Genomic DNA, 117,321 nt, shown 5'->3' with positions numbered 1-117,321 from the left:
GCTCTTTCTGTGTAACTTGCACTCACATTTCAAATCTTCTTCCTCAGCATCTTCAACATCTAGACCAACTTCCCACAAAATGTTATAGTCTCATATAGCCACATTAGTTTAGGTGTAAAATAACTGCTTCAAAAAGCCCCTGAATTTCATCAGTTTGGAAAAAGGCATGGATTGCAATCAAGAAATCATCTGGCTAGATTTGCAGTCTAGCAGAATTTTATCATTCAGGGAGTCACGCTATCTGTGTAAGGGTTTAGAGCTTTGGACCCACAGGCTGGAGTATTTAGGAAGATTAGTATAGTTCTGTGGTATACACTTGCCTTTTCTCATTTACTTGCTTTGGTTTATTTTGTTTTTATAGTTTTGTACTTTGTGACTCTAAAGTCTAAATTTTATAGAACCATGGAACCTTACAAAATACATGAGCAGAATACAGTTTTCAATAACAGATTGACAAAAACCTTTGCTCTCTTCTCTAGAAATGCTTAATTTCTGGAACAAGGTCAGAAAAGCAAATTTCACAACAGAATCCCTCAGATGTTGTAACTGTGCTTTTTATCTGAAATTGCAAAAGTGATTTAGGGTTGGAAATTGATTTCCCTCAGAGACACGGTTCTTAGCATTCTGCCCTATTTATATCCTTTAACTGTCTTTTATTTATTATCCTTTTCTGAGTTCACATCCTACTGCTTTAAAATGTTTTCCATGGTATGATCTGAGGAGCACTAGAGGGAATTTCCTTCCTCAAAAATTCCTTCTTCAGCAATCTGAGGTGCGTAAAGCCCCACGATGAGTTATTCCTATTTTGGAGTTGGGGCTTTTAGGATAAGCAGAGTAGGTCAGACTTCCATGTTAGGTTAGGTCATTATCAAAAACACCTGCGCTCTACAGCCCGCGAGCCACAACTACTGAAGCCCGTGCGCCTAGAGCCCGTGCTCCGCAACAAGAGACGCCACCGCAATGAGAAGCCCACGCACCACAACGAAGAGTAGCCCCGCTCACGGCAGCTAGAGAAAGCCCGCGTGCAGCAACGAAGACCCAACGCAGCGAAAAATAAATAAATACATTTATATTAAAAAAAAATAACACCACCTTAGGAGTGATGCTTTTATCAGAATGTCTTTCCTCTGAGACACCTGAGAGAGAATGGCTCCAAATAAATAGCCATGCAAGGAACTTGCGAGAAAGAGGGCTGAAGCTGCGCTCCCAACATGGTCGAGCACAGGAATCACCTGGAGATTCTGTGATAATTCAGGTTCTGAGTTAGCGGATCTGGAGAGAGAGCGGAGGGAAGCGTTTTCATTCCTAACAAGCTCCCAGGTGATGCTGATGCCGCTGGGAAGCGACCACATTTTGACTGATGAGGGACTGAAGCATATTCAGTCTTAGGAGGCTTGGGTGGAGGTACAGCTCTGAGCAGGCCCCAGGCGGAAGGGGGATGGGGCAGAACGAGGAGACACAGGGCTGAGGACAATTAAAGGATAAGAAAGACCAGGCTGGCTCACTTAATTTTGGTTCAACCTGTCCTTTCCAGGGCAAAGAAGGGATATATAGATAGATATTAAATTTTCTGTCTTATTTTTATACATACATATATATATATATATATATATATATATATATATATATATAGGAATTGAGATCTACTTGTTGGTCCTCAGTGAGGGTGTTTGTTGTTCATAGTTGATGAGTCTTTTCTAACATTCTGCTGTGCTTCCCAGACTGGGATACCTTTAGCTCCCTGACAATATGCTTGGAACAACATCCCTTTGAAGATCTGGGAAGGAAAAAATGACTTTTCTATTAAATAAACTCATGTGTCATGGAGAAGAAGGTAGCATGTGGATAAACTTTAATGAGTAGCATGTGAGGGGTGGTGGCAGTGACTTCACGCTGGGCTCTCACATCCTGTCCAAAGTTGTTCTTTCTTCTGCAGAGAGGAGGGCTGTTGAGGCAGACAGGGTGAAGAGCCTGTGACGGAGGTAATGCCCGCGAAGCACAGAAGCAAGAGCTCTTTTCTTTCTAGTGTTGATCTTCTCATTGCCGTTTCCTTTCTTTAGTTCCTTGTCTGGTGAGGTTGTTTCTGGCTTCATTTCTGTCTCGCTGCTCTTGACTGCCCTTCCCTCTGTACAAATAATAATGTGTTGGTCTGTCCTCCTTTCCTCCCTCCTACTTGATGTTGACCTTGGTCTTAGCCTTCACTGAGCCCTTTCTTGCCACGCCCTCCCTCTCTGTCCATCACTGTTGCTTAACTTCTTCAGGGAGTGGAGTTACTAAAGGCAGACTTTGGGTCAAAGTCCATGCTGGGCACTATGAAGACCCCACAGTCATGGAAAGACCCAGGAAACAATTTGTCTCACCGATGAACTCCCGCTTCTACTGCTAGATAATGTTTCTTGAGCCTTAGCTAGGAGCTATGAAGAAGCACATAAAAATAACCCCACATATAGAGGCTCTGTCCCTTCTTGGCAACCTCCACTATTACCCTACCTGCCTCTAGCTCAGTGGTACTGCCCAGGGCAGGAATGAGAACTGAGTTTACAGTGAGCCCCCTTGGACACTCAGGAATGAGGCTGGGGTGACCAGTCCAATGGCACTTTATCCCATAGCTTGCAGGGGATACATCATTTGGCTCTCTAGTGCTTGGAATCTTCCAAATGACCACATGACTTCAAATCAGCTTTGGTTTATTTTGAAACGTGGCTCCCTTCCAATTATTCCTCATTCCAATTGCTCAAGACGGATGCATTACAAAGTCTGAATAGTGGCTCCTTTCTTTGCCAGTGTTGCTGGTAACGCCTAGTTATTTTTTCTTTCTTTCTTCTTTTTTTTAATTAACTTAAAAAAATTTTAAGCCAATGTTTTACTTTTTTTTTTTTTTTTTTTTTTTTTTTTTTTGCGGTACGCGGGCCCCTCCCGTTGCGGAGCACAGGCTCCGGACGCGCAGGCTCAGCGGCCATGGCTCACGGGCCCAGCCTCTCCGTGGCATGTGGGATCTTCCCGGACCAGAGCACGAACCCGCGTCCCCTGCATCGGCAGGCGGACTCTCAACCACTGCACAACCAGGGAAGCCCAAGCCAATGTTTTTAAATTAGTGTATAATATCTTTAATGTATTTTCTTGGTCTCCAAGACTAGGATGAAGGTGAGAGGAGAAGGCTGGAAGGATGAAATCCCTTGCCTGTGGATAGCTGTGTAAGTGCTTATCTATGAAAAAGAGAGACATTCTCTCTAAAGCTATCCCTTGGGAGAAGAAGAAGTTATGGTCAATTATGCACTTGAGTGCAAGGTTTTCGCCTTTAAAGATGTGAGTCTGCCAGTACCCCCAAGCCACACTCCGAGTGACCCCCACTGGGAGTGTTTAACTGCCCTGTCACCTCCCTGGTGTTTTGTCCCTAGTAATCAACTCCAGATAGAAGAAAAATATTTATCTAGGCCAGAGGCTACTCCAGCCAGTGCATCTGGGGACAGAGAGAGATCATCAGGTGAGTTTAAGAGGGTGATGACAGCCCTTAGAATCAGGAGAATTGGTCATTCCATTAGTGTGTTTGTTTCTCTCGTCCATTCTATCAAAATTTAATTACAAAGGATTACATAAATACCTACACGTAGCAATCAGCTAAATCTTTGGTACAAGGATGGTAATTAATGACCCAGCTAAAATAAGCAAATAAAGATAGAGTTCAATTTAGAATCAAGTAATATTACAGGGAGAGTTGGTGAGGAGACTGTCTGGTTGTCTTATTCCTTATGCTACTCCTACTCCTAGGAAAAGAAGGCCAAATTTGCATTTCTAGAATTCCATTCAAAGGAACTGAAATGAGGAAGGAGATGGAGGGTTAGGCCCGGAGTCAGGGGAGAAGTGGTGATAGTGGAGAGGTGAGAGAGATCTTGGTAAAGGGGAGTGAGGAGGGGACCAGGAAAGGGAACAGAGGTAGTTGGGGGCTGGCTGACCCCCTCATTTTTATAGCTCACGTACATAAATGTTTACAAGTTATAAATCAAGCTAACCAATGGTTCATAAAATAGTTGTATCCTCCAGTTTTTTGGGGGGATACCCTCATAATGACCTGGAAGGCTAGATTTGAATGTAGAATTATCAAAGTCTTCAGAGATACTTGCCAAGATATTGTGGCCCACCGAGGCTCAGGTCTCCCTGTGCTTTCCGCCCTGCTCCCTCCTGCACCATGAGGGGTGGCAGGTGCACACAGGCAGATGCCCTGCCTCATGCACAAGCTCAGTCACATCCTCCACACCCCAACTCCCTGACAAACAGGTGCCTCTAGGCCACCCATTGGGCCTCGGGGTATATATTCTGGCCACTTGGTTCTTCCTTGGGTGTTTGAACTCCAGGAAAAGGCCCACAAAGTCTTTAAAAGTGGACTTGGGTGCAGTATGCAAGAAGGGGGGGCGGTTCATAAGAGTTCTAAGTATGCACGTCCCCTTGGTTCCATGGCCTCCCTACTTTGTGGAGGGAGATATGGCTAGAGGAGGGCCAGAGTGAGGCTCTTGAAAATATAGAGGTCCCTCTTGCCCAGGTCCAAGGCTAATACTAAGTGGTAGAACTGTCCAGTCTCCCCACAAAGAACATGTTTAAATGTAGCCGATAAAGGGAATTCTCTGGTGGTCCAGTGGTTAGGACTTGGCGCTTTCACTCCATGGGGCCCGGGTTCTATCCCTGGTTGGGGAACTGAGGTCCCACAAGCTGTGTGGCATGACCAAAAAAAAGGTAGTAGGTAAATAGCCAAGCTGTGGCCTTGGAGGTTGAAAGAGCGCAGGTCCACACTTGTCAAGGAAGTTTCAGAGTCACTTGTTGGGTTGGACCATAGGCATTGACTGGGTTGGACCCAGTCTACTGGGTTGGACCATAGGTATCCTGCAGTCACCAGTATAGCCTGAAGACCAGAGGCCTTTCCTTCTCTCCATTTTCTAGGCACCAAGAAAGATTCCAGTTGACCCAGGGCCTGAGATGGGACCCAGAAGGAGGGCAGAGAGAATTTCTCAATCTCTCTGGCTAGTGGGGAGCTCAGAGTCATAGTTAATTTGATTTAGAAAAATAAAATCATGTGGCATGTCCTGTACTCCAGCCTAGTGTGATACATGCATTGATAATAACAAATACATAAACCACATTAGCCGATTTCTGAATCCTTACGGTGTTCTCTTACGCCTGCAGCCTGCTCTGTGTATGTGCTTCCCTGTGGGGAGTAGTGTGGTATATTATCAATTTCTTGAAGGCAGGAAGTGGCTTATTTCTCACTGAGTTCCTAGCTGAATCCATCACAGTGCCATGCACATGTCAGACATTCACGAACTCATTTGTTGAGATGAATAGAATGTTTCAGAGATCAAGTTAAAAATGAGTGGTTAAGCAGTATGGTATTGGCACAAAAACGGAAACATAGATCAATGGAACAGCATAGAAAGCCCAGAAATAAACCCATGCACCTATGGTCAACTAATCTATGACAAAGGAGGCAAGAAAATACAATGGAGAAAAGACAGCCTCTTCAATAAGTGGTGCTGGGAAAACCGGACAGCTTCATGTACAAGAATGGAATTAGAACATTCTCTAACACCATACACAAAAATAAAACTCAAAATGGATCAAAGACCTAAATGTAAGGGCAGACACCATAAAATTCTTAGAGGAAAACATAGGCAGAACACTCTTTGACATACATGGCACTAATATCATCTTTGACCCCCCTCCTGGAGTAATAAAATTAAAAACAAAAATAAACAAATGGGACCTAATTAAACTTAAAAGCTTCTGCACAGTAAAGGAAACCATAAACAAAATGAAAGACAACGTACAGAACGGGAGAAAATATTTGCAAATGAAGTGACAAACAAGGGATTAATCTCCAAAATATACAAACAGCTTATGCATCTCAATATCAACAAACAAACAACCCAATAAAAAAATGGGCAGAAGATCTAAATAGACATTTCTCCAAAGAAGACAGATGTCCAAAAAGCACATGAAACGATGCTCAACATCGCTAATTATCAGAGAAATGCAAATCCAAACTACAAGGAGGTATCACCAGATACCTGAATGGCCATCATCAAAAAGTCTATAAACAACAAATGCCGGAGAAGGTGTGGAGAAAAGGGAACCCTGGGAACCCTCCTACACTGTTGGTAGGAATGTAAATTGGTCCAACCACTATGGAGAACAGTATGGAGGTTCCTTTAAAAACTAAAAATAGAACTACCGTATGATCCAGCAATCCCACTCCTGAGCGCATATCTGGAGAAAACCGTGGTTTGAAAGGATACGTGCACCCCAATGTTCATTGCAGCACTATCTGCCATAGCCAAGACATGGAAGCAACCTAAATGTCCATTGACAAGTGAATGGATACAGAAGATGTGGTACACATATACAATGGAATATTACTCAGCCATAAAAAAGAATGAAATAATGCCATTTGCAGCAACACGGATGGACCTAGAGATGATCATACTAAGTGAAGTAAGTCAGACAGAGAAAGACAAGTAACATATGGTATCACTCACATGTGGAATCTAATTTTTAAAAAGTGATACAAATGAACTTATTTACAAAACAGAAACAGACTTAACAGATATCAAAACCAAACCTATGGTTACCAAAGGGGAAACATCAGGAGATCAGGATTAACATACACACGCTACTATATATAAGATAGATAACCAGCAAGGACCTACTGTATAGCACAGGGAATTCTACTCAATATTCTGTGATAACCTATATGAGAAAAGAATCTGAAAAAGAATGAATATATGTATATGTATAACTGAATCACTTTGCTGTACACCTGAAACTAACACAACATTGTAAATCAACTATACTCCAATAAAATTTTTAAAAAATAAAAATAAAAGTGAGTGGGTTAAGGATGTATTGCCTTATTCCAATGTTTCTTGGAACTAGTAGGGTTTTTTCCTATTTCTATATTAATCTAGATGAAAACATTCATTAAGCCTTCTTTTAAAGTGAGTAAATAGTGTAATGCTTAAAAAATTTTTAATGTTGTATGTTTAGTTCCCCAAAAGAATTTTTGGTAAATCCTGTGATATAATGTTTTTCTTTAATAGAATGAAATTTAAACAAAATTAGAACAAAATTATAGGAAAGCTAATAGCAATGACAGCTTCTGATATTTTTTGTTCTTTGCAGTTTCAAAATAGACTTTTTCTTCTTCATGGGAACTTTACAGTAAGTACCCTTAATATGAGGAGACATCATATGTAGAAAAATAACATTACCTAGCATACAATACAGTTAGAGAGGATAACTCATGACTGGGGAAACAATATTTTGTAAAAATGCTCTATAGTTGCATTTACGCAATGTTTATAAAAAGCATAACAAATTGCCCATGACTTGGCAAAACTGGTCAATGAGTATTTGAGTTAAGCAACCAGCCCACAGCTGCAATGAGGCCCTGACCCAGCAGCGAGCTGCAGGGACCACGCCGACAAGTTTGGCCACACTCTTGTTTGTTTGGTTTGCACATGGACATACGGTCTTCACGTCTTTATAGATTAGCCAGATTTCTCTTATGTAAAATATCTCAGCCAGTAATGTGTAAACAGGTTTCCTGATTAACATGGGTATTACATAGGAATGGCACACATTATTATTTTGAAGGTAACTGAGAACATGGGGTGATAGCCAATATTCTTAACAGCCATAAGGCAAGATCACCAACCAAACAAAACAGAAAAAGAGGCAGCCACCAGAGTTTGGACGAGAACTCAAGTTTTCCCTTGGTTTTCCCCAAAGTACTGTAACTACTAGAGTTTGGACAAGAACTCAAGTTTTCCCTTGCTTTTCTCCAAAGTACTGCAACTACCTGGATCATTCACTCCTTCCCTTTATGAGCCCCACAACTACTACCCAGGTTCCTGGCTATCATCACATCTTCCCAGCTCTGATCTGGAAAGGAAGCAGAGCAGAAACTTTAAGATGCTGTCCCAGGACGCTGTGGGTCTCCCTGTAGGTCAGGATGTATTTAGCTCCTAGAACAAAAGGCCAAAAGAACAAAAGGGAGGGAGGCGAGGGAGAAAACAATAATGGTACGGTACTTGACTCCCCCTTCTACTCCACTTCCCTAACGGAGACTTTCTCTGTAACATCAGGAAGAGTGAAGGATGTTGCTAAAAAGATGACAGGCTTGCACGAACGTTTCTCAGTTTCTAGATTTGGGGAAAGGTTTTCATCAGTTTGAATGGAGGCCATCAGCAAACTCTAAATCTGTAACTGCTCTGTAGTCTGCAACAGCTCTCCATCACTGTGACTAGCTGTCTTGGCAGGAACTCTGGTGGATTTGGCCAGGATGCTATGCCAGGGACGTGATTTGGGTCAGGCCTGAGTTTGGTAGCATCTTGGCTCCCAAGATCCTTTCTGGCTGATCATGCAAACCCGAAACACATAAACGAATACTGTGTCATTTCATCATAAACACTTCAGATTTATTGTACCATTGATTGAATACATTTTCCCTTCTGTTGAGAAAACTTGTCTGAAAGACTTTAAAAAGTCTTGTAATGACTTTAAATGGGGAAAAGGGCACAGATCCCCTGGTGTTAAGTAGGGTTGTATGAAATAAACAACTCTTCTTTGCTTAGAAAAATCTCTTAGATCAAAAGAAAGATGTGTTTTTAAGATTCTATTACGGTGTATTGTACCATTTTTTTACTCTAGGGGAAAACAAAGCATTTAGAGCCTACTATTTTAAATTAAAATAAATGCTTTTGCTTATTCTATAGCTTGCTTTTTTTGGAAAGTACAGTGACCAAGCACAGACAACAATGACCAAAATGCTAACTTCAAATGAGATTTTGTTTGCAATTTTTAATTAAGCAATCTGTGCAAACATCTTTTTTTTTTTTTCAACATCAGGAGGAAAGAAAACAACCACACTTGGGAGCCTGGGAGCAAAACAGAAAATGCTTTCTCATTGCAACCCGATTTCAAAGCAGTGGTGAGCAGAGCGGCAGTGCCCAGGCCCTTAGTATTCCTCAGGATTGCTTGAGTGCAATTCTCTCAAGTATGAATCAATTACGCTAGGAGGCACACCTTGCAAGAGGAGCCTGCAGAAGGAAAGACCACCTAGAAAGGACGAGAAGGAAAAGGCAAAGTCAAAACCGTCTACACGTGAAAAATCCCTGAAACAAGACTTCTTGACTAGCTGCCTGGAAACGTGACTAATTATGTTCCAGTTAGTTACAAAGATTCACTCAGTCCCTACTTGGAAAGCTTCTCCTGGGTTTAGCAACTTTAGAATCTAAAACATTTGGCATCTAGAAGGAAAAGCAAGTTCCCTGCAGACCCACAGCAGTTTTTTGTTCCCTACTATTATTCGTTCTCAAATTCCTCACTAGTTGGAGAGTGTTTATTGCTCTTTTCGAGGTTTTGATTGCTCTTTTCGAGGTTCCTCTATAGATGATTTAAGTGTTCTGAATGAATGGCAGAATAAATGCAAATCATGTTACAAATCAGTGGGAAGAACCGTTTCCAGTTTGTTAATGTTTCTTTCAATTAAGCACAAAGAGTTCCCATTCAAGCACATGGGAGAAGAAAAAAGGAACTACTCCTTTAACTTTGGCTATTCATACACTGTCAAAAGTGCAAAAACTGGAAATATTTTGTTAAAAATAGTAAAACCTGTCCAATGCCTTCTGAAGGTAAGAGAAACACCTACTAATATTTCATACTTACCCTCCATGGTTCTGAATTATATTTAAAAAATAAAAGTACCCTTCACGAGAGAACCCACGAAACCATAAAAATGGTCCTTTAGAGAAGTGTTTTACTATTTGCTAATAAATTCACATCCAGACAAAAACAGCATGCCATTTGAACATTCTTAAAACTTCTTTAATGCAATTTGGGAAAGTCATTCTCCTTTTTTTTTTTTAAAAAAGTCACATATTGGTAGAAATGATGCCACTTATGTACATGTCCATTCCTTGATGCAAAGAGCTCAGAATGCTTGGGTATCACTCATTTTCATCTACATTAAATGCTTTAATTCATGCTCTACTGCATTCAACAACTTGCTTCATGTCAACAGAAGATTGTTGTGATGAATAAGTACTAGCTGTTAATGGCAAGATACTGAAATACACATTAAAACTACAATGTTAGGGAGTTTAAATAGTCTATTTTCATTGGGTTGCATAATGAAAATCATGCCATACTCCACAGGCTTGGTATGGCTTATGACAGTCATAAGCTTCATATGCCAAAACCATATGAAAGCTTACCTTAGATGATAATATACATTCAAAAATCCTTACTGTGCTACAACTAAGGAAAAGAGAGAGAGAGAGAGAGAGAGAGAGAGAGAGAGAGAGAGAGAGAGAGAGAGAGAGAGAGAGACATGTTGTAAGCATTAATAAAATGCTAAAACCAAAGTTGAGTACTTGGATGAAATTATGGTCACGATTATGATGAGGTGATTTCATTAATCCTTAGTCAGGTGAAAAGTACAGGAAAATAGAAGCGCACGGAATGAAGGGCTGGGATCCAGTCACTTCAAAAGGATCATTAATAGGTAAAACATTTATTAATATGCACAACCACTTTGCCTGAACAGGTGGCAAAGCCAATTCGACTGTAAAGTGAATAATTATGGTAACAGTTTCCAAACCATTAGCTAAAGAAACCCCCCTACAACATATATATATTGTGTTTTTCAACAACAGAAAAACATGGACAATCAACAAAGCATTAGTATACATATATATATGTTGAAATTCTAAAAGGCAAAATTATCAAGTGGATATAGAAATTAGACTATTCTAGAATATTGTATTCTGAACTGACTATATATGACTGATCTAACTAAATGCAAGGCTTAAAAAAACAGGCTAGAAAGTGACTATACGTGCAATCAACAGAACTTTTAAAGAAAGAGTCCTAATTCTTTCCTCTTTCGAAAGTTGATGTTATCTCTAGAAATTCAGAGAGCAAACATTGTAAACTCAGGCATGGGTCTATGTCATCAGAGTTTACATCAGGTTGTTCACCTAGCCCCAGAGAACCTCTTAATTTGCTCTTCCAAATAGGGGATCAATCATACATATACTGTAGGACTCATTTATCGCTTAATACATTTAGTAATGGAGCCTAGAATATTCTTTCCTTTTAAATTCATGAATATATGAAATAATCTTGGTCCCACGAAATTATCCAAAATGTTCAGTGGATAGATGGGTTACAGACATTCTACTAGAGAATTTTTCATTGGAAAATCTTAAATATGAAAGTTTCCAGATATTGGATTCAACCAGTCCAAATAGTTTTTTATCTGCGTCCTCTCCCCATCAAAAATGCCCAGAACAATTTTTCTACAACTTAGCAATGGAAAAATGTTCAATTTTCTGAACTTCAACGTGAATCTAACGAACCCACACTGGAAGCTATCTTAAAGGAAGAACATCTCTCTCTACACTTGAAAATATTAAAGAAATGCCAAATGATTCCCAAATTTTGGTAACCTTATATCTAAAATGAGGTCATCTTCAAATGTGGCTTTCTGGCTTTATTTATGGGAACCTGTGGTATGGTCCTTAGTTTTCTGACAACACTTATTCCTATATTACCTAATATCCTTGAATAATTTTGCCTTCCTTGTTCATGGCATAAACACTGTATGCCATGAGCTGCTAAGAAATACATTTAAAAGCAAATGAGAAAGACAAGCTTTACATGCAAAGTGCGATTTCATGTAAGAGGAATGGAATGGAAAGAAGAAATATCCAGTGGGATATGAACTTATAAAACCTGTTGCTGCCCCGCCAGGAAGATTGGTTGTCCAGGGGAATTTACTCCTTGATATATCACTGCAGAATTAGAATATTTGCACCAGTATTTATTTATTCTCAGTTGACAGTCTTACTTTTTTTTTTTTCACAGCTTAACTTGATTCAAGTCACCTATTATCAGATAACAATCTGATGATAAATAATGGTGGCTTTACTTTTAGGACCAAAAGCTTTTACTAATATATCACAGTTGATATCTTATTATGAATTTATATACTAGAATACATTATTTATGTTATTAAATTCAATTACTATACAATTACTAGAAAGAATATAGCATTTATATGCATAACATTATTCACTTATGGAGGACCCCAAATTTTGAACCATTTTGAAACCATCATTTTATATCATTAGCAACATTCAGGTATTTTCAAAGCATGCAGAAGTGGTATTGGGTTTTTGATTTTTGCGTTCTTGTTTTTTGGGTGTTGGAACATAAGTACCAACAATACCGTGGAACTAACAAGGAGTTTAGAAACCAGATGTGTTTGCAACTATGACCTTAATCTGCCTTTAAAGCTAATAAATAGGACTTCCCTGGCAGTGCAATGGTTAAGCCTTGATGCTTCCAGTGCAGGGGGCCCGGGTTCGCTCCCTGGTCGGGGAACTAGGACCCCACGTGCCACGTGGCACAGCCGAAAAAAAAAAAAAGCTAATAAATAGCTAAAAGAACAACATTTAAATTTGTATCCACTATCTCAATAGTAAAGTTTGAAATTTTCTAAGAATATTATATGCTTTACATTTAAGAGGGAAAAAACTTAAAAATTTTCTTTCTTTCAATTGTGAATCTACTATCCTGTATTATCTGAGGATGGACAAAAATCATAACAGAGAGAATACAGGTTTTTTAAAGTTACAGAAGGAAAAAATTTTTTCGAGAAGTTTCTCTACTATATTTACACTAGATTTAGGACTAAAAAACTCTTTTGTTGTTGTCGTTATTGTTTACATAAATACCCTAGGCATTTACTACGTTTTTTCTAAAACAGATATTTATAAAGTTATATCTGACTTTTAGATTATAATTTCTTCATTATAGAGAGGTAGGAAAAGTAAAGACTTTGGTTATCACAAAATGGCAAAATAATGCAATAAGAATGAGGGAAAAGACATTAGGATCATGTCACTCCTTATCTCCTAACGGTGACTCTGACAGCTGTAAGAGTTTTCATCGTATCCCAAAAGGTATTGATTGTCAAGAAAAAAACTTCAGGATACAAATTATACTCAATTAATATGAAAATTGATTAAGAGGACAATTACACTGAGACTTTTCTACCACATAAATCTTCATGTGTTTTCTTGGTTTACATTACCTGCAACACTTCTGAAAACTAGTATAAATGAAATGCATACCTACAAATGGAAATTCTCTAGTGAGATTTTTAAAGGAATGGGTTATAATATGTGTATGCTGAATTCTACATGTGTAATATTAAATACTAAATTAGTAAATTTACATATACATAGAAAGTTTCACAAAAATAGTTAAATTCCTCAACTGCAGTTTCATTAGATGCGTTTTTACATGAGGCTTCTATTTATCTAAGATGGACTACATCACCAAAGTAATACCCCTTTGACTTGATTCATTGTTACCATGCTGTGCACATACCACAATTCATTGAAATTAATAGTGCTTTAGTTAACAAGAATTGCAAGAGATGAAAGTAAGTCAACTTACAAAATCAAGTAGCCATCACAAATAAGAGTGAGTTCAGAATGTAAAAATGTCTTCTCTCCCCAAACCTTCTCCCTCCTTCCTCCCCTCCCCCAGAAAATGTTGGCAAGTAATTGGGATTTGGCAGTAAGCACAATAATTAAATGATTTTCTTTCAGTTCAGTCTACACAAGATCTGGGATGTCATACCTTTCACCTCCAGTTTGCATTCGATCTCCATTGCCCCAAGGTCATTGACTGCTTTGCAGCTGTACGTGCCTCCGTCATAGGGGCTGGGCTTTCGAATCTCCAGAGTACAGACCCCCTGGTTGCTGAACATCCTGTATCTTGGGTCATCCACGATAGCAACTTTGTTTTTCAACCAGGTAATTTTGGGCTGAAGATGGAAGCAAATTAGGGCAAAACATATCTGTACTTAGCCTAATGATAGACCATCAAAGCCAGTGACAGAATTTTAAAGCATGGCTTAGAAAGAAACTACTACATCTAAGAAGAATCCACGTCAACTTGAGAACCGTTTCTCTCAGATTAAATTCTACTTAATGCTTGGCAAGAAAGCGAAGGGGCAGTTCTGAAGAAGCCAGCCAGATTTGTTCAGAGGACAGCCCTGGGGCAATCTTCCCCAAGATTCAGTTACATTTAAATTTGATCTACAGGTCCATGAGGTTAACTCATCCGGCAGAGTGTATACTGCTCAGTGTTTTTCAAAGAATCCCTGTAAGGCGTCATCACCAGCCAGTTTTCTCTACTTCCTTTCCCTGATATGCTTTTCTAATTCTTTATGGGCTGCTTATGCCTCCTCACCATTTAACCTCTCTTCTGACATCTGTTTTCATCACCTGGTGGCAATGGATGGATCTATTCCAAACGGATAATCCCAGATCAATCGCCCAGGAAGGCTACTCCATTCTGCTTGACTTCTGAACTACAGTTGATACCACTGACTTGCCATTTCTTTTTCATATTGTCTTCTTCTCCCTTCTGTAAATGCACACCCTCCACACTCTCCCTCTTATGGATTTTGTCTTGCTCAGACCCAGAGACAGCACTTCTCAGTGTCCTTCACACCGTCCTCTTCCTCCTTCCGCCTTTCAAATGGGAGTACTTCCTGAGGCTCACACCTTGCTCCTTGACATTTTGCTTCACTACTCTCTTTCGTTTGATATTCCTTTCTAGAGCCTTGGCTCCAAGGGGTGGGATGCAGCGTCCCCATGCTTGGGTCACCCAAACCAAGAGTCACAGCCCTCGCCTTTCTCCCAAGCTCTGGCGATGCTCTCCTTGCCTCCTGGTCGTTCCCGCTTGAATGTACCAACATCACCTCCAATTAAACATGAATTCAGCATCTTCCTCCCACCCTCAGGCTGTCTTCTCCCTTTGACTTCTCTATTTCTGCTCATGGTATATGCAGGAAAAATATCACTGTTTGCAATTTTTCCAAATTCTAGGGCACTTTCTCTCAGTGCCACCCAGGGATAGATAGCTCTATGGGCAACATTCATTCATTCATTTGCTGTTCTTTTCAAATGCCAGCAACATGAAACCTGAAATCCTTTCTAAATCTCTTCAGTCAGATGCGATCTCTCCCTTCCTGGTACTCTGTACCCTTATCACTGTACATTCGAATTCTGCCTTGCACTATAGTACAATTATTTGCTTTACACTATTACAGGAAGCTTGATAAATCAATATCACCATCTAATTTTTCAGGTGACACAATATTACTTCCATCTCTTTATCTCTCCGTTCTTTTAAAAATAAGTGGTTTGGTTTTTCCTTAGAAAGTATCCCTTAGTTAGTAAAGAAATATAAATATTTTTTCTACATTTAAATAGTGTCCTTTATTACCCACCAATACCACCACCCTGTACCCCCCTCCGTATCCCAGAAAAAGACACAAATAGCAGTTGGAAGCTCAGTTTATATTACTACTTATAATTATGACAGAGTGAATATAAAAGAGGGGGTTTGGGATTAATTTTTAAATTTAATTAATGTGATTAAAAAAACCCAAAAACATGGTACCTTAGGATTTCCTCTCACACTGCAGTTCAGGGTGGCATTGTAACCAGCTATGGCGTAGGTGTTGACCAATGGCTGAGTAAACATGGGTGCCTCTGTGAAATTGAAATCTTCATACACTGGATTTTTGTAGATTTTACCTTAAAAACAAGCATTAGAGATATACAAATTGGCCTGAGAATATATTATTCTTAGCATACTTGACTCACGTTGAAAACTTCCCTGAGCTTAGAAAAACATGTGTGAAGGCCACAGGGCATTCATTCAGAAGGATACCAATGTACAGCCCATCACACACAGGAAAGAAACCCAGAGGGGTCATCTGGAACTGAAATAAGTATTGGGAAGAATTCAGTGTCTGGGTGTTTTGCTCAACAATGTGCTTTAATGTGAAAGTAACGAGGAAGGGCAGGAAGGACACGGTTTATGAGGAAATGAAATGACAGGGGTGGAATCCAACTTCTCCTTTCATTGAAAAGTGGCTCTCATGTGTAGCATCCTTGAAGGTGTCCAAGAATAAAAGTAACCCAAGCTCTAAAAGTAAATGGTGACTTTTTCCTACCCCTGTGATCTTAGCCATTGAGAGACCCACTACCAGGATGTTGCCATGAATGAAAGCTTGTACGTTAAAAAATGCAATCATAATATAATTTTCCTTAAAATATTTTACTTGTAAGATTAACATTTTGGTTGGACGTTCTTACCATAATTTTTTATTTCTTACGACAACAGAAATTTATTCCTTCACAGTTCTTGAGGCCAGAGATACAAAATCAAGGTGTTGGCAGGGCCACGCTGACCCTGGAGATTGGAGCAGGGAATCTGTTCCTTGCCTCTTCCAGCTTCTGGTGGCTGCCAGCATTCCCTGGCCTGTGGCTGCATCTCCTTACCATAATTTTAAATGTGTGTTTATGATATTCTTATCCCCTTTCACCACATCTCTTTTTCTTTCTGTCTTCTCTGTCTCATCACTGAAAATCAAGGTTCCCAGATGTCCAGCCCGCTTCCAACTCACCATCCTTGGCAATCAGGGCACTCTCTTTTGTCATTGTTGCATCCTCACTGAGGCCGCACATGTTTTCAGCAAACACCCGGAAGTAATACTCATTTCCGATAACCAGTTCAGTAATGGTGGCACTGGTTCGGTGATAATGCTCAATGACAGTGAACCACTCCTGAAAACAAAAATAAGAATTTGAGGAAAATCACTTAAAAATACACAGCTATTTCACCTGTTGATTCAAATAAATAACAGGGATGTTGCATTAACTAAGAGGAAAAAAGAGCACTAGTTTTTTATACTGAGGGTAACAGAAATGTATATTTAATTTGTTTAACGCTTTACAATTGATTTACACTTGACTACGTCATTTAATCTTCATTTACACATTAGATTCATTTACCCTAGATGTGGATGGAAGAAATTTTCATATATTGAGGTATGAAGAAGTCATTCTGGCTTATATGTGGTTTAACTTAAACTTTATGCTAACTAGAACAGCCCGTTTTGGGGCCTAATAAACATACATTGTACATCTGCTTTAACCATTTAAAGAAAAGCATGCACTGTCCAGAAGTGAAGAAGGTCTCTTTTGAAGATCCAGATAAACGCCTCCTTTCCTGGGACATCAATGCTTGTATTCCTTCCGTGATAAAGCTCCCTTCCTCGGGCACCAAGGTCATAATGACTTGCTGTGTATGTGCTGAACTGTCTCTTTTGGAAACCTTGAAGGAATGTATCTCTGTCATATCTGAGGTTCTTTGTTCAAACAAGGTTAAAAACTGTGCTGAAAGCTATGCTTCTGTGGAGCAGTTCCTCAGAGCTGTCTGAGAGGCTGTCTGCCGGGCTATAGTCCTCTCCTCTATTTTTTTTTTTTTTTTTTTTTTTTGGGTACGCGGGCCTCTCACTGTTGTGGCCTCTCCCGCTGCGGAGCACAGGCTCCGGACGCGCAGGCTCAGCGGCCACGGCTCACGGGCCCAGCCGCTCCACGGCATGTGGGATCTTCCTGGACCGGGGCACGAACCCGCGTCCCCTGCATCGGCAGGCAGACTCTCAACCACTGCGCCACCCGGGAAGCCCTCCTCTATTCTTATAGTAAATTGGTTATTGGTTATTTCCATGGACAATGTCAACTACTATCTTTATATTTTCTACATTACTGTGCAGTGTCTGTCATCTATCTGTCTACCTACCTACCTGCCTATTTATCTTTTGTATAACAAAGTATAATTATAGAATTTTCATGCCAACTTATCTATTCTGAGGGAGAGATGATGCTAAATCACAAAAATTAATACCACCCAATCAACTTGCCTAACATTATTACCATAGGTTCTTTCAATTCTTTGCTCAGATATTACTTCCTCTACTGTTTACCCTCTCACCACTCTACTTTGGTCATACTTTTTCACCTTAACCTGGCTACGTTTTCTTCACAGTACTTGTTACCTTAAATATATGACATACTTACTATTTTACTTATATGCTACCTCCCCCACTGGAATGGATACACAGTGATGGTAAAAATGGACTTTTCTTCTCACGCCTGTATTTCCAGTGCCTTCTCACAGCACCTGGTATACAGTAGGTAGCATGCACAAAATAAATGTTCATTGAATACAGGAATGAATGGATGAGCTAAAGCTATATTCTTCTTTTTTTTTTTGACTTTTTCCTCACCATGTCAAGAAATATAGTGGTTTCAAAGTTTATCTTGCCACCAGTAGAAAACCACATTGTACTACATATGTTTAGTACCACTAATTGAGAAAATATATTTGCTGACAAAAAATTTCAGAAAGGAAAACGATTTTCCTTGCAACTTTTAGGGGCCATGATCATCTCTATATTTGGGATATTTTAAAGACACCAGACAATTGTAGTTATGCCCTCCTTTATTTCCAAAGCACTTTATGCAAACCTTTATTCCAACATTTATTAAACTGTTTTATCATTTGGCTTTATGTCTTTCTGCTTGCTTAAACTATGAGTGGTCCAAGAGCAGGAGCTGTCTTTTTTTTTTTTTTTTTTTTTTTTTTTTTTTTTTTTTTGCGGTACGCGGGCCTCTCACTGTTGTGGCCTCTCCCGTTGAGGAGCACAGGCTCCGGACGTGCAGGCTCAGCGGCCATGGCTCACGGGCCCAGCCGCTCCACAGCATGTGGGATCTTCCCGGACTGGGGCACGAACCCGTGTCCCCTGCATCGGCAGGCGGACTCTCAACCACTGCGCCACCAGGGAAGCCCGAGGAGCTGTCTTTTTGTTTTTGATCCACCAGCTAGAACACTGCTCAACAAATAGTTAATGAATGAATAAATGAATGTGTTGGCATACATCGTGAGAACAATGTTTATGGAAGGTATAAAGGACTATAGGAATTTAAGTGGAAAACAGCATCTGTAGCCACAGTGAGATAGTGGTGTGGTAACCTCCGGGGAAGTGCACTGGGCAGAGTGAGCATCTTCTGGTCTGTAGGCCTGCCCTTGCTGAAATGCACCAGAAACACAAGGGGATGGGATTGGGGTTCCTCTCCTGTCAGCAGGCAGACCTCAGACACATGAAGCAGCAGGAAAGTCCTGGTTCAGCTGGACTTGACTAGATATCTGAGAAGACAACTGTTGGCAATGTGGTGGGGGTGGAAGAATTGGGGGCACCTGGAGGCAGTGTGGTACCCCGGGATTCACTGCCAGTATCTGGACCAAGGTCCAAAGAAGAGCCCTCATTGCTAAGGAAATCCAAGGTGGTCAATACTTCCCCTGCAAAGTCATCCATTGATCTAGCTCTCAAGCTGTCCAGGTTTGGCTGAAACATGTTTCTGTAAATGCCAAGTCTTATTTTGTCATGTAACACCCACCCAGGGGTGGGGGGAAAGACATGCTAGAAATAGTTTATGGAAAGGCAAGGCTTGAAATCCATTCCAGTTACTTAGACTGCTCTTTCCAACCCTCTCCCCTTCTATTAACCCAATGTAACCTTATACCCTAAGTTCTTACTGACATCTAGCAGTGTAAATGCCTGCAGACTTCCTATCAATATCATTTGGTACGATGTTTTACTCTTCCTATGAGAATGAATAGTGGCTCCAAGCCATCCTGTGTCCAAACATTCATTTATTCATTCATTGACTTACAGGTAGAGCAATGGTAGTTGTAGTGGATGGATTCTGATTCAGAAAGACCTAGACTTTAACATTTAAAATCTGGTGATCTAACATAGGTAATAATAATTCATACTCCAACAGAGTTGCTTCTTGAATACTCTAAATGCTTCTCCTCCTCAGGACCTTTGCATATGCTGTTACCTTAGAATCTTTCTTTTCTAACTGGAATTTTTTTTTTTTTTTAAAGACATCAGTCCATGCTACCACCATTCATTTTACAAGGAGGAAGTAGTTGCATGGGTGCAGATCTGAGTCAGAATCCACAGTGAGTAAATATGTGTTGAACGAATAACTTTACTGAATTCTACTGAGCATTCTGCCAGTTGCTTTATATTGTTTCGGCCTCACTGCGCGACATGCAGGATCTTAGTTCCCTGCCCAGGGATCGAACCCACACCCCCCGCAGTGGAAGCATGGAGTCTTAGCCAGTGGACCTCCAGGGCAGCCCCTGTTTTAGCCTCTTGATAAACAAGCGAGGTAAACATCAGTGTCCTTATTTTACAGATGAGGGAAATGGAGATCAAAGAGGTTAAGTGACCACATGTGTATGTGGTTTTAAGTGGAAATGCAAGTCCAACTCTTCGCGGCTCCCAAGGCTTTACCCTTTCCACTGTGCCACATCACTTCTCCATGTCCCTCATGAGTTCCTCACCAGAGAGGACCTCATGCTTCCCCCTTTACTTCTGATGAAATGTTATTTTGCTGCTGCGGAACCAGAGAAAGCCAGACCTTACCATGCTCTTCTTGTCGGCCTTCTGGATCGTGTACCCTGTAATGGCAGTATTCCCATCATCCTTTGGTGGTGTCCATGATAGAGCAACATTCTCTCCCCAGACATCGTCGATCTTCACAACTTGGGGTGGACCCGGACGGTCTGTAGGATGAATTCATGGCATCACTGTGAGGTCACTTTCCCCCCTACCTAGACCTCGTTACAGGAGGATATTTTAAAATGTCCTTTCCTTCCTGTATTTCTACCCACGTTTCTTTTGCATTCTTCTTCTCCGGAGGAGGAAGTACAACGCACTCCTACTAATCTTATCTGGAAACCCTTGACTTTCATCTTCATGGAAAGAAAAGGATTTTGAAAGGCAAATGTAAATGAAACTTCAAACATCATTAACCATCCCTCCAGGGGCCGACTACTGGCAGTGAGTCACAGGCTACCCTGCCTAATGGGAAAGGTAAGCTGATGCTAGACTTGAAATCATAGAGCCTACCTGGGCTGTGTAGCTCCAGCTTTCGGTGAGAGGCCCGAAGCCCACTGTCTGTGAGAGAGGTCCTCCGCTGCACTCAAAAGGCACCTTTAATAGGAGTGAGGAAAACTTATTTCCTCTGCCATCGCTCCCTCCAAGATTCATTTGTATTTATCAGTGTTTCCATGTTATGGAAGTAGAATGCATTCATGAAGAAATAAAGTCTTTCTTCACTTTATTTTCTGCACTATGAATTTCTGTGACCTCTGACCTTCCAGTAAATTGCAGTAACATTCAGAAAGGCCCAAAGTCAAGTAAACGAAAACTTGGGGGGAGGAATAAATTGGAAGGTTGGGACTGAAATATAACACTAGTATATATAAAATAGATAACTAATAAGAACCTACCGGGTAGCACAGGGAACTCTACCCAATACTCTGTAATGACCTATATGGGAATAGAATCTAAAAAGGAGTGGATATATGTATATGTATTCACTCTGCTATACAGCAGAAATGAACACAACATTGTAAATCAACTATACTTCAAGAAAAATTAATAAAAAAGAAAACTAAATCTTCATTGGGAGGCCCCCTCAAAAAAAAATCACGCATAGAGGTTCAAGGAAGGACAATATTACGTATCTACATAGTACTTGTTAATTTTTTCAGAGAAATTTCACATCTGTCATCCTTTGCAGTGCAAGCAGTACCCTTTCTGTCCTGAAATATTTTTCAGGTATTAAAATGCAACTATAATTATTTCTATTCGAAATGTCAGATTGCAAAGAATAAATACCAGAGTGCTTTCTCATGTTTTTCTCTCTTTTAAGCAACATTTAACATGCAGTCTTCATGGGCTCCGGGGGTGGAAGGAAACCACAGTGATAATCCTCACTTCCTTTCTACAATTACCAACAATGAGTCTCTACAACCACAGTTTTCTATCTCCTGTTTTCACCAACCTGTCCTACAGACAGATGTCTTCCCCCAGTTCAACTTCCCACCTGCACCCCAGGTCTGCTTTGTCTTCAAAGTTCACGTTGGCTTTTCAAACACTTGCTCCCCAACAGTAAATGGCTAGATTTTTACAGTCATGGCAGAAACATGAACTTGGGACTAATAAAATAAGTAGGATACTAATTGTTACTATTTATTGAACACTTTGAGCGTGTGAGTGACGTGCCAGGCGCTCGTAACTACCTGGTAAAGTAACTACATGGCAAAGTAGGAAAAAGAAAAAAGTCCTTTGTCGTGTTTCAGAGGGCAAGGCTCTTCCAGACCCAGCCACAAGGGCTTCCATTAAAATAGAGCCAGCGCATAGCACAGGGTGATCAGCTCTGTGCTTTGTGTCCACCTAGAAGGATGGGATAGGGAGGGTGGGAGGGAGACACAAGAGGGAGGGGCTATGGGGATATATGTATATGTATAGCTGATTCACTTTGTTATATAGCAGAAACTAATAGAGCGTTGTAAAGCAATTATACTCCAATAAAGATGTTTAAAATAAATTAATTAATTAAATAAAATTAAATGGAGCCAGGCCAGACCCAAGGGCACACAGAACATCCTCAACACTCCTTTCAACTTAACAAAAATCAAGACAGTTTAGTCAGCACGAAAAGATTGCTTAGTTTAAAGGACATGAGCTTTCATCTAAGGGAAGGCTTGCCACAGGAAGCTGCTCCTTTGGTTAGGGAGCCTAATTCTAGCACATGTGATAAACTGTAATCATAAAATTGACTGGAGACAAGGCTTCTCCTAACTCTGCTCTTAAATTTACTTCTTGACATTGCAAGCATTATAGAACAGTTCAAGCGAGAAGGGTCTACTGTCAGAGATCCTCCCTTTATTGCCCTAACGGTGCAAACAAGTAAGAACTAACCTTGTTTGGAGAGATAAGTATCTAAGCCCTGCGCGACCAACCACAATTCAGTCTTTAACTGTTTAACTCTGCTTAGGTGTACCTTGCTTACAGTTAATAAAAATTCTTCATTCTCCATTAACGTTACTATTAGCAAATTTTAAATGTAGTAAGAAATGTGTTAAACTATATCTAGAATCTATGATGTTTTCTTAATGCAAGAATTCAACATGGGAAATAGTTTTATCATTGAAGAGTTGAGAAACAGAGTAAGAGAGAACTGGATTGTAAAACAGTACTGATAGTTTTCACTAGAAAGTAATATACATTAATTTTCTTCACTATATATGCCCTAACTCTCCCATGGTTAGTCCTTTCAGTCAGTGAAAAATTATTCTAAAATGCTAACCAATCTTCCTAATTTATCTATTTTTTTAAATTCTAAAAAGAGGAATTTTCTGTAGAGCCAGCCTAACAGAAGAAATTCTGACTCTTGCCTTATTGACAAGGACAATTTGTCTCCATATAGAATGTTCTAGTTCCCTCCTCCAAACCTACCAACAACCTGGATATCAATGGATGCAGTTTCCACGTATTTTTCCACTTTGACCTGCAGATCATATTTCCCAGAATGGCTCCTCTCCGCTTTTCTGATAAATATGATTGTATCAGTCTCAGAGTTGCGAATGTTGATCTGATTCTTATCAATAGGTGCCCCATCTTTCTTCCAAGTTACTTCTGGTCTTGGTTTTCCCTTAAAAGAAAAAAAAAAGACAGAAAAAGTAGAGGCGGGAGGGGATCAGACTGTCTCATTTCTTTTCAGCATTAAATAAATGGGCAGTGGCTTACCCCATCCTAGGCAAGTTTGGAAAATGGCCTGGTGGTGGGCAGTTATAGCAGTAATGTAATATTCACTACTGCCCATTGATTGCATTCTGCATGCAAGGTACTATGTTAGGTACGTGATATTTATAACTTCCCTTACTCTTCACATCAGGATAAGTATCATTATCCTCATTTTTTTTTTTTTTTTTTTTTTTTTTTTTTACTGGTACGTGGGCCTCTCACTGCTGTGGCCTCTCCTGCCGCGGAGCACAGCCTCCGGACGCACAGGCTCAGCAGCCATGGCTCACGGGCCCAGCCGCTCCACGGCATGTGGGATCCTCCCGGACCGGGGCACGAACCCGTGTCCCCTGCATCGGCAGGCGGACTCTCAACCACTGTGCCACCAGGGAAGCCCCCCCCACCTTTTTTTGATAAAGGTATTAAATGACTTGCACAAGGCCTTGCAGCTAAGTGCTGGAAGCTGGTCTTCTAGCCTGGTCTCTTCAGCTCCAAAGCCTGCACATCACAGCCTAATGGTTCAGAACATGGGCCCTGGGACCCTAGAATCTGTATTTGGATCCTGACTCCACTACTTAATAGCTGTGTGACCTTGGGCAAGTTACTTAAACTCTCTGCCTCAGTTTCCCAATCTGTAAAGTGGAATGAGAGTACCTTTCTTCAGGGTGGTTATCACAACTGAAGTTCTTAGAAAGCTTCTGTACACTGCAGAGGTGTTTCATTAATATCATCTACATGCTAATGATTATTATTGTTCCACTGTACTGTGTTGCTCATTTCAGACTTGTCTGTAATTCTCTCTCTGTTCTCTCTAGCAGCTGAAACTATTCTTTAAGAGCAGACTTTGAGTAATTATAATCTCATTCAAGGACATGAGTTGTTTTTTTTTTTTTTTTGGCAGTACGCGGGCCTCTCACTGTTGCGGCCTCTCCCGTTGCGGAGCACAGGTTCCGGACGCGCAGGCTCAGCGGCCATGGCTCACGGGCCCAGCCGCTCCACGGCATGTGGGATCTTCCCGGACCAGGGCACGAACCCGTGTCCTCTGCCTCAGCAGGCGGACTCACAACCACTGCGCCACCAGGGAAGCCCAAGGACATGAGCTTTAGTTTACGTTACAAAGAAACTTCCTAGGATTCCTGAGCACCCAGGCTCACCCCACAGACAGGAACCAAGCATTAATTCCGTTGGGAAACGCACAGCCTTCCCATGGGCTCCTAATGTGACTTGTTGATAGGTTCTGCTAAGGAATGTGAGAGACACACATCAAACCCCTCCCCACAGGGCTTGAAGAATGGTTGCAGGTGCTCAGATGTGCATATGGGAAGTAGAGAACAATACTGTTAAAGATGGGAAAAATAGTTCCAGGTCTCGTTTCCTTAAGTGTACAATTTACTATTAACTACTGGGGGAAAAAATTGAGTTCTCTGATAACGTTTGGAGTGAAAAAAGCACTGGATTCAGTGTCTGGAGATATAGACTCTGTTCACGGCACTACCATTTATTTGCTGTGTGACTTTGGGCAAGTCACTTAGCTTCTCTGAATGTCAGTTTCTTCCCTTCTCAAGGAGGGTAAGGAAATCTGCCATTCCTGCCTCACAAGGTGTATCTGGGGCTCAAATGAGAAAAGGTTCGAGAACTTTAGAGGTTACATAAATATACAAACATGACATACTAGTCTCATCATCCCCTTCCTAGTAGCTGACCAGCCCCTGGGATGCCATACCTATGAGGTCCCTGTTCTCATGCTCTCTCCTCTCCCAGACCCAGGGACAGAGCTGAATACACTCTCCCATTCCCAACAAGATCTGGGAACTGGGATTAGCCCTAGCTGTTGCCATGACGTGGAAACTAGAGGGCTGATTCAGCCCCAATCCAGGGCTGGAGCTGGGTCCTGGGTGCCCGCCTTGTGCCAACTCCTGGTTTTTTTTTTAGGCTGTGGGAGGACAGAAGTGGGAGGAACCTTGCCAAGCCATCGCCTTCCTCCTCTGCTGTGTTCACACTCACGTCCTCCTTGACTTCCGTTCTGATTTCAGGTGCTGTGTATGTAGAAGCTAACTGCCTCTTCTAAGGCTGGGCCCCAGGTGCAATGAGAATGGCCTGAACTGCCTGTCCCTTTAGGTTAGTTTTCATGGGAGCCTGTGTTTGAACCAGCTCTGCATGTGTGTGTGTATCCAAATGTTTTCAGAGACCTAAATTCTAGTTCTAAGGCCATGCTGTCTGACGTAACAGCCGCAAGCTCAATGTGGCCATTTAAACTAAAACTAATTAAAATTAAGGAAAATTAAAAATTCATTTCCCCAGTTGCCCTAGTTCCTAGCTGCACCTTTCAAGTCCTCAATAGACACATTTGGCTGCTGGCTACCATACTGGACATTGCATACACAGAACATTCCTATCATCACAGAAAGTTCTACTGAACAGCACTGTTTAGAGGCATAAAAGGAATCAAATGAGTAAGGAGGGAATGGTGCAGTGGGTGTTGTGTGTGTGTGTGTGTGTGTGTGAGAGTGAGAGAGTGAGTGAGTGAGAGAGAGAGAGAGAAAGAGAGAGAGAGAGAGAGAGAGAGAGACCAAAAGTGATTATCATATGCAAAGCCTGGTTAACCTTATAAACAACAGATACTTTTGAGGGAGCGATGATTTAACAATGCTCATTTATTTCAGTTAGGGGCATCAAAATTTCAAATTTCAGTTATCCCTCATTGGAATTTGGGTGATTTGAGTGTGGTTTGGGGAAATCATGGGAAGTAAGGACATGTTGTTTTCCTGAATGTTACACCAAGAACTTCACTTAAAAGGAAGATCAGTTTTACAGATGGATAGAACCAGAAAGATCTTTAAGCATTTCTTGTTTCGGTGTGTCCTTGGTGTTTCCTCTCTGGCCCCCTATGGTCTCTGAGCCTCAGACAAGACTAGGCCTCATTTATCTCATGCAGAAGGAAAATCCACTTTTATAGATTTCTGTACTTGTAAAGCAGGAGGTTGTTTAATCACTCTCCAAATCTCCTCCATCCTTTCCTGCCTTTCCTCTGAGGTAATTCTGAATCACGAATAACTTAAATGCTGAAGTCCCTCCCTCTACTCCTTCAACACCCCAGCATGGGAAGGAGAAAATGAGCAACCCTGAATTATTACCTGGAAAGGTATAACCAGATTGATGGCTTCTCCAACTCTGCGGATATAGGTTTGCTTTAGGTGCCTTGGGATGCGAATCTTTGGAGCCTCTGAACGAGAGCAGAAGAGCATAATTTTGCAGTCAGTATCACACACTGGAAGCAGCATTACATAAGCATACTTGTCATGATACTCACCAGGACTTCCCTACGCTCATGTCTCTGAAGTGAAATCTTAGTTGGGCTACTAACAGGTTATAGGTGGTAACTTTGGTTCCAAATGTTTCCTTCAGGGAGAGATGTTTTAACAGTTTGACTCAACAAGATTACTCCCTGACCTCCTTAATTTTACTACAACTTCCTATTTTTATTATAAGCCTAAAGCAACTTTATAGAAAAGCACTAAATTTTCTCTTAGGACCTTATGTGTTGTTTTCTTAGTTTTCTAACGGTGAGTATATTCTCCAATGAACATTCCATAAAAGATCTGCAGTCCCCACATTAGCTGGTAGGGCTGTGCCCATCTTTTCTCACCAGAAAATAATAATAAAAAATGCTTTAGCACTTATTATTTATGTAATTATGTTAGAATTTGATGGTAACTTTCTCCCTTTATGACTGAGGTGAAGTATATAATAGGCAGCCCTAGCCCGCCGTATATTAATGTTCATTCACTAAACACCATGAAGATACTAGAACATGTGGTTGTAAACCCATCAGAAGCAGAGAATCAAGGCTCGTGGCTCACAGGGATGAGGTGGGTCCCATCACTTGAGGGCTCTGTATGGAACAGATACTGGGATAAATGCTTTTCACGAAGCGACCAATTTAAACCTCACAGCCACCTTATGACACAGGTACTGTTTTTACTTTATGATAAAGAAGCTAAAGCAACAGGGGTTTAAGTCACTTGCCCCAAGGTGACATAGCCAGGATTAGACCTGGAATCAGCTTCCACTGCCTATGTTCTGCTTAGACACATGGACTGCGGGGTCAAGAGAGATCTGGTAAGCTGTGACAAAGCGAGAGAGTGGCAGGGACATATATACACTACCAAACGTAAAATAGATAGCTAGTGAGAAGCAGCCGCATAGCACAGGGAGATCAGCTCGGTGCTTTGTGACCACCTGGAGGGGTGGGATAGGGAGGGTGGGAGGGAGGGAGATGCAAGAGGGAAGAGACATGGGAACATATGTATATGTATAACTGATTCACTTTGTTATAAAGCAGAAACTGACACACCATTGTAAAGCAATTATACTCCAATAAAGATGTAAAAAAAGAAAAAAAAAAAGAGAGAGATCTGGGTTTGAGTTCCAGATCAGACAGTAGATCTGGTCTCAGCCTATTCTGTAAAACTGGGATGATAACAGCATCTAATTCACAGCATTGTAGTGAGGATTAAATAAGGTCATTCATATAAAGTGTTTAGCATAATGGCTGAGAATAGTAAATGCTCAATAAACTTTAGGGGAAGAAGATGAAGATGATGGTAGTGGTGGTGATTACTGAATGCTGGAGCTGGAAGAGAACTTGAGAGATCCTCTAACTCCCTAACTTTACATAGGAGGAAAAGGAGACTCAGCGAGGTTCTGTAGCACATTACACCATCATCATAATAAAAGCTAACATATACCAAGGGCTTATTATGTGGCCAGCATTCTGTTACGCAAATAACATGGATTAATTTATTCAACTCTCACCACCTCTTGATGTAAGTACTATTATTGTATACGTTTTGCAGATGAAGAAATTAAGGCTCAGGAATATCAAGTCCCTTTCCTGAGACCACATGGCTAATAAATGAAGGAAACAGGACTCAGCTTTCATAGTCTGTCTCTAGAATCTAATAAGAAAATGTGCATGCTTCATACTTTCTACCATCCACCCATCCACCCACCCACCCATCCACCCATCCATCCATCCATCCATCTATCCCCTAACTTACTCCCAAAAGGTTTCAGGCAGTCACACCGTAAGTCTGTGGCTCAGCACGGTCCAGACCCAGATGTTCAGACCCCTTCCCGGTATTCTTTGCCCTGGAGCACCGATTCTCAAATTGTTTGGTCTCAGAATCCCATTACACTCTTAAAAATCATCAAAGGCCCCGCAAAGCTTTTGTTTATGTGGACTGTATCTATCATGTTTACCATATTAGAAATTAAAACCAATAAATTTTGAAATACTTATATATTTATTGCTTGAAAAATAATAACAACATAAATATCATTTAAATGAAAACAACCATATTTACATTAACAAAAATTTGTGATGTGAGTGGCGTTATTTTATACTTTGGCAAATCTCTTTAATGTCTGACTTAAGAGAGGTTAGCTGGACTTTGTTTCTGCCTCTAATCTGTTGCAATACGCTGTTTTGGTTGAAGTACATGAAGAAAATTTGTCTTCACACGGACAGGAAGAATACTTTAATAAACTTTTCAGACAATTGTGGGTATTCCTCTTTGATTCTACGCTAAAACACGAGCTGTAATTTCTTAAGGGTTAGCTGCAGTATGGAATCTGAAAAATTCTATGAACTTTTCATTTCTGTTACATTAAACCCCATTGGTCTGCCTTCCGTTTTGAATGTATCTTAGCCATGCATGATTTTTTTTAACTTGCATCGGTCATTTGGAAAATATTGCTTCGATGAACCATGCAGATTGTTCAAATGTTGAAATACTGCATTATTCAATGTCAAAAAATGACATTTGCTACTATCACCACCTACTTCATCAGAAAAGATTTTAAGTATTGGAGAGCTGCCAAGTCCATGATGGTGGACACCAGTTTTCCATAATTTTAATTTTTGCTTCAAAGATTAAAGTTTTTCATTGACAAGTTGACAATAAATACTATAAGTTGTTTTCCTTCAAGTAACAGGCTCACTCCATCCATTTTCTAGAAAATGTGTGCCAAATACCCAAGTCTGACTAGCCAGAGTTTGTCACTCTGTCATTCTTTCGAGGAAGAATGGAGTTTCATGGAAAAGGTCGCGAGTTTAGGCTCTAATTCAGGTGCACAAATGCTTTACAAATGCTCTTCCTAGAGACAACTATCGTACTACTGTATTTAGCATAAGAGTTTCACATATACTTTGCATTTCATGGTCATACAGAGTATAGAAAAAAGGGGTACTCAAGAACCAAGGTTTAAGAACATTAATGATTCCTGTGTATCATCAAGAACACTCCAAGGCAAAGCTGGCCCTTTAATTTGAACTGCGAGTGCATGGCGGTGAGGAAGAAAAGACCAGCCAGACAATCTGGTGGCGCAGATTGGATCTGTGCTAAGGCACCAGCAGTTTTACACACCATCACTTTTGTACCGTCAGTGCAGAGGCCAAGCATTGAAAAGGGAAAACAATGTGTTCATATTATTATGAAGATGGTTTTGACCTCGCAGACTCCCTTGAGCCATTTTGCTGCTGTATGGTGTGTTTGAAATGCTTCCCCCACCCGCCGCTGACCCCCACCCCTTGTGACTAGGCAGCCCAGCTGCCTATTGGCTCATGGAACCTGGTGTAGTTATCTGGTCCTCACACCAAGTTATAAACCGGGAGCTGACCTCCCACGCTGCCTATAAAGGGCAGTTTTGTTCATTTCTAACTCCCAGGAGATATTAATATCAAAGGAGTGACAACAAAATAGGAGGGTTTGAGAAAGAAAAAGGTTAAAAAAAATGTGAAATGGAGACAAAATTTTGAAAGCCTTGCCACCTACCTACGATTTCTTTCACAAGGATGGGCTGAGAGTAGTACTTGGGCTCGCTAGCACCGGCGGCATTCACGGCTTTCACGCGCACAAAGATCCTTGCATCCGTTGGCAGACCTGTGATGGTGAACTTGGTCTTCTCGATCAGCTCTGTGTTTGCCACTATCCAGTTGTCAGCTAAAATCCATTAACAAAAAAAAAGAAAGAAAGAAAAGACAAGAAGGAAGAATGGTGGTTAGTGAAAGAAATCATCCTGTTAAACAGTCAACTCCAAATCAGTATTTTACTCAAAATTAAATCATTTGGAGAGAATGTGACTTTGGTCTGGACTCAGACTCTATGGCTGGGTATTTTTCATAGTTAAATGAAAAATGGCCTAGAATGGCTAATGGAAATAGCAGAAGAATGATAATCAGATTCTGCCATCTTTGAAAAAGATGCGGGATACTAGGGTACCCTGAACAATGGTAACTGTCCCAGGAATTCTGTAGTAGTTTATCCCAATTTGGTTTTACAAGGTACATGTTTACAATTGATGTAACCATGATGTTTAATCATCTATATATATTAAAGTTCAGAAAAAGGGGAAAATGCTATTCTTATGAATAAGAGACACCAACCTTTACAGTCATATGATCTCTCCATTTTATCCTGGCTGGTTTATTATTATAAGACATTAATATGGGCATGGGGAATCTGATCACGCTCTCAATGATGAAGAAAAGAAGCTTATATCCACGGCAAAAGGAACCACAACTCAGGAGCCAAGACCTCATAAGGAATTGGCACGATCTTTCACCACAATCAAAAGTTCTGATTTTTTAAATGCTTTTGGTGGCTTTGTCTACAACAGCAAGAAAATGTAAACCCAGAATCCAGGTTTTACAAATATTGCAGGTTCTCAAAGTTTGTATGCATTATTATGCCCACGGGGGGATAAAAAGAAGCTTGGATCCCACATTGTAAACTCACTGCCCGCCCTCCCCCCTCCATCTCTAAGGGCTTTTTCGTGTGTGGGTGTACTTCAGGCTGGGGCATGGAACATTCCCAGAAACTTTATCATACAGTAAGAAAGTTTGAGAGCTCTCAGAGAATACTTTACCTGGTAGATCAAATGCAGCCTCCCCATTTTCACCAGACTGTTTTGCTGATGTACCTTTGAGAATCCATCATTAATGTTAATTAAAGACACCCACTTTCACAACAGAAGAATATTATATCAGTAGTCAGCATTCTCTGTTAGTAAAGTGTGAAAAGTATGCAAAGATATTTGTCTTCAGAACAGTGACGGAAGAGACCAAACACATTAGAGGAGGGGGTAATTCCTCAGGAGGGGCACAGCCTGCTCTATTCAGACTGTGGGGGTTTTTTTGTCCTGAGGCACTTGCCACAGAGAAGAGGAGGAGAAAGGAGGCTGGGGCACCTCCAACTGTGGGAGCAAGAGGTAGAGAACAACAAAGCAAGACCCTGGAGACAAAGGCGGAGCAGGTTCTGGACTCTACAGGGGAGCAGTGCACAGTGGAACAGTCTACCCTTGCTCCTGTCCCTGCTACTTCAGCCTGGGAGGGTCCTGTGGGGCCCCAGGGAACGCAGTTCTCCCACTATGGGGCTCACACATCAGAGTCTGGGAGTGAGGGCACTTGAGATACGGCCAGCCCCGTCTTACCAGGAAATGAAAAGGTCCTCCATGGAAGTGGAAACTGCCCCAGCAGCCCAGGAGGCAGCACCTGGTTGCCATGACAACAAGCTCTTCGTCTGGCAAACTGAGCTGTCCTGGTTCCCGCATTCCACACGAGTGGAGGGAATGCTGCTGACACAGAGTGCCTGTAGGTGCACCCCACTAGCTTGGGATGATGACCATCTAGGTTACCAGGAACAGAGCAGGGGGGTGGGGACTAGACTGGCCCCTCTTGGAACCTTCTCCTCTCTCTTATTTCAAGCCTTCTAAGAGCATCAGGGAGAAGGGGCAGCAAGCGAGAAGCATGTGGATGATACAAATTACTTAGGACTTTGAAAAAGAGATACATCTTGAAGCCAATGGTCTGTTTGGGAGCTACTGTGTTGATATTTTCACAATGAAGAGATGATGGATGAGAACGTGAAATAGGAGACTAAGAAAACATGCATGAAAGAGTGAAGAACTAGGGAAGAAGAAAATTTCAAGAGAAAACAGGACGAAACAAGATCAGAGGGATATGGTGTATCACGTTGGTTGATTTGCGTATATTGAAGAATCTTTGCATTCCTGGAATAAACCCCACTTGTTCATGGTGTATGGTCCTTTTAATGTGCTGTTGGGACCTAATGAAACTTAAAACCTTTTGCACAGCAAAGGAAACCATAAACAAGACCAAAAGACAACCCTCAGAATGGGAGAAAATATTTGCAAACGAAGCAACTGACAAAGGATTAATCTCCAAAATTTACAAGCAGCTCCTGCAGCTCAATAACAAAAAAACAAACAACCCAATCCAAAAATGGGCAGAAGACCTAAATAGACATTTCTCCAAAGAAGATATACAGACTGTCAACAAACACATGAAAGAATGCTCAACATCACTAATCATTAGAGAAATGCAAATCAAAACTACAATGAGATATCATCTCACACCAGTCAGAATGGCCATCAACAAAAAATCTAGAAACAATAAATGCTGGAGAGGGTGTGGAGAAAAGGGAACCCTCTTGCACTGTTGGTGGGGATGTAAATTGATACAGCCGCTATGGAGAACAGTATGGAGGTTCCTTAAAAAAGTAAAGATAGAGCTACCATATGACCCAGCAATCCCACTACTGGGCATATACCCTGAGAAAACCATAATTCAAAAAGAGTCATGTACCAAAATGTTCATTGCAGCTCTATTTACAATAGCCAGGAGATGGAAGCAACCTAAGTGTCCATCATCCGATGAATGGATAAAGAAGATGTGGCACATATATACAATGGAATATTACTCAGCCATAAAAAGAAATGAAATTGAGTTATTTGTAGTGAGGTGGATGGACGTAGAGTCTGTCATGCAGGGTGAAGTAAGTCAGAAAGAGAAAAACAAATACCGTATGCTAACACATATATATGGAATCTGAGGGAAAAAAAAAAGGTCATGAAGAACCTAGGGGTAAGATGGGAATAAAGACACAGACCTACTAGAGAATGGACTTGAGGATATGGAGAGGGGGAAGGGTAAGCTGTGACAAAGTGAGAGAGTGGTATGGACATATATACACTACCAAACGTAAAATAGCTAGCTAGTGGGAAGCAGCCGCATAGCACAGGGAGATCAGCTCGGTGCTTTGTGACCACCTAGAGGGGTAGGGTAGGGAGGGTGGGAGGGAGGGAGACACAGAGGGAAGAGATATGGGAACATATGTATAACTGATTCACTTTGTTATAAAGCAGAAACTAACACACCATTGTAAAGCAATTATACTCCAATAAAGGTGTTAAAAAAAAAGATCAGAGGGAAACGAAAACATCTCTTCATATTTGAACTACTTGAGGGAAAGAGAAAGAAAACAGGAAGGGAATGTGAAAGTTATTTAATACATGAGGAGAATTTTTAAGGAAGAAGAGTAAAATGGTGCAGGCATTAAACAATAAAATAAACACCAAGAGAAAGACAGAGTCCAAACCAACACACGATCTTATGAAAGAAAGAATTATCTCACAGAGTAAAACCTGCCATATCTAAAAGCATTAAACACTTCAGAAAATTAGTCTGGAGGACAACAGCCATTAAAAGAGAATGAAGAATAGGGCAGCCACATAAAGGAAGTAAGAAAAGACTGCAAGAAGAAAGATATACACGTTATAAAAAAACTTCCATAGAAAGCTAATTCCAAAACGTTACGTGGCAAAATATATACATAATAATGACTGTGTACATATATATATGTATATGCAAGTATACATATATATCTACACAGACAACACACAGAATTATGTAAAATACACTTCATTGCATTTTATCTAAGGTGGGTAACATCAAAATGACAGCCATCTATCATTTTGCTGTATCTTCTTACTTTTTAAACCTATCAGAAAGAAAAGAGTAAACAATTTGCTCTGTTTCATACATACACAAAAGCTTTGTATTCATCACACAGAAGATTGAAAAGTTCTGTTAGCTGGGCGGTATAAATAACAGAGAGGAGGGCTTGGGAGTTTTTCAAATTGGGGGAGGGGAATGGAATGGGAATAAACCATACTCCAAAGCACTCAAGATTATAATGTCTCCACTGGTTTTGGTTAGTGGCTGTCTAAGCCCTGGAAAAATCAACAATAGCGTTCTGTGAGTGAGTGCATGTGAACGGAACTAAGTGTTACCAAGATGCTTTATTCTCCCTTTCTCTCTCCTCTCCCGACCAACACGCGTTATTTCCACGCGTGCCCCCGTCCAGAAGCCTGGGGCTTCTTCTTCAGCAGTTTTCTCTTCAAAGTTAGAAATTTCTTCTCCATAGAGGTTTTCCTTCTGGGGAAGTGTTCACACTCCTGGTTTCCCAAATGTGCTCTGGAGTCTCTCTTTCCTTCACGTAAGATCCACGTTAAAGTTTGGGGTCCAAAGAGTTTTCTTAGAGTTAGAGACCAAGTCTGGGCCTCTCATTTGTGGAGAAGGAACAAACTTCCCTGGTGGATTGTTTCCCTACCATGACCTAGAATGCAGCCCGAGTCCAGAGCTGGGGCAATTTTATTCACCCATCTCCAAATCGTGACAAGTATGAAATCAAAAACACAAGAAGCTTTTAGTGAATTTCACATCTTTTTTTGGTTTTAGGTACACTCTGGCCTATATTTTCTTGTGTCATTTTCTCTTTTTCTATTATTTCTATCAACAAGGGTTTTTTGCCTATTTCTCTTCCCCTCCTAAATTTAAGCCATTAAATTTTTATGCACCCATATCCTGAGACAAGTTACTGCCACAATGTTGAATCTATTTCTTACACCCTCTGGGATTTAATGCTGATTCTTTTAAACACTGAAAATTGTCCTTAATTATTCTTTTTTTTCCCTTTAAGAAGGCAGAATTGATCACCAGATGGTCTAGTATATAATCTCTCTTTATTACCCAGAATTAGGCAGCTCTGTTGATAGCTGACCTCTGCTCAATATAGAGTTTAGAATTTCCAACTTGCTTTATCCTACCTAGAACTTTATTTTGCTTTGGTACATTTTAATTCCACCAATTCAAGAAGTGGGAATCCCTGACGTTTGATCAGAATCTCTCCTCCTATGTCCTAGATCACTCGTGTTGTCGGATCTGGGAGCCTACCTGGGATATTTTTGAGAGCTCAATTAGTTAGTCAAGTAACAAAGAAGGGCTAAATTCTCATCCTTCATAGAAGGATGACCTTTGGCTTGTTGTCATTTTCAGTAGGAAGGAGATGAGTTCCCAAGAAAGAGCAACAAAGGGGGGGCATATCTCACCTATTGATGACGGTATTCGTTTGAACTACTAGTTGTACTTACTTCCTTCAAAGCAATACTCTAGCACATAGCCATCTAAACCTGCTGCACCAATCTGGTCGGGGGGCCGCCACTTCATTGTGACAGTGGTGTCAGTTACAGAGTCAACAGTCAGAAGAGTAGGTGGGCTGGTTACAGCTTCAGAGATAAAAGAGACAGAAAAAGAAGAAATTATTAAGTACAGAATTATGGCACAGGAACTGTGATAAAATGAACTAGGATACAAATAAAAATATACACAGGGACTTCCCTGGTGGCACAGTGATTAAGAATACGCCTGCCAATGCAGGGGACATGGGTTCAAGCCCTGGTCCGGGAAGATCCCACATGCCGCTGAGCAGCTAAGCCCGTGAGCCACAACTACTGAGCCTGCGCTCTAGAGCCCGCGAGCCACAACTACTGAAGCCCACACGCCTAGAGCCCGTGCTCTGCAACAAGAGAAGCCACCACAATGAGAAGCTCGTGCACTGCAATGAAGAGTAGCCCCTGCTCGCCACAACTAGAGAAAGCCCAGGCGCAGCGACGAAGACCCAACACAGCTAAAAATAAGTAAGTAAATAAATAAATAATAAAAAATATACATAGAAGCCCCCACGTGTTAATAAAATTCAATGAGACTCCTCGAGCATATGCTGTGTTTACGGCAAAGATCTGCCAGATGTGAAAATTTTTTTATCAACGCTGCCACATTTCCCTCCATTTGGGAGGTTGACATGGGAGTCTGGGAGGACCAGGAAGTTGAAAAAGTCAAAATTTGAGATCTAATGATCTAGAGTAAATTTTCCATAACTTTCTAATTTTAAAGTGCAAACTCTTGTACTAAATATTTCTATTGAAAAATCTACTCACTACCAGAAAATAGTGGAGACGTCTTGTCTTCTCTTTCTTTGCCTTTACTGAACTGACATTTTTGGTTCAATAGATAACATTTAAAGTGTGACTATAAAGCAAAGAGACTAGCTTTCAAGTGTGCTTGGTTGAATTGATGTCAATTTGTTTTAGTTATAGTGTTTACACCAGGGTGCTGGGTTATACTTTCAGAAGGACAAATGGGGGTAGTCTTGTGTCAATGGGCCCAGCTACATGTTTCCAGTGGGAAGGGGCAAACAGAGCCACCCACAGCTGTCCTTGGGATTCTGGTAATAAATTCCAGGGCCTACATTATGAAGGCATTCAACTCTATTGTGTTGCTTGTAATTTCTTAGAAAATTGCCCCTAACCACCTCTAGTCTCCTACTCCTGTATCACTCTAAGAAGCTTCCAGGTCTGCTCCAGTTAGAGGTCAGAAGGAAGCAGTCACAATCTGGGGCAACGATTTTCATGACAAAGACACACCTCTCTTGACTCACCCAATGGAACAAAAGGTTTGGAGGGCATACTGGGCTTGGAGAGGCCAACGGCATTGACGGCAAAGATGCGGACCTCGTAGGCCACACCTTCAATCATATTCTTGGGCTCAAAGGTTGTTTCTTTGCAGAGATCAAAATTCAGCCTCATCCACCTGGAGCTTTGCTTCTTTTTCCTCTCAATGAAGTAACCTGAAGGGGACGCAAAATGGAAACTGAAGTTTTTCCTTGGTCTCCAAAATTAAACTTTGTCAGATATTAGAATGTTCAAAAATTTCCCATATTCTCAGCACTCTAAGTGAAATAGTCATATATGTATTTTTAACCCATCTTATTCCATTGGTTTTTTTGAGAGAGATTATAAATAATACAAATATTAACATCATGGGATATAGCTAAAAATAATAAGACTAGAAAAAATTAAAATTGTACTAGGAAGAGAAGAGAAAAAATAAACCACAGATATGTAGGCCATAGAAACTTACATAGTCACTCTATTTGAGCAACAGATGTGGCTTTGAGTCCCAGCAATGTAAGAAGGGGGAAATAACCAGTTTTGTGAGTTTCATTATTAGCAAGTAAAAGAAAGTTCCTGTTCCACAGGGGAAGCAAATTCTTCTAAGTATTTAACTCTAGAAGAAATTGCCTCATAGACATAATTCTATGGATCTAGGCATTTACTGACCAGAATAAAGTTAGACCTATAGTTGTTTCAAAATTATATATTGAACAGAAACGTCAAACAAAAAAAGAGGACAGGCAATCAGATGATATTCATCAGAGCTATTTAAATCTCAAGTACTTATAAAGCATCCCCCAATATATTTCAATGTGAATGGATACTTAAAAGTTTTCTTCTAAATGCAGTATTTTAAAATGTGCTTTGTACTAATGTGCATAAAGAGGACACCAACTCCGCTGGCAGGTCCACAGATGGACCAACACGCAGTTACCTAAGATTGGGGACCCTCCATCATAGAGAGGAGGGTCCCAGTTCATGATGCACCACTCATCTCCCACGTGTGTCACATTCGGCGCCACTGGAGGATCAGGGACATCTGTAGCAAACAAGAAATGGAATAGAATAAAATAAAATAAAATTGAGGGAGTGAGAGCACAAAGAAGAATGTTCATTGGAAAATATGTTTTTGGATGATAATCATAGAAGCAAGGTTATTTCTTATTATTTTTCCATGTTTACTGAAGTGCACTGGGTAACTAATTTGGGTGCAACGTCACGCTCCATATGGAATCAGGGAAGGTGAGCCCGATACAAATAAAATAACGATGTCTCCAAATCCTTTAAACTAGTGTCACATTACAGAACCGTATGAAACCCAAGACTTCTGTTATTTACCTTGAAAATGGCGACTAAGAAATGATTGCCTAAATGTTGGACGTGATTTTGTTTTTTTGTTTTTTAACCACAGAAGTGACCTTGCAGCAGAACTGAATCAAGGACTAATTACTGCACATTTTACATCAGTTGTTGTATAAGATGTTGACTGGTAGAAATCCAAGTCAAAAATGGCAAGTTACCATGTCTTGTAAATAGAGTTCAGTACATAACAAAGTGACCTTAGTTTTGGATCAATTTGAAATATGTTTCTCGGGAATTCCCTGGTGGTCCAGTGGTTAGGACGTTGCACTTCTGCTGCAGGTACGGGTTCGATCTCTGGTAGGGGAACTAAGATTCCGCATGCCCCATGGCATGGCCAAAAAAAAAGAGAGAGAGAAAAGAAAAAAAAGTAATATGTTTCTTAAGGGAAAGCTAAAGTGGGATGAAGAGATCATGAGACCTTGGACCACCAGTAATCTGCCATACTGAGTTCACTTGATTTCAGGATCAGGAAAAATGGACTTAAATGGTCATCTAAGAACCAAGGCAGATCTTACTCCTCTACAGTGAGTTTGATGTTGGAAATTATTTAGCAATTGTGTGTCAGTGACTGTAGAGGGCACTGAAAGGGAGTGTGACTGTGGAGAGCTAATGACAGCAACCCCAAAAGGCTAACCTTAGCTACTCCTCACCGCAACTAGTCCTCTAGGCAAGTAAAGAGACAGGAGAGGAAAGGAAAGGAAAAGGAAGAAAAAGGAAAGAAAAGAGAAAGAAAGACATATAAAGAAGTGGCAAAGATAAAAAAAGAAAGGCAGTGATTTATAAAATACAGCTATACCGTGTGCTTCTTTGTTGGCTACCCAGAAAAGCTGAGAGAACCAAGAACTTGCAAAGTCTACTTTGGATCTAGACGTGTCAGCCTGATTCTAGAAGTCTGCTGACTCAGAGGCCTTACCCACAACTTTAATCGTGATGGCTGCATGGGCTTCCCCAGCTTCATTTTTCAGATTTATGTGGTAAAGACCAGAATCATCTTTTTCTGCTACATCAATAACCAGAGTGGTGCTGTCAGGGTAATTTTCAGTTCTTATTCGGCTACCGCCCTCCATAATAGCCTACAGAGGAAAGAAATACAATGTGGCATGACCTATGCAAACAACAAGGACACCTCCAGAGTGCCTGGGCACTTAAGCTGGACATGGTGCTAATGCCTGAAATATGTGTTCTTAGTTTAATCCTCCACCAGCTCTAAGGACAAAAGTATTGTCATCCCATTTTACACACGGGAAGAACTGTGGCCCGAGGTTACACGGCTAAGAAGTGGTAGAACAGGGATTTGACTCCAGAGTTCACTACCCATTAACTCCTTAAAGAGAAAGTTGGAGGACCCAAAATACAAGCGCAGAAGTGTCATTCTAGGAGAAGAGTTTCTTTGTACATGAAATTAGAAATACTTAAACTCATATCAGAAACTAAATAATGATTTGTTCATTTCTTTAGATGTCTCGGAAATTTAAAAATACTGAAAAGGGTTGAAGAAGGCCACAGTGCCAATTTCCCATACAAGTTGAGTACTGAGTTTTCCCTTCCAGTAGACATGAAAGAATGAACATCTAATTCCCAAAGTAAAGACAGAGTGAGGTTGAGACTTCTATTATATTTTCTTTCTTTTCTCCTTCTTCTCCTTCTCCTTTTCCCCTTCTTATTTTCCTTCATTTCTCGCCTTCCTTCTTCCTTACACCAGAAGTTTAAAGCAGCATTACATTTTTCTGATTCCCAGGCCATATCTTCCATGCAATAATAGACAGCCAATATACAAAGAGGAAAAACAGAGAAAGGTCAAAGCAATTTAGAAAGAGGGTAATTTGCCACTGTTATCAACTCTACTCTTTTGTGTCTGGATTAGGACTTGTAAGTCTTCAATAACATAAGATTGTGGCAATGGTAAGAATACTTGAAATGGCTTTCACAATTCTCATTTTATAATAGAAAAAAATTTCCTCAGTTTAGCCAAATTCTAATCTTAAGATTGTAAAAGATGTTCTGCTTGAAAAGAAAAATACCTTACTTAGGGTGGTGTTATATTATCCTCTTCATATTTCTATGTTTTATTTTGTTTCTTATGCTATAATTTACATCAAGTAAAATTCATAGTTTTAGATATATAATCTATGAATTTTGACAAATTTATGTGAGTGTGTAACCACCCCCATAATCAAGCTACAGACTGTTTCCATCACATCTCACAGTGTCTCCATGCTCCTTGGCATGCAACCCACTAACCCCACGTCCTGGTCCCTGGCACCCACTGGTCTGTTATTTGCCCCTTTGGTTTCCCCTTTTCCAGAATGCCATATAAATGGAATCAAACAGTATGTAGTCTTCCAAGTGCATATTTTTAGACTGATCCATGTTGCTGCTTGTATTGCTAGTACGTTCCTTTTCATTGTTGAGTAGTTTTCCATTGTATATTCCACGTGCAGTTGGAATATGTTTGTACAATTGGACTTTTGAGTCATTTCCAGGTTTTGACAATTATAAATAAGTCTGCCATGAACATTCCTATACGAGTTTTTGTGTGGGCATGTGTTTCATTTCTTTTGGGTAAATACCTAGGAATAGCCTTGGGGAGTTTTATGGTAAGCTCATGCTTAACTTTATAAAAAACTACCAAACTGTTTTCCAAAGTGGATGTACCATTTTGCATTCCCACCAGCAATGTATGAGAGTTTAATTGTTCCATATCCTTGCCAGCATTTGGTACTGTCAGGTTTTTTTTAATGGCTTTTAAAAAATACTCTTTGTTTTTTGTTCCATCTTCTTTCACACAGCATAATTATTTTGAGAGTCATCCAAGTTATTGCAGTACTCCCTTGTATGAATTTCTTACAATTTGTTTATACATTCACCCACTGATGGAATTTGCATTGTTTTCAGCTTTTGAATATTACAAATAAGGCTACTATGACCATTTGTTCTAGTAGATTTTTTTTGCAGATTACATTGGATTTTCTACATCAATGATTATGTCATCTGCAAATAAAGACAGTTCTACTTCTTCCTTTCCAAAATGGATGTCTTTTACTTCTCTTTCTTGCTTGATCGCCCTGGCTAGAACCTCCAGTACAATGTTGAACAGAAGTGGTGAGAGTGAACATCTTTTCTCTCTTCTTTCTGATCTTAAAGGGAAAGAATTCAACCTTTCACTATTAAGTAGGATTATAGTTGTAGCATTTTTATGGATGTCTTTTATTATGCTGAGGAAGTTCCTTTCACTTCCAAGTTTGCTGAGAGATTTTTACTAGGAATGGATGTTGGATTCTGTCAAATGCTTTTCTGTGTCTATCGAGATGACCACATTTTTTCTCTGGTTTGTTAATATGCTGAATTATATTAACTTATTTGAAAATGTTAAACCTACCTTTGCATTCCTGGGATAAGTCCCACCTGGATATAATGTACTGTTCCTTTTATGTATTTTTAGATTTGATTTGCTAAATTCTGTTTAGAATTTTTTCATCTCTGTTCAGGAGTGATATTGATTTGTAGTTTTCTCTTCTTGTAATGTCTTTTTCTGGTTTTGCTATAAGGGTAATACTGGCCTTCAAGAATGTGTTGGGGGGGCTTCCCTAGTGACACAGTGGTTGAGAGTCCGCCTGCCAATGCAGCGGACATGGGTTCGTGCCCCGGTCCAGGAAGATCCCACATGCCGCGGAACAGCTAGGCCCGTGAGCCATGGCCGCTGAGCCTGCGCGTCTGGAGCCTGTACTCCGCAACGGGAGAGGCCACAGCAGTGAGAGGCCCATGTACCGCAAAAAAAAAAAAAAAAAAGAATGTGTTGGGAAGTATTCCTATCTTCTCTTCTTCAATTTTCTGGATGAGTTTGCATTGAATCTGTATTATTTCTTTCTTAAATGTTTGGTGGAACTAACCAATAAAGCCATCTAGATGTGGAATTTGTTTTGTGAAAAGATTTTAAACTACAAATTTCATTTCTTTCATAGATATAGGGCTATTCAGTACTGATTTAGTGCTATTTTGCAAATTCTGATATGTGTTGTGTTCATAAATATTTTCTAATTTCCCTTGTAATTTCTTCTTTGATCCATGAGTTACTTTTTAAAAAAGCTACTTAGTTTCTAAATATTTGGAAATTTTCCAAATCTTTGTTATTGTTTTCTAATTAATTCCACTGTGGTCAGAGAATATATCTTGCATGACCTGAATCCTTTCACATTTACTGAGACTTATTTATGGTCTATTTTGGTAAATCTTCCACGTGCATCTTAAAATAATGCCCAGTCTACTTTGTTCAGTGGAGTGTTCTATAAATGTCAACTACATCAAGATGGTTGATAGTATTTCTCAAAACTTGTACATTTTGTTCTATCAGCTATTGAGAAAAGTAGTAAAATCTCTAACTTACCTATTTTTCTTTGTAATTCTATCATCTTGCTAATTGTTTTCTATTTGTCCCATCTGTCCTTTGTGTCTCTTTTGCTGCTTCCTTTTGGATTCATTAGATATGTTTTTGTGGCTCCATTTTACATCCTGTGTTGGCCTATTAGCTATAACTCTGTTTTATTATTTTAGTGGTTCCTTTAGGGTTTATAGTATAGTCTACCTTCACGTGGTATTATGATACTTTACATTTAGCAAAAGAAACTTACAATAGCATACATCCATTTCACTCCTTTCAATCCTTACTTCCTTTCTCCCCTCTTGGCCTTATGTTTTCATTGTTACAAATTTTACTTACACTTATGTTTGAAGGCCATGGCACATTGTTATTATTTTTGTTTAAAAAACCAAGTATCTTTTTAAGGAGATTTAAATAATAAGAAAAAATATTTTATACATTTATCCATGTAGTTATTATTTCTGACCCACTTATTGATAGCTCCTTTGTGAAAATGTTTTCATCTTAGTATCATTTCCTTTTGACTTTAGGACTTCTTTTAACATTTCTTGTAGTGCAAGTCTGCTGGAGATGACTTCTTTCAGCTTTTGTATATAAATAATTTTATTTTGCCTTCATTTCTGATAATTATTTCTACTGAGTATAGAATTCTAGGTTGACAGTTTTTCCCCCTTTAAACGTTGCTCCACTGTCTTCTCACTTGCTTTGTTTCCAGAGATCAGCTGTCATCTTTGTCTTTGTTCCCACGGGTTTAACGTGACTTTTTCTCTGACTACATTTTTTTTTTTTTTTTTTTGCGGTACACGGGCCTCTCACTGTTGTGGCCTGTCCCGTTGCGGAGCACAGGCTCCGGACGCACAGGCTCAGCAGCCATGGCTCACGGGCCCAGCCACTCCGTGGCATGTGGGATCTTCCTGGACCGGGGCACGAACCGGCGTCCTCTGCATCGGCAGGTGGACTCTCAACCACTGCGCCACCAGGGAAGCCCTCTGACTACTTTTAAGATTTTTTCTTAACCACAGATTTTGAGCAATTTGATTATGATGGGTCTTGGTGTAGATGTCTTAATGTTCCTTGTACTTGGATTTTATTGAGCTTCTTGTATCTGAGATTTTCTAGTTTTTATCAAATTTGGAAAATTTGGGGCCATTTTTTCTCTATATATTTTTATGTCCCCCTCTTTGGGGACTCCAATTACACATAGATTTGACTGCTTGAAGTTGTCCCATAGCTCAATAAAGCTTTTTTTTTCCTCCAGAAAATGGAAAAGGAGGAAACATTCTCCAACATTTAAACAAAAAAAAAACAAATTATTTTTTAGAGCAGCTTTGAGTTCCCTGCAAAATTGAATGGAAAAAGTACAAAGAGTTCTCATATAACCCCTGTCTCCACACACACATAACTTTCCCCACTACTGACATCCCCCACTAGAGTGGGTACACTTGTTATAATTAATGAACCTACATTGACACATTATCTTTGAAAGTCTATAGTTTACATCAGGGTTCACTCTTGGTGTTGTACATTTTATGGGTTTTGACAAACCTATGACACGTATCCATAATTTTAGTATCATATGGAACAGTTTTACTGCGCCTAAAACATTTTATATAGGAAGTTGCAGAGTCACACCTGAGCCGGCTCTACTCTACCACCCCAATCTTATTTATTATTCTCCTCCTCACTCACGCTGCCTTGGCCACACTGGCCTTCTTTGTATTCCTCCAACACATTAAGTGCATTCTCTCCTCTTGTTCTTTGCACTTGCATTGACATCAACTGGAAATCTCTTTGCTTTGATCTTCTCAAAATGGTTTCTTGTTGTCATTCATAGAGGCTGTTCTCATGCCCCATGCAGTCACTTATTAATCATATTACCCTGTTTTGTTGTTGTTAAATAATTATTTTATTTTTGGCTGCATTGGGTTTTCGTTGCTGTGCGCAGGCTTTCTCTAGTTGCGACGAGAGGGGGTTACTCTTCCTTGCGGTGCACGGGCTTCTCATTGTGGTGGCTTCTCTTGTTGAGCACAGGCTCTAGGCGCACAGGCTTCAGTAGCTGTGGCATGCAGGCTCAGTAGTTGTGGCTTGCGGGCTCTAGAGCACAGGCTCAGTAGTTGTGGCACATGGGCTTAGTTGCTCTGTGGCATGTGGAATCTTCCTGGACCAGGGATCGAACCCGTGTCCCCTGCATTGGTAGGCGGATTTTAAACCACTGCAGCACCAGAGAAGTCCCACCCTGTTTTGTTTTGTTTTTTTTAATTTTCGTAGCACTCATCACTATCCAAAGTGACTTTGTTTATTTATTTATTTAATAATTCATTGTCTATTTCTCTTCCACCCCATTCCCTGACACCCATTAGAAGGAAAGGTAGAACCTCATTCACTGCACATAATAACATTCATATGCATATGCACAGGGTCACATAGTAGGTAGTCAGAAATATGAAAAGCAAATGAATAGTTATTATATTTGCCTGAAAATCAGTAATCTTTCTTTATTAAAGGAGTTACATCTTTACTGTACATTTATTTGCTGCCTTCTTTCATGTGACTCACGGGAGACAGGGAGTAGGGTAGGCTGTGTGTGTGTTTGTGTGTGTGTGTGTGTGTGTATAGAACAAACCTTATCTGCTCGGCTCCAAATGGCTTTAGGAGGTGGTTCTCCACTGATGGGAATCTCTAGACGAAGCTTGTTTCCTGCAATTACTGTCACTGTATTGTCAGCATCAAGACCATCCAGTATGATCTTCGGAGGATCTGGAATATTAACCGTGGCCTTTGTTATCAGACGGTTATTTCCATGTGATTATCTGGGTTAGTACTTGGCTAGTGTTAAACATTGGTAGTAACCAATATTTTATCCAGTCAAAAAGGATATAAGCGGAGTCAAAGTAGTTGGTGCCTGGTACCTTGCAAAACTACTTCGTTGTCAAGACCTCTTAAGAATCAACTATTATGATTAGCGATTACTACCAATTCATGTATTTTTCTTTAAATATCACATTTTGAATATAATTCCAAGGTAAGCAAAACCAGAAAAACAAGAACACAACTCTGCAATGATCTCTTTTATCTACTCACCAATAACATGAACTTTGGCAGGCAAAGTAACCGAGTAGGCATCTGGTGCAAATACATAATCACCTTCGTCCTCAACGAGAGCATTGGCTATCACTAATTTGTGGATTCTAAGGAAATGAAAAAACATATTTCTAAGACTTTGCAAAGATTTAGACTGTGTAGGACCCAAACTGAGGAGACACCTGGTTTTATCTTAACTTGTTTAGTGCAGCCTGGAGAGAGACTGAGAATAACGTGATGCCTTAATTATCCTATTTATTGATCCATATTCAGTATTTATTTTGGGCTATATGAAACTATCTCTACAAATACAGCCTGCTTACTATGCAAGAATCTCTTGTTCCTTTTTAAAATCTCATAGCTTAAAAAAGGATAGAAGATAACACCTCACTGATGCCGTATTTTAAGATTCAAGAAATTACCAAGAATAACCTGACTTTGGCTTTTTATGCAAACCTAAGAGCAACAGTTCTTTTTTTAAAAAAAGTTGAGGTCTAGTTGACATACATTATTATATATTTCATGTATACAACATAGTGATTCACAATTTTTAAAGGTTATGCTCCATTTATAGTTATTATAAAGTATTGGCATAAGAGCAATAGTTCTTAACTTTTTTGGCAGCATGAGCCAGTGAATATCTGATGGACACTACGGCTCCTCAATCTGGAGAAAAACAAGTATTTTTGTACACACAGAATTTGCTTACAATTTCAAAGGATTTATGGGGGCCCCTGAAGTTCATTCACAGTCTCCTAAAAATCCATGGATCCTAGTTTAAGAACTCTTCTCCTACATCTTTGCTAGATTCTAGGATATTATGCAAACCGTCCCCCCGCCTCAGCAAAAAAAATTGTGGAAAGGTCATATGACACTTATTGGTTAGGGACAGTGAATCCAATTCAACCAGTTCCTGAACTAGAATTCAGTATCCTCTAAGCTCATGTTTATATGGAAAGACTCAGTCAATGGGTTTTGAAGTAACACAGCACCTCACTGTAAGGTACAGGTACAGGATCACAGGTAGGACATGATGTACAACAGAGGAATCACATATCCTTGCTATTTGAAAGCAAAGAACCGGAAATAGAGCCTCTCCCTATGAGTACTCCCCAAACATCCTTACCAATCATGTAATTTAGGAAGCAGAAGAAGTGAAGATGGGGACCAGCCCTCACTTGGGGACCACCCTAGCTTACTTACCTTCCCCTGTGAACAATCTTTAGATGGTCAGTCTCCTGAATGGGGAGGCCATTTTTAGTCCATTTTCCTGATAAGTTTTCAGATATCTCACACTTCAAGCAGATTTCTTTTCCAAGATTTACAGTCTGATCAGTCAGAGGCGTCAATATCTTCAGAGGTTTTACTGCAGAAATAATAGATGGTTATTAAGTGCCAAATCTAAATTCCAGACAGGCCAAGACGGTGTCATTTCACAATGGTACAGTTTCACTATAATGCTTGTTTTGAAAATGAGAATTTGTTCAATGCAGTTGAAATATTTGGGGACAGAGCATAACACACATTTCACGTTCGATTAAGCATGATTTTATTCATGAGAAAGACTAGGTGAATCCAGAAAACGGCACCCAGCTGAACTGAGTCAGGTAGGACCGCACAGAGCACACACGTACGCCTCAAACATCCACCAGCTGCTTCAGTTCACCCATGTTAAATGCGCCACATCCGTGCACATCTGAGATGACAGCTCTCCATCCAATTTCAAATAACCTCCTTCCACTACTTCACAATAGCTCACAAACTGCAACACTTCTGACACCACTTCCACAAGCAAATTTCAGGTCTTTTTCAAGGTAAAGTGCCGTACTTATTGTAGTATTTATTAACCATTTAACATCTGTAAAACTGTACTACTGTTTTTTTCTTATAACTTATCATTTTATTTTTTAAAAAATGTGTCCCTGACAAAATTGTTGAGTGTTGTGTTCTTAACCCCACTTTCCCCATTAGCCCTATGATTTTTATTGCATGACTTTGTACAGCACAGTAATTTTTAGAAATGCATATGTTACATTACAGCAGGACTGACCGTAATTGCTTTAAACAGATAAGGAGCTGCCTATGGTTGAAAAAACTTTTTGATATTACACTACAATGGCCATCATTCCACAAAACATAAGCAGTGTATTGTGATTACTTCCAAATAATTCAATAATCATATGAATTGCACCTGGACTTAGAAAGAAATAAGGAAGCAGAGTTTCTGCTCTGCATGTATTACCAATCTTCTTGTGAAGTTCGCTATTCTAATTTTCATGGCTAACTGGAAGGGACAGACTCTGCCATTAAGAGCTGACTACCATTAGGGGGCATTTGGAAAAGGACATGAATTCTTTCACGCCTCTAAAGCATATCGGGGGACTTCCCCGGTGGTCCAGTGGTTAAGACTTTGCCTTCCAATGCAAGGGGTGCAGGTTCGATCCCTGGTTGGGGAGCTAAGATCCTACATGTCTCACAGCCAAAAAACCAAAACATAAAAAACAGAAGCAATATTCTAACAAATTCAATAACGACTTAAAAAAATCTTTTAAAAAATTGTTTAAAAAAAATAAAGCGGTCTTCCCTGGTGGCGCAGTGGTTGGGAGTCCGCCTGCCGATGCAGGGGACACGGGTTCGTGCCCCAGTCCGGGAAGATCCCACATGCCGTGGAGTGGCTGGGCCCGTGAGCCATGGCCGCTGAGCCTGTGTGTCCGGAGCCTGTGCTCCACAACGGGAGAGACCACAACAGTGAAAGGCCCGCGTACCCGCAAAAAAAAAAAAAGTGAAAAAAAAAAAAAGCATATCGGCAAATTAGCTTAGTCTTCTCAATTGAGACCCATTAGTTTGAGCAACTTCTCAGCCCAAATGTAATTGAAGAATGTTGAATGTTTATTGAAGAGATAGCAAATTCACCAAACCAAAGGTCACCAAAGGATTAAGCAAACAGGATATCAGGATTTGATATCATATCTAAGTATTTATCATGTATTTATATGGTTTGGGGACTGAAATATTTCTTAACCATTTGGGTAACTTCTCTGGCAGCTGATTTTTATACTTCCTTCCCAATATTGGTATTCTACTATTAAACTGAGAAGTAAGTTCTTAGAGTCCCTGACTGATATGACGTAGACACTCAGCTGGAATGGAATCTAATTTTACATATTTAAAATTGCCACAAGTACAAGCCAAATAGATTGAAACTCTCCTAAAACTGAATTAACAAACACAAGACACTAGTAAAACAGCTTGGAAGACATCCAAGGAAGTCTTACTTACAGTCAACGGTAAGTTTAGCAGATGACTGTCCTCCTGTTGTCATTACAGAATATTCTGCAGTATCAGCCTTTGTTGCTTCTTCTATGACCAAAATGTGTTTTTTGCCTTCAACTTTAATGTAGTGTCTTGATCTTGGACCAGGGACGATTTCCTCACCATTCTTAAACCTGAGTTAAAATAGATTATAAAAAAAAGTTTTATAAAAGACCCTTCAGGAGACAGATACCAGACACTCAAGACCTTTTTGTTGAATTAAAGAATGTATGGATCAATGTATCAATAGATTAATATTGTAACAAGTATTGTCTGAAAAATGACATTAAAAACATAAGCCCACTCTTTCCATTTAAGATCAATCAGATAAAGATGTTAACAATGGATATTACCTACGTTGGGCTCTTGACACACACTAGTAAGAATATCATTTTAATACACTTTAAAGACAGTTGTGATTCTAGGTTAGAATGAACAATCTATCCTGTACCAATTACTAGAGATTCCTGCTGCATAATTTACTCTGTTTCTCAATTAAGATTTTAAGATTCCGAATCGTCTAGTCTTTAATTTTGAGGTTACTCACAGAGAACTTGAGAAAACACTTCTCATCTGACCCCAAAACTATGCTTTTTATTTTTAAGAACTGTTAAAGTAATTGGTAATTCTCAGTCTAAAGTATTTTTCTGAGATACTTAACAATAAAGTTACTAGGAATAACATGAAAAAAGTATTTTTTCTTTTTTTTTTGAAAAAAAGTATATTTTCCATGTAACTTGCCAGTATGGCATAGTGAGAGTAAGCATGGTATAGAGCACCCATGGGCTTTGGAGTCAAACAGACCTGGAGAACCTTGAGCCATCCATTTATTAGTAAGTGCCTATTTCCCTATATCCTTACCAATATAGATTTCTGGATCTTTTTTCAGTTTTCTGTTTCACAGGTGGAAAAAAAACCCAGTATCTTAGTATAGTTTTAGTTAAAACTTCTAACACGAATGAGGTTGAGATCCTTTTCATATCTGCAATTTCCTGTTCTCCAAACTATGAAGGTACTTTTTTTGTCTATTAAAAATGGACAGGGACTTCCCTGGTGGCACAGTGGTTAAGAATCCGTCTGCCAATGTGGGGGACATGGGTCCGAGCCCTGGTCCAGGAAGATCCCACATGCCGCAGAGCAACCAAGCCCGTGCGCCACAACTACTGAAGCCTGCGTGCCTAGAGCCCGTGCTCCTCAGCAAGAGAAGCCACCACCATGAGAAGCCCGTGCACCGCAATGAAGAGTAGCCCCCGCTCGCTGCAACTAGAGAAAGACTGTGTGCAGCAACGAAGACCCAACACAGCCCAAAAAAAAAAAAAAAAAAAAAAAGGACAGACCTCAGGAAAGCTATTTACCATTTTACATGGGCATCATCTTCAGACACCTCACATTCTAATTCCACTCTGTCCCCACAGTACGCTTTTGTATCTTCCAGCTGTTTGGTCACTATAACTGGAGGCTCTAGTGTGAAAAAAACGAAAATCAGAATCATTAAATGTCCAAAAACCTGCCTTGTGATCCTGGGTTTGTTCACAGATGAAAAACCAACAATAAGAAAGTATCATCCATCATAGAGCCATGGTTAGATGGTGGTAGGTAGGAGGTAGGTTTTTTATGATTTTTTCATGGCAAAATAAATAGCTGGCAACCCTGGGTTAGTTTTTCCAATTTTCTAAGAACTCTTCAAATCAAATAAATTATTGTTTTAGAGAGCAGACACATTGTATCAGATATCCTTCTTTTGGCAAATAAGATACCAGATGGTAGGCATTTCTGGGGAAGGAGAACGTATAACACTAAAATTCTCTACTTCTGGTTCTAGACGGATGATAGAGATTGCAGAATTGTCTTTTTAAAAAATTTTTGAACTGAAGTACAGTTGATGTTCAAGATTACAGAGCTGCCTTAATCATAGGTCCTCATAAAGAAAATAAGTGATTCATGGCTTCACTGACACCCTCCAGCTCTTTCACAATGTCTTAGTAAATGATGGTCTTCAGCGATCTCAGTGCCAACGACTGATGCCCTTTACTAATGAAGCTGTTCCAAGAGAAATCTATTTGTGATCAGCTGAGTGTGTGAAATGGTTTTCCAGTAGACTTTATTGGGTTGCAGAAGTTATCACGAGAACAATTATATGGCAAAATACTGCTTGCTTGAGCCAAAACTACAGGGCATTTTTACTCAGGTTTTTTCTCCCTTTGGCTTTTCTAGTCTTCAACGAACCTGACGATTAATTAGGATACACAATAACTGGCAGTACAGAGAGGCTTTAATCCAGAGCCAATCTAACACCCAAGATAAACCATCTCTAGAGGTACTGCCGTCTCTGCTCTGGAGCTCAAAAGCTCACTTCATCATTTCCATTTTGATTATCCCTGAGAGAAGGAGAGCTGCTGGCTCTTAATGGCTACAGTAAGAAATTTCACTTTACCTCTCACAAAGAGCTCAGTGGAGCATTTCTCATCACCAGCTGTCACATAATACTCTGAATCGTCTGTTAGCACACAGTTATTGATAAACATGATTCTTTCACATCCTTTATGTTCAAAGATGTATCTGTTTTAAACAGAAGGAAGATAAACAGAGTCCGTGAACTTGATTTTACTCTTTTCTTTATTGCCAGCAAATTTGGCTTATAATTCAGTAATATTTGAAAGTCAGAAATAGTAATTTTGATCTGCAATTTATGTAGCCATGTCTTACGTAGTTTAATAAACATCAAACATGAAACCAATGACTATCTTTATAACATGTAATGTAACGCATATGCATATTTACACATAATATTTAATTTGTCATTTTCTTTCATGTATGTTTTTCATTTCAAATATAAATCAGTACTCACATATTTGCCAATGAACCAATTGTTGGAAAACAGGGTTGGCTAAGATTTTTAACTCTGTACATTTTAAAAAATGAGCAATTCATCTACTTTATTGAGGGACAGAGACGATCTTTTTCATTGATTCATTGATTTCACTCCTTGCTAGCCCAGTGAGACAGATTTTATTGGGTGAATAAATGATTATACAATTTAAGCAATAATATGAACTTAATCATTAACATAGATGGTAAATTCTATAGAATGTGATTCTCTTAAATGAGCTTAAGAACTAGTGTTATCATATCATAGATATCATCTACTAAGAAAGAAGTTGAGTGTTTGGAAACAAAAACCTGAAATCTAAGGAGATTGCAAAATTTGATTATCTGTGACCTAGATTATGGATGGATATATCAGGGCATCATAACAGAACTAAAGAAAAGTTCTCATTTGGGAAATTCTCAACTTGAAGATTTCAAGAACAAAACAGTAAGCAACATTTTTCTAGATAAAGATAACCAAGTAAAATTATGTTTTTGGGGTTTCCCTGGTGGCGCAGTGGTTGAGAGTCCGCCTGCCGATGCAGGGGACACGGGTTTGTACCCCAGTCCGGGAAGATCCCACATGCCGCGGAGCGGCTAGGCCCGTAAGCCATGGCCGCTGAGCCTGCGCGTCCAGAGCCTGTGCTCCGCAATGGGAGAGGCCATAGCGGGGAGAGGCCCGTGTACCACAAAAAAAAAAATTATGTTTTTGGTAAATTCAGGCTGCTTTCAAGAGATTTTTACCAGACATAAACATTATTATCACAAAGTCACTCTGAGAGCATGACCACATTAAGAAATTGGAATCCACCTAATTGTACCACAGAAGTGACAGATATTCAGGATTAAAGTCTTTTATAAATATGCACGTGGCTCCTGTTAAGTGAAAAAATATATATTGGAGTTGAAAATCTCTCAGACTGAGAAGGATCTCTGTAAAGTAGCTTCGTAATAGACTAGCGATACCATCAGGTATCAGGGATTAGTCTGTTTCCTTCATTTGGGAAAGGGCCAAAAAACAATAAAACACAGGCTTTAGATGCTACTCTGGAAAAACAAGTTATCTAATTATAAGGTGTGATTCCCAGCTGGTATATCAAATATAGATTTCAATTTTTTTCAAAATTTGATTATAAAAGAACTGGGAGAAGTTTGGCAATGCTCTGAAGTAATCACATATAACCTACAGTGACACAAATCCATGGTTAGGAGTCACTTGAAATAGTTTGTATAGAATTAAAACATAAAACAGGGTTTAATTTATATAGTACTATAATTTTGATGGTTCCAAAGTACATGAAAAGTTTTTGCTGTCCCTCTATATGATTTTGTATCATACAGGTATAACTAAAAAGTGCTTTTAGGCATAGAAAATTAAGTCAATTTACTCTTTGATTTGTATAGTTATCACTGATTATTCGCAAATTCCACTTACTTTGTACTGGGTCGAATTTCTTGACCATTTTTATACCATTTCACCTCCAACTTTGGATCCGCCAGTTCCACAGCAAATCTTACCCTGCCTCCTTTATCAACCTGATATGCAGGATCGAGAATTTTTGCAAAAGCTGTAAGAGAGAAGAAGCAAAACTATGTTCACATGCATATGCTATGAATTTGAATAGTCAATATATGTATGAGAACCTAAAGCTAAATAAAAAATTGAGGCTGAAGAAGAAAGAATTAGGAACCTTCCAAATTATCCCTTATATTTTAGGAGTCTGAATCAATTTATAAACCATAAGATGGTTTAAAAATGTAAAGAGAATCCACATGCTTTTGGAAGAAACATAAGAATTATTGAAGAGGCTTCAAAAATGATTATCTTCATTCTTCAGGGAATGTATGATACGAAGTATCCAAATGAAACTTGGACTTGAAGAACATGCTCATTCTAATATGATTATTATCAGGGTCATTGGCATTATCTGTGTACATCTATGTCACAGTTTTTTATCATATAATTTATGAGATACTTTCGATGACTCGTGAGCTTAAATGGAATGCCTTTGACTGACTGAAATAGTAGGCTTGTCAAAGTTTTTGTACTGTGGAAACTTGCCCAAATATTGGCATGTTTAAACACTTGGGTAACCATATCGGGTGTGAGAAGTGAATTCCCCATGCCTCATCAAATGGGTGGAATAATATAACAGTAAAACAAAGAAACATAGAATCTACTCTGCCTAAATAAGCATCACGAATTTGAGAGTGAGGGAGAGATGCAGAGGCTGGAGAAAGGGGCCGCTGAGAAATTGCCAGTAACAGCGGGAATGTTTAATATTCCATTATATAATACATTGTATGTGTCACTGTAATGCACCTTCTGTTACCTTAAACCTTCAGCAGCTGTCTGCTACCCGCTTAGCCTATGATGTGCTGGGCAGTAAACTACTTCACCTGAAGTCAAGTTAACCAAGAGAAGAGTAACCCCTGCAAATTCCACCCCAACTAGTCCGTCCCCAAACCCAGTAGGAAATAGGAAGGATTAATCTCCCCCAGGGGTGCTCACCTGCGCTCTTCTTCTCCACTCTGCGCATGCGCTTGAGCCGCTTGAGCATCCCGCGCAGGTCAGTGATGCCGTACTGGAAGGCGATCTTCTCGTACTCGCTGGGTTTCGCATTCTTCAGCAGCTCCCACACGTCTATCTCAGGTTCTTCCTCCTGCTGTTTCACCTCCCTAACCGGGGAGAACCATTGCCTATTTTAATAGCTGCCCACTGGCCCTTAAAGACAAGGAAGGTCGGAGTATGGTACCGATTTTTCGGGTCAGTGCTACAAGCTCTGTTTAAACCCTGAGTCCTTAAAGCCGAGGGGAAAGTGTACTTTGCCTGAAGTCTCAGGGAAACTTCCAGATTGTCAAAGATCAGATACGTGCACTTATATTAACGCTCTCGTTTTCCTAGTTAAAAACACAATATTAGGGGGAGAGGAGGATACAAGGAAATATCCTTAAGATATGTTTACTTATTTTCAACTTGCTAGTCTAAATAGGAGGTGAGATTTTAAGGAACTTAAAAGAAATGTTTTCCTCTAGGATATCGATATTGAAATAAGGATTAAGAACTAGAAGATTTTAGGTGTTGGTCTGTGAAAGAACAATGCTCTCTTTCTACCTTCATTGGCGTGCATACCCTAGCTCTATGTGGAGATGGTACAAACCCAGCATTTCAAATCTTCGGATTTTGCAAATAGTATTTTCCCTACCATGTAAGTAAATGTGTACATTAACCATTTTTGCTGTTTTTTAATACAAAAAACATTTGAAACTGTGACTAAGCGTTTGTTTTTTGTTTTGGTTTTGGTTTGGTTGTTTTTCATATGATTTTTCTGTATACATATTCTTTTTAAGAGAAAACTATTTTTTTCTAAATTGTCAGAGTAGAAAAAGAGAATGAGATCCAGAAATCTCTCATATTTCATCTTAAAGTATTGTCTTGAACTTTTTTGGAAGCAGGTTGGGTATGAATCATGAAAATATAAATGTGAAACTGTAAAGCAAGTCATTAAGCGTTCCATGAACAAGGCGAAAGTAATTTCTTAGTGTAATTATCAAAATTATGACTCTAAATTTTGATCACTGTCAGAAGAACATATAAAGAACATATATAACTAATATATATACACACATATATATGATTTAAAGTACATACACTTGTCTGTATTTTAAAACCAAAAAATGAAACAAAACTCAGGAATAAACACTTTTAGGGAAAGAGACTTAGTATAAATGCAAAATATAATTCAAATTGATTTCCTTCACTAGCTAAGTAGTCCTAATTTTGTTTAAGCTTAGTTGACTCTTTTTATCAACTAAGGTTAATTTGGAAATGTTATAGTGACTGCTTACTGTGAATAATGCTGGTTTGGATATGATTTTTCCAGGAAAACCGGTCAACACATCTTAAACATCACTGTGAAAACAGATTCATGCTATCATGTTAGCAAATAATGAGTTGCATATGTTTGCATTGTCCAATTAATTACAACCCGCTTCAGAATTTCTTGAGGAAAGACTGGGTTGTAATCATAGGGAAGGGGAGGAGAATATAAATATGAACATAGAGTTTAGGGTGGCATTAGGCAAGGATGACTTCTGCATATCTAATTTCCATTGTTGTGTAAGTCTTTTGCCCAGTAGAGGATGCTGAGGCAAATCTGGGAAATGGAAGGAAGTGAGAGGTCATTGGTCCATCAGTAACCTTTGTGGGAAGGACTAGTAACACCATTAGGAAAACATGCCTCTTAAAGACTCAAGACACAACTATTATCTTCATTTCACTGAAATGGTAATTACACCCTCTATTAACATGGGGAAATTGAAAAGCTGAAGAAAATTGTCCTGAAGTTGAAATATTGGTAATAATTTGCCTGATCTACTATAACCACTGCCTGAAAGCAGTCTAAATTTCAAATATAACATTTAAATATTTTGTAGGAAGTCTTGGAGGATTGCAATTTAAATGTGTATGTGTGTATATATGTATATATTCTCTGTGGGTCTTTCCTTAATCCAGTTTATTATTGCTCTATTTTTGTCACACTAGCCTGAGTCCCCACATTGTTAAACTAAGCCATACTACATTGTGTTCAATTTGTATCTCAACCAAGAAGAATTACATACACATTTCAAGGGTCCTCCTGACATTGATGAAAAGATTTAAAGATATCAAACTAGATTAAAATAGATAACAAGAGGCACAAATAAAACACTGAGATGTACCTAGATGAATGAGGTGAATGTTTATATGAGGAAGCCAGTAATAAAGATCATCATTTTCAGTGTGTTTCTTGAGTCAGTTTTGTTGGTAGATTCATAAAACCAATCATCCTCACCATTTTTTTCTCATTAAAACACCAAAATACACCCCACTCTACTACGACCTTAATCCTAATATAAACACCAATGACCTCTTGCCTCTTCCTTCTTCCTTTCCTCTCCATCACTTCACTGAATCCCAAATTGCAAGGAGATGGATTCATTATTTTGTACTGGAACGTGAGGTCAAGGCTGCCATCTGTAGCGTCTCCTTTACTCATTCAGAACATATCTATACTTACTGTGGTGGCTGCACGTGACCCTATCTGCATGGCTACATTAAGTTTCAGTAGGAAGAAAAAGCCAAATTTCTATAGGCACTACTGATTCCTTTCCAAGCATGGGGATAGACCTATATAACATTTACAGTACTTCCATCTACATCGAAATTTCTATAACTTGACACTCCTAGTGAAATATAGAGCAGTTATAGAAATTTTATGTAGAATAAACTTTTAAGTATTTATATAGGTCAAGTCCCATAACAAGATACTGCCCAAAAGACTGACTGTGATTTATCTAATGTCTATTTGAAATAGGCTGACTTTGTTCAGGGCAGGGAGATCTTTTGTTGTATAAAGATGTTGGTTGTGGGCTTCCCTGATGGCGCAGTGGTTGAGAGTCTGCCTGCCGATGCACGGGACACGGGTTCGTGCCCCGGTCCGGGAAGATCCCACATGCCGCGGAGCGGCTGGGCCCGTGAGCCATTGCCGCTGAGCCTGCGCGTCCGGAGCCTGTGCTCCGCCACGGGAGAGGCCACAACAATGAGAGGTCCGCGCACCGCAAAAAAAAAAAAAAAAAAAAAAAAAGATGTTGGTTGTAATGATATTTATACTCATAGGGATTTTGCCACAGACTCTCAGAGGAGTAGAAATGGTAACCACATGTCATCACCACAATGAAAACACATGCAATTCACAAATTAGTAGGCAAACACAATGATTTCTAAAGTTATACCAGTGGACTAGTATATAGTATATTAAATGAATATAGTCTTATGATAACAATCTAATTATGAGTCAAAATAATAATTAGGGGATGTAAAGAAAATGAGAACTGGAGACATGTTGACTGCCCATTTTTTTCTAGTAATTTTTTTTTCTTTAGTCATTTTGATCATTAATGAGATTTCTTTTACTCTGCAAACTATTGGTAGAACTAGTCTGTTCTTTTTTCTTTCTTTTTCCTTTTAATCAGACTTGGCACCTAATAATCTACTGTATTACATTTTTAATGATTGATCGTGTGTGTGTGTGTATGTGTATTTTGTCACTTTACGAATATAAATTCTTCAAGGGAAAATGTCACATTTTGGGGGGAAGTGGATATTTATTTGACACCTGTACGAGCCAGGCCTTTTACATTTGACTTAATTCTCACAATAATTCTCTTAAGTAGTTTTATTCTCCACATTTACAGATGTGGAAAACAAGTCTCAGGGAGGACATATAATTTGACCAAAGTCATGCACAGTAATTAGTAAATGGGAGAGTTGAGACTCAAATCCATGTTTTAACCACTACCTTTTCCTTTCCACAAATATGTATCTATCTCTTTCTATGTGCCAAATGCTAGAAGGCACTGGATTTCTTTTCCTCACATCACCTAGTATTATATTCTACACAAAGAGCATTTAGTATTTTCCTGGTTGAGTAAATGCAGGAAAAAAAAAAACCCAAAAAACAAAAAACCTCTCTTGTCTTCCTAAAGTTTCAATTTGTGCTATAAATGTCCGAGGCGCCAACTTTTGAGGCAGATTCAGAGTGGCGTTTCTTATGTGGAGTCACAGGAAATGTGCTGACTCAGAAAAGGGAAACTTGGATTTAGGTCCCTGCCCTTCCTCTAACTAGCTGTGTGACTTGGGGTAAGTCACTCAACATCTCTGGTCTTTGGTTTCTCACCTGTAGAACAGGAAGAGTGAGGCTCACTTAAGGTCACTTCATATACTATTGCTTTAAATACATCTGGGGAATTAATAAATATTATTGAGACTAATGATTATTTGAAGTATCCAGAGAAGGAAAAATGTTTTTGATACTGCCAAAGTCTACTGATTGGCTAATATCCATTTGGTTATTAATAAATGACACCTGTTAATATTTCTGTTCTCAACCTAAATGTTTAGAGCTGGGGGTGAATTTTTCATTCACAGGGACTTGAATAAAGTCATCCAACTAAACTGAGAATGAACACAAGCCCATTTATTACTATTTGTAATTTGTTTTGAAGCATTTCTATCTATACTTACGATTTTTTAGTAACCACAGAAAGCAGTAAAAATAATAAAAAGTGAATCTAAAATGCTAAATGAAAACTGTTATCAATATTATATATCATTAATTTAGAATTATAGTTTTACTGTTTATTCACAAGTTTGGTAGATAAACACAATCCCAGCAAAACTCATTTTCTTTTTGTTGCTTCTGTGCTACAGTAAATATCTAGATATGTATATCTTTATATATAACACATATATAATATAGTATATTTATGATTATGTATATGCATATTTATGGGCAGAAATTCTATAAAATGGTTGTATATTAAATATCCATAATGAAAATCTATAAATTTTATTGCCAGAGAGTACAAAGTTAAGGGAGTGTGAGTGATAATACTAAGCACATCTCCATTTTACTACTATATTTTATCTCGTCTAAAAGTGCACATTTTTGGACATTTTAAACATCTCTGAAATAAGGATGTACCTTACAGTCAATAGTATGTCATAATAAACAATTTGGAGCAATTTTTTTCATTGCTTAGTGATTTATAAAATACAGGTATATATTAACATGAATGGTGTCTTAGATTTGATGAAATATAGTAAATCACCAATACTATGTTAAAGTATATATACATATATATATATATATATATATATACTTGCTGAGACTTCCACCAAAAGACTTCTACCAAAATTTTGAAATTGATTTTTCAGTCAAATATCAAAAGCAGAAGGATGGAGCCTTTATTTATTCAATCGTGACAAGGAATCATGATTGAAATAATAGAAATCATGAGAGAAATAAAAAGTATTCAGGTATTTAAGTCTCTGTCTCAGTTTTCAGATTTCCTCATCCCCTTCGTAGAAAGTATGTGAAGACTCATGAAACATTTAAAAAGAAAGTAAAAGCATCAGCTAAAATCTTTAACAGATTAGTATGCAGTTGTTTCTCTGTCTCTTTCTTAGTCAACGCTGTTATAGTATTCCATAAACAAAACACATTTTAAGAAATGAGAAATTCTTTGAAAAACATCTACTTTAAACTTGACTCCTCTGAGTGGGTATCTAAAAGATTTCCAGGCCAAAGCGCCTCACTCCATCACTGGATTCTCACCTACGTTTCAGGAGACCACTAAAGTCAAGTTCCCCTGCATCCTCTTGACCTTCTCCACTGTCATTAACAAAAGAAAAGCAAATCCGGGTTTAATGCTGAGACACATACACAAGTTTCCCCCAAACACTCTACACATAACGTATATGCAATTTTGTACTAGCACACAAGTCATAGGACTAAACCAACACAAACACTTTCTTTTCACACAAGTGACATTTTAAGTTTTGGAGAATGTACTTGTGGAAAAGTGAACATGAGGAGCTTGTGTTACTCTACGATTTCAGAAGGCACATTTTTGTAGATTGCATATATAAAAGTGCTTGGATTTGTGTTAAAATAGAGTAACACAAATGCACTTAAGCCAAGCAACACAAAGTACTTTGTTTTTGCAAGTTGGGGGTGCTGGAAACATACCTGTGTAAAAAGCAAAGGACTTTTGCTGATCTCTGTTATTCATGTCAGACAGAGATTGGCTTGGAGGACGAAGTGTACCAGTGTCAAACATATAAGTACAAAACTTATATTCAAAGGTAACCTCTTTGTGTCCATCAATAGATTAATCAGATAATGTGATACCAAAATAACAAAAATGGAGATAGTGCAGAGCTTTTTAAAAGATGCATTCCTTTCTCTTTTAAAGAGAAAGGATTATAAGCTTTTTATTTTCTTATTAATATTTATACCTTTTAAAACGTATTTTCCAAAAATTGTCTTGGAATTGTTGAGCCCTTTACTAGGAGTTTTGAAAAGTGCTTTCCTATAGAGAAATGCATCTTAATTTAGGCATGCACCCACCTTCATGATTTCATATAAACTCTAAATATAATAGAAGCTATGGCGCTGACATTTAAACGGCACTACATATTTACTTACGTGTTTCATTTTTTAATGAAGATTTTGTTTCCTGCTCTTTACATATGTTAGTTATGGTTTCTAAGAAAAGAGTCTGTGGGTTTAAAAACAGTGTGTATAACATGTAAGTTATAAGAATTGAGCTCAAATAATGTGTTTTCAAAATTTCTCTAATAGCACGTATTTGGAGAAGACCTTTTGACATAAACACAGCTCTATTCTCTCAAAGCCCAAAACTTAGTAGATTACGTCTTCCTCTCTTAAAATAGACTTATACATAGGATGAATGTAGTTTTAGATCTATGCATTTGCTGAACGTGGGGTGAAGGGAAGGTAAGAGATTTTGAAAGTTATGACATAAAAAAATACAGTTGGGGATTCCCTGGTGGCGCAGTGGTTGAGAGTCCACCTGCCGATGCAGGGGACACGGGTTCATGCCCTGGTCGGGGAAGATCCCACATGCCGCGGAGCGGCTGGGCCCATGAGCCATGGCCGCTGGGCCTGCGCGTCCGGAGCCTGTGCTCCGCCATGGGAGAGGCCACAACAGTGAGAGGCCCGCGTACCGCAAAAAAAAAAAAAAAAAAAAAAAAAAAAATACAATTGACTGATCAGGAAGTATTAAATATCTTTTAAAAGTAATTACAATTTTCATTTGTTCAAAATTTAGGAGGGAACTATGACTTTTATTAACAGACTAGATCATTGTTTTATGCTAGTTTCAGATGACTTTCCTTATTCAACAACACTGTTATGTGGATTCAGTCTTAAGAACAAAACATTTGCTCTCATGAATGAATTTGTATTTTGGAAGAATTAAGTACAGAGCGTAAAATAATGGCAGGAAAAGGCTAGTCACATTTCTCATAGGCTAGAAAATTCTTTTCATTTTTCTTCTTTGACCCCCTGATGTTTCAGCCTTGGCAGCTGCAAAATAAATCAAGTAAGTATCTATATTTTGCCTTTCTACAATGTTCTTTATTCCAGCAGACTCAGTGGTCTTTCATTTAGGATAATTCCACATTTAAATAGTGCTAACTTCAGTAAGTAGCTACTTAATTGCAGTTTTCTGGGCACATGGTTTAATTGCTCCATACGTGATTTCTAGATAAAAGGCAATGTAAGTTTTCTGATATCACTTAACTGATGCTATATGAGATGTGTATTGTTATATATTTTTGTGGGCCATTTGGTAGAAAATAATGCAATTAAGGAAGAAGCCTCATAGACCCATACAATGGGAGTTTCCTATAACAAGAATATTCTAAAAAATGATCAGCATATTACACGAGTTGGCACATTAAACCCACAGCTTCTCTTGAACACTAACTTTTGACTATTTAGCACGTTTGACTTCAGTGAAGAGTCGATCTCACTTGGAATATTGAGTGTGGAGGAAGGGAAAGTGTGTTTTGAAAGTCTTCCACTTTCATGTTATACAAAAGCTACCTAGATTACCCTTTTGAAGTTACCTTCTCTTGAAAGCAGATCTGATGTCAATGTTTGGAGTAGTCCCAGTAGATTCTTTGAAAGGAAAGAAAACAATAAAATAAATACCCATTAAGAAGGCAGTTTTGTGTTCAGTTCCTTTCCAGGCTGTGGGGATTCTTCAGATGGAAGGAATGCCAGATGAAGGGGGGATGGTTCTCCTCCCAATGGCTGAGCTGCAGAGGCATCACACCTCATCCCCCCTCACACAGAATCAATGAAAGGACTTTAGGAGTTACCGTATCCAGTTGTCATTCCACCTGTATGCCCGTTAGAGTCACCTAAGGAGCTTAAAAAATGTCAGCTTCTTGATCTCCCTGCTGGAGATCTTGATTCACCAGATCAGGGATGGGCTCCCAGAAATCAATATTCTGAAAACGCCCCTCAGGTGATTCTCAGAGATGCCTGGCCAGGTTGAAGAAGCAGTGGTCAGGACCAAATTCCCACTTACAGAAATCTCGACAGCACCACCACCCATGGTCACCCAGCCTCTGCTTGACAACTCTCAGACTGGGACCCTCACAACCTTCTGTTGTGCCTCTCTATAGCTTTAAGGAAAGAGCTTGTGCTAATGTGAAGACAAAATTCACCTTCTCTTAATTTCCACCTTTTGATTCTAATCTGCCTAAACACTTCTCAAGGACATGGATAATGGCCTTTTCCTTCTGTGTGACAGCCCTTCCCCTATTTACAATGGGTCATAAATGCCTGGCCTCCTTCATCTACACATTCAAGCTGAATGGGGGCATAGTTCCTGGATTCTTCAATCTCCCAGTTACCCTACTCCAGGAGGGATCCCAGTGGAGGTATGGTACCCATGGCCAGAGGCATTACTTCAAATGTGGAACAAGTAGCGTGTTACAGAGAGTGGTATCACTTCCTAAACCTAGATCCTATAACACTTGTAACGCTCTGGTTTTAAATTACCTCAGCTTTGTCTTTTGTAGCTACATCACACTTTGGATTCATTTTAAGTTTATGATGTTTGCTGCCAAGTCAACTTTCCCTGTGTATACTTATCGAAGTATTGTCTTTTCCCCTATGTACATATATAGCTTTAATTATTCCTATTAAATTCACTCTTGGCAGTACACAGAACATATAGATGAAGAACTTCCACATCTGACATCAGTCCTTATGAGAGGAATCCTCCCTTCTACCTGGGTACCCTGGCATCTTCATCCCATATTAACTTATCCCAAACCTGAGTGGGAATAAGAGGACCAAACGAAACAGGTACATTCAGTAGCAGCAAAAAAAGTCATTGGCCCTTATCTGAGAGATTAAATAGCATGGATAGCATGGATAAGGGACATTTACAATACATTCCTCCAAATTCTGTTTGTAAATTGTCTCATAACAATTTAATTCAGCAGGCTTGCTGAGACTACCACAATCAGAAACACACACAGTTTTAAAGGAAATTTTATTTCCAAAATCTCATACTAATAAATGGCCTTATTCTCCTCTATCCTCTCATACCTCATAAACATAAAAAAATTAAACTTATCCAGACTAGAAGTCTGTCTTACCATGTACTTCAAGATCGAAGGAACAGCTGTCAAACTTATCCTTATAGGTGACCTCGCATCTGTAGTTTCCGGCATAGTTCTCTTTAGCCTGGATGATCTGCATCTCAAATGTGTACACCTGCAATGAAATGTATCCGGACATATTTCAGCCCTACCTTGCCGACAGAAAGAGGCCATCACATTGCAGTGATTTTCCCAGTTCCTCAGCATTGGCTTAAAGACGTGTCTGTATCTGGGGATTCCGGTACAATGTTCTCAGTATGGGAGGGGTCAAGGCAATGCTCCGAAGCCCCTGGGGACAGCAGGGCAACGCATTAGAGTGTAAACACTAGGAATGGGAACTCCAGCAGACGTTCTGGGACTGAAGTCTCTCAAAGATGAACCGAAAATGACCTTTTACGCACACAGAGGAATGAGCTGGCTGAGCCCCTGCGGCAGGAGGTCAGGGTCATACCCGACTGTGCCTTTCGAAGGTTTCCTTCAGCTGGAGGTGCTTCCCAGCTTTGCTGGCCAGGTCCATCCATTTCCCTTTGAACCATTTGATAGTGGGCTTTCTAAGAAGATCTTCGGCCTTGACTTTGGCTATAAAGGTGATACTTCCACCTAAGAAAAAAGCACAAGTAATTCAGACTGTGGTTTTAAAATTGTCATTTGTTTTGCTCTTGGATGGAAGAAGTTAGACAGGAATACACTGCATAACCTATGATGTTAATGGCACTGCTGGAATTGAACAATTAAAGGGCCCTGATTTTTTTTTTTTGAGTACCCTAGTTATTAGGATACTCTAACTGCTTCTGCTTTTGAGGTTTATGGAGCAGAAAAAGAGCAATGGGGAAATCAGTGGAAATAATTTTTGTTTGGAATTCAAGCAAAAGTAATATGTATAAAATAACATATACAGGCATACCTCATTGTATTGCACTTTGCTTTATTGTACTTCAAAGATAGTTTTTCTTTAATTTCTGAATTTTATTTTATTTTTTATACAGCAGATTCTTATTAGTTATCTATTTTATACATATTAGTGTATATATGTCAATCCCCATCTCCCAATTCATCTCACCACCACTCCTCCACTTTCCCTCCTTGGTGTCCATACGTTTGCTCTCTACATCTGTGTCTCTATTTCTGCCTTTCAAACCAGTTCTTCTGTACCATTTTTCTAAATTCCACATATATGCATTAATATACGATACTTGTTTTTCTCTTTCTGATTTACTTCACTCTGTATGAGTCTCTATGCCCATCCACGTCTCTAAAAATGACCCAATTTCATTCCTTTTTATGGCTGAGTAATATTCCATTGTATATATGTACCACATCTTCTTTATCCATTCGTCTCTCAATGGGCATTTAGGTTGCTTCCATGACCTGGCTATGGTAAATAGTGCTACAATGAACATTGGGGTGCAGGTGTCTTTTTGAATTATGGTTTTCTCTGGGTATATGCCCAGGAGTGGGATTGCTGGGTCATATGCTAATTCTATTTTTAGTTTTCTAAGGAACCTCCATACTGTTCTCCATAGTGGCTGTATCAATTTACATTCCCACCAACAGTGCAAGAGGGTTCCCTTTTCTCCACACCCTCTCCAGCATTTGTTGTTTGTAGGTTTTCTGATGATGCCCATTCTTACTGGTGTGAGGTGATACCTCACTGTACTTTTGATTTGCATTTCTCTAATAATTAGTGATGTTGAGCAGCTTCTCATGTGCTTCTTGGCCATCTGTATGTCTTCTTTGGAGAAATGTCTATTTAGGTCTTCTGCCCATTTTTTTGATTGGGTTGTTTGTTTTTTAAATATTGAGCTGCATGAGCTCTTTATATATTTTGGAGATTAATCCCTTGTCGATCACTTCATTTGTCTACAAATTGAAGGTCTGTGGCAACCCTGCATCAGGCAAGTCTATTGGTGTCATTTTATCCAACAGTATTTGTTCACTTCAGGTTTCTGTGTCACATTCTGGTGATTACTGCAATATTTCAAACTTTATCATTATTATTGTATTTGTTATGGTGATCTGTGATCAGTGATCTTTGATGTTACTATTACAAAAAGATTACAACTCACTGAAGGTCTCAGATAACAGAATTTCTTACCAAGAAAGTATCTTTAATTAAGGTACGTACATTATTTTTTAGACACAACACTATTGCATACTTAATAGACTATAGTATAGTGTAAGCATAACTTTTGTATGCACTAGGAGACCAAAAAATCCTTGGGACTTGTTTTAGTATGATATTTGCTTTACTGTGGTAGTCTGGAACCAAATCCACAGTATGTTCAAGGTATGCATAAATATGAAAAATATGAAATAAAAAAATTGGAAAACACACACACAATACACATATATATGTATACATATATGTATATAATATATATATATACACACATAGATTTTTTCCATCCTTCTTATTAGGCAAGATAATGACAAGTCTGGAATCATAAGAATATGACTAAATGAAACTGATCTTTTTGATGTAAACACTCCTGTCTTTTTTTTTTTGGTTATTTCTGAGATATATATTTAAAAAAAATAACTATAATTATGACTTACAACATTATATCAGAACATATAAGATCTATAGAAATTTCATGTAATGTCTGAAGCATTTATATTAACATATTTCAATACAAATAACCCAATGAGAGTTCAGTATTAGTTGTTTTTTGTTTGTTTATACTGCAGGTTCTAATTAGTCATCAGTTTTACACACATCAGTGTACACATGTCAATCCCAATCGCCTAATTCAGTACACCACCATCCCCACCCCACCACAGTTTTCCCCATTGGTGTCCATACGTTTTTTCTCTACATTTGTGTCTCAAATTCTGCCCTGCAAACTGGTTCATCTGTACCATTTTTCTAGGTTCCACATACATGCGTTAATATATGATATTTGTTTTTCTCCTTCTGACTTATTTCACTCTGTATGACAGTCTCTAGATCCATCCATGTCTCAACAAATGACTCAATTTCGTTCCTTTTTATGGCTGAGTAATACTCCATTGTATATACGTACCATATCTTCTTCATCCATTCATCCCTCGATGGACATTTAGGTTGCTTCCATGTCCTGGCTATTATAAATAGTGCTGCAATGAACACTGGGGTGCATGTGTCTTTTTGAATTATGATTTTCTCTGGGTATATGCCCAGGAGTGGGATTGCTGAGTCATATGGTAATTCTATTTTTAGGTTTTTAAGGAACCTCCATACTGTTCTCCATAGTGGCTGTATCAATTTACATTCCCACCAACAGTGCAAGAGGGTTCCCTTTTCTCCACACCCTCTCCAGCATTTGTTGTTTGTAGATTTTCTGATGATGCCCATTCTAACTGGTGTCAGGTGATACCTCATTGTAGTTTTGATTTGCATTTCTCTAATAATTAGTGATGTTGAGCAGCTTTTCATGTGCTTCTTGGCCATCTGTATGTCTTCTTTGGAGAAATATCTATTTAGGTCTTCTGCCCATTTTTGGATTGGGTTGTTTGCTTCTTTAATATTGAGCTGCATGAGCTGTTTATATATTTTGGAGATTAATCCTTTGTCTGTTGATTCATTTGCAAATATTTTCTCCCATTCTGAGGGTTGTATATTCGTCTTGTCTATGGTTTCCTTTGCTGTGCAAAAGCTTTGAAGTTTCATTAGGTCCCATTTGTTTATTTTTGCTTTTATTTCCATTACTCTAGGAGGTGGATCAAAAAAGATCTTGCTGTGATTTATGTCAAAGAGTGTTCTTCCTATGTTTTCCTCTAAGAGTTTTATAGTGTCCAGTCTTACATTTAGGTCATGAATCCATTTTGAATTTATTTTTGTGTATGGTGTTAGGGAGTGTTCTAATTTCATTCTTTTACATGTAGCTGTCCAGTTTTCCCAGCACCACTTACTGAAGAGACTCTCTTTTCTCCATTGTATATCTTTGCCTCCTCTGTCATAGATTAGTTGACCATAGGTGCGTGGGTTTATCTCTGGGCTTTCTATCTTGTTCCATTGATCTATGTTTCTGTTTCTGTGCCAGTACCATATTGTCTAGATTACTGTAGCTTTGTAGTATAGTCTGAAGTCAGGGAGTCTGATTTCTCCAGCTCTGTTTTTTTCCCTCAGACTGCTTTGGCTATTCGGGGTCTTTTGTGTCTCCATACAAATTTTCAGATGATTTGCTCTAGTTCCGTAAAAAATGTCATTGGTAATTGGATAGGGATTGCATTGAATCTGTAAATTGCTTTGGGTAGTATATTCATTTTCACAATATTGAATCTTCCAATACAAGAACATGGTATATCTCTCCATCTGTTGGTATCATCTTTAATTTCTTTCAGCAGTGTCTTATAGTTTTCTGCATACAGATCTTTTGTTTCCCTAGGTAGGTTTATACCTAGGTATTTTATTATTTTTGTTGCAATGGTAAATGGGAGTGTTTCCATAATTTCTCTTTCAGATTTTTCATCATTAGTGTATAGGAATGCAAGAGATTTCTGTGCATTGATTTCGTATCCTGCAAATATACCAAATTCATTCTTTAGCTCTATTACTTTTCTGGTGGCATTTTTAGGATTCTCTATGTATAGTATCATGTCATCTGCAAGCAGTGACAGTTTTACTTCTTCTTTTCCAATTTGTATTCCTTTTATTTGTTTTTCTTCTCTGATTGCCGTGGCTAGGACTTCCAAAACTATGTTGAACAATAGTGGTGACAGTGGACATCCTTGTTTCGTTCCTGCTCTTAGAGGAAATGCTTTCAGGTTTTCACCATTGAGAATGATGTTTGCTGTGGGTTTGTCGTATATGGCCTTTATTATGTTGAGGTAGGTTCCCTCTATGCCCACTTTCTGGAGAGTTTTTATCATAAATGGGTGTTGATTTTTGTCAAAAGCTTTTTCTGCATCTATTGAGATGATCATATAGTTTTTATTCTTCAATTTGTCAATATGGTGTATCACATTGATTGATTTGTATATATTGAAGAATCCTTGCATCCCTGCGATAAATCCCACTTGATTATGGTGTATGATCCTTTTAATGTGTTGTTGGATTCTGTTTGCTAGTATTTGTTGAGGAGTTTTGCATCTATATTCATCAGTGATATTGGTCTGTAATTTTCTTTTTTTGTAGTATCTTTGTCTGGTTTTGGTATCAGAGTGATGGTGGCCTCATAGAATGAGTTTGGGAGTGTTCCTTCCTCTCCAGTTTTTTGGAAGAGTTTGAGAAGGATGGGTGTTAGCTCTTCTCTAAATGTTTGATAGAATTCACCTGTGAAGCCATCTGATCCTGGACTTTTGTTTGTTGGAAGATTTTTAATCACAGTCTCAACTTCACTACTTGTGATTCGTCTGTTCATATTTTCTTTTTCTTCCAGGTTCAGTCTTGGAAGGTTATACCTTTCTAAGAATTTCTTCCAGGCTGTCCATTTATTGGCATACAGTTGCTTGTAAGTAGTCTCTTAGGATGCTTTGTATTTCTGGCGTGTCTGTTGTAACTTCTCCTTTTTCATTTCTAATTTTATTCATTTGAGTCCTCTCCCTCTTTTTCTTGATGAGTCTGGATAATGGTTTATCAATTTTGTGTATCTTCTCAAAGAACTAGCTTTTATTTTTATTGATCTTTGCTATTGTTTTCTTTGTTTCTACTTCATTTATTTCTGCTCTGATCTTTATGATTTATTTCCTTCTGCTAACTTTGAGTTTTGTTTGTTCTTCTTTCTCTAGTTCCTGTAGGTGTAAGGTTAGATTGTTTACTTGAGATTTTTCTTGTTTCTTGATGTAGGCTTGTATAGCTATAAACTTCTCTCTTAGAACTGCTTTTGCTGCATCCCATAGGTTTTGGATTGCTGTGTTTTCATTGACATTTCTCTCTAGGTATTTTTTGATTTCTTCAGTGATCTCTTGGTTATTTAGTAACGTATTGTTTAGCCTCCATGTATTTGTTTGTTTTACGTTTTTTCCCCTGTAATTCATTTCTAATCTCACAGCGTGTGGTCAGAAAAGATACTTGATATGATTTCAATTTTCTTAAATTTACTGAGGCTTGATGTGTGACACAAGATGTGATCTATCCTGGAGAATGTTCCGTGTGCAGTTGAGAAGAAAGTGTAATCTGCTGTTTTTGGATGGAACGTCCAATAAATATCAATTAAATCTATCTGGTCTGTTGTGTCATTTAAAGCTTCTGTTTCCTTATTTATTTTCATTTTGGATGATCTGTTCATTGGTGTAAGTGAGGTGTTAAAGTCCCCCACTATTATTGTGTTACTGTCGATTTCCTCTTTTATAGCTGTTAGCAGTTGCCTTATGTATTGAGGCGCTCCTATGTTGTGTGCATACATATTTATACTTGTTATATCTTCTTCTTGGATTGATCCCTTGATCATTATGTAGTGTCATTCCTTGTCTCTTGTAACGTTCTATATTTTAAAGTCTATTTTATCTGTTATGAGTATTGCTACTCGAGCTTTCTTTTGATTTCCATTTGCATGGAATATCTTTTTCTATCCCCTCACTTTCAGTCTGTATGTGTCCCTAGGTCTGAAGTGGGTCTCTTGCAGACAGCATATATATGGGTCTTCTTTTTGTATCCATTCAGCAAGCATGTGTCTTTTGGTTGGAGCATTTAATCCATTCATGTTTAAGGTAATTATTGATATGTAAGTTCCCATGACCGTTTTCTTAATTGTTTTGGGTTGTTCTTATAGATCTTTTTCATCTCTTGTGTTTCCCACTTAGAGAAGTTCCTTTAGCATTTGTTGTAGAGCTGGTTTGGTGGTGCTGAATTCTCTTAGCCTTTGCTTTTCTGTAAAGCTTTTGACTTCTCCATCAAATCTGAATGAGATCCTTGCTGGGTAGAGTAATCTTGGTTGTAGATTCTTCCCTTTCATCACTTTATGTATGTCATTCCACTCCCTTTTGGCTTGTAGAGTTTCTCCTGAGAAATCAGCTGTTAACCTTACGGGAGTTCCCTTGTATGTTATTTGTCATTTTTCCCTTGCTGCTTTCAATAATTTTTCTTTGTCTTCAATTATTGTCAATTTGATTACTATGTGTCTTGGCGTATTTCTCCTTGGGTTTATCCTGTATGGGACTCGCTGTGCTTCCTGGACTTGGGTGGCTATTTCCTTTCCCATGTTAGGGAAGTTTTCAACTGTAATCTCTGCAAATATTTTCTCTGGTCCTTTCTCTCTCTCTTCTCCTTCTGGGACTCCTATAATGTGAATGTTGTTGCATTTAATGTTGTTCCAGAGGTCTCTTAGGCTCTCTTCATTCCTTTTCATTCTTTTTTCTTTATTCTGTTCCGCAGCAGTGAATTCCACCTTTCTGTCTTCCAGGTCACTTCTCCGTTCTTCTGCCCCAGTTATTCTGCTATTGATTCCTTCTAGGGTAGTTTTCATTTCAGTTATTGTATTGTTCATCTCTGTTTGTTTGTTCTTTAATTCTTCTAGGTCTTTGTTAAACATTTCTTGCATCTTCTCGATCTTTGCCTCCATTCTTTTTCCGAGGTGCTGGATCATCTTCACTATCATTATTCTGAATTCTCTTTCTGGAAGGTTGCCTATCTCCACTTCATTTAGTTGTTTTTCTGGGGTTGTATCTTGTTACTTCATCTGGTACATAGCCCTCTGCCTTTTCAGCTTGTCTATCTTACAGTGAATGTGGGTTTTGTTCCTCAGGCTGCAGGATTATAGTTCTTCTTGCTTCTGCTGTCTGCCCTCTGGTGGATGAGGCTATCTAACAGGCTTGATGGGAGGGACTGGTGGTGGGTGGAGCTGACTGTTGCTCTGGTGGGCAGAGCTCAGTAAAACTTTAATCCACTTGACTGTTGATGGGTGGGGCTTGGTTCCCTCCCTGTTGGTTGCTTGGCCTGAGGCAACCCAACACTGGAGTCTACCGGGACTCTTTGATGGGGCTAATGACAGATTCCGGGAGGGCACATGCCAGGTAGTACTTCCGAGAACTTCTGCTGTCAGTGTCCTTGTCCCCATGGTGAGCCACAGCCACCTCCCCGCCTCTGCAGGAGACCCTCCAACACTAGCTGGTAGGTCTGGTTCTGTCTCCCCTGGGGTCACTGCTCTTTGCCCTGGGTCCCGATGCGCACACTACTTTGTGTGTGCCCTCCAAGGTCGGAGTCTGTGTTTCCCCCAGTCCTGTCAAAGTCCTGCAATCAATTCCCACTAGGCTTCAAAGTCTGATTCTCTAGGAATTCTTCCTCCCGTTGCCGGACCCCCAGGTTGGGAAGCCTGACGTGGGGCTCAGAACCTTCACTCCATTGGGTGGATTTCTGTGGTATACGTGTTCTCCAGTCTGTGAGTCACCCACCCAGCAGTTATGGGATTTGATTTTACTGTGATTGTGCCCCTTCCACCGTCTCATTGTGGCTTCTCCTTTGTCTTTGGATGTAGGGTATCTTTTCTGGTGAGTTCCAGTGTCTTCCTTTCGATGATTGTCCAGTAACTAGTTGTGATTCTGGTGTTCTTGCAAGAGGGAGTGAGAGCACATCCTTCTACTCCGCCATCTTTTTGAGTTTATTTTTTCAACACTCCTGTTTGTATTGACTCATTAGACTCAAAGGACACCAAAATTCTAGCCCAGTGGCCCTCCTAGCATTTTGGTGTTTTGCAGAAACACGAGGGGAGCAAAAAGTTTCATTCACATGCAGTGTGCTTCTACATTCTAGACCTGAAAGACGTAATTTTCAGACTGTAGTCAGCTGTGTGTTCATTTGCATATTTGGTGTCAAAGACTAGTTCTGATTACAATATGTTCCTTACAAAAATTCATTTAGTTAAAATTCCTGGACCCCCCTGGTCATTCTCTGGCTTACCACCTTGTTTATTTCCTTCATGGCACTTGTGATGGCTTTTGTGATGTTCTGTTTTTTAAAATTTCTTCTTGTTTGCTCCTCCCATTAATACTGTAAATTCTGAGTGATCACATATTTTACTCAGTGTTCAGCACAGTGTCTAAAACAGGAAGTGTGTAATCGATATGTTTCGAATGAATATATCCAAAGTTGAGCTATCTGTCTGACCAGCTTTCTCTGAGATACTAAATGTAATGATCCAGCATGTCTGCAGATTTATAATCATCTTATGGAACGAGGTGTGTTGAAATGGCAGCAAACACTGGTTCTGAGCTTTAAGATATACCAGGTGCTGTTCAAAGTACTTCACAAGTAGTATTATTCCCATTTTACAGATGAGAAAACTGATTTGAACCTACCCTGTCTCCAGGGTCCCGCCACTCAACTACTACGTGTACGGGTTACTGAAATGAAAGCCGTCACTCACTTTTTCAGGTTATAAAAAGCAGGGTTTAGTACATAATACAATAGAATATTTTTCAGCCATGAAAAGGAATGAAGTACGGATTCATGCCACAACTTGGATAGACCGTGAAAACATTATGCTAAGTGAAAGAAGCCAGACATAAAAGGTCATATATTATTGTGTGATTCCATTTATATTAAATATCCAGAATAGGGAAATTCTTAGAGACAGAGCAGATTAGTGGTTGCCAGGGGTTAGAGGGAGAATGAGGGATAACTCTCAATGGGATACAAGGTTTCTTTTTGGGGTGATGAACATATTTGGGAACTTGGTTGCACAACATTGAGTGTACTAATAGCCACTGATTATTCACTTTGAAACGGTTAATTTTATATTATGTGAATTTCATGTTTATTTTAAAAAAAAAAAGAACAGGATTTAATGCTTGGCACTCACCAACTTTCACTGTTCCACCTTGAGGCTTTTCCACGAACAGGGTGGACAGCTGATTGTTGGCAGTCTGCTTATCCTGGTCCTCCCCTGATGGTGATTCGCCAACAGACCATTCTAATGAGCAGAAAGGAGGAAAAGGATCATTCCAGGGCCAGGTTCTTCTTGGGCAGACTTACCTGGGTTTGTTGTTCTTGTCAATGCTGAAGCTTCTCTTTGTCTAATTAACCTGGATAAATATAACATCTTTCTTTCTATCCACCTACCCGACAGCCATCAGTAGAGAGTGACAGATTCCCATTCTTACAGGGATATCTCTTCCACGATGGGATCAAGGAACATTTTCTAATTCCTAGAAATAGCAAAACTTTTCAGGAAGGTTGTTACTCTTTCCTAGCAGACAAGTTTCCTTTGTTTCCCAATCCTGCCTGTCCCTTGATAAATAATGGTGGGCAGCTATGAAAGCAGTATTCTCATTGTTTTTCCAGGTGACTGGCTATAACGTCATGTCTATACAACATCTGAGTTGGAAAAGACTAAAGGGATGGATCAGTTTGCAGCTCAAGTGGGAAAGGTCAGACAAACAAGCCTGGCCTTGAATTTCTAGATGTCTCACTGTTGTATGACTAGATAATTCTATTTGGGTTGTATAGATGTGGCCATAGTTTGACAAGTAACAGATCACGACCTGCAGGCACAGATTTCAAGAATTCTAGGAGCGTCTTGAAAGGGAAGAAAAAAGCTAGAAAAACAGAAAGAAAAATAAACTCTTTGAGGCTTTCCCATGAAGACAGACAAGCTGAAAATGAAGTTTATTTTGCATTTTCTAGTTTTCACTCCAGGTGCTTAGAAGGTATTAATCAGCAGTCAACTCCAATGAAGAGGGTAGGAGAGAGAACGGTAGAAAGTTCCCCTGTCTCTGAGAACTGAATGAAGAGAAGTTCCGTTTTAGCCACTTAATAACTGGAAGAAAAATGCGTGGGTTGCCAACTCTCAACCTGTTAATGTTCCTTGAAAAGGAGGAAATGCAGATTTAGTTATTCTAGTTCCCGTGTATCAATCATGCTTAGTATTCCTATTCATAGGCCATCATTTTCACAATGAAGTTAGGCAATGTAGTCACATGATTACACAATTTAAAAAATTACCCAAATTGATGTGAAAATTTTATGTTGTGTGTAACTGTAATATTCATAGTAATAGCAAATAGTGGCCATTAATGTTTGGAACAAGAGGACAAGGATTTTTTTTTGTTTTGTTCATTTCTATATCTGCGTCTGCAAAAATGCCTGGCCCGTAAGACTCCCATAGCAGGATAATAGTAGGCCCTCAAACAAATTTGTTGAATGAACAAAGGAACGAATAAATAAATAACCATCCAGAATTGTGGCTCCATGCAGAATTTGGAGGTGTTCTTTCAACTGTATGTAAATTTCCATAAAAATATGAATTATTATCTAACGTTGATACATCCCAGGAATGGCGATTTTAAAAGTCTCTTCATCTCTGTGTATTTGCCAAATGTTAAAAATGATAGTGATAATGAAACAAATGAACCTGTGGTATACGTGACTAGATTCCTGAATTTGTGTGTGTGTGTGTGTGTGTGTGTGTGTGTGTGTGTGTGTGTGTCATGCAAAACTAATTGTTTCTCAATGCATTAGTTTTCTAGTCAGAGGAATGTAATAAGAGATTGCTATAAAAGCTACAAACTGAATAAAACCAAGATTAGAATCAAATACAGCTTCAAGAAATGAGGTCATTAGTGATTACTATATTAGGATGGGGTCGGGACGCCTTGCTTCTGGCGTGTGCTCACCTGAATCTTTTCTTTCCAGGGCCCGACTACCCGAACCTGAAAGGAAAGCGTGATTTGGATGATACAAGGGGTAGGAGGAGAAAATGGAGTGCTGACTTCAACCTTCTCGGATCCCCCAAATCCTGTCTCTTTTCATGATGGGGAGAAAAAAAGCTAGAAGTTGGCTTGGATGGAAAATCAGTAGGGCTTTAATTTTGAAAACGTGTATAAAAAGTATGTGTTTTATTTAAAAAATAATAATAAAATTTTAAAAAATCCAAATATCTAAAGAACAGGGGAAAAGAGTATATAGCCAGAAATGAAAGACATTTTTGCCCCTAAAATTTATACCCAAGAGTTACTACTTTTATTTATTTCACAAAGAACCTAGGGGCAGGACAGGAATAAAGACACAAAGAAAGCCTCTTTTTAAAAAGTTTCTCATGTTAAAAAAAAGAAATTGCCATTAAAGCCAACATTTTCCCTCTTCGGCAAGACCTGAGTCCCCTGCTCTGAGCGTTGTCTCATCGAGGTGCCCTGTCGGTTCATTATCTTTACTGTCAATTAGTAATAAATTACAAAGTGGGGAAAGGGGTTGGAATCATCCTAACCTGGAGGCAGGGCACCAGGCGGGGAGGCTTCCTCTTCATCTGAAATAAGAAAGAGGAATAAAAAGTTAAGGAGAAAAGACCTTCATCCCGAGTATCCTGAGAAAAGAGAAATCTGCAAAAGAAGAAGAGAAACTACACAAAACACTTAACTGATGACTAAGCCTTAGAAGACTTTCCACCTGAAAGACTAGACTTCAGGATTTAAGGCAAAAGAGAAAAATAAACAAATAAAAGGGTGAGAGAGTTGGGTAATCCCAATGAAAGTAGCTTTAAAAATGGTACTCTATGCAAACGTTTTATATAATTGTAAGCTAGGAAAAAAATGAATGCTAAAAATCTAACCCTGATGACATCAGCAGTGGAGGTGGTTTTCGAGTTCTTATTTTGTAGCCAAAGTCACTGACAGCATAATTCATATACCACATTCATCTGGACACAGACATGAAAGCATATGTTTTTATATAATTTGAAAACTCAATACCCCCAGAAAACCTTATAATTAATTCCCCTTCTATATTTAGGTAACAAAAGTCAACATTAACTAGTATAAATCAATTTGTCATACTTACTAAGTTCACCAATAATTATTATAGGGACTTTATCTGTTTTTTCCCAAGATTATATTGGTGTTGGCCAATATAATTTGAAAAACATTTACCAATCTGTAAAATATTTACAAATATTTTATATATGTGTAAAATATTTACCCATTTGTAAAATTCAAAAGATGCCTTGTAGTGTTTGTGCAAAGACACTGAATATTCCCTTTTCTAAAATGTCTAAATTTCAAAGTGTCTTACATTGTAGATGCTTAAATAGGTATTTGGTGTTATCTGAACCTCTGCCTCTTCCCTCTCAAAGCATGAAGACTAGTGTTAGTGTAAATAATAATAATCTTTGTATTTAAAATATTAGAATAATTACGGGTTTCAAAATGTGAACTTAAATGACTATATAAAATAGGATACAGAAAACAAATGCACATGACTGTTAATTAAAAAGTGTTTTAAAAATTTCTGACAAGAGGTAAAAGGGCACAGGCATAACCTATTAGTATATTTACAACATATGTTATTTACTAGTCTGAAATTTCTTAAACTGTCAACCAGAGATATGTTTTGTTACTTTTTAACAAAATAACTAATGTAATATATAGAGAACCTTAATGTCATATCTTCAGAACCCAAGAGGCGATTCACTGGATACTGTGGGATTCGGGATTCTTCAGAGGAAGCTTTCTGTGGTCAAAGAAGCTTGCAAAACGCTAGGCTAAATAAAGTTAAATGCTTGTGTTTTATTGTATTGTTTGTGGGCTTTTACCGAAGGATATCTCAAAGCCATCAGTGTGCTCATGTGTGTTGGCACTGGGGATGGAGATAAGAAATGATACACTATTAACATTTCCCAAACTTAGTTCACATTTGAATCCTTTTCTCCTGGAATGTCCATTAACTTTCCACAAAATCTTGCATTTGGGGAAGTATAGGTATTTCTGAGCTCTTAGGGGAATTCTGTATTTCAGAAGACTGCTAAACAATTAAAATTTTACATAACCAAAAATAAAATACCTTGCAATTTTTCTATTTTATTTGCCGTACATTTAACTCAGTATGTAGTATTTTATTCTTGACACCTATTTGAAGGCCTTTATTTACTAAACTATGTAAAGAATCTTGATCTAAAGTCCTGTAAAAATTCTTGAAAAGGAAGTTTTAAAACTCAACCACATCCTAGAAAGGAGCTTCCTTTGTTATATAGAAACTAGAAACTAGAACCATTTTTAGTCAGATGAGCACTTCATTTTATACAGGTTTGGTGGTTGTTTGCTTTGTTCACAGTGCCTAATAAACCCTTGAGTTAATTGTTTAGAATGCAAAATGATTGGGAAAAGAGTGTTCACACACGTTCATAAAACTAAAGTGAAAAGAGAAGCCATTTTTTAAGCAAACATTTGATGGGTGAGTAGTTTCAAAGTCCACTAAATGTTAAGACTATGTGGGGGACACACACAACTATTTTAGACTATTAAGACAACACATATGAAAGCAGTGCTTCAAAGTATCATAAAGGATACTCTAGATGATCCAACATTATTTCCAAACAGTAATTACTTCTCAGTGGGCAATATTTGAGTCATTGTACATGCATTTTCAAATTTACTGAAGTGCTAGAAAAACACAGTTGACGAGGGGCAACATTTATTGTTTCCCTTCTTTTAAATGTAGTTTTGGGAAGTTTCCTGGTGGCCTAGTGGTTAGGATTCTGGGCTTTCACTGCAGTGGCCTGGGTTCAATCCCTGGTCCGGGAACTGAGATCCTGCAAGCCGCATAGTACGCCCAAAATAAATAAATAAATACAAATTTTAAAAATAAATAGAAATAAAACAAAATGTTGATATTTAAATAAATACATAAATAAAGGTAGTTTTGGTCCTGGCATCCCCTTAGATTGGGAAATATAACTAAGATGTTGGGATTCTGACCCCAAATACCTGAAAAGTTGTCTGGTTGAATTTGGTTGAGTTGGTTAAGAATGAGAGGTTTAATTGTTCTTATTTACCATAGAAAAACAGGTTCTACTGCTAGGAGGGAAACTGAATATCCAAACCTTCTGGGTTATGCGTGATCCAACATCACATATATGAAAGGCATGGCATCATACAAAGAACATTTTCAAACAAAAAATAAAATATATGTCATATTTTCTTGTTTTCTATTTAAAAGTGACTACAGTGATGATGAAAACTTAAACGTCTATTTTTGGCTCTTTAGAATACAGCCTACATGACACCACGGACCGAAAGCGACAGACTTATCTTCCCTAGCTATGTAGAAGGGAAATTTACCAAAATGTGTCTTTAAGTCATGGGAAAATAGCATTTATAAAACCATAAAAATGATTCTTTCAACACAGAAGTTCCCAATGAAGAACACCTGGAAAGTAGGGAAAGAACTTGGTCTCATATTACAAGCCTGGAATTTTTGGGGGGTCCACAGAAGGAAATCTGGAATGTGAGGGAGAGAACGCCAGGGACAGTGGAACGTATACATTCCTATAAATCTCCAAGTTCTCTTGGGCATAAAATAACTTCTACCTATGGCTGACTTAAATCGCCTTTTTAAATCAATTTTTAAAGTATACATACTTGGGACAATTGTTGAGATTTTAGAATAAAAGCATATAAAATTAAAACGTACTGTAAACACACCTCAGTTAAATACTGATACAATACCTTGTTTGATGTAGACAAATTTATGAATTCCTCAAGCAGAGTAATCAGTTGTCGTAAATATTGGCGTATGTTACCAAAATAATAACAGCAACAAAAACAACCACATATAGAAGGCAATAACAAAAACAGCTAACATTAATTCAACATGTTGTGAGGCATTTGATTAATTTATCATATTTTCTGAATGAGAAGACACATGTCTCCTTGCTTTGGTGCTTCTGAAATCAGGATTCATCTTACCATAAATACGTTTATTTAATGAGTCTTTTTCTCCCCCAAATCTATTAAATCAATGTTCTATTTTATAATCGTTGTGTTTTAAAATCGTGAAGTACAGTGATATTAATTTTTAACAAAGTTCATTACAAAGAAATCATGTAGTTGGAATACACAGGTAAAGCAGAGACATTTTAGTAGATGGTTGATTGTCTGATACCTAAAGGTAAAATGGCACAAAAATATTTTAGCATGCTAGTAAGAAGCACCAAGATAAAGATACTGCAGATGTAAAGGGACCTAAATGAAGAAAAACCTTAATCATTCTTTTAATTAAAAAAAATCATAGCATGTAGGAGAAGTTCGCTGGAACTTCTGCTGATTCACTTCCTCATCTGACAACCACATTCATGCCAAAAGAATCTTCATCTCAAATTATGAGAACGTTAATACACACAGGGTTCATTCATGATAGTTTGTGGCAATGTTAGTGATGATGCCTGGGAAAAGAAAGTAAGTTTTTACTTCCATTGCAACAATTACCAAGGGCAGTAATTTTTCTGGAAGGAAAATAAAAAGAGGCAGTAACTATGCCAATTGGGCTTACCCAAAAATATACCGATTATAAACTGATAAATTACAAAATTAAAAATCAAAAATTGGGACTTCCCTGGTGGCACAGTGGTGAAGAATCCGCCTGCCAGTGCAGGGGACACGGGTTCGAGCCCTGGTCCTGGAAGATCCACATGCCATGGAGCAACTAAGCCCACGCAGCACAACTACAGAGCCTGCGCTCTAGAGCCCGCCAAGCCACAACTACTGAGCCTGCGCGCCTAGAGCCGGTGCTCCCCAACAAGAGAAGCCCCCGCTTGCCGCAACTAGAGAAAGCCCACACGCAGCAACAAAGACACAACGCGACCAAAAATTAAAAAATTAATTAATTAAAAAAAAGTCATCTTTAAAAATAAGTAAAAAATAAAATAAAAATCAAAATTTTGTATTAGAATTTAGGCATTAAAATGAGCGCTGATCTTCAAAGTATTCTCTGATTCTAATGCCGCTAGTTCACATGGAACCACTAGTAGGACCAGTTTTGAAACATCCCACAGGGCTAATTGTTAAGGCATAGAAGAGACTCAGTCTCATTATCCTGTGTTCACACATATGGTGTTGGTTGATCAAGAAAAAAGGTATGATCCCACTTGAGCACCCACATTATTCTCCACCCATGGCCCTCCATGACAATTGTCTGCTTCCAAAGCTGAAATGCACTGTCCTCTGCTGATAGTTGTTCTCCACTCTAAAGTCCCCTAAAGTTGGCTCTAGGAGGGCAGGACCCAGCACCCAGACCTGCCCCTGGCATTTAGCCAACACTCAGTGAATACTTGAGATGAATAAATGAACATTAGAATAGAAGGCAGATCTTTGGCTCCATTGAGGGTATAGAAAATTCTCTATACTTAGTTTTCCATTGAATTGCTACCTGTGATTATTCTGGAATAATTCTAAGCCACAGCAGCATTATTTTTTCAAGGACATTATCTCTCAGTATGATCACTCTGAAAGGGATTTGCATATCTAAATTCTCATGTTGCTGTTTGGTTAAACCCATTTCTTTATTGTCATCTCTGTCATTTCAACTCTAAGACAAAGTGGGCAGTATTAGAGAACAGGATACCTGGATGGACAAGTCCAGAGGCAAACAAGCAAATAAAAACAGCTGAGAAATCAGCTGTTTACCAGAAACTCTCAGTAAATGTGAAAAGTTGGCAAATCTAACCACAAACACTACGTGTAAGATTGATATCAGAACCAAACAACATTCTGCGGCTACAAAAAAATTTTCAGAACATTTCCAGCCTGTCACAGAATGATTCAGTCAATCTGGGAAAGATACTGAGGCTGCATGGCTATGAATGATGTTCTTAAAAGTGAGAGTCTTGGAGCTATTAATTGAATATATGTCAACTAATTCGATAGGGCACTAACTAAAGTGCTGAAAATGTTCTATCCAGCCGTGACCATTTTCAATAGCATTAATGAGCTGATCTTACAATATACAGCACTGGCATCCCATTCCAAACCTTATTGACTAAGAGTATGCATGGGATGTTCACCCTCCTGCCCAGCAAATGGAAATGAAAATCTATCTAGATTACCATTGTCTGTACGATGAGCCGCTAAGCCAGCATGGAAATTCAACTGATCATTCATTCTACAGGTATTTATTAGGAGATCACCAGATGCAGCTCTCTGCCAGCTGCTGGAAGAAATGAGATAAGGAGCCCAAAGAGTGTTAAGACACAGTGCCTGACCCTCACAAAGCTTACAACATGTTAGGAAAAGGAGTGAAACATTAATATGGGATTAAGTGAAGGAAAGGGTGATTTTATGACAGAAGCAATCAGTCCAAGAAAAAGCAGGAGGAAGAAAGGGAAGTGAAAGTGCGTTGGGATGCTCAGGGGAAAGATGCACAAAGGAGTGACACTTGACTTGAACGGTTCTGTAAATTTCATTTTTCTTTCTTCTTCTTCTTTTTTTTTTAATACATTAATTTTCTTTCAAAAAAACACACAATTAGATAGACTGAGGGTTGGGGGAGGGTGGAGGACAGGGATTCTAGTGTAAGCTGGAGGGCAGCTCTGTTAATCTTGTTTATGCTGATGCAAGAATTCTTTCTCAACCAGGGCTATTCATAATAGCAATGACGAGTGTGTCTACTTTTCACTTGGGTATTTTCTTTGAAACTTCCCTGTCCTTGATGAAAGTAAGTAATGGTTGAAGGGGATTGTATATTTAGAAATAACTTCCACCACCTACCTTCTTTATTTAGGGATGTCACTTTCTATCCTAAATTGATTTGCTTTCTAGGCACGTAGAGCAAATACATACGTGGCAGTTTATGTACCTGGGCACATGACTGCATGTGGCCATGACCTTGTTTCACTTCTGCAAATGTCAGGAGAAAAATGCTACTAATTTCAGGATGACTTTCTTGGTCATCTGACCTTGTTCTTTCATCATATCGTGTTCTGGTAAGGAAAAGGGTTTTTGTTGATTGGTAGACTGGTTGGTTGGTTGATTTTAACTTACAGAAAGCCATTGTCGCATTTAAGCATACAAATATAATATGATTTTCAGATTACGGGTCAGGCGCAGGCTTTGTTTAAACTTTTGACAGTTTGCCTTCTGGGATTACATCATCTGCTCTGTTGGTTGAGCCTTACAGCCTGGTCCAAGCACCTTTCCAAATTTGGAAACAGAGGTGTATGCCATCAGCCTTGTAAAGGAGAATGTTGTAATAAGTTCAGCCAGGATGTCCAAACCTCCTTGAACCCATCTCGTGGAAGGAGTTCTAGGAGTTTGCACTGTTTGCATTCCATATGCAAATAACCTTCAGACTGTGGCCCATGTGGCCAGGATTAGCATTCGTGTTACTATTCACGGAGCCACTGAAGGTCAAGGACAAAGTAAGTACACTAACACTATGTGTTCATTTATAAGAGTTGTAAATTCAAGTTAGCTGAGGAAAAGTGGTCCAATGTACTGAAAAAAAAAAAGTATTTTACTAATATATAGAAGACAAAAATATCATAGGAATTAGTTAATGAAATATGACATAGTAAGAACAAAGAGATACTTAACATGCTTTTGAGTGGTGTCCAGAAAAAAAGAGAAAGGTCTTATTGTAGTCAAGAAATAATGGGTTATTCCAGAATCTAAACTACGTTACTCAGTGCACAAATAAAAAATAAATTTTTTAAATGATGATACAAACATACAAAGCAAAATTGTCAGGTCTACCTCTGTGAAAACTTTCTTCTATAGAAGACTAATGCTCCTTTACTTAAGACAAATGGTCAGTAGTGACAATGACTTCCTCCATGGGGAGACAAAGGAATTAGTATTTCATGGATCCATGAAAAAGTGTATGATAAAGGTTATTCATTTTCTAAAACTGGACTACCTCCATATAAAGTGAAAATAGAATAATAGGACAGAAACAAATGTTTCCAATTCAATAAGGAATAACGTGACGTTTGCTTAAGATTATATTGTCCCTCTATATAAATCATTATATAAATCTCCATGAACACAAATGTTACAAAATGAGATGCTAGTTTTCAAAATTACTAGTGAAACCTGGAACCGTTTACACAGTAACATGAAAACATTAAATTAAAAAAAATCTGGGTAATTAAGATAATTTTCCAAATTGGTGTAATCCCAAGAAGACCAGACACCTCTTTTCCTTCACATGCACATGGGAACTTGGAAACTACAAATAAATTTGCTGGCATCTCAACAACTGCTTGTGCTATTTTTATCATTGTTGTTTTTCTTTTAAAAATGTAATGAAAACTGATCAAAGCACCATTCGTCATTATGCTGATTGGGTTATGCAGATAAGATGCAAAGGAAGAACCCTAATACACACTGATGAAAGATAATGCAGAGGAATTCTATGAGGCCTCCATGGCAATCATTACTGAGCTCTTTCTGCTTCTAACTTTGGTGAATTCAGCCTCACTTTCCCTCCCTCCAACTCACCTTTTGCTGGTGAAGTTCCGGCCTGCTTCTCTTTATTTGGTTCTGTGTGGAAAGTACAAACACATTTTTAAAAGTATCTTAAAGAAAGCATTTTATTGTGTGATGAGCAACAGGGTGGAGGTGGGGAGAGAGGAAATTAATAACAGAACAGAGCACAAATGATGCTATATCCTCCTTTATTATGCTACACGTGAATTACAAATTGGGGAATTATAATGTAGAGTCACGTTAAACTTAATAAAAGTAGTTAACAAATCTGATCATTTTGGGGAAAAGTATACATGGAAACACGTAACAGATTTTGTTAAAATAGCTTAGCTATGCTGGGAACCTATTATAACATGCTGGTATGGAAATAGTATAAAATATAGATCACTTCATTTTAGATCCCAACAAGGGACAACTTCTTTTTTTTTAACTCATTCTTTTTTTTTCATTTATTTATTTTTGGCTGCGTTGGGTCTTCATTGCTGCACACGGGCTTTTCTCTAGTTGCGGTGAGCGGGGGCTACTTTTCTTTGGGTGCGCAGCCTTCTCATTGCGGTGGCTTCTCTTGTTGCGGTGCGTGGGCTCTAGGTGCACGGGCTTCAGTAGTTGTGGCTCACTAGCTCTAGAGTGCAGGCTCAGCAGTTGTGGCGCACAGGCTTAGTTGCCCCGCGGCATGTGGGATCTTCCCGGACCGGGGCTCGAACCCGTGTGCCCTGCATTGGCAGGCAGATTCTTAACCACTGCGCCACCAGGGAAACCCTGACATCTGAATCTTAATGAATTAATATAGATAATTTTAGCAGACTTTGGAAGAAGACTTGTTTTAGGGACAGGAGGTCAGTATTGTATAATGAATATGAAACGTGGCGTAACAAGGGAAACTTTATAGTGGCCCAATGACAGCTGCTGCTCTGAAGAGCAGAAGGGAAAGGTTATGTCAGTAATGGCCTGCAGGGTCTCAGTGACCTCAGTGCTGGCAAAAAATAAATCTGTATGTGCAAGGAGAAAACACACCAAAGAAGTTCCTAAGAAGAATGTCACACATCTTACATGGGTTTGAAAGAAAACTAAACTGGAACTTGTCCCTGTTTGAACGAACATGGCACTGAGCCTGTTTCATTTATTTTAACACACAGCAGTACTCTTCTTTACTATGGAAGGATTTTGAGTGTGTGAATCTAGTATTCTTAGCTGGACGGAGGGGATTCCTCTGAGCAGTTAGATTTCTCAAACTGCCCTCCCGAAAATAATCTCTAAAGCAGAAGAGCGTCATATCCTCTTATAAATTTCCATGCAAAAATACCAGCAACTGAAGCCTTATTCAATTCCTGTTTTCACCCAGGCTGGACTGGTCTATGGTGACCTCCTAGCCCTTGGCTTCACACCACATTGTCAATTCAACTAACCTGCATTAAGTCACATACCGCCTTGTGAGGTTCTTACGGTGGTGTCTGATGTTTCAATATTGTGTTTGTATCTTACTTAATTGTTCTCTGTGCTGTATTTCATTTCCTACTGGGTTGTAAGCAAACTGAATACAGGGAAATATTTCCTACTTAGAATTCCTCGACTACATCTGGTAGAGTACGTTTGCATCTAGCTATCAATAAGTATTTGATAGGTAGCTCTGTATCCTTCTGAAGGGTTAGAGTAGAAGTGTACACATGGTAAATAGCCTGTGAATAATACTTGAATGGATGCCAGTTTCTCATCTTGTTTAGGAGGAAGAGTGACGAGAGAGGGCACTTTGGTGCCTTCGTGGAAAATGCATGTAATTTTGGTTGCCCCCACCCGGGGGGCTGAGCAGACAAATGGTTCTGGAGATTCCACTTGGGCTTGCCATTCTTTTTTTAAATTTCTGGCTGCATTGGGTCTTCATTGCTGCATGCAGGCTTTCTCTAGTTGCGGCGAGCAGGGGCTGCTCTTCGTGGCGGTGCATGGGCTTCTCATTGCGGTGGCTTCTCTTGTTGTGGAGCACAGGCTCTAGGCATGCAGGCTTCAGCAGGTGCATCACACGGGCTCAGTAGTTGTGGCATATGGACCCTAGAGCACATGGGCTTCAGTATTTGTGGCACGCGGGCTCAGTAGTTGTGGCATGTGGGCTCAGTAGTTGTGGCGCACGGGCTTAGTTGCTCCGCGGCACGTGGGATCTTCCTGGACCAGGGCTCAAACCGGTGTCCCCTGCATTGGCAGGCAGATTCTTAACCACTGCACCACCAGGGAAGTCCTGGGCTTGCCATTCTTCTAATCCTGTTCTCTTCCTTAGGTGTTGGTGGATATAAAAGCAGGCTTTACCTGTCGTGTTGCTGGGCACTACCTCTACCTGCCAAGGAGTTCACTGGAACTCTTTATTGCTTGCTTTTCTGTTGCCCCCTGCTGGACAACAGGGTACAAGGACTGGAGAAGTTGTCGCTGATGTTCAGCCTTGGAGGCCACCAAACCTTCCTGGAAACTCCCCTAGGAGGTGCTTGATGGTGACATAGTTCAAGTAAGGAAACGGCCGCTCATCTTCCAGGACTGAGGTAGGATCACCCCACTCTCACAAGAAAGATGTGGGCTTTGTTTGCCTTTAGTTATGTATGAAAAATCACCGTGAATCCTTCAGCCCCTTGGAGACTCAGCCTCCACAATGCTAAAGCATGGGCGTAACAACAACTTTGGCATAACTTCAAAGGTCTTATAAGTATATGACGTGCCATCCAAGTCAGATTAACATAAGAAAGTTATATAAACACAAGGTATGGTTATTATTACAAACCTATAAGAACTGTGGTCATCCAACTTCTCCATGGGAGTTGGGTTAAAGTTCACAGCCTCAATGGAGGCCAACTCGTGCTGGGATGGATGTTCCGTATTTGCGGCCCAAACATATAAGGCCATGTTTTTACTCACCTTCCCGGGGTGGAGCTGGTGCTGGGGCCAGCACTTCATTTTCTGGAAATGTAAAGAGTAATGGAAGTGTTAGTCTCATTTATCCTGAGAAAAGATATTTTCCACAGCCCCAGGCTCTGTTCATCTCCAGGCAGCCATCTTCTCTGGACTGGCGAGAAGAAAAGCATCAACTCAAGACACGCTGCCTTTTGGTGTATGGTGTGAGGTGAGGATCTAAATGTGGTTTGAAGATATGTGGACTTCCAGGAGGGGCAGAGTTTAGTGACGGACAGAGCGCAGGTAAAATGGGCGTGCAGACGTCCTTCCACTTAGTTATCCCCTCCGGCAGCAGGCGGGGCATTTAATACATTGAGCCTGTTTCCCTTCTCTGGAAAAATGGACACAACACCTATCTCATATGCATAGGGTTGCTGTGAGGACGAAATGAGACACAGCGAGTACCAAGCACGTCCCTTAGAGCCTAAGGTGCTCTGTAAATGAGACCCCACTTTCCCCAGAGTGCAAGGACAGTGCAGCATCTCTGACACCATCCTGCCCTCATGAGACATACTTTCTGAATGACGATGAGACCAAAGTCCTCTGGCTTTGCAGCGTTTCCTTTTATTACAAAGCAAATCACTGTTCAGAACCACTATGCTGTTCTGTGAAACAGAATCAACTCCCTTCACAGTCACAGTCATTTCTGGAAGTTTGTATGCCTGGAGCAGATTTTCGCCTACACTTATGCAAAGGTTTCATAGCTCTGGTTTTGAGGTTTTTATCCTAGGCTTTGGATATCCAGGATTATAGAGCAGTCTGGTGGTAAAGTGTGTTAAAGAAACTTTTTTTAAAGAATATACTATGTCCAAGTAGCTAAAGGCATATCCTATGACCAACGGGCATAGAAGTTCCGCTGCTGAATCCCCATGGATGCCCAGAACAGGGACTTAGTGATGGGTATGTGAGCCAGCTGCTACTACTCCAGGGCAGGAAGAGGCAGTTATTCAAGGTGATCTTTTTTTTTTTTTTTTTTTTGGTGGTACGCAGACCTCTCACCATTGTGGCCTCTCCCGCCGCGGAGCACAGGCTCTGGACGTGCAGGCTCAGTGGCCATGGCTCACGGGCCCAGCCGCTCCGCGGCATGTGGGATCCTCCCGGACCGGGGCACGAACCCGTGTCCCCTGTATCGGCAGGCAAACTCTCAACCACTGCGCCACCAGGGAAGCCCTGAAGGTGATCTTTTTAAAAATATTTTCTGTTTGATAAGTAAATAACAAAGAAAAGTTTTTGTAGTATAGACACACTGCGGGATCCCAGGAGTTTTATCTTTGTCCAGATCTAGGATTTTCCACATTTTTTCCACAAGTGGCTCTTTCCAAGCAAAGAGGACAATACCTCACAACAAGTAGTTTGGCCTGAGAGTGGTCACTGCGCAGGCCAAGTGCCCCGCTTTAGTCTAGGCAGGCTGGGAGGAGACAGAAGCAGGAGTAGCCTGCACTGCAGCAGCAATCAGGGGAGGAGTGATGCAGGGCTGCCAGGAAACGGCAATGTCTTCTTTCATCACTAAATTTTTGTGCTGGGTACAAATTCCAATTTATTGTAAAAATACATGATCACCGTATTTTCACTCAGATGATCATAAACAAGTATTTACGATTTACTAATGGGGGGGGAATCTAACCAAAGGAGAAAAGATGTATCACCTAACAGACAGGCAGAAGATAATGTGGTCAATGTGATGTGGTTTGAAGATACGGTGATAGCACGAGTGTCCCGGACATGGCACACCAGAAACACTTTCGTTTCTTTGCCACGTCATGAAAGGATCTTTCCTGCCAGTGTCAACCAGGAGACGAAACCCTCTGTCAAAGCATTTTATTTTCAGAGATTTGAGTGCAGCAATGGAAATCTCATACTGAGCTCTTGGCTTTGGGTGAGCTGGGGCTACACACAGGTATCAGAACACCGAGAGCAAGGAGCCTATTTCTTTGACACTCTATCTTTTGGACTTGGCCATTGTCATCCAATGTCCATGGACATCTTCCTGGTTCCCTTTAAGACAAGTTTCTCTGCCTTCCAGTCTCTTTTCCCACAGCTGCAGGTTTACTTATGCCACCACTGTGTTTCATCCTGTTATTCTACCCAAGAGAGTCCCTGTTACCTACTAGGTTAGGTCCACACTCTCCAGGTTAAGGGTCAAAGCCATTGTTGACAGGTACCTCCTGCCTCTCCCTCTTCTTAGTGACCCCAGTGGCTCCTGTTCTAGCGTTGGTTTCTCTGTTCACCTTCTGACCTTCCTGCCACTGAGAAGAGTGGTGATCTTCTCCCCAACAGACCTTCTGTTTTTCCTCTACATGTGATTGTGTCAGACAGATCTAGGTTCAAATCCTGACACTACGCCTTACGAGTTGTGTAACTGGGAACAACTCCTTAATCTCTGTCAATCTTGGTGTCCTCATCTGTGAAATAAGGATAACAAGATAAATGACCTCTTAGGGTGCTAATCCTATGTAAAATGCATAGCACAGTTCCTGGCGTGTAGGATAGAGCTCTATAATTTACAGCAATAACTATTACCATTATGAGTCTTTGGCAATCTTGGTCTGTCTTTTTGACATTTCTCTTAAGACTCTCAGAGCTGATTATTCCATTCTGTTCCCGTCCTTTATCCTGGAGTCATTCTGGGCCACCTCATGATACACTATTTATTTCCTAATTATTTTAAAAGTATTTTCCAGTTGTCTCCATATATTTGTGTTTCTCGTCCCAACTAAACAAAAACACAGATCTTTCATTCCTTTCCTGTCTCCCTGGTACTTCCTCTCACTGCTGAAACCATATTAAACGCAAAATGAATTGATAGAAAAGAATTACGAAGGGTTTCTTTGGTGTCTGTGTGTGAGCTACCAAATTGGCTATTCTTCCCCAGCATCTTTGGAAACAAAGGCTCATTTTGTAAGGGAAGCTGAAGTTGCTTAAAATCCTGTTTGGGGAAAAAAAGGCCACGGGTGAATTCTAATCAAATGAAGAAAAGAGGACCTTGCTGGACACGGAAACTGTAAAAGTGCCCTGAATGTGAATTCTTCATTTCCATGGTGTCTATAGCCCTAGTGTTCTGTGTAACAAATCAGACCAAAATGAGAAGTTAAAGGGCTTAGTTCCACTTCCAGCAAATCCGCAGAACATCCATCGTTAACAGCCAACTGTATCAGACAGTCAGAACTACAGAAACACGATAGGGTATTAATGCTGCTACACTTTCAGGAGAGCTGCGACAAATACAAGTAGGCAAATGCCTGCCTGCCTGGTGAAGAGGCAGAGCCACAACTTCTCCTGCTTAAAATCATAGAATCCCCATTATTTGACAGCCAGTGAAGGAATAAATAAATAACAACCGTGTATGGGCACGCACGACCTAGTGTGTATTAGTTCTTACAATCCTTACGACGCTATGCAGTCAGTACTAACACTATCCCCACTTTGCAGATGGGAACTGAGGCCCTGTGGGGTCCCACCGCCCATGAAGGGTGGAACCAGGTCGCTTAGAGTCAGCACCTGGCCTCTGCAGGTTGGGGCTGCATTTCCCTTCTCAGCTGCTCACCCTTGTGGAGGCAGAAGTGGGCTGATGGGCTTTTCAGAGATTTTCCTGCATTTTTTCCCTGCTGAATCGATCGGTCTGATTGTCATGGCCACAGAGTCTCATTTGGAGGTTACCCTATGGAATGAGGTGTGGAATATGCCTCAATTTCCTCATCTGTGTAATAGAAATAATAGCAAAGCCTATCTCAAGGTTTGCTGGCAGGAATGAAGGAGTTCCTGCAGGGGCAGGGAATGTGGTAAATGTCATATGTGCTTTCTCTCTCTTTTCATGGTTCTCATCATTATGATCATGATTTTACTGTGACATAACCTGGGAGAATGACACTCAAGTCTTTCCTCACATGCTACCTGACGGGATTTGCCTTATTGCTAGGTCTGTGGGTTGCATCATGTTAGAACATGTTTGGAATTGGGGTCGGGGCTGAGGAAGCATCTGGGAAATGAACAGAAGAGGGAGGCCCCTCACTCTCCTACTGTAAAATGGTAATAATTATTATTTTGATGAGTTCTACATGCATTATAGAGTTTGGGCAATATAAATACATTGATCAATCAATCAGTCCTGGTGGGACAGAAAGGATAAGAAGATGAACTCTCAATAGACTTCAAGGCAGTTGAGCCAAAGAATTCCAGCTGTTCTAAATCTGGAGAGACGGGGGACCAGGTGTGGTGAAGGCCAAGCAGCACATGACTTAGACTGAAAATGAACCACTGTGGGTAAGTCTCAGGGCCTTGAGCTATTCCCCACTTTTGCCTTAAAATAACTGTTTATGCATCTCTCTCACTCATGTTTGTCTCTGACAGGCTCTGTCATGCCCAGCTTTGCCCACGCCTCTAAGAATCATCTGCATGTTCCCCAAATCCATGAGCTGCCTCTATAACAATAATTCATTCACAACAATTTCCAGTGTACCCCACTGAATAGGGACCAGAATTCATCGAGTCTCATTATGAATTTAACAAGGGTGGGGTTTATAAAGTTGGCTAAGATGAGATGCTTGTGTTTAAGAATCTCACAGGTAGGGACTTCCCTGGTGGTCCAGTGGCTAAGGTTCCGGGCTCCCAAGGAAGAGGGCTGGGGTTCCATCCCTGGTCAGGGAGCTGGATCTCACATGCCGCAACTAAGAGTCCACACGCGACACCAAAGATCCTGCATGCCACAACTAAGACCCGGTGCGGCCAAATAAATAAATATTAAAAAAAAATAAAAAAGACTCTCAGGTAAATTAACTGCCTTTTTCTATCAGTTTAGTTACCAAGCCAGGTGGTTTTCTCTCTCAAAACATTCGAGACTCAGCACCTCCACAGCCCCTCTTGTGCTTCTGAAACTGCTATGGGGAGACGAATCATCTAGGGATTTGGTCCAGTGCAGGTTCCGACTCTGGGGGTCTGCGGCGGGCTTCCAGATTCTGCATTTTTAACAGGCTCCCTGGTGATGCTGATGCTGCGGGTCCACGACCCACACTTTGAATAAGAATGCTCAGACTGAGCCTTCCATGTCATCAAATCTTCTCCCATTCCAAATATGACACCGTTCACAGTACTTGGGAACTTCTCTTCTCTCTTTGATCACAAGCTTCTTGAGGACAAGGCCTGTCTCCTCCTCCTTTTCAAATTCTGCACAGCAGGTGCTCTGTAAATATAGTTGACTGGCAGGCCGTTCCTACCCGCACGAAAGCCCCTTCTGCCCGCTGCCAAGAAATCAAGAACCGTCCCCTGGCACTCCGAGGGCAGCTTTTTTCGTCTGCCTTCCCCATAGGGAATACTATGTCTCCCATTCGTGACCCTCCTGCTGGCTGACCGCTCCCAGGCACTCACCCAACCCCATCATTTAGATTTCTTCTTATTGTCAGCACACCTTGCATTTGGGGAGAGCAATTAAGACTAGAGTTTTTGGCCCTCAAAACACCACTTGCCTTTCTAAGCATTCTCCTTTTTCAAAATCTGGGCTTCATGTCTTAGCAAAAACCCTCAGCCAACCATGCCAACTCCACTGTTAACTAGTTTCGCCATGTTGTAAGTGTCAAAAAGCACAAGGCCTTGGGAAGCTCTCTAAAGCTTCAGATTCTGAGCTAACAGGTATCTCTTGAGGTGCAGTCCTGCTATACTCCTGCTTATTCAAAAACCAAAGGGCTGGGCTGCCCTGGTGGCGCAGTGGTTGAGAGTCCACCTGCCGATGCAGGGGACACGGGTTCGTGCCCCGGTCCGGGAAGATCCCACATGCCGCGGAGCGGCTAGGTCCGTGATCCATGGCCGCTGAGCCTGTGCGTCCAGAGCCTGTGCTCAGCAACGGGAGAGGCCACAGCAGTGAGAGGCCCGCGTACCGCAAAAAAAAAAAAAACCCAAAAAACAAAGGGCAAATTCCATGGGACTTTTCTGCCAGGTGAATAAAGTCAGCTTCTTGTCCCCCTCATCCGCCCTCACCCATTGTCACTGTTGGAAAACAAACAGGATGGACTCAAGAAGCAGGGTTATATAAGTTATTGTTTTTAAACTTTTTATGGATGATAATAATAAAAAAAAGAAACCAGGATACTTTGAAAAATTAAGCCCAAGGAAATATTTTCATGGACAACATAAAAATTAACCAGAGTCTTAATCAGCAACTAAAGCTAACTCCTTCCTACTTCAGCAAGGGCGGCTGTGCTTTGATCCTTTCTAATTCGCAGATATAGACTTTCTTTCCCTCTGCGATGCTGACATGCTTTCAAAGGGCTTGATCTATTTATGGTGGATTTTTCCTATGACCACCTACTGTAAAAAGCACAGGTATGCCACCAATGGCAGGCCTGCACAGTGAGTGCCAGGGCATTCTAACTGACGGGCACTGGTGGCCGCTATTAAATAGACAGCCCATAAGTGGACTTCGTGCTTTGCTGAAAGACCAGGAACCCGGTCACTCCATAAATGGTTGGCTCCCTCCAATGCAGTCCACTTCTATTTTCCATAATCAAGTGTTCCATGATCAGTAAATTAAAGGGGAAAATTTTAATTTTTTAATTTTATTGTTTTTTATAATTAACAATTTTTTTAATTAATTAATTAATTTTTGGCTGCATTGGGTCTTCGTTGCTGCATGCGGGCTTTCTCTAGTTGCAGCGAGTGGGAGCTACTCTTCCCTGCAGTGCGCGGGCTTCTCATTGTGGTGGCTTCTCTTGTTGTGGGCTCTAGGTGCGCGGGCTTCAATAGTTGTGGCACGTGGGCTCAGTAGTTGTGGCTCACGGGCTCTAGAGCACAGGCTCAGTAGTTGTGGCGCACGGGCTTAGATGCTCCGCGGCATGTGGGATCTTCCTGGACCAGGGCTGGAAGCTGTGTTCCCTGCATTGGCAGGTGGATTCTTAACCACTGCACCACCAGGGAAGTCCCAAAGGGAAAAAAAATTTTAATTTTAGGAGGCATTAACCTGCCTCTCCCTCTGTGTCTGTACACTGAAATGATATGATTAACCCAGTTCTCTCCTTCCCATGGGCTCACTTGCTCAAATAATACGTTGTTTGATTTAAAATTATTTTATGGGCCCTCATGTGCAATTCAGTTTAGCCATTAAATAGCATGGAGAGCATAATTACATCATATGAATATGTTATATAGGCACAGAAAAGATAAGAACATAATAACAGTTGTTATTATTGAGTGGTAGGATTATGCGTCTTTGTGTATATGTGTGTGTGTGGCTTCCTTTTTGTCACTTTTTTTGGGATAAAACAAATACTATAACTATCCTTTGGTAATCTGGGATACAGGAGAAAATTATATGTTATTACTAATTATTATTTCTTATTCTCAAGTTCTTGGTTTGAAATAAAACATGTGAACGCTTTATGTATTGTGAAATCATGGTGAATAAGGTTTTACCTGGCCAACGCTTGTTTTGTTACTTTTGGTAATATAGCAAGTTATTTTCCCTTTTAGATTAAATATGCAGTAAACACTGTCGGGTGTATCCCCTGTTGATAGTGAGGTCTGGCACTGTGTACATGTCACAGCCTATCTCTCATATGCCTAGATAACAGCACAATGGAAACTGCTTTAATGTAAAATATTGTCTGCACGGGGACATTCATCACATTTACAGAAGTTTTGATTATATGAATCATAAGTTTCACCAAAAAAATTAGCAAACACAAATGGCAGCATATTTATACTGGCCATATTGTTTATGCATCAGAGGTAAAGATTTTTGGACATAAATTAATGTGTCATTTAATGTTTTCACAGTTATATCCTTATTTTGTTCTATTCATTACAGCCTACAGGTCTGGAGGACAGTTTACACCTTGGGATTTAAGGGGGAATTATACACAGAGATTCTCAAAGTATGGTCTGGGATCCCCAAAAACCCCTGAGGCCCTTTTGAGGAGTCCATGAGGTCAAAACTATTTTCATAATAATGCTAAGACATTATATGCCTTTTTCACTCACATTCTCTCACAAACAGGCCATGGAGTTTTCCAGAGGATATATCATGTGTGATGACACCAACACTCTGACAGCGAATAGAACATGTGTTTTGTACTCTTAAGTTTTAAAAGTTTATCAATTTTAATTTCAAATGCAGTAAATATTGAAGGATAGAATGCACAGAAACGAATGTTTTTTAGTTTCCTCAGTAATTACTGAATGCCAATGGATCTGAGACCAAAAATTTGAGAATCATTGAGAATTTATGGTACATCTTCTTAAAAAATTATTTTGTGTGTGCACACTTAAAAAAAAAAACAACTCATGTCATATGCGTCATTTAGGAAAAATCTGTAGCCTTGCTTAATAAAATGAACGAAGCAATCAAAATAAAAGTCATAAACTGATTTGGAGGGCAGTAACTTATTTTCCGATGTGCATAATAATAGGAACAAAAGGGTAATATTGTCTAGTACCACGTCCCCTATTTAGAATTCAGCTATCTAGCAACCTCATTTATCCACATAACAGCTGCTGACCAGCAAATTACAAGGGCTTCTGAAGAGCAAAAAGAGTTGTCTCAAGCTCCTCCTACTTGGTACACTAAGAGCTCACATGCTTTACTCCCAAGAGAAGACCCTCCCCCCCAACCCCAGGTCCCCAGCCCCATAACTGGAACTATGGTGAGGTGAGCCAGGTGCCCAGGGAGCAACACTTAAGGAGGCACTGACACTCAGGTGCGGACCTTGCATTTGCACGATGCTGAGAATTAGTGTCTCCTTAAATACAGTACTCTGTAGGGCAGCCCTACTCAGCCAGATTATTGACCTGGCTGGGATCCAAAGCAAACAACAGAGGGAAGAGAAGGGGGAAGCTTCACATATGACTGGTAAGAGTAATTAAAGAAGACAGCAGCCTCCTGGCAAGGGATGAAACAGGAAAGCTGTCAAAAGTTGGACACAAATTCAAAATACAAATCACTGTGTGCCCATTAACAAAAAGGCAGATAATCTGAGCTCTCGGGATATCATGTGGTAAGATAACAGATATCTATAATTGATGACAAAGTTAAATTATATCCACTGTACTGTTTTTCAAAATAAGAAGTAATATATTACATTTTAGGCATGTTGATAACCAAATTGGTTGAAATAATAAGGTTCAAGAACAAAATGAACTATTAGCTATCCGTCGAATCCAGCTATTCAGAATTTGATTCAATCAATTTAATCCGTATTTATTTACCGTGCCCAAATATCACCAAAGATTATATTCTAAGGTTCTGAATAAGTGGAGTCTGATTGTGCATCAAGTATGTAAAGTTTCAGTGACTCATTATTTAGCTTGATGGAAATTCCCTGAATCCACAGGGTTTTTTCCCTTCCCTAGTCAATTTGTTCTTCCATCGTTCTTTTTTTTTCTTTTTTTTTTGTGGTACGCGGGCCTCTCACTGTTGTGGCCTCTCCCCTTGCGGAGCACAGGCTCCGGACGCGCAGGCTCAGCGGCCATGGCTCATGGGCCCAGCCGCTCCGCGGCATGTGGGATCTTCCGGGACCGGGGCACGAACCCGTGTCCCCTGCATCGGCAGGCGGACTCTCAACCACCGCGCCACCAGGGAAGCCCCATCGTTCTAATTATACATGTTTTTAACTTAAGATGTCATTCCACACAGGAGGATTAAAATCTGGTTATTATTACACAGCAACAAATAGCTTCTCACTCTTAACATGGAGCTGGATGAAAATGAGATCTTTTGCTAAGGTCTGATGACTAGTCGGTTTATCATTATTCTTGCCATGTTTTAAAGTAAGAATCAAATGAGGGTTGCGAGTGACACAGATGTGAACAATAGTGTAGAAGCAGCTTTACTCAAATTGAAGCTTAAAAATTTAGCACAGGTCAAAAGGAAATTATTGCAAAAGGGATTCGAATCGTTAACGATTCCTCCCTTTAGTCCCTTTGTATGCCTTTCCTGGGGGTCTGCTCCTGAGTGGGCCATTCCTACAATCATACCACTCTTCTGCGGTTATAGGCTTATCAGAATAAATCCCTTACAAGCCTTGCCCCAAGCCATTGCTAGGCCTCACATTGGGTGACTTTTTAAAAATAGAGGAAGGACAGGCCTGATGCCAGGTGGGGTCATAAAAATAAAATTCCACAGCAGTAAATACAGCCACTCAATCAATCACCCACCGTATCCATATGTGGTCATGCAGAGTTCTTTATGTGGTTAACTCAGAAATGTTCAGGCCAGAGGAAGACCCCCACCTGCCAACAGCACCCCGGGTGGGAAGAAAAATCTTAATGTCCCCAACACCCAAGCCTTATAACCTTTGGTGGAGGATACAGTCACATGTTCAACCGTGCTGGGTGACTCCTTCATCTAAGTGGGAAAGGCCATGCTCCCACAACGGTTACCACCATCTGGCTAACAACTGGGGACCCCCATCTGGACATAACACATTTCAGTGGGAACACAACAGAGGCTCTGAAGTGTAGGCCTCTAATTTGATCTGAGCCTCCATGGGTGAAAGCGAAGATATTTCACCACAAGTTTAAAAAAAATGAAATACTCGTCATGGTGGCAATGATGGTTATGAGAATAACCACAGCTGTCTGGGACTGTATGATAAATATTAATAGCAGGTAAGGAGGTGAACAGTGGTTGCTACATACCTTACAGTGACTGATAAGAGGGTGGAAATGCCCTCAAACTTTATATTAAATGTGAGACATTTAACGCCTTATGCCCGACAAGATTTCTGAGTTTGCTGCATTAAAAGGAAAAGACTTGAGTTCTAATTACATGTTAGGATTTATTCTGAGCTTTTTACCAGATTTATCTCATTTAATTCTTATTAAAAAAAAGAGATAGGTACTATTACTATTCACATCTAACAGCTGAAGAATCTGAGGCATATGAAGTATAACTAACTCAATACATGTGCAGCTGGAATTTGAACAGTCTAGAACGTTCTGTGAATAGTATACTTTGTTTATATCACTATGTTTAATGATGACTATTACTCAATATACGTGAGGAAACCCCCAAAATACATACTCTATGCAGAACAAGTCTAAAGACATGTAACTAAAAAAAATGAGAAATTAAATTGTAGAATTGTGTAATTAGGTGATTCTTAGTTATAAGCAGAACACTCTGCTCCAAAACATAAAATTCTATAGAAGGAAGAAGGTATTACCTGCTACAAGCAAAGAATTCCTGAGGAACTTAGAAAGAGATTTGATGTAATTTAGAGGAAGAACTGGATGATTTTGGAGAAAAAGAAAAATTTGAGCCCTAAGTTCTTGTAACTGTCTAAAGTACAATTCAAAAAACGAAAACAAAATTATAAAATCTAACATCTGACATATTAATAAACATAATTTTAGGTATTGTACTGATGTGCCAAACTGGCCCATAAAAAGATTCCTAGGGAGCATAAAAAGGCAAAAGTCTTATCAAAGTGGATTTCAGACTTGAAAGTCATAATGAAAGTCAGATTATGGTTAACTTCTTGGGAACTCATTTTAGAGAGAAAAATAGGCATGGGATTAAATGATCCTTGTCTTTTTCTTTGCCAAATCAACCACTTCATGACCCGATCTGATGGAATCTAAAACTTTACTCTGGAAATGCATGTAAAAGTGTAAAAATAATCTGCCCCTTGCATGGGAACATCCTGAAACTTGGCTTGCTGTCTATCTGTGTGGCTGTCCAAAACAAATATACTCTTTGTTAATTATAACTGGGCCTATCCATGAAGAAGAGATCTGGGTGCAACAGTATCATCACTTTGATGTTTGGGGGCTGTTTTTGTAAAAAGCTGTGGGGACAGATGCCCTGTTCTCTCCCGTAACAAGACAATTTGCATGCATGTAGGAAATTAAGTGATAAAGCCTTTTCTTCTTTTTCACGGTTTCATTTTCCTTAATCACTAGGCTTTCAAATTTTAGAAAACTGCTCTTGAATAAGCAATAGCTACTTCATGATTAACCTAACTCAAAACACTGTATTTCAGTAACTACCTTTCTGTGTATTTATTGGGCTTCCCCAGGGTGCAATATTCCGAACAAACTAAGGACTCCAGAAAAGACATCTGTTCCCATCAAGAACTGAAATGGGAAAAAAAAAAAGAAAAAGGAAAGGAAAAGACATGGCCGTATCTATGCAGGTACACACATGAAATTAATAGTTTTCTGCTTATTTTTGATTGCTAGAGCTTTCATCCTGTTCTTTATTATCTAACACACACAAGTATGTCTAGAGATGAGGTCTAGAATTACCACAGTCATGGACTGCCAAGAGTATTTTGTGTCTCTTAATATAGGTTCATAAACTAATTAAGGAGGAGTGCAGATAAAAATAGTAATTATTAACAACAATAAAAATTCTTCTGTTTGACCATAAAGAGTTGAAAAATAAATTTTAAATCAAACAATCATAAGAAATGTAAGCAAAAACAACAAAACTGCTTTCTAGGGCTGTAAAAACAACAGCACTATTTCCTTTTGTGACAGCCTCTTCTCACAACTCTCTCTCTAAAAAAAAAAAGCATATACGGGTTTACAAAAAAGATTCAAAAACATTGTTTCGTATTCGCTCAAGCTTTTTAAAAGATGGTTTATTTATTTATTTTTGTGTCCAAGCACTTCTTTAAAGCAACTTCAGCTTGGGCAGTTTAACATTCATGTCAAATTAAGGGTTACTTTGAAATTGCTATAAATAAGGAAACTGAATTGTGTGTCTAGGAGGAACCTAAAATACAATGTTTCAAGGCCATATCTTGGGCCAAAATAAAGTGAGGCATTGAGAGAACAAAGGATCATACGTTTTTCTCTTTTTCCTTTCTCTTGGGTCTCTCAGACCAGCCAGAGAGCCTAACCTTGACCTTTGTTCATTTCAGGAACTCCCTTACCCCTGCTCTTTGCAAGGTCTGGGGGAGACTGCTTCAGACTTACTGGATAAGAAGCAAGGATACGACCTGTCTTTTCAAAGTTTTTTTTTAAGCGATATATTTAGGGCGCTTGAGAGGAAAGAATTGGCCAGTCCTTTATTTATCTTCCTAACAGGTGCAGCCGGACAGTCATAAAAGCAGGCTACTGAAAAAGAATGATTTTGCCAAGTAGTAAGCGCCTCTAGTGTGTTCCTCCTTACAGCAGATAGCTCAAACCTACACTGTGCCTTTCCAGTACAGCCTGGCAAAGATTTTTCAGGGGGAAAAACATTGGCATTCATTCGTGCAACTTCTTTATTCTTCATCCAAATCTTCAATGTGGCCTAAATGAACCATTTGAAGTTTGGAGGAAAATAGCTGCCCTCGATCAAATACCTCCTCCCTCTTCTCCCTTTCTTTTGCTTACTTCCAACAAATGTACTTTTCCCCAATTTGAGGGAAAGGTAATAGCCTATATGTAAGATGACTTCTCCAAAGACACATTTATTTTGGTGTTTGAAATAGATGCAGGTGGAAACTAAAGGTCAAGGAGTAAATATGAGAGGAAGGTTTCCCATCATCAGGCCTCCTTTTCTGATGATGACTAAGCCTTGAGTGATGCTGGGAAATAGGTAAGAGGTGATGAACGCTGCTCTGCATTCAGATAGGTTTGGGGCTTAGCAGGACATTAAACTGTAATGAAATCTCTAGGGACCAAGAGAAAGACATAGCAAAGGAAAAACTCCTGTGGACTGAGAACATTATCCTCCATGCCCATGTTCCCACCTAATCCTACTGAAATAGGCCAAGGTAGAATAGATAGCTAGATATTTCATGCTGATATAGCAAAAGAATCTGTAACAATGCCATACTTTGATTCCTGCAGTTATCAGAATGACCCTTTCAAATGACGTTCATCAATGGAGCTATGTCTTGCCATATGACTGAGTTTTCAAGAAGAAACCTTACATGGAAGATAGGAAAGTTACAGTGACTCTCCCAAGGTGTTTTGAATGACACACAAGCACCAAGGAGGAACTCTTGCCTTTTTCCTACAAGTTAAGTACATAAAATATAATAGGCCTGATATACCACATAACAAAAAGTAAAATTCATGTTAACGCCCGAACTTGGTGTTTTAGAAAAGAATTTTTCTAGGTTCTATAGAATCTGATAGTTAACAATTGTCTAAGTAGATTAAAGAACCAGGCTTTATGGTTTTAATCATCACATACTACAGAGATAAAATTCTGAAGAAATGATTTATAGGCAAAAATAACATTAATAGTATTTTTAAACTATTAGAGATTCAAACAAAGAAGAAAGGCTATTGCAAATTTCTAATTTCATAAAATTACTCGTCTAATTTCTAGTTTGATAAAATAACTCTTTGACAGGAAAAGAGAAAATTCTAGTGAAAGTTGATTCGTTTACTCAGTAGGACCCAGGTGCAATTAACTGTAAGGGTTTTTAGACATAGACCACGTTGTATACATCTCTGAAATCCCAGCGACTAGTTCATAGTAAATGCTCAATTAATAGATGGTATGTAAATGAGACATCCTGGAAGATTCCCACAAGTCTGAAACTTCCTACCACATCTTCTCTTGCTATTTGATTAGAACAATTTAATTTTACTGGGTCTCAGGTTCTGCATCAATCTAAAGTGTAAGACAGACCTTAACTTTGGAACTGACAGTACCAAGAGTATAGTTCTCCAGTGAACAGATGTACAAATGATAAAGGTGCAGAGGAGGACAATGGGAAGTGGTTACTCCTTAAAAATAGTGCTTTCTTTCTCAGAAAGGGCTTACAGAGCCATCCAGAATATTTTGAAGGGTCTAAGTAAGGACCGTTGACCAATTACTTCCATTAGAGTTCCTCCTTGAGATCTAAAGGTACACCTGTCCTTCCCTCTTCTCCTTAGAAGGACCAGCTCTCCCAGGACCCAACATGAATCTCCTAGAATTAGATCCCTGCAGGTTGGGAGGCAGTTGAGAGAGACATCTTTTGCACCTTCAGATGCTGAAAACTCAATCTCTTTTTAAGAGTTGTCAGGTGCTGCTGGATCCTAGGAGGCCCAAACCAGCTCATGTGTCTTATCAAGATTTATAGCAAGTGCTCAATCCCTTCCTGAGCATGGTTCTCCCAGCTAAGGAAGAGATGTAAGAAGACCCGTAGGGGCTGGAGAAACCTGGTTGGGAGAATGTTTCTGCAGATAGTTTGAAATGACTCTGAAGAATTGGTTTGGTGGCATGTTTTATTCTTGAGGCTGTCTTTCAGAGGGATGCTCATATGTAACAAAACCAACTCCAGTAAAAGTGAAATCAGTTAGGAGGAGGTACAAGGACCAGAATAGTTCCTGAACTGCCATACTCCTTACTCTTCTGATGTAAACAATAAAAATGCAGTGATTTCACTAAGAAAACTCTTCAAGGTGTAGATGTTTTAAAAATCAGTTCTGCCGGTAAGGAAACAAAAAAATCCCTGTACTTCCTCCAAGGATTTTAAATTTTTAAAAAAACCTCTTTTTTGTCCCCACTCCCCACCATCCAAATTTAAACTAACCAAAGAATCAGTATAAAATTACTGTGCTGGGTGAGGGGAAGTCCTACACAGAATATCAACAGTGCTTTTATAGCAAAAGATTATGGGCACTTTGGTAGGTATGTTGATCTATAACCAAAATATATACGTGGTTTTTCGGGGGGAGCTGAAGTTGAAGATGTATTTTCCTCTTTGTCACTCTAAAATCTCATTGTCTTTAAAAGTAGAATGGATCAGATTTTGTCAGACAAAAAGTAAAACTTTATCATATCTGCAATCCAAATAATTTAATTAGCTTTATAGGCTCTACAGCTTATCATCTTATTTATTAGTTTCTCAGTTTTTTTTATCACTTTCCAATGGGCTTTAAAATAACACATGCAAATCGATTTACTAAATGCAGGATAATTAAAACAATATTCTGTCCTCAGTCAGGAAACACAGAATGCATTTCACCCAAATAAGCCTTGAAGAGGCTAGTCAAGTGACAGATCAAATGAAAAGGACATTTAATACACATGTAAATCATTTACATGACACATAAGACACTTTAGCAGGAGTTGGACTCACTGCCTGAGAGTCAGGATTAAGTTCCCATATTAATGCATGCATTTGGTGTGGTTATTTTGGGTGGAAGACTTCATCCATCAATGCCCTCCGCCACAAAGTAAAGCCAACCTGTAAACTGATCACCACAGCCTGTCAACACTGGTTACTTAATTACATAAAGAAATATATTTCAAAGACTTTTGATAATTTGGTTAGTATTTCAACTTTGGATTCAAGTCTAGCATCCTTTTCAGGATTCTTTGAAGTAATGGTTAAAAGGAGTTTTTAGAATTAAAAAATGGAAAAAACTAAATACCATTTTTATGCTCCCTGGCTCCCTGCTAACGTTTGTTTGTTTGTTGCTTTTATTTACAGACGTGAAAAATAAAGATTTACTAAGCACTAATGAAGACTAATATGAATGAGAAAATATTTTTAAAAGATGTCTCCAAAAACTAAACTCAATATACTTGTGCTGTTAATTTGTGCTTTTCATTAGTTATTTTAGTAATTTCTAATTCCAGCTTATTTATGTAATTAATTAGTACTTTTTAGATATTGATTTTTTATGTATAGGAGAAACTTTATTGGAGGAAACATTTCTTCTAACGAAGACTATTTTCAGCTTAATTATTTTTAAAAGTCTACATATTGTGAAATTATCTTCAATAAAGGTCATAAAGAACACAGTCTATCAGTGATATTCAAAGATATCACTGGTGTTAGATTTTCTTTCCATGCAAGAACGTAAGAATGTCATAACTAATAAAGCTCCAAAATGATAAAAGCAAAAAATACATGCATCTGCATATTTTTAGTGTCTTTCCAGGAGAAAAATACAGCAAATCTGAAAATATTGTTACAAATTCTTTTTTGAAACCTTGATCAAATTTATTAACTATTTAAGAAAGCATTCCAAGCCCCTCCCGCCCCCCACAAACTGCAAATACATGGTGAAAAATTTGTGATTGAACCTAAGAAAATACACTTGAAAATGAAATCTGCTCATCATGACCAATTAACACCCTTACATTAAACTTTAAAGATTCTTTGAAAAATATGATAGAATTATAATTTGTCATTTTAGTTAATATTCTTCATAAACAATAATTATCAGATATTTTTCAATTGGTTATACTCTCCCTTTATTTTCCCTCTGGTCTGTTTACTCTAAAGGATCTTTTCCTTAAATCATAGTGATTCTATTATTTTACAGTCTATTTAAGAAATTGGATATTTGTTTGAAAATACCAAAAAGAAACATGCTTTCTTAAAAAGTACAAGAAAAAGATCTATGGTTGAATCTTACCCTCTTTCTTAGTGGGTTCCGGCATGGCCACAATAAAATGTTATTCTCCAATGAGTTTGCTCCCTTCCAGTACTAGCTGACAGAAACCCCACGAGCAGTAGAGAGATGGTACAGGTCAGTGTGACAAGCAGCTGGGTAGAAGTCTGGCCCTTTTATATTCCCTGTGAATATCAATCATGTTGGCACCGCCCCTTCTTCAGCACAAGGATGCTGGAACTTGACAGCTATGAGGACCTTTCTCACATCTGTTGTCTGTATTCTGCTCTCTCGCCTACTGGAAGGAATCTTCTGTCCATCTCATGTGGCTATGAGAACACCTCTAACTTTCTAAATTCAGCTGCAGCCTTGTGCTCCTTCTTGCTTTTCACTTTCTGTCTGACAGAGACATGTGCCAACTCAGAAATGCAAAAAGTTTGCCTGATAATAAAAAATTAAATCAAATTAAAAATCATAACATGCTAATTCAATATATACTTTAATTTTCACTAACATTATAGAGAAGAATCTCTATATTGATGATAATGTTATGCTCCCATTAGCTTTTTGTTTTTGTCTATTCTTAATTATTGGGTTTAAATTTTTTCTTCTTTTTATCAACATATTAACATTAATTTGTCATGCCAAATTTCTATGCTTAATATCTTGTCTCATTTTCTCCTCCAAGAATAGCAAGGTTTTCTATTAAGGAATGCTTAGCATTTACCTTTTTTTGGGGGGGGGGGCGGTACGCAGGCCTCTCCCTGCTGTGGCCTCTCCCGTTGCGGAGCACAGGCTCTGGACGCGCAGGCTCAGCGGCCATGGCTCACGGGCCCAGCCACTCCGCGGCATGTGGGATCTTCCCGGACTGGGGCACGAACCCGTGTCCCCTGCATTGGCAGGCGGACTCTCAACCACTGTGCCACCAGGGAAGCCCGTATTTACCTTTTTTTCAAAAAACATCCTTTAAAAAAATTACAGTGTATATAAAAGAATGAAGTAATGATACATGCTACAACACGCATGAAGCTTGAGAACATTATAAGTGAAAGATGTCAGACACAAAAGACCATATATTGTATGATTCCATTTATATGAAATATCCAGGATAGGCAAATCCATTGTATCAGAAACTCAATTAGTGGTTGCCAGGGGTTGAGGGGAGGTGGGACTGGGAGTGACTGCTAGTGGACATGAAGTTCCTTTAGGAAATGATGCAAATGCTCTGGAATTAGGTAGTGATGATGGATGTACAACTTTGTGAATATATTAAAAAAAAAAACCCACTGAATTATACATTTAAAAATATACGGGGCATGGGCAAAGAAATTCAGATAGACCAGTAGCTACCGTTTTGCTTCAAGATGGCAAATATACACACAAATCTAACTTAAGGTATTGGTAGACTATCAGATTTGGCCACTTTCTCCCCAAACTCTCATGGAACTGATGGAGAAATTTGAGCTACCAAGTGGTCAACCTAAAAAAGACATTTTCCTTTCTTTGTCCACATGCATGGCACCTTAGAGACCAGGACTAAAATTAGTTTATACGAAAAGACAACTACTTGTGTGCTTTTATTGCTATGTGTTTTCAAGACCATTTTCAAGAGACTTTGACTGATCTGTGCTGAACCAGCCACACTGTCTCATTTAATTTCCCTTGTGGCTGAGAGCACAGCTGGTCAGACTTAGCTCTACCAAACTCTTAACTTTTCATATAAGGATGGAAACTCAACTTAGAACTCAAAGCATCATTCTTTAGCTACTTGTGGGGGCGGCGGGGGGGGGGGGGAGGAAAGCCAGTCAAGAAGCTCGATGAACATCTTCTACAAAGAAAAGCCTTTTCTCAACCACATAGTGCTACGGAGCACATTGCTTTGCTTTTTAAAATTTTCCTTTATCTTAGATGCCAAACAGCTAAATGTCAGCCAGAATACAGCATATTCTGTAATACAAAGTCAGATATATTGAAAGAAAAAAACAGTAACTTTTTTTTTACCGAGTCTATCATAAGAGTATCAATTAATAGAGGAAACAAATTAAAGACCTAGAATTTGAAGTCAGACTCTTGGTTTCTATTTCTGGACCTGCCATTAACCAGCAGAGTTTAAGAAAGTCAAGTGGCCTTTCTGGGCCTCAGTTTCCTTTTGTGTAAGATGAGGGGTTTGAAAAAATGACCTCTGAAGCCTCTTCTAGGTTTAACATTGTGATTCTATATCCTAAAAAAAAAAAAAAAATCATTTTTTTCAGCATTCCCAGCACACTGAATACCACATACGAAATGGACATAAGGGCAAAGTGTCATGTTGCAAAGAATGTTTATAGAGATAGGCAGATTTCACACATGCCACAAAAGAGGTGCCCTGCCATCTTTGGCTTCTGCAGACACTGCATTGGGTTTTTAACACACTGATCATTTTACTGAAGTGAACATGTGCCAGGAAATGTTGCAACCCATGGAGAAAATATTTTATGACCCAGGGAACTTTTTGGTAATTAAGGACTTGATTATAAAAAAGATAAAACATTATTGGAGGAATTGGAAGTATGGACAAATTTCAAGATAAATAGTTGTAGAGTGTATTAGATGGTTAAAGCAAGATTTCAAGTTAGAATAGTAAGTAGACATGTGTAATTTTCCTAGGACTGTATCGTTTTAAGAACACATGACCTCTATTTCAGATGTCATACGTTCATCTAGAAGGTTGCAGACTCCTTATCTTCAACCTCACTCTCAGGAAGGGGGAAAATGGTCAATAGGGCTCTTTTTTTTTTTTTTTTCTTTTACTAAATCCTTTACTGGGGTTTTCCTTTTGTGTTATTTAGGATGAGATTAGGCTAAATATAACACAGAATCACAAAATAATGACAGTTAAACCAAGATAGTAGTATTTCTCATTCACATAAAGCAAGTTCAAAAGTAATTAGTTTAGAGTCATTGTAGTGACTCCACACTGTCATCAGGAATCTAGACTCCTTCATCCTGCTCTATCATCCAAGGTAACTTTATGGTCTAAAATGGCTGCTAGGGCTCTAGCCATTACATCCACATTCCAGGCAGCAGAAAAAAAGGACTCACGTTCTTAATATCTTTGGGACTTCTTTGAAGTCTCACATAAAACATCTGATACCTCCCATGGGCCATACCTTGATTACATGGTCATATCTGGCTACAAAAGAAGCTGGGAAATATAGTCTTTCATTGTCAGTGGCAATGGGCTTCTTTTACTAAAGAGAATGAGAATGAATGTTAAATAGGTAAATATCAATCTCTGCCACATCTTTCAAAATAAAAGCAGTAATGTTCCGTGCAGCAACCAAAGAGGGCAGAGAAGTATAAACAAGTTACAAGGGTATACTGTACAGCAGAGGAAATATAGCCAATATTTTATAACAGCTATCAATGGAGTATAACCTTTAAAAATTGTGAATCACTCTTTTTTCTTTTTTACACCTGGAACTTATATCATATTGTATATCAACTATACCTTAATTAAAAAATAATTGTTTTTAATCCTATACCATTCATGTTAAATTTGTGCCTAGACATTTCATAGTTTTGTTACTATTTCAAATGGAATCTCGGTTTTCCATTTCCATTTGTAACTGGTTACTGAGAGTATAAAGAAAAGCTATGAAGTTATTTGTATAATTATTTTGTATCCAGACACCTAATCAAATAATTTTTTAGTTCAAATAGGATTTTTAGGAAAGTCACTTGGATTTATTTACTATAATTTATGATAGTAATATAATATGTACAAATAATAATTTTGTTTTTTTAATTTTCAATTTTATTTATTTTATTTTCTTATTACATTAGTTAGAAGCCCAAATATGTTATAATAGTGCAGAGGGTGGGTCTTCCTCTCTTGTTCTTGATTTTAATAGAAATGGATCTAGTATTTAAACTTTAATATGATATTTGCTATTTGTAGTAAATAGTCTATCATTTTTAGGTAGTTTCCTTTTTTTCCTACTTAACTATTAGTAACAACTACTGAATTTTATCAAATGTATTTTTGTATACATCATTGTAATCACGTTTTTCTTCTTTAATTTGTTTACATAATGAGTTACATATTTTGAAAACTTGACAAGTGTTGGACAATCCTTGCCTTCCTGGTAAAAATCCTATTTCATTACGGTATGTTATTCTATTAATACAATTCTGCATTCCTTTGCTAAACAGAATCAGCAAAAAGGAGGCCATGAGCTGGTTCCAGCAGAAGTATGATGGGATCATCCTTCCTGGAATATATAATCCCGTTTCTATCCAAAAGGCCAACAAGAGGTTTTCCGTGAAATGTAAAAAAAAGAAAGAAAGAAGGAACCAGTTTATGATTTTATTATCTTTTCTTCTCCTAACTTCTTTTGGTCAAGTTTGTTGTTGTTGTTTTCTATGTTAAGAATTTAATTTAGACTTTATTTACAGCCTAAGTCTTTAGTTGTATCACATACATTTTGATTTAGAGTTCTTACTTTTTCATTAATTTATGAATAATCTTAGATTTAGGTTTTTATTTTCTCATTGATCCAGGAGTTATTTAAAAGGGCATTTCTTTCTTTTTTAAATTTATTTATTTTATTTTTGGCTGCATTGGGTCTTCGTTGCTGCATGTGGCCTTTCTCTAGTTGCGATGAGTGGGGGCTATTCTTCATTGCAGTGCACAGGCTTCTCATTGCAATGGCTTCTCTTGTTGTGGAGCACGGGCTCTAGGCACGCAGGCTTCAGTAGTTGTGGCACTCGGGCTCAGTAGTTGTGGCTCGCGGGCTCTACAGCACAGGCTCAGTAGTTGTGGTGCACAGGCTTAGTTGCTCCATGGCATGTGGGATCTTCCCAGATCAGGGCTCAAACCCGTGTCTCCTGCACTGGCAGGCAGATTTTTTTTTTTTTTTTTTTGCGGTAGGCGGGCCTCTCACTGTTGTGGCCTCTCCCGTTGCGGAGCACAGGCTCCGGACGCGCAGGCTCAGCGGCCATAGCTCACGGGCCCAGCCGCTCTGCGGCATGTGGGATCTTCCCGGACCAGGGCACAAACCTCTGTCCCCTGCATAGGCAGTCAGACTCTCAGCCACTGCGCCACCAGGTAAGTCCTGGCAGGCAGATTCTTAACCACTGTGCCACCAGGGAAGCCCCTAAAAGGGCTTAATTTCTAAGGAATTAAGTTTTTTTGGTTTTTTTTTAAACTAATTGTTTTAGTGAGGTGAAATTCACATCACATAAATTAACCATTTACTGTAAAGTGAACAATTCAGTTGCATTTAGCACATTCAGAATGTTGTGTAACTACCACCTCTATCTAGTTCCAAAACATATTCACCATCCTAAAAGGAAACCTGTTACCCATTAAGCAGTTACTTCCCATCCACCTCTTTGCTTATTCTCTGGCAACCAATGATATGTTTTCTGTCTCTATGGATTTATTTATTCTAGATACTTTATATAAATGGAATCATACAATATATGACCTTTTGGGTCTGGCTTTTTTCACATAACGTAATGTTTTTAAGGTTCATTCACATTGTGGTATGTAAAAAGGAGTACTTCACTCCTTTTATGGCTGAATAATATACTATCATATAGATATACCACAATTTACTTATCCATTCATCTTTAATGGATATTTAGGTTATTTCCACCTTTTGTGAATAATGCTGCTATGAACATGTGTGTACATGTACTTCTTTGAATACTTAATTTCAATTCTTCTGGATATATACTTAGGATTAATTGTTGGATCATGTGGTGATTCCGTATTTAACTTTTTGAGGAACCACCAAACTGTTTTCCTTAGTAGCTGCACTACGTACGTTCCCACTGGCAATGTGTGAAGGTCACAATTTCTCCATATCCTTGTTAACGCTTATTATTTTCCTTTTTAAAAATTATAGCTGTCCTGGAAGGTGTGGAGTTATATCTCACTGTTGTTTTGATTTGCATTTCTCTGATGACCAATGGTGTCCAGCATTTTTTTACGTGCTTGTTGGCTATTTGTATATTTTCTCTGGAGGAATGTCTATTCAAGTCCTTTGCCCGTTTTTTAATTGGGCTTTTTGTTGTTGAGTAGTAAGAGTCCTATGCATTTTGAATACTGAACAATAATCAAATAGTTGATTTGCAAATATTTTCTCCTATTCTGTAGGATGTGCTTTCACTTTCTTTATTATGTCCTTTCCTTTGATGCACAGAAGTTTTTAATTTTGATGAAGTCTGATTTTTCTTTTGATGCTTATGCTGTTGGTGTCATATCTTAGAATCTATTGCTGACTCCAAGGTCATGAAGATTTCACACTATTTTCTTCTAAAAATTTTATGGCTTTAACTCTATATTTAGGTTGTTAATGCTTTTCTCCCTCCTTCCCTCCCTCCCTCCCTCCTTCCTTTCCTTCCTTTTTTTAATGTATTTTGAGTTAACTTTTTATAGGTGTGAGGTAGGGGTCTAAATTCATTCTTTTGCACGGGGATATCCTATCGTCCCAGCACCGTTTGTTGAACAGACTATTCTTTTCTCATTGAATGGAGGCACTCTAGTTGAAAATCATTTGGCCATAGATGTGAGGGTTTATTTCTAGGCTCTCAATTCTATTCTGTTGGTCTATATGTCTATCCTTATGCTAGTACCACCTTATTTTTATTACTATAGCTTTATAGTAAGTTTTGGAATTGGGAAGTGTTGGGTCCTCCAACTTTGTTCTTATCTTGCAGTATTGTTTTGGCTATTCAGGGTCCCTTGAAATTTCATTTAAGAATCAGCTTTTCAGGACCTAATCAAGCTTACAAGCTTTTGCACAGCAAAGGAAACTACAGCAAAGACAACCTATGGACTGGGAGAAAATATTTGCAAACGATGCGACTGACAAGTACTTAATTTCCAAAATATACAAACAGCTTATACAACTCAGCAACAAAAAACCAAACAACTCAATCGAAAAATGGGCAGAAGACCTAAATAGACATTTCTCCAAAGAAGACATACAGATGGCCAAGAGGTGCATGAAAAGAAAACATCGCTAATTATTAGAGAAATGCAAATCAAAATTACAATAAGGTACTACCTTATACCAGTCCTAATGGCCATCATTTAAAATTCTACAAATAACAAATGCTGGAGAAGGTATGGAGAAAAGGGAATCCTCTTACACTGTTGGTGGGAATGTAAGTTGGTGCAGCCACTATGGAAAATGGTATGGAGTTTCCTCAAAAAATTAAAAATAGAATTACCATATGATCCAGCAATCCCACTCCTGGGCATATATCCAGACAAAACTGTAATTAGAAAAGATACCTGCACCCCTATGTTCATAGCAGCACTATTCACAATAGCCAAGACATGGAAACAACTTAAATGTCCATCAACAGATAAATGGATAAAGAAGATGTGGTACATATATGCAATGGAATACTACTCAGCCATAAAAAAAGAATGAAATAATGCCATTTGCAGCAACATGGATAAAACTAGAGTTTATCATACTAAGTGAAGTAAGTCAGACAAAGACAAATACCATATGATATCATTTATATGTGGAATCTAAAATATGACACAAATGAACCTATCTTTGAAACAGAAACAGACTCACAGACATAGAGAACAGATTTGTGGTTGCCAAGGTGGAGGGTGTTGGGGGATGGATGGAGTGGGAGTTTGGGTTTAGCAGATGCAAACTATTATATATAGAATGGATAAACAACAAGGTCCTGCTGTATAGCACAAGGAACTATATTCAATATCCTGTGATAAACCATAATGGAAAAGAATATAAAAGGGAATTCCTCAGCAGTCCAGTGGTTAGGACTCAGCGCTTTCACTGCTGAGGGCCAGGGTTCAATCCCTGGTCAGGGAACTAAGATCCCACAAGCTGCACAGCACAGCCAACAAAAGAAAAAAATTAGAGATTAAAAAAAAATATATATATATATATATAGAAAAGAATGTATAAAAAGAAGAATGTAAAAAATTAGAGGTTTAAAAAATATAGAAAAGAATGTGTATATATATGTATAACTGAGTCACTTTGCTGTACAGCAGAAATTAACACAATGTTGTAAATCAACTATACGTCAATTAAAAAGTAAATAATTTTTAAAAAGAATCAGCTTTTCCATTTCTTCAGAAGGGTCATTGGAATTTTGATAAGGATTGCATTGAAATTATAGAAGGCTTTGGGTAATATTGCCATCGTAACAATATTAAGTCTTACAATTCATGAACATGAGATGTCTTTCCATTTATCTAGGTCTTCATTAATTTCTTTCAACAATGTTTTATAGTGTCAGTGTCCAAGTCTTTCATCTCCTTGGTTAAATACATTCCTAGGTATTTTATTTTTTTGGATGCTACTGTAAGTAGAATTGTTTTCTTAATTTCCTTTTTGATTTGCTCCTTGCTAGTATATAGAATTGCAACTGATTTTTGTGTGTTAATCTTGTACCCCACTACTTGTCTGGATTCATTTATTAGCTATAGTGTGTGTGTGTGTGTGTTTTCTTTGGAATTTTCTATATACATGATTATGTCATCTGCAAAGAGAGATGGATTTTTGTTTTTAAATTAATTAATTTATTGATTGACTTTTTGCTGTGTTGGGTCTTCGTTGCTGCACGTGGGCTTTCTCTAGTTGCAGTGAGCAGGGGTTACTCTTCGTTGTGGTGCATGGACTTCCCATTGCGGTGGCTTCTCTTGCTGTAGAGCACAGGCTCTAGGCCCACGGGCTTCAGTAAATATGGCTTGCGGGCTCTAGAGAGCAGGCTCAGTAGTTGTGGCACACGGGCTTATGTGCTCTGCGGCAGGTGGGATCTTCCCGGACCAGGGCTTGAACCCATGTCCCCTGTGTTGGCAGGCGGACTCCCAACCACTGCGCCACAAGGAAAGCCTCATTTTGGGGGTTTCTTTTGTTTTGTTTTGCCACACTGCTTGTGGGATCTTAGTTCCCTGACCAGGGGTCGAATCCAGGCCCTCAGCAGTGAAAGCACAGAGTCTTAACCACTGGACTGACAGGGAATTCCCAAGAGATGTTTTTACTTCCTACTTTCCAACTTGGATGCCTTTTATTAGCTTTTCTTGCCTAATTGCTCTGGCTAGAACTCACAGTATAATGTTGAATAGCAGTACTGAGTGGGTATTCTTGTCTTATTCCTGATTTTAAGGGAAAAGCTTTTCCACTGAGTATGATGTCGCTGTGGGTTTTTCATGAATGCCCTTTATCATGCTGAGGAAGTTCCCTTCTATTCTTAGTTTTCTGAGAGTTTTTATCATGAAAGGGTGTTGGATTTTGCCAAATGCATTATCTACATCAATTAAGATGATCTTGTGAATTTTTTCCCTTCATTCTATTAATGTGGTATAACATTGATTAATTTTCTTATGTTGAGCCACCCTTGCATTGCTGGGACAAATCCCACTTGGTCATGGTGTACAGTCCTTTTAATATGCTGTTGGATTCAGTTTGCAACTATTCTGTGGGGATTTTGCACCTATATTCATGAGGGATATTGTTATGTAGTTTTCTTGTGGTATCTTTGGCTTTGGTTTCAGGATAATACTGGCCTCAAAAAACTAGTTAAGAAGTGTTTCCTCTTCTATTTTTTGGAAGAGTTTGAGAAGGATTAGTGTTCATTTTTCATTGGATGTTTTGTAGAATTTACCAGAGAAGCCATCAGGTTCTGGTTCTAGGCTTTTCTTTGTTGAGAAGTTTTTATTATTTGTTTGTTTGTTTGTTTTTGCGGTACGTGGGCCTCTCACTGTTGTGGCCTCTCCTGTTGCGGAGCACAGGCTCCGGACGCGCAGGCTCAGCGGCCATGGCTCACGGGCCCAGCCGCTCCGCGGCATGTGGGATCCTCCCGGACCGGGGCATGAACCGGTGTCCCCTGCATCGGCAGGCGGACTCTCAACCACTGCGCCACCAGGGAAGCCCCTATGATCTAAATTTTAAAAAAATTATTGAGACTTATTTTCTGACCTAACGTTTGGTGTACCCTGGAGAGTGCTCCATGTATACTTAAAAAGAACGTGGGGCTTCCCTGGTGGCGCAGTGGTTGAGAGTCCGCCTGCCGATGCAGGGGACACCGGTTCATGCCCCGGTCCGGGAGGATCCCACATGCCGCGGAGCGGCTGGGCCCGTGAGCCATGGCCGCTGAGCCTGCGCGTCCGGAGCCTGTGCTCCGCAACGAAATAGAAAAAGAACGTGCATTCTGCTATTGTTTAGTGGAGTGTTCTATAGATGTTTATTAGGTCTCGTTGGTTTATAGTGTTGTTAAAGTTCTCTATTTCTTTACTGATCATCTGTCCAGATGTTCTATCCATTATTAAAAATGAGATATTGAAGTCCCCAACTATTGTTGTAGAACTGTCTATTTCTCCCTTCAATCTGTCAATGTTTGCTTCAGATGTTTTGGGCCTCTGTTGTTTGGTGTGCGTATGTTTATACTTGTTGTCTCTTCTTAATGAATTGACCCTTTTATCAATATATAATGGACTTTGTCTTTTGTGACAATTTTTGAATTAAAATCTATTCTGTCTGATATAATCTTATTTATATGTCTTTAATGTATTATGGTGGGTACCCTATTACTATGACATTTTTATTCTATGGGAGATATTTAAAATAATGAGGTTACAGTTTTATTTATTTATTTATTTTCAGTTTTATTTTTAATGTCATCTTTTACAGAAGGCTGGAAATTACATTCTTTGAAATGATTTAAACTTATGATAGAAAATTTAAAATTTCAAGTTGAAAATGTGTAAAGATTATTCAAAAAATTTTTTTGAAGGTGCATTAGTCAGCTCAGCCTGCCGTAACAAAATGCCATAGACTGGGTGTCTTAACAGTAATTTATTTCTCACAGTTCTGAGGCTGGAAGTCTCAGATCAAAGTGCCAGCATGGTCAGGTTCTAGTGAGAGCTCCTTTCCTGGTTTGTAGATGGCTGCTTTCTCATTATGTCCTCACATGACAGAGAGAGACAGAGAGAAAACTCTCTGGTGACTCTTATAAGGGCACCAATCTCATTGTGAGCTTCCCACCCTCATGACCTCATCAAACCTAATTACATCCAAAAGGCCTCATCTCCAAATACTATCACATTGTGGGGTAGGGCTCAACACATGTATTGGGGGGAAGGGGTCACAATTCAGTCCATAGCAAAAGATATGTGAATAGCTAACGGGCTCTGTTTAGATGACCAATAAGTGATCAGAGGAAGGGGCTTACGGATCTAAATGGCAGTAGATAGACCCTGCCTCTTCCCCTGCTTTCCCTGTTTTCCTTTGCCTGGGCCCTTGGCCAGAGGTGGAGGTGGGGGAACTTTGCCCAAGATTCTGCTCCTGGACCTCTCCCTCTCTGTGTACATTCTCTCCCTGGGTGAGCTAGTCTCCTCTCACACCCTCAGCTATTACTGTGTGAACAGCTTTCAGAATCCACCTCTGACCTTGATCCTGAGCTCTACTTCTGAACCTACAATGTATAGTAAATATTAAAAATTTAAACAGTTAGAGATAAAAAATTGTTAAAATTGTAGTACTCTCTCCCAGTTTTTTCCTATGCATATTTTGTGAAGATTTCTGAGCTTAAACTAAGTCGTGAAGAGCAGAAGTCCAGGATCCACAATGAAATTAGTCAAAATACAAAAGGAAGCAGGTTACCAAGTGATTTAAAATTTGAAGCCTGATCCCACAGAATTGTTACCGACATTCTTAGGTCTACCAGTTCTCCCTGCCATAAACTGCCTCATTATATGTGAAACAAGAAGGAACAAGTGGTGAGGGTGGTGCAGGTTTTGTGAATTTGTAAAATTTTAGCAGAGCTTTACTAAGTGATTGCTAAGTAAATTCCCTCTCCCTCTCTCTTTCTCTCTCATTTCTCTATCTCTGCCTCTATCTCTGTGTGTGTCTCAATTTATTCTATGTGCACTTGCAGCTACCAGGACAGTGACGTTTCTACTCACAACATTATAAATTGATATCATGAATAACTGACATTTAAATTTAGCACTTCAGTGAATGGGTGGTGATAAAATTGAAGCTGTTCTCCCAAATACTTATGGAAATCCATTCCATTTTTAAAAACTTTCTTGCACAAAATGTTCCTGGACTCACCATTCTTAAAATGAAAAAGAAAGAAACCCGCCTTCTTGACATTCCTTAGTGTGACTTTGAATTTTATCTCACACCAAGTACAAGTTCATACTGGAAGCTTTGCAGGCTATCAATAGAACTCTGCTCACCCGCCTTATTTTAAAGCTGAAGCATGTTAAGCCCTTTAAGCCTCTCCTCATAAGACATACCCTTCATCTCCCGAATTAGTCCTGGTGCCTTTGCTGGATCCTCTCCAAGATTCGGATATTCTTTTAAGCTTCATGTCCCTGTCATACACCATGCAGTAGTTTACAATCACTGAGAGTTCCATTGCCTTAAAATTTCATTTAATTTATGGACCCTAACAATTTTCAGCCTCCATGTCTTCTCCATGCTTACAGTGTTTATAGGAAAAACACATTTTCCTAATTCTGATGACTATAGGTTACATGTGCAATAAAGTTATTTTTCGTAAGAAACGAAAAAACCAAAATGAAACAAATTAAAAAAACCAAAGTACAGTGGAACTCAGAGGTCCCCGACCCTGACCTATGATTTCCCATCTGCAGGTGTTGGCTCCTACTATCTCCTGCAGCTGAAACAGCATTCCTTCCCACCATAGTGGTTCCAAAGCTGATGCATTTTGGAAGGATAAACTCTAAGGTGACTT

General features: G+C 39.2%; 1 protein-coding gene and 1 long non-coding RNA gene across 2 annotated transcripts; one reads left to right on the top strand and one right to left on the bottom strand.

Moving 5' to 3' along the window:
• Nucleotides 1-8,868: 8,868 nt before the first annotated feature.
• MYBPC1 (myosin binding protein C1) lies at nt 8,869-104,710 on the bottom strand. Its single transcript, XM_060025468.1, has 30 exons — nt 104,599-104,710; nt 87,277-87,318; nt 84,397-84,438; nt 76,398-76,436; nt 75,808-75,843; nt 73,995-74,105; nt 64,730-64,878; nt 64,276-64,393; nt 62,728-62,779; nt 60,407-60,463; nt 54,760-54,926; nt 53,683-53,815; nt 51,814-51,938; nt 50,735-50,840; nt 49,347-49,513; nt 47,271-47,433; nt 46,068-46,174; nt 45,610-45,743; nt 39,522-39,681; nt 38,181-38,285; nt 37,231-37,419; nt 35,885-36,019; nt 30,427-30,594; nt 26,725-26,813; nt 23,306-23,501; nt 20,423-20,562; nt 16,547-16,706; nt 15,535-15,671; nt 13,702-13,888; nt 8,869-9,105 (listed from the first exon to the last, which is right to left on the bottom strand). The coding sequence occupies exons 1-30, from the start codon at nt 104,621-104,623 to the stop codon at nt 9,005-9,007; spliced, it is 3,540 nt and encodes a 1,179-aa protein (XP_059881451.1). The 5' UTR covers nt 104,624-104,710; the 3' UTR covers nt 8,869-9,004.
• LOC132433986 (uncharacterized) lies at nt 72,134-77,946 on the top strand. Its single transcript, XR_009521244.1, has 3 exons — nt 72,134-72,307; nt 74,477-74,562; nt 75,827-77,946. It is a non-coding gene; the product is annotated as an uncharacterized lncRNA (long non-coding RNA).
• Nucleotides 104,711-117,321: the final 12,611 nt, after the last annotated feature.

The sequence above is a fragment of the Delphinus delphis genome, chromosome 11, assembly GCF_949987515.2.
Source record: "Delphinus delphis chromosome 11, mDelDel1.2, whole genome shotgun sequence".
NCBI classification, from domain to species: Eukaryota; Metazoa; Chordata; class Mammalia; order Artiodactyla; family Delphinidae; genus Delphinus; species Delphinus delphis.
The sequence above is the reverse complement of the archived record's forward strand: the minus strand, read 5'-3'. Positions and strand labels throughout refer to the sequence as shown.

Bases quoted from the DNA above. Each gene is read 5' to 3' on its own strand.
- MYBPC1 (XM_060025468.1), bottom strand. From the start codon at position 104,623: ATGCCGGAACCCACTAAGAAAGAGG. The intron at 37,420-38,180 runs GTAACTGCGTGT...CGTCCCCTTCAG, and splicing joins TGGAGGGTCCCCAATCTTAG to GTTACTTCATTGAGAGGAAA. The intron at 20,563-23,305 runs GTAGGTTTGGAG...TTCATCCTACAG, and splicing joins CATTGATATCCAGGTTGTTG to ACCGTCCGGGTCCACCCCAA.